Source organism: Vulpes lagopus, chromosome 9 (assembly GCF_018345385.1).
Source record: "Vulpes lagopus strain Blue_001 chromosome 9, ASM1834538v1, whole genome shotgun sequence".
NCBI classification, from domain to species: Eukaryota; Metazoa; Chordata; class Mammalia; order Carnivora; family Canidae; genus Vulpes; species Vulpes lagopus.
Genome location: NC_054832.1, coordinates 28,093,049 through 28,214,944, shown reverse-complemented (window position 1 = coordinate 28,214,944; position 121,896 = coordinate 28,093,049). Strand labels below are relative to the sequence as shown.

Sequence of the window (121,896 nt, the reverse complement as noted above, 5' to 3'; positions counted from 1 at the left end):
CCAAAATGGAAATTGGAAACTGCCCCTAAACTTCTGAAAATGAAAAGTCCTCAAGAGAAAAACATATCAGACCCAACCACTACTTAGGCAGGGCCTATGATAGATGCAAATCACAGACTTCCTTTCTCTCCTGCCACAAATGTCAGAAACGCTTGGCATCTGAGCACAAATGCGTTTCCTGCCCCTTTCTGAACAGCTCAACTTGGAAAGGTCAGCTTTTCCCTTTGGGGTAAAAAAACAAAAACAAAAAAAAAAAACTTTTCTTATAAATTGGAATGTTTGCACACACAACAGTAGGAAATGTTTAACATTTACTTTGATGGGACAGCAATTTGTTCAACAGGGTGGAATCGATCTTCTCATGTTCCTCTTTGTACATCACAGGCACACAAATTACCAAATGCAGCCGTGAGTGTTTCTAGATCAGATCATCCTGTCCGCAAAACCAGCCAACGCCTTGGGCTTCCGAAAGGCAAGCTTTATTCCATCTTTTTTTTTTTTTAATGCCAAGGGACTCATTTATGAGAGACTGTTCTGAATAAAAGCAGTAATTTTCCACAGACTATACATACTGGAACCCTGAAGGAGTTGGAGGAAGGGCAGGGAGGCAGGGGGTGAGGAAAAGGAAAACAGAACAACTGGTCCAGGATCTTGTTTGAATCTCTTTGGTTTACTGAAAGAGGGATCCAGAACGTTATGACAAAGCAAGTCACTGTTTGTGATCAGCTGCCTCCAATTTGATAATCAACATAAATGCTTGTGGTTCATGAAGAATTCTTCTTCACCAGAGCCTATCTTTTGATCCATTTTAAAATGATGGTGAACAGCTCTGAGTTTGTGTGTTATATTTGTTTCTGTAGCAACAGTGGATACGGAAAACCTGCTTATGATTTTTCTAAAGGTAAAAATGCTTTAATTTAGCAACGACCAAAAATAAACACAAAGAGGGACCATAAGGAAGATAACAGTGTCTAGGTATTGATCTAGGCTGGGGCTGGACTACAGGAAGGGACCTGAGTCCGCATGGCTTATTATTTTGGGACACTTCCGATTATTCACCTCCAGAAATAGTTTCCCTTCCAATTTAGACAAATTCCTCTACAGTGTGCAAAGGAGCCATGTGTGTCCCGAGGCATGTGTGTTCTCTAGTAGAAGAAACGCCCTGTCAGAGACAAACTACCCCTCTCCACATCCTCATGCCAGGCATCCTATCCCTTCTCATCTCCTCAGGGGCTTCTTTCCTTCAGTTAATCCTTCCACTCCTGGGTTAACAATTTCTTTTCCACCGCTCAACTACAAAAGCATACAAACACGTTCTAGCTCCTCTCGATATTGAAAAATAAAACAGCTTGTAACTCATATTCCCTTTCATTATCACCCACTTCCCTGCTCCCTTTCACAGTTAAACTTATATTTTAAAAAAATAACAAACAGCAGTACACACTGATTTCTACTCATTCTCCTCCATTCACTCTCCAACCCACTTCAATCTGGCTTCCATCTGGACTTCACAGAAAAGGCTTTTGACAGTTGCTAAGACTTTGTTTGTCAAAGTCAATGGGCATGTATCTGTTCTTGTGTTACTCAGCTTCTTGGCTGGGTTTCCACACAGTTGACCACGCCACTCTGGAATCACTGTCCTCTGTTTTCACAACCCAACCTTCACCTGGTTCTTCTACCTTTGGGCTACCTCTTCTCAGGTTCCTTGGTTGGTTCTCTGTCCTCGATTTCTTTTTTTTTTTTTTAAGATTTTATTTATTTAATCAGAGAAGGACAAACATTATATGGTCTCATTCATTTGGGGAATATAAATAATAGTCAAAGGGAATAGAGGGGAGAAGAAATGGGTAGGAAATATCAGAAAGGGAGGCAGAACATGGAAGACTCCTAACTCTGGGAAACGAACTAGGGATGGTGGAAGGGGAGGAGGACGGGGGTGGGGTGGGGGTGACTGGGTGGTGGGCACTGAGGGGGGCACTTGATGGGATGAGCACTGGGTATTATTCTGTATGTTGGCAAATTGAACACCAATAAAAAAATAAATTTATTATTAAAAAATAAAACATTTCAAAAGCGCTCTAAAAAAATATTTATTTATTCGTGAGAGACAGAGAGAAAGAGAGAGAGGTAGACACAGGCAGAGGGAGAAGCAGGCTCCGTGCAGGAAGCCCGACCTGGGACTTGATCCCGGGACTCCAGAATCATGCTCTGGGCCAAAGGCAGGTACTAGACCGCTGAGCCACCCAGGGATACCCCTCTGTCCTCTATTTCTATGTGAATGTGAGGTGCCCTAGGACTCAGTCTTTCGCTTTCTTTCCTTCTTTCCACTCTTTGGATGGTTTAATCTAATCCATGGTTTTAATAGTATGTAAATGCCAAAGAACCCCAATCTTATGGCTCTAGCCCTGACAATGCCTGTGTTTTTCACATTCGTACATGCAATTACTCACATTTCCACAAAGACATTTAATAGACATCTCAAATTTATTCTCTCAAACTGCCATTTTCAGGAAATGGCAGTAAAAACTGAGAATCACCCCTAATTCCTCTCTTTCTTAAACTATATCATATCCCCTCCCCACATCCAATCTCTCAACAAATCACCTTAGTTCTGTCTTCAACTTATATCTCTATTCAACTTAATCTCTGTCCACTTCAACCTCCAAGTTGTCATAATCACTCACCTAGACTATTACAGTGGTCTTGCTGCTTCCACTCCTGCCTGCTTACAATGCATTCTGCATACAGCAGCCATAATTTAAAAAAGAGAAGAAAAAAAAAAGTAAAAACAAAACAAAACAAAAAACACCCCAGATCATATCATTGTCCTGTTTTAAGTCCATTCATATTTCTCATTGCATGGGGGATGAATTCAGAACCTTAACATGATTGATACTGCCCCACATGAACTAGCTACTTGTCCACTTCTCCAACAGCCTGCCACCCCCATCTCTTACTCCGCTCCAGCACCTCTGGCCTCCTTGTTGCCCTATAACATGTCCTGCCCTTTTTTCCCACAGGGCTTTGGATTTGTTCTTTTTGTAACATTTACCCCCTATCTTCATATACCTGGCTCTTTTTAATCCATCGCACTAATGCTATTTCTTCAGAGATTTGCTCCTTTTCTTTATCCCTGTCACTCTTGGTCAAAACATTTTATTTGCTTGGAAATACCACCATTTTTTAAAGTGATTTTCATTTGTAGGCATGTTCTGTGTCTTTTACAGACAGAACCTAAGCTCCCTGAGGACAGAAACCTTGTCTGTCTCCTTCAGTATTGATTGCTGATCTTGTAAAGTGCCTGGTACCCAGTAAGTATTTGTTGGATGGAGTAATTCATCCAAAGGCTATTTTTAGAACCCCTACTATGTGCCACATATTGTTCTAAGTTCAGACATCTCCCCTCAGAAACTTAGTATCTTAGTGGGAGAGATGGGTAATGATCAAGACAAGTAAATCAAGTAAAAATACAGTATGTTTAAAGGTGGTAAGTGCTATGAAAGGAGAGTTTCTGGTGTAAACTTAGGATATTCTCACCTCTTTTTCCCTTTACAGTGGAAAAAAACACTTGCTTTGCTGACACTTGAAATCCTGGCTTCTTGAGATGAACCATGAAATTGTGAGTGGTTTAACCTCCTTGAGTTTAGCTCTGTTATCTGTAAAATAGAGTAATACTCACCTCACAAGGTAATATAAAGCACATATTATCTCATCCTTCCCAGCCACCCACCCTCACCCTATTATTCCAAGGGGAGGAATTAGCATGCTCTCCCTCTCTGCATCCCTAAAATGCTTAAAAAAAAAAAATCAACCCAACTTTTTTGCAAATAACACATCCTTAGCAAATAAATATATGAACAAACAAGTGTATAGGTAATTTCACAGCAAACAATCAAAGCTACTTTTATTCAGAAACAATGCTTTTTTAAAGACAGCAGGAAATCCTTACCTTTATTAATTTTCTCTTTTTCTCATTTCTTATTCCATTTTTATAGGCCCCTATTCGTAAAGAAGAAAGGATCTATCCATTTAGTCTTTCTTACTATATACAGAAGTAAAACTAAACAGATAATTATTTCATAGGAGGATAAAACATTTATTTAAATGGAAACACTAATCTTTATTTTCATCATGCTGAAGTGTGTAGGTACAAACAATTTCCAATAGAACACTATATAATAAGCAAAAAATAAGTTAATACGTTGTAAACTTACAGTTTCATTGATTAACAGGTTTAGGAACAAACAAGCCATTTTACAACTTTGGAGCTACATTTAGTAAAAAAACTGCAAACACTCAAACCTTATCAACCCCAAGTAAGACACTAAGGAGCTATTCAAGACTTCTTCAAATCAATGACACAAATACGGTTTTATTTTTGGTTACAGTCCCCTGCTGTGCACAAGACCACTGGAATGCTGTAACAGTCACACATTTTAAAACGGCACAAAGCAAAGCAAGGAGATAACATGCCAGCCTTACAGAAGCTGTCTTGAAAGTGCAAACTCTGCATTTTCTCTTCCTGAACCACTAGGATAAGAACGGGTACCTCGCACGACACGGCAGGGTCAGGAGCATGCTTTCTCTACCACTGGTGGGACACTGAACTCGAACCACGTCTCCATGCCTTGGAAGATACCTCCGGTTTTAAACAGTGAACAGGCTTCGACTAAACATAGTGCAAATCAAATACGAGGAGCCAGACGACAGACCAGAGACCGCCGCAGGTCCCCCTGCTGATCCTCCCCCCCGGGGGGGGGGGGGCAGGTCCTCCTGCTCAGGTTTTGATGTGGAAGGCGGCGCGGCGGAGCGAATGCAGGGCGACCGCGCAGCAGCCCCGGAGCAGGGCTCCGATGTTGTAGACGGGGTCCGTGCCCCCCCTCTGAGTGCTGAATGCCCACAGGACGGTGGGGACCACGGGGGCAGCCACGGCCAGGAGATCCACCAGGAAACTGCGGCTCCAGTACTGCCCCCCCGCGGGCCCGCGCGCAGCCAGGGGGAGGGCGCCGCCGGCCCACCCCGCCCCCGCCCCCGCCGGGCCCGCGAAGTCCAGCTCCCGCATGAGGCGGTGCGCAGGGGCTTCCAGACCCTCCGCGGCCTCGTCGTCGAACGGGGTCTCCACGGGAGACAGAAGGATGGCCGAGTTGGGGTTTCTTGGCGTCAGGTCCACCATGAACGCGGAGATGGACTCGGGGAAGCTCGCGGGCGAGTCCGCCCCCGACTCGTCCGGAGATTCGGGGCTCGAGGGCCAGGGGTCCTGCAGCCGCAGCACCTGCTGGATGAGCTCGGACACCGCAGGGCTGTAGGGCACCACGTCGGTCTGCACGGCCTGCTCGGCCACCGCGCTGCGCTCTTCCTGCCGCCCTGCCCTGGGCACCGGCGCCAGGACGTCGGCCCCGGGGGCGGAGCGAAGCAGCTCCAGGTCGTGGGCCCGGGCAGAGGCGGGGGCGGCCACCCCATCGAACAGATCGGTGCCCTGGGCCATCGCCTCGCCCAGCAGCAGCTCGCCGTCGGGCCCTTCCTCCGCGCCCTGCTCTTCCAGGGCCAGCGCCTCCGCCATCTGGCCCAACGGGGTGCTGGGGCGGAGGCTCTTCCCTGGGGAGTCGCAGGGGAAATCCAGACACAGCTCGTCCCTCAGAGAGCCACTGTGCGCCATCTCCATGCTCTGCAGTAGAGACTCCAACTTCTTGTTCTGGATGTTTATGTCCACGAAGTACTTCTGAATGCCTTTATCTTTATCGGCCAAGCTGCTCCGCATGGTTTCGATGACCTGTCTGAGCTGTTTGATCTCCTTCCTGGCTTCCTTCAGGGCCAGCTGGGCCTCCACGCGGTGGCACTCTTCCTCGATCCAGTCCTCCCTCATGCGGGCCAGCTGGGACTTGAGCTCGGTGATCTCGCTTTCCCTGTGGGGAGAGGACAGGCTGGGTGAGTGAGGGAGCTGGGGAGAGGACAGGCTGGCTGAGTGAGGGAGCTGGGGAGAGGACAAGCTGGCTGAGTGAGGGAGCTGGGAGAGGACAAGCTGGCTGAGTGAGGGAGCTGGGGAGAGGACAAGCTGGCTGAGTGAGGGAGCTGGGGAGAGGACAAGCTGGCTGAGTGAGGGAGCTGGGGAGAGGACAAGCTGGCTGAGTGAGGGACCCGGGGAGGGGGCAGGCTGAGTGAGGGAGCTGGGAGGGGGCAGGCTGGCTGAGTGAGGGAGCTGGGGAGAGGACAAGCTGGCTGAGTGAGGGAGCTGGGGAGAGGACAAGCTGGCTGAGTGAGGGAGCTGGGAGAGGACAAGCTGGCTGAGTGAGGGAGCTGGGAGAGGACAAGCTGGCTGAGTGAGGGAGCTGGGAGAGGACAAGCTGGCTGAGTGAGGGAGCTGGGAGAGGACAAGCTGGCTGAGTGAGGGAGCTAGGAGAGGACAAGCTGGCTGAGTGAGGGAGCTGGGAGAGGACAAGCTGGCTGAGTGAGGGAGCTGGGAGGGGGCAGGCTGGCTGAGTGAGGGAGCTGGGAGGGGGCAGGCTGGCTGAGTGAGGGAGCTGGGAGAGGACAAGCTGGCTGAGTGAGGGAGCTGGGGAGAGGACAAGCTGGCTGAGTGAGGGAGCTGGGAGAGGACAAGCTGGCTGAGTGAGGGAGCTGGGAGAGGACAAGCTGGCTGAGTGAGGGAGCTGGGAGAGGACAAGCTGGCTGAGTGAGGGAGCTGGGAGGGGGCAGGCTGAGTGAGGGAGCTGGGAGGGGGCAGGCTGGCTGAGTGAGGGAGCTGGGAGAGGACAAGCTGGCTGAGTGAGGGAGCTGGGAGAGGACAAGCTGGCTGAGTGAGGGAGCTGGGAGAGGACAAGCTGGCTGAGTGAGGGAGCTGGGAGAGGACAAGCTGGCTGAGTGAGGGAGCTGGGGAGAGGACAAGCTGGCTGAGTGAGGGAGCTGGGGAGAGGACAAGCTGGCTGAGTGAGGGAGCTGGGGAGAGGACAAGCTGGCTGAGTGAGGGAGCTGGGAGAGGACAAGCTGGCTGAGTGAGGGAGCTGGGGAGAGGACAAGCTGGCTGAGTGAGGGAGCTGGGGAGAGGACAAGCTGGCTGAGTGAGGGAGCTGGGGAGAGGACAAGCTGGCTGAGTGAGGGAGCTGGGGAGAGGACAAGCTGGCTGAGTGAGGGAGCTGGGGAGAGGACAAGCTGGCTGAGTGAGGGAGCTGGGGAGAGGACAAGCTGGCTGAGTGAGGGAGCTGGGGAGAGGACAAGCTGGCTGAGTGAGGGAGCTGGGGAGAGGACAGGCTGGCTGAGTGAGGGAGCTGGGGAGAGGACAAGCTGGCTGAGTGAGGGAGCTGGGGAGAGGACAAGCTGGCTGAGTGAGGGAGCTGGGAGAGGACAAGCTGGCTGAGTGAGGGAGCTGGGGAGAAGACAAGCTGGCTGAGTGAGGGAGCTGGGGAGAGGACAAGCTGGCTGAGTGAGGGACCCGGGGAGGGGGCAGGCTGGCTGAGTGAGGGAGCTGGAAGAGGACAAGCTGGCTGAGTGAGGGACCCGGGGAGGGGGCAGGCTGGCTGAGTGAGGGAGCTGGGGAGAGGACAAGCTGGCTGAGTGAGGGACCCAGGAAGGGGACAGGCTGAGTGAGGGACCCAGGAAGGGGACAGGCTGGCTGAGTGAGGGAGCTGGGGAGAGGACAGGCTGAGTGAGGGAGCTGGGAGGGGACAGGCTGAGTGAGGGACCCAAGGAGGGGACAGGCTGGCTGAGTGAAGGAGCTGGGGAGAGGAAAGGCTGAGTGAGAGAGCTGGGAGGGGACAGGCTGAGTGAAGGACCCAGGGAGGGGACAAGCTGGCTGACCTGAGGGAGCCAGCAGCTCTTAGCCAGCCCCCCGCTCCAGTTCTGACCCACTGCAGAGAGCTGGTGCTACTCCCCTTCAAATGCAGAGGTTAAGTGGGTTTTCAATTTTTCTCTCACAAGTATTAGCCAGGAACTGCCTCCCCACAATTGTAAAATAGCAAAAATGATAATAACTAGAATCAGAATAAAAAATGAGGTGGCTGTTTGTCTTTTTCTTCCTGGGTGCTGTCAGGTGGTGCAATAAATATAACATTATCCCCCCTTCAGTACTTAATATTTGAAATTTTGTTATGAGAACGCTTCAGAATTTCTTTGCCTGCTTTTGCGTCCGTAGCCTACCCTTTCCTACATCTACAAATTGTGGAAGGAAAGTCCATTTCACTTTTTTTTTTTTTTCCATTTCACTTTTAAAGGTTACTACCTATCAAAAGAGGAAGGCGCAGTGGTTAAGTTTTAGCCCTGCAGCATTGTTCTGATCATATTCTAATAATCATTTGAAAAAATTTTAAGCTATAACATGTTGCATGTTCCATGACATTTTTTTTTTTAATAAAGATTTTATTTATTTATTCATGAGAGACACACAGAGAGAGGCAGAGACATAGGCAGAGGGAGAAGCAGGCTCCCTGAAGGGAGCCCAATGCGGGACTCCAGCTCAGGACCTCAGGATCATGTCCTGAGCCAAAGGCAGCTGCTCAACCACTGAGCCACCCAGGTGCCCTGCAAGGACTTTCTGAAGAGTTGATTACTCTTTGTCTCCTCTTAGGGTAAGATGACCCTGGAACCATCATCCTACACTGAAGGAAATCCATCTAAAAAAATAGATGGATTTTTTTTTTTTTTAGATAATTCATAGGACCTTATTTTAAGAACTTTGTCAAAAAATCCCTCCTGACATATAATTTCTTCATAATCAATATAAATACAAGTTTTCATATTATCAGTAGGTATGAAGGCCAGGTGGTCAGGTTCCTGGTATACTCGAAGGAATGTTAGTTTTGCTTTTCTAAGTTTAGACCTGACCACTCTCCAGTTTCATTGTCATATGCTTCCCTGCCATGACTGCTCAAACCCTTCCATCGGTTCCTTAAATCATAAACAAAGACTTTCAGAAAGTAAGATCTGACTCATGCTACCCTGGTCAGAGCTCTGTTCGTCTATTCCCAAAATGTTCCAGGGGAAAAATCATTAAGCAGAAAATCTGGCCCACCCCAAGATGTCAAAGGTCTTTTCTCTCTGAGATAAGATCTCTTTAAGCATGGGCTGTTTTTTGGTTTTTGTTTTTTACCTTAACACTTAGCCAAGAATAATGAACCTCTTCCTTCAGCACAGAAATAGCTTGCAGGAATCACAATACACAGGGCCATCCACGCTCTGAGAGAGATAAACAGGGCTTAATAGGGGCCCCTGTGTGTGACCCTTTCTGCTGGAAGTATGGGATTGTTCCTGCAAGTGTTCCTGCCATTTAAAAATAGCTATGCACACACCCAATGCTTCTGTACAGGCCCAGAAAAGCCAGGGGGTACCCTCTCAGGTGAATTCCTGAAACAGCCAAATCACACAGGAATATGAAATGGCTCTTCTGAAAGACTGGTTTAAGGAATTTGGCAAAAATGAAATGAAATACTTTTTCTTCTTTTCTATTTTTCAATAGTGTGGGTTTGTATTTCATTTCATGGAAAAAGAAACCGTCCTGAATCAGGGTGAAAGGAATGCAGATTCACCTTTCATGAAGGCGGCGCTCAGATTCCTTCAGCTTGGTCTTGAGGTGCCTCACTGTGACCTCTTTCTGCTGCAGAGGAGTCAAATATTGCTCTGGATTTGGGGGCTTGACACCATGATTTTCACCACAGGACATGTACCTTCCAGACCGCCTGAAACAATCCAAGCAATGAACTGTTACTTTTTCTGTAAAAAGAAAAGTTAAGGCACAGCTAATGGCTTGAGAAGGAGCGACAGCTGTGTATTGGGGTCTTAAGCCTCAATATTGTGCGCTTCACTTGGGAAGGGGGGCTATGACACACCGGCCACTCTTAGGGCCGCTCATTACTTGGGAGACTTCAGGAAGGCTGTTTGTGGAGAGAGTTGGAGATAGTGGAGAGGGAGGATTTTCTACGGCTTACGAATGACCTCATGCAGAATAATGCACAATTGTGCACAGGCTTGCCTGTGGGTGCATAGTAACACACTATTATATTAGGGGACAATAAGCGGGGCAGGCGGGAAGGCAGGATGGGAGTGAGATGTCCTGACTTTCCACACAGTGTGCCACTACCCGAACACCTTGATTGCTAGGAGTTGGATTCAAATTGCTCTGAGATCAATCCCTGGTGTGAGTGTGCCAATTCGGTGGAACGTTTCCTTCTTCCAAAGGGAAAGGGCTACTCCACCGTCACCAGAGTGTGTTTTGTAAACGAAGTGCCCAGAGTTCTATAAAACTTCCTGAGCTGGAATGCCGGCCCCTCTCAGGCCTGGCCAAGTGTGGGGCATCCCTGCTATAAGAGAGCTGACTAACGAGAAGGGCCACCCAGGAGGAAGAAGACTGAGGGTGGAGGGCTGGCAGCTTCCTCCCTGACTCTGGAACCAGTCCAGGCCGCTACAGTCACCCTGCTCCCCCTGAGCCTACATCTGTCCGAGATGGCCTGTGTCCAGCTCCCAACCTTCTAGTCCTCCTGTTGGGTCCTTTTGGGCATGCAGGTACTTTTTCCTACAACCTCCTGGCCCCCAGGGACTACTTAATTCCTTGCCCGACCTTCAGATTTCATTTCAAGGTCATTTCCTCAGGGAGGCCTCCTCTGGTCCCTCCAGACTGGGCTGGATCCCCTCCCAACTGCTTACTACACGTACAACAACAGGGACCTGCAGAATCACCTCAAACGTTGCCATGAGATGAGCCAAGTGCCCGGTACCCTCCTGCGGGAAGCCGGGGCCCCTCTCTGAGGCTCACTGCCCTTCTCAGTGCTTCACACGGTCCCTGGCACCGCGTGGCCCCCAGGACATCGCTGATGTCTGACTCCCTCCGTCCGGGGAGGGGGAGGTCCTGGACCCCCACTGCCCTGTGCCAGCCCCCCTCGGGCTGCTGAGCCTCGGCTGGGGCTGGCCGAGCGTGGGAAGGGGAAGGCCGAGTGGGCAGAACGAGGCCCAAGCTCCAGGGCGGCCTCACCTTCCTCCCCCCAGGTTTCTGCACGCGAAGGCGGGCACCTGGGGCAGGGGCGGGAGACTCACCTCATGACCGGGCTGCCGTCACTCCCCTTGTAGGAGCCCGAGTTGCTGCTACTTGGGGAAGAGGGCGCGTAACCGGGATGGATGTTCACGGGGCTCAGCTGACTCCTGCACAGCATGGACAGGAAGTCCTTGTCCCGCGGGGAGGGCGGGCTGCTGGCGGCCTTGTAGGACGAGGCTCCATTACTCCGCCCGTGGGGCCCTCGGCTGGGAGAAGAGCGGAGAACGGCCGTGCTGGGTGCGGGCCTCGGCCACCACCGCCGCCAGCGCGGAGCCCGCCCAGGCCGGGCCGTGGGGCTGAGCTGGGCTGAGCCGGCGCCGCCACTGGTGCCCGGGCCGCGGGGGCCTTCTCCCCGCCTGCCCCTGCCCGAGGTCTCTCCTCCCGCCCCAAGCACCGGCGGCCTCGCCCTCCGCCCTCCTCGCAAATACTTTCTGGCCCCAAAGCTTGTTTCTGAATTAATCCCCAACGCCTGATAGGAGCACAAACCGCGTGAAATACCGATTTGGTTGAGGCTCACTTTGGAGGCGGCTGGAAGATGAGGTTGGTCCAGTCCACCTGTTTCCACTTAAAAGCGTTCAGGTGTGGTTCACGTTGGGGTAAGAAAATTAGGGAGGTTCGTCTGGAGAATGAGGAGAAGGGGGGCTGCCCAAGAGGGGGAGGAGAGGTGGAGGAGCCCGTAGGAACGTATCAAGCCTGTAGCTTTGACCACCCATTTTCTTCCCGCTGCCAATGATCTAACAAAACCTTCATCATGTAACTGCTGAAATGTCACAGGCCTCCCGCCGCTCGCCGCCTGCTTTCTTGCCCCCTCAGCCAGGAGGCTGCCTCTGGCTCTGCGCGAGTCCTCAAAGCCATTCAAGGGCTCCTACCTCCCGAGGTCTGATCCCACCTCCCCATCCAACCTACCCTCTCGCACTCCTCCCTCCTCCCTCCGTAATCCAGAATTACAAACAACTTACAGTTTCCTGATGACCCACGCTCCCCATCACTTTTATGTTTTTGAATTTATCATTTTCTCTGCCTAGAATGTCCTCCTGCTCCCTACCCTATGCCTTGGGATTTTTCCAACTTCCAGATGGGTGGGAACACTCCAAGCAGCCTTCTCCGGACTCCTCCTTCCCTAGGCTCGTGTACACGTGGCTCCTCGGTGGTCCCTAGTACTCTGTGCAAACATCCATCCTGGGATTTATCACATGGCACCACAACTACACAGTTGTGTGTCCTTCCCACTAGACTACGGCAGTCTGAGGGCAGGAGCACAGTCTGTTCTTTTATATCCCGCTACTTCCTGGCACATGCTAGGTGTTCCCAAAATGACGGCTAAATGAATAAACTGGGTTTGAGCCTTGGCACTGCCACTTATTAGGAGCTTAGGCAACGAATCTACTGAATACATGGGGATCTCTAATAACTTTTCTTGCCTTCCTCAGAGTTGATGGGAAAATCGAATCAAAGAATGCATGTGAGTGCATCTGATAAGATGTTAAAGGCAATGCAGCTGTAGGATATTATTACAGGATAAACTTGTTTGGACTTCCCTATTAACCTAGTTCCAGAAACTTGACACCCACTATGTAAGGAAGCATCTTGAGAATGTTGAAATTACTTAGATAGGATAACAGTTCAGTGTCGGGACTATTTCTTGATGACATTACAAGAAAATGAAAAAAGAACAAGATATCTTTCATACAGAAGTACTGCTTTCTGACAATCCCCTCTTTGCAATTTTGATTACAGTTGTATCCAACGGACACATGTCAATGAGAAACGCATGTAAACGTGAGTGTGCGTGTGGGCAGACTTGGCTCCGAAACCACACTTACTTAAAATCAAATGTAACTTCAACTAGCTGTCAACCCAGTAAATCACATATAAATGAAACATCATCCGGTTCTGAAGTTAAAAAGTTCTTTCCTTTTGAAATCATCCAGATAGACTCTGCCTCCTTTTCATGAGAAGGGGACACTTTATACGGAACAGATGGGCAGATGGCTTTGTGACAAACCAACTTCAGCAACCCAGTGGTGCTGAGCTGAGCAGCAGAATACATGGGCTCTGGCTTGGATCTGCTTCTCCACACTTCACTTCTGAGTCCACTCCAACCGGCCTGACATTTCTGAATGTGACAATGAGAAACGTGCAGGATTAACCTCTCCCAAGTCAGGAGAGAAAGGAAAGAGCAATGCTTCGTTTTGACCGGGGGAGTCCTCTTCCAAGTCGACCTTCACTAATGACCTTCTGAGATCCTGGGCCTCTTCCAGATGTTCTACGAGCACAGTTTTACTTAATTTTGACCCTCATGCTATAAAGCTGGTACAACGATTACCACTCATTTACATTACACGAAGTACACGAAGTATTCAGTTACATGAAGCAACTAAGGGTAATGTGGCCCAAGAACACACAGCTGACTAAGATTTAAAAACAGATTTTTTTTTTTTGACTCTACAGAAATATCTCCTTCTTACTTTACACAGATAGAATATATCTTTTGGAGCTTGTAAACAGGTATATTATATACTGGCTATGCATGTGGTTATGACCTGAAGAATTCACCACCAACCTTTATTGTGCTGCAGTCACTAAGATACAAATTAAACTCGATGGGAATTTTTAAGAACACATCTGCTATACTGATATATTTCAGGAAATGAGTTGTTAGACTGCAAGAGCTGACTAGCTGCCTTTTTTTTTTTTTTTTAATTCATGAGAGACACAGAGAGAGAGGATAAGATACAGGCAGAGGGAGAAGCAGGCTCCTCAAGGGGACAAGGGGAGCCTGATGCAGGACTCGATCATCGTGGGACCATGGGACCACACCCTGAACTGAAGGCAGACGCTCAACCACTGAGCCACCCAGCCGTCCCAAGAGCTGACTTTTAAAAAAGAAATTACATGCTTAAAAATAATCAATGAATTAGTTTAGTTCCGTTCAACTGCTAACACATATGGGTACAAAGTCATTGCAAAACATTTTCAAGGAGAGGCCAGGGTTCCATGTTTGCCATAGCTGTGAGAAGCAAACCCTATGCTACCTTCCTCAGCTTACCCCAAATGCCTTGGTGTGGTGGGCAAGAAGACTGAAGTCCACAAAGGGGCAGAATTCTGCTGACCCTACCCCTTCCTGCACACCTGAATACAGCAGATGGAAATGGAGAGAAAGGGAAGAGAACCTCACAAGGGGCCCACATTAATTTCTATCCCCCAATGTTGTCCTTTACTTCAAGGCAACATTACTACCATCACTGTCATCACGCTGATCACTGTTAGGGCTGCATTGTGTCGTTCCCCCCACCCCCGCCAAAATTCATAATGTTAAAAAGCCCTAACCCCGAGTACCTAAGAGTGTGACTGTATTTGGAAACGTGGCTTTAAAAAAAGGTAATTAAATCTAATTAAATCCTAATCCAACTTGACTGTCCTTATAAGAAGAGGAAATGGATGCAGGCACAGATAAAAATTCTGTTGAAGAAGCAGAGACAAGAGGGCCATCTCTAAGCCAAGGAGAGAGGCTTTTGCAGATGCCAATCCTGCTGACACCTTGATCTTGGACTTCTGGCATTCAGAATTGTGAGAAGGTAAATTCCCATTGTGTGAGACCCCCAGTCTGTGATATATTTTGTGACAGCAACCTGAGCAAACTAATGTGATCATCATCACAATCATCATCTTCATCAACATGTCCATCAGTATTATTTTTATCACTACTGAGGAAAATATCCATTTATGACCCTTTTACTAAATTCTGGGCACTATGGATTAGCTCATTTAATTCAATGAGGTAGATGCCACTATTATCCCATTTTCCAGAACAGTAAAGCTCAGGGCCCTGGCTCATGTACATAATTAATAAGGGAGGCTAAACACAAGCCCATGTTTCTCTGGCTCCAAATTCCAAACATTTTCTCTCTTTTTTTTTTTTCCTTTTCACTTCTATCTGCCCTTGGTCAGATTAGGATTTTAGTTTAAGAAAGAGAATTCCGGGATCCCTGGGTGGCGCAGCGGTTTGGCGCCGGCCTTTGGCCCAGGGCGCGATCCTGGAGACCCGGGATCGAATCCCACATCAGGCTCCCGGTGCATGGAGCCTGCTTCTCCCTCCGCCTGTGTCTTTGCCTCTCTCTCTCTCTCTGTGACTATCATAAATAAATAAAAATAAAAAAATAAATAAATAAATAAATAAAAAATAAAAAAAAAAAAAAAAAAAAAAGAAAGAGAATTCCTCAGGGGTGCCTGGATGGCACACTCAGTTAAGTGTCCAGCTCTTGGTTTTGGCTCACGTCATGATCCCAGGGTTATGGGATGGAGCCCTGCATTGGGCTCTGTGTTCGGCCTGGAGTCTGCTAAAGGCTCTCCCTCTTCCTCAGCCCTTCCTCTGCCCTCCCCCCAAAATAAATAAATAAAGCTTTTAAAAAAAGAGAATTCCTCAGAGATGTTAACAGAGTTGGCCTTCTGTAAGAAGAGATCATTGAAACTTTAGTTTTGTTTTTAAGATCCCATCAAAAATATCCTCACCAACACCACCTGCCACTTATTTCTCCCACCCCTTCACCAAATGTTCCTGCTCGCCTTCTTCCCAGGAGCTGATTCTCCACAGAGAATATTCATTTATTGTAGGAGAAGCAAGCCATTTAAAAGGATGATAAGCTTTATAAACTTTGGCCCGGATACCTGGCACATCTAGAAGAGTCGTCCTCAGTGCATGGTCCCACAAAACACAAAAATTATGTGAAGTGCTCGAGATATCCCATCACATAAATCTACTGACTGTGCTCTATTCCTGGGTCAGATTTAAAAAAAAAAAAAAAAGTGAGGCTAATAGAACATTGCCAATTCCAATTTTCCATCTATTAAGCATGTATCTGATTTGCACATAATTCTATTTAGCTATTTTACGTTTACTATATCAATTTTTAGTCATTTGGAGAAAACACAGATTCCAGACTAGACAATTTTCTCTAAATCACCCTGTATTGTTGACATTACCTTGGAATTTAACCACAAACACAAGTTCTTTTGAAGTGCTTAATACAATCAGCTTCTTCGACAGGCCATTTCTTTTTTCTTTTGCTCTCTGTTCTTTGATACCTTGTACCACAGGTATGTGCTAGTTTTCTTGAATGGGTTAGATAAATGGTTTATTCTCAGAGCAAGCCACATCTGATATATACAGAAAATGTTTATATTCATATTATGTGATCCCAGAGGTATTTTATTTCCAAATAGATTGTGTTTGGGAATAGAACAATTGGGCTTTTTCATTGTGGGCTCCGCTCTTTTGTTACAGGTTTGTCTGGCTTCAGCTTTGTTTTTAACAATAAAATTGTGCACCAGGGGGTCTCAAGTCCCTTTTTAAACATCAGCTAAATGTTCTGCTCACTGAAGAGAAATGTGAGATACCTGCTTCCTGAATCCTGGGAATGCAAGTTTTTTTAAACTAACCTGTTTTTCTCCATGAAGGGACCTCAAGAATTATGTGGTTCAACCCTCCTTTTACAAATGTGGACACTGTGGCCCAGAAAAGTCAAGTGATTTGCTCAAAGTCTAAAGACAAATCATCCCCAGATGTCTTGTTCCTCATTCCACTGAATTGCTCGGGTCCCTGGCTCAGAGGTCTCCTGGAACCAGCCTATCCAAAACATACCATCCATCTCATTACTCTCAATATTCTTTACCTGTATGTTTTTAAAAATAATTATATTATTATGTATTTATTGTCCTTTTTTTATCTTACTAGAATCAATATAATTTCCATAAAGTTTTGTTTACTGCCCTATCACCAGAACCCGCCTCATAGTGGATACTTGAACAAATAAAATCATGCATAGTAGGAGAGAATCCTGGGGCTTAGAATCTTTCCCACCACATGTGAATGGTGGCTCATGAGTTTCCCACACTTCCCCCCACCCAAATAGTATCTATGGTGAACATTTGTTGATGCCTGCTAGGCTCTATGCACTGACCCACACTTCCTGTCTACTAACTAATCCTAACAGTGAACCCTACAAAGTAGGTATGATTACAGCCCTATTTTACAGATGAGGAAACTGAGGCACAGAGAAGTTAAGCAACTTGCTCAGGGCTGCACAGCCTGCAGGTGACGGAGCCGACATTCCCACCAAGGCAACCTGGCTCCAGAGTCCATATAAGTAGCTAGTCTGCTCTAATGCCTCTTGGTGGTGGCCAGTCACGTCTGTGAACTTTATTCTTTTCTCACCCCTTCCCCAAGTGAGTGCTGGGGTTGTCTGAGCTCACTATGTCTCTTTCATGAGGGTAATAGGTAAGCTCAGCTAGAGGACAGAAATGGTGAAGTCAGAGGCTTCCCAGCTAAGAGATGACAGATTCATGGAGGGGAGGCAGGTAGGAAGTGGAAACTACTACGTTAACACCAGGTGAGTTCACAGGTGAGTGAGGGAAGGGGGGGAGAGAGAAGGGTGAGTGGACACACAGCCAGGGGCTGGCTGAGGGATGGCCACGGAGAGACACACGCGGATCCAGCCCTGTGACCACAGCTGGTAAGACAGTGAAAGGTTCTAATTCCAAATCATTATAAAAAACAAAAACTGTCCACTGAGTAATAACTAAATATGAACTGACAGCCATCCGAGTGGCTCCACAGGAACCTAAAGTACAGGTAGGTCACCTGTGTGAAGTGTCTTCACATTAGAGAGCAGGAAACAGTGCCTACTTGCGTGAGAAGGAGGACCGCTTGCTTCCCGCCGCAGACATGTGGACCTCAGGAGCGGAAATGCTGCCCGTGCTGCTCGAGGAGCTAAAATCAGCTTCACTACCTGCAAAACAAGGCGGGAGAGGCGTGAAGGAAAGGGACCTGAGAGCTCGGGCCCTCCCCGCCTGTCCTTGGGGCTCCCGCGGGGCCACACTAGCTCAGCAAGTGGCAGGATTCCAGAGCGCCCGGCTCGCGGCCTTTTCCTCAAAGCAAACAAGAGAAGGTGCGAGAACAAGAACCAAGAACGGGGACATGGTTTCATAAACACCGCCGAGCCGAGCAGCACCCTGAGCTGCTTTCCTACCAGCAGACAATCGGCGGTGACCCGAGGTGGGGGCCTCTTCCTGCGCCCCGGGGCACTCCCTGGACAACAGGGACGCGCTGGCCGAACGTTAGGCCCACTGGAAAGCACACGTGTCGGCCCCAGAGTAGTTTCTCCAGGGGAGTTTATCTTTGGGCTTTTGCAGTCAGCTAGCCAGACTCCTCGAATCTGTCACGTTAGCGGCTGGAGATAATCAGCCAGTTAGCAGCAGCTGGGAAGAAAGCCTGGGCTCCAGATAACGGCCTGAACCGGCGCTATCTGATCAGTGACTCTGACTGCAGCTGCTGTGTTTCTTTTTTTCTCTTTTTTTTCTTTTTAAATATTTTATTCATTTGGGAGAGAGTGTGAAAAGGAGAGTACAAGCAGGGCGAGCGGCAGAGGGAGAGGGAGGAGCAGACTCCCTGCTGAGCAGGGAGCGGAGCTCGATCCCAGGACCCTGGGATCATGACCTGAACTGAAGGCAGACACTTAACCGACTGAGCCACTCAGGGCCCCCAGCTGCTGTTTTTCTATTGAGAACACGACCGTGACAAAAAGCAGGAACTGAACATTTCCAAACAGGATGAGGAAAGTTCACAGCGACAGTGATAGAAACTGTGAATTATGCTGTGAGGTGAACATTTTAGTTGGGGGCGGCGTGGGGGGGTGGTGATGGTGGGGTGGTTTGTGCAGGGAGATTGTTCATTAGTTTACAAAAATCACATCAGACTACAGATCTGTATGTAATTAGAAACATGCTCTGTGGCCAAATAATATAAATTCATTTTTTAAAAGATTTTATTCATGAGAGACACACAGAGAGAGGCAGAGACACAGACAGAGGGAGAAGCAGGCTCCCCGTGGGGAGCCCAATGAGGGACTCAGTCCCAGGACCCCTGGATCATGATCCGAGCCTAAGGCAGATAAATACTCAACCACTGAGCCACCCAGGCGTCCCCATTTCTTTTTTTTTTTTTTTTAAGATTTTATTTATTTATTCATGAGAGAGAGAGAGAGAGAAAGAGAGAGAGAAAGAGAGGCAGAGACACAGGCAGAGGGAAAAGCAGGCTCCATGCAGAGAGCCTGACATGGGACTCGATCCCAGGACCCTGGGATCACAACCTGAGCCAAAGGAAGATGCTCCACCACTGAACCACCCAGATGCTCCAATATAAATTCATTTCTAACAAAAAATTACATAGTTCTGAAATGGTCATGATAGAAAAATTCCACGGGGTGCCTGGGGAAGTGAAGGAGAGTGGAAGAAGCAAAAGAGAACAAGTGGGAAGAAGGAAGAGAGGATTTAAAAAAAGATAAAATTCCATATGGTTTTGGAAAATAAATCTAGGTATATAATTGTATTTGACCTTATCTGTCAACTCCTACCACATGGTTTGTGAGTCTTCTGGTCTAGAACTCAGAGCCAGCTCACATATCTGGGTTGAAGAAAATATGAATAGTCTAAATCCTTTGAGTTTCTAACAAGTAGTGAACAGTAATGATCATCACACTAGTAACTATTTATTGAGGGCCTTGTAGGCACTAGGCCCTCTAGGACATATTTTCTATTCTTTGTTAATCTTGGCAACTCTGTAAGGCAGACTTAATCTCACTATTCTACTACTGAAGAAATCAAAACTGATTTGTCCAAGGCCTGTGGGGGATAAATCCTGGCCAGGACCAAGTCCCCACGCCACTTCTCCATACAATGCTGCGTCCTCTGGAAGGCCATGGGAAGAAGAGGGGCACGGAGGAGGTTCCTGGGTAAGCTATATACTACCATCTCCCTAACTGCCAAGATGATCTATTGGTACAAGGTGTAGCCAGACTGGTCCACCGCTGAACAGATCCTCTCACTGACGGGTTGTAGCAGTTTTGCTAGAAGGGAAGGCAACAGGGAGGCAGAAAAAGAAAAATCCCTTCCCCGGCTGCTCCCAGGTCCTCTCAGGAAGTTCAGCCTCTTCTGGGAAAGACACCAAAAATGACCCCTTAACATAGATGACAGCAGTGAATCCTAATTCCCAGCAGAATTCTGGGAGACTCTCTGTGTCTCTCATGAATAAATAAAAACTTAAAAAAAAAAAAAAAGAATTCTGGGAGAATGAGGGTGGCAATTTATCAGGCCTGGGACTGGCGATTCCTTCCGGATTTCAGAGACTTTGTCTAATGTTGTTATGAGCTCCCCAACTGTAATTAGTTGCCTCTGAGTAATGCTCTGGCTAAACCGTAGTATTTTACTATCTCAAGGACTCACGATTGGTAGTGCTATCCGGCAATATGCTAGTCCTGACAGCCTAATTCCGCCAGCCTCGTCAGCTAGTAAATTATCAGGATGCTTATTAAGTGATAAAAGCAGACAATTTTCAAAATATAGATGCTGTGGTTGTAGCCACCAGGTTTGAGATATTATTTTCTAACATAAGATTATGATTCTGAAACACCCAATTTTCATTCCTGAAAAGAAACACAAAACCCCATCAATTATAACTTAACTGCCTCAACAAAAACAGAAATTCTAAAATAGAAACAGACCAGACAACTGCTGAAAATCCATTTTTTCCTCAGGATGCCTTTGATCTGTGCTAATTACTCTGAACTGAAGGGACAATTTTGTTCTACACTTTATTGCTATTGGAACTCAATATATTGACCCTTGTGTATTGGCAAGGCCCAAGTTTCTTCCTATACTCCTCTAACTTACCTTCTGCACTCTGAAGGAGGTTAGAAGACTCATTCAGGAGACCTGGCGGTTGCACTCACTACTGAGCGACAGCATAGAGAAAAATGTCTATGCTACTTATGCCATTTCACTTTGCTATGTTTTAAAAAATATTTCTAGTTTGGTTAATGCAATGTAAAGTCAATACACCCTTTTTATGGGATACACAGATAGATCAATTTTACTACATCACCTGATATAGATATTCTTCCCATTTACTAACAAGGTAACTAAGAGAATGACTGGAGACCTGAAAGCTCCCCATTTATCAAAAAGACTCAAGGATCAGAGGCTCTCTCTATTCATTTCCTTTAAACAGCATGTGTAACTAGGTTATTGTTGCGAGGGCTGTAGGTCAATGCTCATCTGTATTATTCAGACCATACAAAGAGAATACCTAACACAGGCCCTGAGTCAGAGACCCTCAGTTCAAATCCCACCACTACCACTCACTAGATGGGGGACTTGAGGCAAGTTATTTCACCTTTCTGCGCTTCAGTTTCTAAATCTGCTACATGGAGATGATAATCATGGATTCTGCCTCTTAAGGTTATTGTAAGCAAAGAACGTGTGCGTGTGTATATATACAAATACACGCGCACACACATATATAAAGCGCCTGATTCCCTGTAAAGTCACAATAAATGTTAGCCATTCTTCTTCTTCTGCAGGGGTTAAAAAGACAACTTTTTTACACATTTCCTTTGTAGAAAATTTAGAAAATAGCAACGATCCATAGGACAAAGTGTAGTCTATTGTCCCATCACCAAAAAGTAATCATAGTTAACCTTTTGATATATAATCACTCAGCATACTTAGTTAATACATTACTATGTAACCTAATTGCTTTTCTTTAATATGTGAATATCTTCAAAATATACTCCAATTTTTTTAGATATATATATATATAATTTTTTTTAATTAATTTATTTGAGAGAGAGAGACAGCAGGGAAAGGGGCAGAGGGAGACAGAGAGGGAAAACTCAAGAAGACTCTGTGCTGAGTGTGGAACATGAAGCAGGGCTCGATCTGACAACCCTGAGATCATAACGTGAGTGGAAACCAAGAGTCAGATACTTAACCAACTGAGCCACCCAGGGGCCCCTACATTCAGTTTTATTTATTTATTTACTTTTAAAGATTTTATTTATTTAAGAGAGAGAGAGAGAGAGAGAGAGAGAGAGAGAGAGAATGCAATCATGCAAGCAGGGGAAGCAGAAGGAGAGGAAGAAGCACAGTCACCGCTGAGCAGGGAGCCTAATGTGGGGCTCCATCCTATAACCTGAGCTGAAGGGAGACATTTAACCAACTGAGCCACACAGGGGCACCTACATTTTGTTTTATTAAATAAAAGAATATACACGCTATGTCTAATTTTTCTATCATTACATAGTAACACTCTGCCAAAAATCATCCTAAGCATATTTATATAATCACTCATTTATTTCTCATGATAGTACAGACCCTTTGAGGTAGGGACACTTATCAGTCCCCGCTACAGATGAGATAGAGAAGTTGAGTGACATGAACAAGAGGTAGAGGCAAAAAAAAAAAAAAAAGAAAAAAAAAAGAAAAGAAAAGAAAAAAAAAAAAGTGGAGGTAAGACTTGAACCTAGTCTGTCTGACCCCCGGGTCCAGGCCTTTAAATACAGGCTTAATGTTCAATGGATATCCCTGGGACATGCAAATTGACATATCTGTCTACTATTCTTTTTTTTTTTTAATATTTTAAAATTTTTTTGAAGATTTTATTTATTTGAGAAAGAGCAAGTTAGTAGGGGAGGGGGTAGTGGCAGAGGGAGAGGGCCAAGAAGACTGAGCTAGGAGCCTGAGATCATGACCTGAGCTGAAGTCAGACTGTGAACCATGTGAGTCACCCAGGTACCCTCCTTGTCTGCTATTCTTTAGAATAAATGCCTGAAAGAATTTTTAAGCCAAAGGATATGCTCAATTTCAAGAAATTTAATATATATTGTGTTATATGTATTTTTGAGTGTCATTAGCCTAAAGCAGTTTTTGTGGTCAAGAGTATTTGCCTCCATGTGCCTGTATGTAGAAACTTGAATGTAAATCTCTGATGTCACAGAGAAGACTCTGACAAAGCCCAGGACACAAGAGTTGGCTATTGAAGACTTGCGTTTGAACAGCAGAAGGGAGTTTTATTTTTATTTTATTTTTATTTTTTTTGTATATTTTTTATTGGAGTTCGATTTGCCAACATATAATATAACACCCAGTGCTCAGCCCGTCAAGTGCCCCCTTCAGTGCCCGTCACCCCATCCTCCCACACCTCCCCTTCCACTACCCCTTGTTCCTTTCCCAGAGTTAGGAGTCTCTCATGTTCTGTCACCCTCTCTGATATTTCTGAAGGGAGTTTTAAATGGCGTTGGTGGAGCAGGATTCTAGGACAGAAAGAGGAGAATGAACTTGATGATCTGTAAACTACCTCTCGATGCCACTGTCTTGGTGACTACACGTCCTGCAGCACAGGGCGTTCTCCACCAATAAGAAGCTCTTCTCACTGGTCACCAGAAACTGGTGGTTTTTGTTTGGTAGTTCTGCTGGATTCTCTGGAGAGGCATTACTCTTATTCATAATGTTAGGGTAATGAGCATTCTGTGCATGTGATGGTCAGGCCAGAAATTAGAGAAGGAAAGAAAAATGGAAACATTAAGAGTATGCGCAAAAACTGATAACTAAACTTATTTTTTTGAAACACTGCCCGCAATCTGGTCTCTTAGGACATTATTATTTTTGTTTTCAGGAGACTATGGAGTCCTCAGACATCAGAACATCACAAGCCTCTGAAAACCGAGTCTACTAAGCTGTGTTAAGCCATTCTAAACCACTGATTGAAGCAACCCCAAACTTTCCTTTATCCTTTGTCATTACAGAGCTATCAAATTAATTCAGGTTGGTCACCTACATCCCCACCTCAAATAGAGGCAGTAATTTAAAAAAGGAAAAAAATAAAAACAAAAAAATAGTTCCCCATCCCTTCACCCTTTTCCCCTCCCCCAACACACACACAGATACACAGATCTTTTATTTAAAGGTCTCCAGGGAGGAGAGGAGCCATTTCCACTGAAGCCAAGCAGAGCTATTAAGAAGCAGCTGAGGCAGTGGACACATACAATTATAGAAGACACTATTAAAAAAGAAAAAAAAAAAAGCTTTTCTAAGGTAGATTCAGTAGAATGGACTCGTAGCTATGAAGCTTTGGGGCACCCAACCAATGAATCCAAGAAATGCTTCACAAACTAAACAGGATTTTTGTTTTAGTTTCTGAAAACTATTCTCTAAAACTCCTATAGGTTATTTATTTTAGAAAAGGAGTATTTGATCCAAAGATCAATATATTGAAGATATATACACAGGTTTTCTTGCATTTCAGAACAGAAGTCTTCCTGAAAAACTGTAAGTATTGTTTTCATTAATGTCATAATTTCAGAAAGGGTTTATCTTCATTATGATTGATGTTCAATGAATGGAGCCATCATAAATTTAAAAGCATATATATAAACAAAAACAGAAGGAAGTTCAAATTTAAAGTATTTGGAGAATAATTTTGTATTGAAGAATCTGACTATACAACAGCAATACTGCTTATGGGAAAATAGCAGTCAAAGACAAATAATGAACTGAAGGAAAATGTTTACAACATATGACAAAGGGCCAATCTCCTTACTTTACCAAAAGCTCATACAAAAATCAGAAAAAAAAAAGAACAGAAAAATGGGCAAAGGACATGAACAGGCAGATGGCAGATAAAGAAAAATAAATGATCAATACACATGAACAGCCATTCCACCTCACACATAATATTAAAAAAAATGTAAATGTAAACAAGGATTTTTTCTTTTTTTTAGTTACAAGGTTAGTAAAAAAATTTTAAAAATCAAGGTTTGATAATACTAGTTCTGTTGAAGCTTTGGAAAAAAACGCTAAGAGTCAGCAAGAGTGTGAGTTGGTATAACATGTGTAAGAAAGAAAGCTGTACTGCTAGGAATTGTTCCTGCAAATAAACATTGAACAAACAACCAAAATGCCCATCAACAAGGACCGGTGAAGTCAGGGGGTACAGCAACCTAGGAGAATACTCTGTATCATGATAAGGATGGCATGAACCTGTGCGTGCTGGAGTGAAAACATCCGAAGCCCTGTTGCTAGATTAGAAAAACTAGATGCAGAATAGGGGGTGAGGCATGTCTGCTTCTTCACAAATATATAATTAGCTCCATACATAGAATGTTTTTGTTGAGAGATTAAAAAAGGTCTATTAATATTGGTTTCCCTTGGGAATGGGACAGTAGGGACCTAAAGGGACTCTCATCTTCATTTTATATCTTTCTGAGCCATTTGGCTTTTCTAACCATGTGCATATTACTCTTATTAAAAAAAATAGGATACACTATTATGGACAATTGATTTTTCCTTTGGAAAAAAATCTAAATTTTTTTTAAAAGAAAAAGCATTTTATAATAAAAGCAATCCCACCATTTAATGTAAGTATTAAGAGGGCTTTGGAGTCCAGTCACTTGGGTTTGAATCATGCCTCTTCTACCAAACTCTGTAAAGGCTTGGCAAATTATTTACCCTTTCTCTGCCTTAGTTTCCTATTCTGTGAAATGGAAATGAAGATATTAATAATAAGTATTGTTAAGGGATTGTAGAAAAACAAAACAAAACAAAAAAACAACAACAAAAAAAGGGATTGTAGGAATTAAGCGAAGCATGCAAAGAAGTTAGAATAGTGCCTGGCACATAGCAAGCACTCAATTTATGTTAGCTATTATAATTTCTAGTTAGAACTATGGGTACAATGGCTTGAAGGCTAGAAGAGAGCTTTTAAACATCTTTCCCTTTAAGGGAGATGCTCTGCGAGACAAAATGCCTTATCCTAGTTAAGTCAAACATTTTTACAAACATTCTTTATAAAAGCTGGTTTTCCTTCAGCCATTTGTCAGTGGAGAGTATGTTTCTATTTTTTAGTTTGTGTGTGCATGTAAAATAGAGCACATCTAAAAAATCTGTGGTCCTAAAACAAAGTCTCCTTGGCCTCCTCCAAAAATCTCTAGAGTTGCTCCTGAGTTAGAACCCCATCTTAAGAAAGCCCCAGGGAAAATGCACATAGGTTTACTGATCTCTTCTCACCAAAGGCCAGTCCTCTGAGCCAGGTAGCTTTGAAGGTCTGAGAAAGGGAGGGAAGGAGCACGGGAAAGGAGGCCCAAGAGGACTGAAAGCGTCAAAGACAGCTCCACCTGTTCACTCCCTGATCTTGGGCTGGCTCCACGACCCGTCTTGGCAGAAATACAGAGAATGCACCTGCTGACCAAAAAAGTAGATAAATGATAAAGTGGGTGTAAAGAAACTTCAAGAAAGCAGGGGGAAGTGAACATTTCTGACAGGAACCCAGGAGACATCTAGTCTCCCTTTGCTTCACTCTGGGGAAAATTAAGACTATGCATTGGCCAACCTGAGTAGAGTACAGGAAAGACAATGGGTGCTGTTTGGTTCTGTGGATGACCACCCAACTTCCCTGGGCCTGCTTGATCAGTACTAAATATGTGGCCCTCTTAATTTACCAGAGATGGCCAAGAAGAGAACCCTAGATAAGAGATCCATCAATTCAACCCAAGGCCAACCAGGTGCCTCTGGGATCCTTTATAATACTGCCACAAACTACCCAGTATCACCAGAAGGAGGTGCCAGCCTGCAAAATCACACACCAACAAGCTATACATAAAGAAGGCAGTATAAATTCTGGCCCTATCTCTCAGCAGCTACACGTTCTTGCCTAAGTCCTTTTAACCTCACTAAAACTTACTTTTCTTATTTATGTATGTAAGTATGTACATGTATATATGTGTGCATGTATGTATTTTTAAAGATTAATTTGTTTAATGAAAATTAATTAACATCTGCCATGTCTTATGTATCAGGCCCCACTCTAGGTGGATAGCAGTACTTATCCTGGAGGATTGTTAAATTGAAATAAATGTAAGTGAAATGCATGGGAAGTGCTTGACAGTTTCATAAATATTCATTTTATAATTATTATTAAAAATGCATTGATTCCTAAACCTTACTGTGGGAAAAGATCATCAGGAAAGTTAAGTCATAGTGCAGATTTCTGGGTAACACTGACAAAAGTTCCAGTTCAGAAGGTCTGGGGGGGAATCCAGGAATCTGCATTTTCATTAATTACCACAGATGACTATGTAGCCAGTGGTCCCAGACCACACTGAGGAGGGGACCTTAAAGATAAAGAGCAGATGGAATCTTCCTCCAGGTGTGATCAGATTGCAAAGACTTTCTTCAATGGTAAGCTGAAGGTCAGTGAGCAGAAGTTGATGTGGACCAGCCACCACATTTGTCAAGGACAAAGTGCCCAAAATCGTAGAATCTAACTTCCAGAGTGGCTTGTCCCCTCAGAGCTCTCCAGAAGCACCTTCCTGGGCTAAATCCATCTTCAATCCATCTTCTCCCCTGTCCCTGGGGAGACAGGGACATAGACAAGGCACACGTTGTCTGAGAACCAGCCCAGGTCCAGCCAAACTCATGCACACTTGTTGGTTTGCAAAGCTAGTGGGATACATAGCAGTTGGTCCACGGTTTCAAGTCCTCATAATCCTGTTTTCAGGAGGAGGGGCTGACCAGTTTGGAGCTGGAGGTGTCAACTACCATTTGGCAGAGAGAATCACCTCACAACGCTCCCCGTTTGGATTATCCCACTAGCCCTACCTTGCTGCCTTTGGTGTGGTCGATGTGTCGGTGGCTGGGATGCTGAATGGCACCAAACCACACAGGCACATGCCATCCCCATGCTGAATCAGCACTGGGGGTGAACCCTCTGGCAAGTGGGCAACTGTGTCCCACTGCCTTCCACTGAGCAGGTCTGGGGTGGGTTACATCCATTGTGGCCATGAACTTCATCCTAATTGATTATTTGACTATTTTGGGAGCCTGGATATAAGAAAAACAAATCCTCCCTGAAGAATTTTCCAGCATATGTTCCTTATCTTTAATTTCTTGTCAAGTTCACTGAACTGAACTTTCTTCTGCCCCTTTAAAAAAGCTAGCTGGAGAGCCTGCCGCTTCTATTTAAGGAGAAGTGTTTATTCAGTGTTTACCAAAATGAAGTGCCTGCCTCCGTGTCTGGCAGGAAAATCTACCTCAGGGAAAAGCCATCCTCGAGGTGGTGGGGTGGGATTAGAGCAGGGATGTCCTTGTGGGGGCAGTTAACAGGGGAGGAAGGTGGTGATGACATGGTAGGAAGAGAGAAATGGAGACCGAGAAGCCACCAACACTAAAAAGTCAGAGCAGGGCTAGGACTGAGGTCTGTGACTTTAAGTACAGAGTATAAGGGAAAAGGAAAGGATGAGTCTTTTTTGAAGCCACCTCATCTTCCACTCCCAGTGAAGTGGTGTTGTCTGCAGGCAGTTTGAGACTGTGAATGGAACAAAACACTCACTTGTTAGGAAGAGATGACACGATCTACTACTTGCTACACAGACCCCTAACACCACTCTAAACAGTATGGTTTTTTATTTTGTTTCACTTTTTAAGAAAATTCTATCTTTGTATCTATCTTTGTATCTATGTTTGTATCTACCCATTTATTTTTATTTATGAGACAGAGAGAGAGAGAGAAGGAGAGCTCCAGTGGTGGGAGGGACACAGAATCTCAAGCAGACTCCATGCTGAGTGCAGAGCCCAATGGAGTGTTCAATCTCATGACCCTGAGATCATGACCTGAGAGAAAATCAAGAGTCAAATGCTTAACTGACTGAGCTACCGAGGCTCCCCTTGTTTTATTTTGTTTTTTAACCTCTGTTCTGTCGAAGCACCATTTTCCTATTTGACTCTAAGACCTAAGAGACCTGGCTGCCTCCCCTCATCCTCCCCACCCTGTGGGCCAACCTCCAGGGCACACCACGCAGTGTGGATTCTCCCCTCACAGGCCCCTCCCACCTGAGCTGTGGTGCTGGGGTTGGGGGGCAGTGTGCCACAATCCACATCTACACTGAAGCTGCCTGTCACACTCGGCCGGCTCCCTTGACTTTCTCAGCGACACTGACCCTCCCCTTCCTGTACTGGAACAGTCTGCCAGAGAGTTACATCACTGGACCTTGTCAGCACTCAGCCATGCTCCACTTCTAATATCTTGATGTGCTTTCCTCTCGGCTCATGAATGATGTATCCCCTCTCCATTTCTCTCTTGCATTTTCAATCTCTTCAATCTCTCTTGCACATTCAATGTGAAGTTGTTTCTCTTTGCTTTTTATGAGGTGATAGGATTTAGTAGCCTCAATTACCAGGTGTGTGACCTTGGCAAAGGCACATAACCATTCTGTGCTTCGCTTTCTTCTATAAAAGGGAAAAGATAACAGTATCTATGTCACAGAGTTGTTGCAAAGATTATATGTGCTAATATATGAAAAGGTAGTGCCTGGCACTCAGTAAACACTTTAAAATACTGCCTTTATTTTCTTCTTATGATCATCCTCTCTGAACCACATCTGGGTCCCAAACACATCTGGCCAAAATCAGGGAAAAGGACTTGGAGCAGGAAGGAGGAGTGAGGGCAGGCTGTCCTCTTGGGTGTGAGTAACAAAACTAGCATGAAAATAGAAGACGGTTCTGACAGAGGGTGGTAAGGATTCTTCCTCCCCACTTTAGATCATAAATCAACGAGTAAATCTGAGTAAATCCTCAGCCCTGGGCTGCATCAACCGCTCTCTCCAATTTCACATGAAAGCCTAAAGCACACTAAACCACAGAGAGAGCTAACTACCAAACATTCCCGTAGAGGCTGTGGGTAGCATGCACGGCGGAAGACAACATCTGCACAAGGGCGAGATTTCATTAGTTCATATTTGAATGTACCACAGCTCTTTGCACACCTAGTAGATGTCCAGTTGAGACACTGATCCTGCCATCAGAAAATGGGGCAAATGCCTTAGGAGGACACAACTTGGTTTCTAAAAGAGGTCAACAAAGGAAAATACTACTTTCTTCTGGAAGGATTAAGATTCTGTGGAAGAGGCTCATTGAACTAACTAGCTTTCAAAACTACCCATGACTATTCAAGCCCATTGCATGGGGAGTAGTAGGGATAGTTGTCCAGGGTGAAGGGAACAGCACCGGAGGGAGAAGCAATATCAGGGAATGAGACCATAAAGGCAGTCCAGAGGCCAGTTAGTTGAACGTCTTTCTTCTTTTTTTTTTAAGGCTCATTTATTTATTTATTTGAAGGAGAGAGAACGTGAGCAGTGGGGCGGGGCAGAGGGAGAGAGGGAACCTCAAGCACTCAATACTCAACCTCATGACCCTGAGATCATGAGCCAAAACTAAGAGCTGAACACTTAACTGACTGTGTCCCCCAGGCACCCCTAAATGAGCATCCTTCTAAGCCACAGGCCCCAACATTTGTGTCTGGCAATAAGTTTCTCATACTGGACACAGTCTTTATTTTCTAAAATTTCTAGCTTTGCTTCTCTGAGAAAACATGTCAACATGTTACCTTTCACAGAAAGGTAAAGATCAGAGAAAGGAACAACATGATTTTCCTACCCCAGTGATACCACAGCTATGGTCTCATCTGAAGTGACTCTGCTGGCAATCTTCAATGGCGTACTATTACCCTCCCTTAGTGATCTTCATGCAGAAAGAACCAACTGGACCAATGGAAATGAGGGATGGGACAAAGTGGCAAAGACTTCAAGTCACAGTGCTGTGTGGGAACCAAGCATGGGTCCAGAAAGTGACTTTTCATTATTTTCTTTGTAGAAAATCTATGAGTCACAGATGCACAGACTTTCATTAATCAAATTCCTTGGTTCTTGACACACTTTCATCATTGGCCCATGTAAGATTACCTTTATTTTAGTTCTTTATTGACCAATTCATATAAGCCAGTATTCATATTTATTTATTTAGTATTTATTGTACTTGTGTTTTTATTTCCTTACATTTACTATTATAGTAAATGAAGAAACCACCACCTATCACAAAACCTAGAACATCAACACTAAATTATATCTACCTCCTCATTCTATCTCCTGTTCACCATTTCCTTGCTTTCCTTTTTATAAAGAATGATCATACCTATAAGTATTCCTAAAAAGTAGATTCTTTTTTGTTTTCTGTTTTGTCTTTCACTTTTTAATAAACAGCCTACTATATATCTATAATCTTTCAGGACAATTTGCATTCAAAATCATATTGCTAAGATTCTCCATGTATCTGTAGGGCATTCATTTGACTGCTATATAATATTCCATTGTATGACTTATACCATCATTTATTTCTTCATTTTCCTGATAATGAGAAAATGAATTGGGTTTATTCCAGTGACTCATCTAGCCGGAGTTTCCATTCTGATAAACAACTATTTGTATTTCCAGAGGCACAAGTCTCCCAAAGGAAAAAACCAAAAGAGTAAATCCACTTGTATGTAATATATTCCATAGACAAAAAAGAAATGCTCTATGGATCATTTGTCCTTCCATACCTGTCCCTCTCATTGTCATGGAGAATCAAAAATTAAAAATAAAACTAGAATCTCTGCTTTATCCTATCCCAATTTTAGGATACAACATGCCTAAAAGTGAGCCTTCATTCTTGGGTCATTCTGACCCTGAATAGCCCTCAAAGATCAGGAATTCCATGATGTTACTTTGGGTTTTGCTTAAGTTACTCCACGACCTTGCCCATTAGCCTCAGCAATGAGACCAGCTCATGGTGGTAAGATGACCCAGAGTTACTGGATTATGAATATAACCTCACTGAGAGAGAAAATCCTTGCTCCAGGGTAGGGAGTAATGGATGCAAATGGCTTCCTTAACGCAACCCAGAACTTGGTAAAATACCTAGTTCTAAAGCCAAATACTGGGGTTGCGTCACAGGGAAGGGAAATAAATATCTGAATTTTAAGCCAAGCCCCACTGTTTTGGAGAAGGGGAAGAGACTGTGTAAAAGTTTCTAAATTGAAAGCAACAGCCCTGCTTTGGAAATGTTAAAGCTAAAGTAAAGATTTCTATGTTTTGATTGTCACCTAAGTATCTCCATGTCAGAGCTGATGATTTGTCACTTCCCAGTGAAGTTTATAACTAGGTCTGTGAAGCAGGTCAGGCAATTATAGAGTAGTTTTAAACCATCCTTTTGTCCTAAATTCACCAATCATCTCAACCCTCTAAGATGGTGGTTCTAAAAGTGTGGTCCTAAATCAGCAGCATCAGCATCACTTGGGACCTCGTTAGAAATGCAGATTCTCAGACAACACCCCAGACCTACTGAGTCAGCAACTCAGAGACAGGGGTAGGGCTGCATATTCTGGGTTTTTAACAAGCCCTTGAGGTATCTGTACGCTCAAATTTGAGAAGTACTGCCCTAAGACATCCCGGATGAGATCCTTCATATGGCATATAGCATAGTTCCTGCATAGCTACCTCTGAGAAACAGAGCATCAATCTTGACTGTGACTTAAAATAGAGCTATACACCATAGTATACATTTTGAGAATCATTTTCACACATTTCACATTCAAGATGAGTCAATTTCTTAATTTACTTGGCATAAATCTAAGTGTTACTAACCATGCTTCACATAACTGACAGTATATCTCTAAGAGCAGCAGATAAGAGCAAGGTCTAGCATTGGTAGGGTCTGAATTCAAATATCTGATCTTTAATGACAGTGTGACCGCAGGCAATCCCTTGATCTCTCTGAACCTGAGTTTCCTCATTCCAAGGAGGGATTGAGCATGCCTAGCTAATGGGATCACTGTGGGAAATAAAAGACGAACTGGGGACAACTGTTGAACTTCTCATCATTGTTATTATCGGCCTGCTTATCCATGTGTTTGGTATGTATTGCTAAACACTTATGTTTCTCTAAGAATTCTTGCATAGGGCCACTATAAATGTGTGTGTGTGTATTTTTTTAATTGCATGACTTAAATAAGAAGGTGACACATTTCTTACATGACTAACACAGGTGACATAGTTTTTATAGATTACTGTGCTTCTGTCAGTAATGGTCAGAAATGGCTTATCAAGTTCACACGCTATTCAATGTGGTTTGCTTGTATTCTTAGTTAATTCTCACATCAAGCCCATGAGACAGGTCCGGTTTTCTTCTTATTTTACAGATGAGAAGAGGAAAGCACAGGTAACTCACTTGTGGTCACACAGCTCATAAGTGGGCAGCTGGCATCTGAAACCAGGTGTACCGCCTTGAAAAATATCACAATAATAAATGCATCAAAATATGCCTTAAACACTAAGAATGCACACCTGGATGGAACTTCTAGAGTTGGGGGAAAAATTTTCTCCATAAGTGTTTGCTTGCTTGCTCTTGCAAAGGCCGTGCTGAAACCTTTGAAAATTCATTTACAAACAATCTGTAGCAGAGGTTTTTTTTTTGTTTTTTTTTTGTTTTGTTTTTTTTTTTTTGTAGCAGAGGTTTTAACAAGATTATCACCATTCTGCTCTGCTCACCATCCCTTATGGAGAGCAAACAATTAGTGACCACAGACCACACTAGCTAGAAGACTTTTTTTTTTCCAGCACATTAACCCTTGGGACTGAGCCATTCATGTATTTTCAACAGAGATAACAGGATTAGATTTTCATTTTTTTAAAGATTTTATGTATTTATTCATGAGAGCCACAAAAAGAGAGAGGCAGAGACATAGGCATAGGCAGAGACATAGGCAGGCTCCCGTGGGGACCCTGATGCAGAACTCGATCCCAGGACCTTGGGATCATGACCTGAGCCAAAGGCAGATGCTCAATCACTAAGCCACCCAGGTGCCCCTGGATCTTCATTCTTAAATGAAAAGTGAACATATTGTGAATGTACTTAAAAGAGTATTGCCATTTGAAAACATCCAATAAAAAGGGGCTTTTCATGATGTGATCTGAGAACTACCTATATCCATGTCACTTACATTATTTGCTGAAAATACACATTCACTCATATTCCAGGGTTGACTGAAGTTTCTTCATATCATTCCCATAATCCACACTTTTACAGTCCTGGTGATCTTTTACACACACTAAAGTATGAAAAACACTATAATAAATGGCTCTTGTTTTTAATATTTAACTATAAACCGCAAGCCACCTGCTCAGATCTGTTTCATAACTCCGCACTCCGTCTGCTTCTTCCCATCCGGAGGGCTCCATACCAGGCCACCAGGATTTCTCACCCAGAATTACTGAAACTGCCACACACTGTGCCCCAGCTGCTCAACGGGGCCTGAGCACTCCATCTTCCACACTGCTCCTGAGCATAAATCTCATTAGGTGACTCCCCTGTTGAAACCCTCTAATGGCGCCCCATGTCCTTCAGATCAAGTCTACGTTCCCTGACATGATTTACAAGCCCTTCAGAATCTCTTCAGCGGCCACTGCAGCCCCGGCCAGTGCAACTACCACCATTTCCTAAAGGCAGCACAACACTCTGCGGGCTCCCAGTTTCCACATATGCTGTTCCCTCTACCTGGATTATTCTCCTGTCCCTCTGGGCCTGGCTAACTATCACCTGTTCTTCAGGTCTCCAGCCTCGAATTTTAATTCCTTCCAGGAATGGAATCTGGTGTCCCTCCTTTATGCTCTCACCCTACCCAGAATTTAAGAAGCATTCATCACATTCAGAGCAATGCCTGTTAGTAATTTCCCAGCACGTCATCAGCTCCCTGTGGGCTTGCTCATCACTGTATGCAGTGCCTAATGCAGCCTGTAGCACACAGTAGGTGCTGCTGCTTTGACAGATTTCACACCATTAAACGTTCTCCACTCTTGGCATTCAGCAATGGCTCTTGGAAAGGCTCTGCAAGTGACCTTCCTTCTCTCCCTTCAGTTGGATTGACAGACTAGTATTATTGACAAGTAGGAAAAATATCCCTCTACTCCTATCTCCATCCCATATGCCCAAATCTCTCAAAATTCAAGTTTTTGGCCCCAAACTTGAGAAGCAAAAATCGTGCAACCTCTGTCTTATTCATCCCTGTTTCCCCAAGGCTGAGCACAGTGCCCGACATATAGTTGGCTCAGAACAATATTTATTGAATTAGGAGAAAAAAACGGTACTGAAAGAACTTATAAATTTGACTGTGGAAATAACCCCACTCACTTTTGAGAAATCACAAAGGAAGAGAAGTAGCAGACTGGAGAAGGAGTATACACGCCATACAAAGTACTGGATAAGGGGTACCTGAATGGCTCAGTGGTTGAACAACTGCCTTTGGCTCAGGTCATGATCCTGAGGTCCTGGGATCGAGTCCCACATCAGGCTCCCTGCAGGGGAGTTTCCTGACAGAGTTAGGATTGCAGGCTGCCACCTAAATCATAGATGTGGCATTTGGTGGGCATTTAGTCCAACACTTAGGAGAATGTTACAAACGAGGCTGACATGCACACTGGATGAGGGCCCAGTCCGGTACCTGGAGGATGTTGACTAATGGATTGCCTGTCAACCTCGAGGGAAATCTCCAGTAATGTGTCACCTGACTCCATCCTTGTCCTTAACCTATTTAACATGCTTTATTAATGACATGAATGAAAACATGAAAGGTATGGCGCTGGCGGCAGACCATGGATTCCACAGGCCTTGAATAGATGAGATGAATGATACAACAAAGGGTGGAGTCAGGTACTAACATTACGAGCTGCCATGTGCCAAAAGCACAAGGTGTTAAAAACTCTAATTCCTCTCAAAAACACAGGGTGTCGACAAGGAAACTGTCCTGAGCGTGATGCGATTTGCCCCAGGCCATGAGCTGTACTAACAGGAGAGCTGGCTTGTCTGAGTCCAGAGTCTACTTTCTTCTTCACTCTCTCTGCTTGGCACCTTGTGATCAGAATCTGTAAAGATCTAAGAACTAGAAACCAAGATGATAACATTCAATTTAGTCCATTTCCGATATGCAATAAACTTTGTACCTGCTAAGGCCCTGGGGCTGGCAGTTGGAGAGGAGGGCCTGGAGAAGGAGATGTCTAGTGCTCAAAGATCCTTCTCGGAGCAAATGAGCCACACAAACAGCACACGAGAGGTCACGGTGAGTGCAAAACAGATGAAGGGGTCCTGAGGGATCATGGAGGAAGGAGAAATACTCCCAGCTAGGATATGTCATGGATGAGATGCCACTTGAGACAGGCCTCCAACACTGGACATAATATGAACAAGTGTCGGGGGTGTAGAAGGGAGCCTTGCAGGTGACAAGGATGGCATGAACTGAAACATGGGAGAAAGGAACACAAAGGGAATATTCAGAACACATTCAGTCCCTTGTTTGGCTGGAGTACAGGTATCAGACGAGATAAAGAAGCCATAAAGGTGGTTTGTACCTCGAAGAGTTGAAGCATGTGAACGCTACACTAAGGGCATTTACTCTGAAGGCAAGAGGGAGCCATGAAGAGCCTGGAATTGGGAGGGGGCGGGTAATAGGAACACAGAGATGTTTTTTGCAGCTATCATAGCAGCAATATCTGGAGGAAAGGCTGGACGCTGGAAGTCAGGGCAGGTGACTAATACAGTTAGGAGGTGGGTCATATGGTAAAGTGCGGAGAGCCCTGACAGTGGAGACCCTTTCCAGTTCTGAATTCTTAGGTTCAGGAAACTAACTGCATCGGGTCAAAAATCATTTAAGCCTCCAGGTAAATAAAAGAATTTAAAACAGGAAAAGCAGAAATTAAGTAAAATGCTAACCAATACTTTCCCCTTGTGTTCCATGCTTGACGGCAGTGCTACTTACATAAGAGAACAATTGAGTGAAGACATGTATGTTTTCTGCACAGAGTGGAAAAACAAACCATACGGGAATTATCACAGTAAAACGAAAGGAAAAAAATGTCTCTCATATTGCCTGAGGACTATGTGAAAAATTAAATCACCTAATCAGAATGGATTGAGAGGCTCCAAGATCAATGCTAGATTTAATCTAGCACTGTGAAATCAATCTTTAATAACAAATATCTTTTATTTGCAAGCACGAATGTCAATAAGGTAGAACAAATAAACTGGGTAAATTCTGGTCATTTCTGGCATCTGTAGAGTGTTGGAACAAAAGCAAATGGAGAAATGGAAGGCCTAGAGGGGTTTGTTTTAATTCAGACATGTGTTCAAGGGTTGGGAAGAGGGAATAACAAAGTCACATGGAATTGTTTCCAGGAGAAAGCCTGGCAACACAACAGAGAGAATTCTGGATCAGAGGCCTGGCTTGCAGGAGAGCAGGTGCAAGGCAGGTGGACAGCTCCGGAGCTCCGCCCAGAGAGGGCTGTCCCAGGCCCGGCTGAGCCTGAGCCCCAGAACCTGCCCAGCCAGGGCACTTCACCTCGGAGGCAGTGCTCCCACTGTGACCTTTCAGAGCTGGGTGCACTTTGGTGAGAGAGACAAAGCATTCTGCAAACCAGCTCAGCTTCTGGCAGCAAGCTCCAGCATTTCACCTCACACCATTGTTTATCAATTAAAAACTATCTGAACTCTCAAGCTTCCGAACAAAATGTTTTCGAATGTCCCCCCTGAGAAAGTTCTGTACTGATTTTTGTGTGGTTTTTTAGCACTTAAAAAAGAATGGAGCACACTCACAATGAGATTATGCTCTGCACACAAATTATGCTCTGAATTTCCATGGACTTGTTTAATGGAACCTTCCCCAGGATCTCAACTCAAAGTGACATCTGGCATGGAGCACACATTCCCGGGCCAACACTTTGCTTGCCCTGCTGCTCTGCCCTTCCCCCAGCCCTCCACAAGTTAACTTTTAAATTCAAGTGTACTCAGTGTTCTCTCTTCTCTTCTTTCCTCCTCGCCCCACAATGTTGTTTGAAAAACCAAAATGGAATGGAAAAGCAAAGCAGACCGTTACAAAAATAGAGGCCACTCTCTTCGGGACCACTGGAGAATAACTACTTGGCAGTAAAACAGACAGTATGATAAGTAGGAAATGGTAGTTTGAAAATATCCCCAAACTATTAAATAGTGTATAATTAATTTTTGTAGACTGTATCTAGAAGCACTCCAAGGAGGCAAATATAACAAAGCTCAAAAGGAATAAGCTCGCTAAAGCTGAATTCCAGTATCTCCCTGACATATAGCACTACACAAATATCCTCTGCGCTCTGGGGCATAACCTTCTCTTCACAAACCTCTAGGGAGGACCTACTAAGTTCTAGGCACTGTGCTAATTATGAGGAACATAAAGGCACAGAAAACATGGCTCCAAGACTTTAAAATTTTACCCCTGTGTCTCTAACCTATTTTTAGGGAACACATATTTAAAATGGTAAGATCGTTTTTAAAGTGCAAGGAAATGATAAAACGCACATTTCAATATCGCAGTCACCTCTGGGGGAAGGCAGAGAATGGGATCTGAGAGATCACGCAGACAGCTTGGGGGTGATAATTCTGAAAATGGAAGGTGGATCACAAATACCTGCCTTATTATTGTAGCGAAAGGCTTACGCGTGTGTTATATATATATATATATATATATATATATATATATATATATATATATATATATATATATATTCTTGTGCATTACATTTTATCCATAATACTAAAAAGAAACAGGGAAGCAGCTCAAATGAATTTAAAATAAAAGATAATAAAATGATAAGGAAAGAAAGAGAAAGAAAACCTGGTCCATGACCTAGAAAGGCTCATTCCCCAGCAGAAGGAAGAGCCATCTAAAAAAAAAAAGTATTAAATATAACACAGTGATCATAACAATAGAATTTTTAAAAACAATTCTAAGGGAGTACATAGTATTTAAGTTAACAGAAATGGCATGTGAAATTCGGATTCCCACGTGTCTTTGCATTTAAGAACCTGGTTTAACCCTTTGTAAGTGTCCATACCACATTACTTCCCCTGGGGTGCTTTCCAGACTCCCAAAGTCTGGGTTCTACCGTCCTTCTTTGCGCACTCATGGGGGCCTGCACTTCCCCCAGAAACATGTCACACATGTTACAGGGGGCCCTGTGTTTACTGTTATATCCCAGTACCTGGCTCACTACTTAGCTCATCAATAACTACTTGCTGAGGAAACAAATTGGTAGCATTACTGGTTCAGTTCTGTTAAGTGGTGGCTGAGAGTAAAGAGAAAAGGGAAGGGTGGAAATGTTAAGCCAGAGAATCCCACCCAAAATTCAAGGATGCCTCAGCTTTTTACAGACAAAACCGCTTTACTATCCCTGGTAAGCGAGGCTTGGCAAGATACGACACCAGAGCACCACTTACAGATCCCAACCCATTGCTCTGCATGCCCTAGAGCTTCTCAGCCTGTGGCCTGTATCCTTCCCTTCTTCCATTAACTGAGGGGAAGAGCACTGGATGTCAGGCAGTATCAGGTTCAGGCACAACCTCCATCTCTCAAGAACAGTCAGGTCCGCCCATAGTCTCGGCAGAAATCAGATCTTCCTGGCAGAGGCTTGCAAAGCCTGCCTATCTCAGCCACAGGGGTGAGTACAAGAAGCCAAACACTCAGGAAGATCCAGTTTCCCCGAATAGTGTTGTTGCCCCACAAGACCCAAGGAAGCATCCCTCCCTCTGAAACTGCTACCAACTCCCACGGCTGAGAAAGGACTCAGCAAGCAGAACCGAGAGCTCCAAATGCTCTTCAGATGTCAACAAAGGATGTGACCCACGACGCATGCCTGCAGCACCAAGTGCCTAACCAACCCTTGACAAACTGTGCATCATCAGAGCATGTGACTGTATGACCGAAAACAATGGAAAAGAAAGTGGGGCATTATTTTGGTCACAGACCACCACAGCACAGATAAAAGGTCACCATGTTGGTGGGGATGTTGCTAAGGATTTACTGTCTGCCTTGAACCATTACAACAGAAGGCTTATTCTAGCTACATGATCTGAGTGATATTGCATATGAAATCAAGTTTAGCATAATATATTGAGCTATATATTTGGACACACGTTGATTCTCAAGTTCCTAAACTCCAGAGAGCTCATTTTAAAATCACATCGTAAAAATGTCTTCCTCTTTTTTCCACTCAAGTGAATTGGTACAGTCCTTGTTCCACATGCCACGTTCTTTCCAGGGCAAACAGATGGAAAGATGGGCTATGCCAGAAAGAAGACATGGAAAATGAAAATTACATAAAATTAAAAATAAAGTTGCAAAATGTAATTTGGGTCAGCTCCTCCTGCGTTTTTAAAATCAGCACCAGCAGGTTCTGCACATAGGGCACTGGTTTTAGATATTTTCTTTTGGCTCAGATGTCACACAGGATTAGTGCAAAAGGAAAGATCCCAGCATGGGGCCTATTTTTATACAGATTAATCAATCATTTCCTGTCTCTTCCTCTCCCATCACTCCCCAAACTTTCAACTTAATGAAACTGCTTTCTTTTCAAAGTGTGTCATTTACTGCACTCTGAACGGAAATCCTTTCAGGAAAGGGAGTAAGCTTAAACTTTGAGCCTAGATTTTTCACTGTCACATTTTTAATTTATTATAAATATTAACAACATTAAAAAAACCAACTTATGCCATGGCCTACCTCCTTTTATCTTACATATCCATTGTGGCATGCTACATACCCTTTAGTGGCAGCAAAAGGAACAGGCAGGTTTTATTATATGTATGGATAGCCATTTAACAAAAAGAGAAAGGCACGCATTGGAAAAGAGAAAAACTATTACATATCTCATATTTTGTTAGGTACATTACCATGTATACCGAATGCCATAATTGCCATCAGAATATCAAGCACATAGTTAGATTCTTAGTGGTGAGTATTTGATAGAAAATTTGACAGGCTCAATGGAGCCAAACCAAAGAATTGTGCAAGCTCTAAGCTATAGCCTTCCTTGACTATACAGCATCAGCATGTATAGTATACAGCATTCAGCATACAGAAATGGTGACGATGCTGCTCACAGTGACTGTAATACAACAGCTAATATTTATTGTATGCCATGTGCCACTGATTATGTCACTGAATTTTCAAAGCCTTATGTCATAGGCACTATTTATTATTCACTATACAGATGAGGAAACAGTTTCAGAGAGGAGATTCACACATTTTGAGGTGAAAAAAAATCCCACACTGTGCTGGTTTGCAGAGATGGGCAGGAGAATTTATCCCAGACAGATCAAGATGGGGAAATGGGGCCTTAAGCTACCAATCAGCTGAAAAACATTGGGAAAAGTGTCATTGACATTGTTTGCACGTCTCCAAAACCATGATCACAACAGAGTTCATCATGCCTCCTTATTTGTCTGCTGTTCCTTCGAAGGATGGAAATGATATTTATAAAACATTAAGGCAATGACCTAAAGCCTAATCTCCATAACAAAGTCAGATGTAGACTAGTGATACATAGTACAGTTCACATTCTCAAAGGGTGGTAACTCTTCACCATTTTTGGCAATTAAAATTGAGGCATGACTAAAGTTGTCCTTTGCTGAATGGTCAGTCAATAGTACAGAAAATAAGAGAAATTTACAATCTAGCACAATATTCTGTGCTCACTTTTTTATGTGATTAAAACTGAAGTCCTCTTTTTTTTTTTTTTTCTGAAGTCCTCATACTAATGTTACACACATGTTTTGCTTTTTGTTTAGAGTTGTTTTATCTACTGTGAATGGTCTAAAAATCTAAATTTTACACAATTTAAAAGCTATTGAACTACATTTAGGCTTACCATATGTATAGTCTTTCTTTGTTTCTACTAATTAATTTTAACACCACAAGCATTAATCATTTGCCCACCAGATGAAAATCGCTTTAGGATGACTCATGTGTTTTACAACATTGCAAACCCAACCCGTATGTTCTTGGAATGCAGAGTAAAGAGGAAATGTTGGATCAAATCAGTTAATAAAAAAAAAGAACACTCTTCCACATCCCAATTCCACGAACATGAAGAGTTCCAGAATTTCTACTGGATGCCACGTGAGAAAAGTAAATTAAAACTGGTCAGAGATGTGCTCTGAATAATTTCGACGAACTGGCAGACATGAGCACATGAGCAAGCTCTCTCCTGATAATAAATACATGGCGTCTCAGCCTACACAGAGGCCCACTGCAACTATGCGCAGTGCCAATTAGCATTAATTGTGGTTGTGCTCCTCTATTCCCATAGCACAGGACTGAGTAAGGCCAGGCTTTGCATTGACAAATGCACCAAGCAATGCTCAGAGTTAGAAGAGCATTCTAACACATAAAAGTCCATAGTCAATTTTTCTTGTTTTGGCTTCAAATTGCACAAACAGACTCACCCCTTAAAGGAGTATTTAAAACAATGTGTGTATGTGTGTGTTTAAAAGTTTGGTTATAGACTCTGCATTCAGAATATCTGAGAGGCAGAGTTGAAAATTTCCTTTCAGTCTACATTGTTAGCCTGCCACAACTAACTTTACACACGCATGCATACACGAAGAGCATATCCTCCATGACTATTATTTACTTACTGTGACTAATACTACTTACTTAGCAGGTAAGCTCCGTAGACTTTCATGGCAAACACTGCCTCTGCAAACAGCCTCCCGCCACAGGCTGGGGTACGTCTTGTGCAGAAATACAGTGTGAGCAGCTCATCTCTCCGTGGAGTACAGTCTCAGAGTGGGGTATCCATGGAGACAGAGCCTCCTCCATGTGCAGGGCAAGGAAGTTACTCTGCTGGGCACCATAGCAACAGGAGGCAGAGGGATGGCTGGCCTATCAGGGAAGAGCAGGGGAGCTTCTCCCTGGTGACTGCAGCATTTCAAATGAAACCATCGCCCTCATGAATGGACACAAAGCATTTAAAGAAATACCAAATTGTCAAATAGAAGGAAATGCCTACACAACAGTCAGGGCTAATCCTTTGACAATGTCGGAGCAAAACACTTAGTCTTTCTACAATGATTATGTCTCAATGGGCAAGAAAGAAATTACAGCAAAACCCCACACATTCCTAAATTTAGTGGCATGCATGTGAAGCTTTGAAAAAAAAATGCTTGGTGTACTCCATGAATTCCAGCTATTTAAATATGCAAGGCACTTCATAGTGCTGCCCAAGAGAGAAGAACAGGAGAGATCTGTTGTTCTGAAGGGAGAAAAGGGAATCGAGGGATCTCTGGGACCACCCTCAGCATAGTCCTTCCAAATGCTGAGAGTAAACACATTTATTCAGCTTCCACCAAAGCCCTCCATTATATCAGAATAATTCTTACAAAAGAGGCATCTGTGATAAAACCAGACCGATACAGAGGAGATGGTGAGTGGACATTCAAATGCTTTAACACTGTGCTATTCGTCAACTTTCTCCATTTCTTATCACAGTGATCATTTATTGAACACCTACTGTATACGAGGCAAACACCATCACTTCAAACACAGCTTCTTGCCAAATACTGACATTGGTTTTTGTACATACATGATGTACATGTTTACTGCTAAAGCTGTGCTACTTGTAAACTATCCTCATTTCTTATTTAATAGCAATGATGATAATGATCATTTACTGAACACATACTGCATACCAGACAAACACCATTACTACAAACACAGTACTAACAATGATCTTTGTGATGTGCATGTTGACCTCTTAGTGTGTGCAGTATGCATATGCTCTGCTATATACCCAACACGTTTTAGGATTCTGACAGTAACGTTTAAAAGCTAGCTATTAATCATCCCTCCATATTACAAAGAAAAAGTGAAGACATTTTTTTATGTTACAAAAGAAACTCTTGGGCAGCCCTTGTGGCTCAGCGGTTTAGCGCTGCCTTCAGTCCAGGGTGGGATCCTGGAGACCCGGGATCGAGTCCCACGTCGGGCTCCCTGCATGGAGCCTGCTTCTCCTTCTGCCTGTGTCTCTGCCTCTCTCTCTCTCTCTCTCTCTCTCTCTGTGTCTCTCATGAATAAATAAATAAAGTCTAAAAAAAAAACTCTTTTGCCCACTAACTTCCCTTCGCCCATAGCTCTGCAGGAGGCCTGGTGTACCCTATTCAGTGTCTAAATATAAGGTGAAGTAACCCTTCTTCCACAATTACCTCTCAGAAAAGAAGAAACCCCATATATCAGAGTCTTTCCAAAGCCTCTTATTACAGAGCCCTTGCTCATAAGTACTTTCTTTGAACAAAAAGTGCCATTTGAAAAAGACATCAGTCTAAATTGACCTCAATCTGTGCTAGTTTCGGCTGCCTTTGGAGGTCGACTGATGGGATTGTTTAAAATGAAGGAGGACAAGAAATTAAAAGAAAAAAACAGATTTTGTAATTATTCCTGTGACTCTTCCAGCCTTTAAAAGAACACTTTATTTTCTTTTTTAAATATTTTATTTATTTTATCATGAGGGGCACAGAGAGAGAGAGAGAGAGAGAGAGGCAGAGACACAGGCAGAGGGAGAAGCAGGCTCCATGCAGGGAGCCCGATGTGGGACTTGATCCTGGGTCTCCAGGATCAGGCCCTGGGCCGAAGGCAGTGCTAAACCGCTGAGCCACCCGAGCTGCCCTAAAAGAACACTTTAAATAGCAATATAGTCAATGGTTAAATTGTACAGATCACAAAAACCCCTATCCTTTGCTAACTGAACTCAAGAACCAAACGGCTTTGGATAGTGAAGAATACTCATATAGACTGACAGGAAAACAGAAAAGTCAGCTGTCCCCATGCTGTATAGCCAATGTTGTCCCCCAGTGTCTACCTCCATTCTTCCCTTCTTCCACTAAATAGGTGCCTGTTGACTAAGTGTCCTGGGATATAATTGCAAATGACATCCACATCCTGACCTTAAAATGACTGAGTGCTCCCTTTCACCCTTCCTGCTGCCTGGTGGATGACAGCCACCTTGACATAGCTGCCGACCAGCTTCAATTACCCAAGTACCTAGGTTTTGTTCAGCAAGAGACAAACTTCTGTCTGGTTTTAACCTCTGTATTTTAAAGTCTTTATTTACAGTAACTTAACTGATACCCTCATAATACTTGTAGGCTTAAAAAAAATGTCCAATGAGAGGACCAGACACAGACTCAAAGTTGCTTCATATCCACAAATTAGGTGAAGGTGAAAATGATGTGCTCTAGAAAAGTCAGATGGGTTGAAAAGTAACTCTAGCGATGAGAACTGAATTTAAAAAATTACATCAACTATGAATTTTAAAAAATCAATGTTTCTAGGGGACCCTAAGTTGGCTCAGTCAGTTAGGTGATTGACTCTTAATTTCGACTCGGGTCATGATCTCAGGGTTGGGGGACTGGAGCCTGGAATCGGGCTCCGGTTCAGTGGGGAATATGCTAGAGAATCTCTCCTCTGCCTCTACCCCTCCTTCCAACTGCTGCTCATGCTCTTTCTTTCTCTCAAATAAATAATTTTTAAAAAAATGTTGGTAAATGAATAATATAGTAAAAGTAAGTACATTTAACTAAGATAGCAAATTTAAAAACCCATCAAATACTATTTCATCTGTATCTCCAAAGATTTACTTGAGCTAGCAAATGAAATAAAACTTTTTTATTCTCATTTGGGAAATGGGGGACATTACATTCTTTCATATACACTGTGTCCCTATACTTTTCTGTTTCCACTGCCTTCTTCCTAGGCTAAGCCATCTTAATTTAGCATACCTGCTTCTGGTTTTACCTCTTGATAATCCAAGCTCCACAGAGTAGCCAGAAGTATCTCAAACATTTACCTTAAATTATGTCTCTCTTCTTAATACCCTCCAATGGCTTTGCCGTACTCTAACAATACAGGCTCACCTGCTACTGCTCTTTACCTTCCTAACTCACTGCCCTACCCACCCACTCAGCCCTCCCTAAATATGAAGAAACATGGCTAAGTTCTCAGCTCAAATGTCATCGCCCCAGACACTCCTCTGCTCACCCTCTATAGAGCATTACCTTGCTTTGCTTGTCAGTATCTGAACTCATCTTGTTTGTCTGCTTGTATATCAGCCATCTCCCCATGTTAAAGGCAGACTCCATGAGAACAGGTATCTGTCTGTTTCTTCCCTCTCTCCTTAATGCCTAGAGCAATGGTGTCAGCACAGAATAAATGCTTAATAACTATTAGTTGAATGAATGAATGAATGAATGAATGAACGAAAGTTAATCAATGAATCCTGGCTAGAATTCAAGCAGAGGTTTAGCAGAAACCTCTTATATGTGAAAAAGTGAGGGTTTCCTTCTTTTCCTTTAGTTTCTACCATGAGCATCACCTTTCCACAAAGCCATAAACATTCTAGGCCATGCATTTCCAAGTATAAGCGCACTACAGCCAAGTTCATAGAGCATCACCTTAGTTTACCAAAACCTGCATCCTTCGTTGCTATCAGATACAAGCTTAGGTGGTAAAAATTTTAATGCAGTTAATTACCCAAATTAACATACTATGTGGTTCAACATATAACTTTTTGTCAATAACGCTGCTGTATGCCAAAATGCCACACAACAAATTATACCAACAAGGAAGACAGAGAGATCAGGGTATTTACCCCTCTGGCTCTTTTCCTGTCAGGGGTTTCCTTCCTCTACCAAAGCTGCTTCACACGTGGCCTCAGAGCTCTCTCCCTCTGGGTTCTGGGTAACTCTACCCACGTCTTGGCCCTTCAGGATGTAGGAATGGCTACAAGGTGCTGCCGGGGCCAAGTATTTCACCATGCCTTGTTGGATCCCCTTAATCATGCCCACTGCATGCAGAGTCTCTTCAATAAACTCACCTCAATTAGTACAAAAAAAAGGTCCAATCTGAAGCATATATCTGCATGATTTATAACTCTCGGTTTCCAAGTTTATGTATAAAATAAGTTTCTAGGTTTATTTCTCTTATGTTGGCAGTCGATAAATATGTCTAACGGTGGGTGTGTGGTCTGCTGAAACGTCTGCCCCGTATGGGAGACCAATAATGCTTTGCTCTCAACACATTAGAGCACTTAGTAAGCATTTGGCAGGACCCCAAACCAGTGGCTAGAACGCTGTACATGCAATAAATCCCAGCAGACTCAGGATCTGGACGGCAGTCACCTTTGGGAATAAGAGGATTATAATTCACTAATTCTTAGGGGGAAAACCATTAACAGACCAGTTGGCACCATTATAATGATTGGGTGCATCATCAAAAGCACAGATGGGAGAAAGTCATGAGAGTAAATATGTAACCCCACCATAAAGATAAACACTTCCGTTCACTCATCACATTTAAGCTTTATTTTACTGGTCTGGTCTCTGTAGGGGAGAAGTGATAGATTGTATAACAGTCCACCACAAAACATTCTCTGCTGTCTCCTGGGTGAGCATTCTTTCTCTCAGGGTGAAAGAAAGGTTCAGAGACCCATTTCAGTATAAACGCAGAACCTCTTGTTTAAATTGACAAAAGTCTAATGATCTCTGCTTAGGAAAGTATTCATGATATGCAGGGCAGCACAATAAACATCCTGACAAGTAGGAAAGGATGAGTTTATGATGGGGAACACTGAAGACCTTAACATTCCTCTGATGTTCATAGCCTTCGGGTTTATTTTTTTTATAAGATTTTATTTATTTATTGAGAGACACACAGAGAGAGGCAGAGACACAGGCAGAAGAAGAAGCAGGCTCCCCTTGGGGAGCCCAGTGTGGGACTTGATCCCAGGACCCCAGGATCACGACCTCAGCCAAAAGCAAACACTCAACCGCTGAGCCACCCAGGCGTCCCAGCCTCAGGGTTTATTGATCTGCATCCAAACAATCTTGTATGTTCAACTCTGAACTTTACATTGAGGTTCATTGATTTTCTTATCAGCAACAGCTAGCATAATCTACATATGGACTATATTAGCTAATTTATGAAAATTAAGAATTTTTAGGTTCTGCAGATATTAAAGGAAAATAATTTGTCTTATTCAACACATCTCTCAATTGTCACACTCCCTTATTGTAATTAAAATTATTCCTTTGAAGACAGACCTACAATCAGCACAATGGTTAAGAGTTAATAGCAAGACTGCCCTGTTGAAAATCTACTTACAAGCTGTATAACCTTGGATAAGTTATTTAACTTCTCTGTGCCTCAGTTTCTCCATCTGTAATATAGGGGACAAATAATATCCTTTTCTTTCACAGATGTTAGGATGAAAGACTAACATGCTTGGACTTTTGCTGGGGATGGTCAGCACTCCATAAATGTTAGCTAAAAAATATTGTTTTAAAAATATTTCACTTTTAAAAGTAATCTCTACATCCAACATGGGGCTTGAACTCATAACCCTAAGATTAAGAGTCATATGCCCTACTGAGTGAGCCAGACAGGCACCTCTAGCTAAAAAATTTTTAAATTCAGTTTCAGAGAGCTACTCAAGCCCCACAATTACATCTCACATATCCTTCCTGATATTTTCATAAGGTTTTCTGTATCTAAAATAGATTACAGCCTTTACATGAGGCTAGGTTTTGCTACTGCAAGACCTTTGATTGTACTATAAGCTATTACAAAAATAACACTTTGCCAGGAATGCTGGAAGTTTCCATAGAACCAAAATCTTTTAGTACTAAACTTTTAGTTGCTTCCACTCTATGAAAAAAAAATATTTCTAAAATGCTTAAGACATTTTTCTGCCCTCACACACGTCATTTTCTGCTGACTCCACCATCTGAGACTCCACTCAGTCTGTTTCTAGAACATTAATTACTGCACAAAGTGCTACAGAGCACTTAAACACTTAAGAGTCCCCTGTGTTTTTTTAGCATTCTTTTGTCTGCTCTTTCATATTTTCCCATCTCCTCATTGTCAAGGCATCAGCTGGCACTTCAAACTGCTGTCCTCCTGTAGCAAACACTGCCCTCATTTTATATGATCTAGGATCCCAGGACATGCTAGAATGCTGTTTCAAATAAACAGAGGTTCTATATGAGAGTTTTAAAGGGTTTTCTTGTAAAGAAAGTGCATGGAATTTGTGACATATATTTTAGGAGCTACGAATGACCTCTAACATTTACTGAAGAATTCTTTTTTGGCAGGTCCAATGTTCGGCACTACATTCATTAGTCTACTTAATCTTTGAAGCAACTCATTTTATGGATGCTAAATATACAAGGTTTCAGGAAGAGAACCAGCAGCTGAAGAAAACAGGGTTATAAAGCAGTGGCATGAAGATTTGAACCTAGTAGGGTGGACATGGGACTCTGGTGGTTAGCAAGTGCTCCCAACTCTGACACACTTTTTCTCCCAGGACCAGCCAAGCTGAGTAAACTGGAGAAAAGTTGTCCATGTCTACCCTCTCAACTCCTCTCTAGGTAGCTCAAGTTATTTTAAGAATAGCTTTCCCTCGTAAGTTGTCTAGCTCTCTTTTATCTCACAGAACCAACTTTGAAGTGAAAACATGTTTGTGATAAGCTCTGGAACATCTGTGAGTGAAAAAGCCTCTATCTACTAAGCGAACCAGGGCTGATTAATCGCTAACCTAGTTGGTGCCTTCTGAGTTTTCTAGCATATGCCTCTGAATGTGGGAAACAGTCTTTTTAAAACAACCAGGCCTTGGTTATTGTTGTGAGGTTATTATAGTTCATCTGGCCAGGTCTCCAATTTCCATAGCCTGGGTGGTGTCAGATGACAACTGAATACTACCTTAGTTTGAATGCTGATGGCACACAGTGACACCTTTCAAATGCAGATTTCAACATTTCGGTTTCTAAATGTGGATTTCTTTTAAATTATAGTGATCCTAATCATTTGGTCTTTACCTATCTCCTCCATCAGCAGGTGTTTTTTTTTTTCCCTCCCTTTCGTGTCTTGTGATTATTTGTTTAAATCATGTAAATTGTTTCCCCACCCAGCTCTCCAGCAAGCCTTGTGGAGAAAGGACTTAAGTATTTCTTTTTGTAAAAGAATGACACCAGATCTTTTTCTTCCTGGGACTAAGATACACCAAGTAGTAAACCCTCATATTAAAGGAGGCTCAGGAAAGTCATTTAATGTACTCGAGCGGGAATCCAATTAGGCTGTGCCAATCTGGGTGCAAACATCAGGAAAACCTGAAAGGAGCGCCTGGGAGCAGCGTTGTGACCACCACAGATTCCTCAGGGCTCCCAGATGGAAGGCCTTCATTCCTTTTTTTCTGATCAGCGCTATAGGCCAGATGCATCACAGGGTACTCTGCCTCCAGGGCTGAGCTCCCTAAAAAGCAGTGATGATGACACTGAAGACTTCTCTGCCCTGTCTCTTTGATGCTCCTCTCATGCCACACATAATTCCTTACATAGAGTGCACACTGTATTTCTCATTGACGTATGTATTGGACACTACTTGACCACAGGCACCGTAGTAGGCTCTGGAGATTCAGTTTTGAGTGTTTCCTGAATTGACTTGTAGATAAAAGGAAACCGTGAAAATGCAAAGCCATCATCCATCTGGACCTTTAGGGATTGTTTTCTTTCCCTCTTTGGTGGTAATTTTTAATTAAATCTGCACAGCCATTAAGTGATAGAAGCCAAAGTGACAGAAGGCTCACCGCCTCCAAGAAGTTCCTGAACAAGGCCCGCCTGGAGGAAGGAAGGGCTTTCATGCTGTGTGTGTGTCTCAGTGCCCAGCTGGCAAGGTGCAGGCTCACTTAGCTCACCTTTCTACGCTTTTCCTGGCATCCCGTGACAGATTTCCCTTCTCCTTCTACATCAGATACTCAGTGAGCATTACTAGCTCTCTATCTGAGTGCCTAAAGGGGCATTTCAAGAACTCCTTTTTGAGGTTAAGAGCAGTTTTCCGGAATCTAGAACGGGCCTAAAATAAAATGGGCTTGGATTAATTTAATGTTAAAGAGTCCTGGAACATCTGTAGGAGAGACACTAATTGCTTGCTATTTTAATAAATTGGTATTGGTCCTAATGAGGAGATTTATTAAAAAAAAAAAAAAAAAGTAGAGCACACATCTAGAGCTGAGGATCAGTTTGGGCTGAGGGGGGGACAATCACTTGGGGTTGGGGGGATGCAGAACATTTTAACCTGAGAGCAGTATCTTGTGGTTTAACACATGATGTCTTTGCATTTTATAAATTGTGGAGTCATCCAGGGGCCTTATTTCCAGGATTTCCTCTCTTCATATTTATGAGACTGATAGGTTTATTCTGCTGAAAGTTCAGAGAACTATAGGTCACAGTGCAGATTTTTCTACAAAGAGCTTACGGTACAGAATTGGGTCCCACTCAAAAGCTTGAGCAACTTTTTCATTGATGACGTTAGGAATTTTAGGCAACTAAGAGATCAGCTTTCGGGATCCCTTTGACCTTGGTTCAATGCAAATAAATAAAGAGCACAAGGTAAAGATCGCATAGGTGGTATGTATGCCTATAAGCAAATAAATCAGAATTCTGATGACAAACGTTGGTGTTTGACAAAAGTGGTGTTTCAGGATCTGCCTCTGGGTAAGGGTCATTAAGTTAGGATTCATAATTTCTAATAAAGGAGGTCCAAGAAACCTCAGAAACAGTAAGTGATATTTTGTGCAAATGGGTATTTTTCTGGAGGGTGGGTTCATAGCCTTCTTGATTCTCAAAGGATCCGTGAATTAAAATGACATGAAGAACTGTTCCTGTTTTCTTACATTTTTCTATTCCTCCTCCCTCCCTCCGTCCCCCTCATTTTTTTTTCTTAATTGTCTGCATTTTCTTCAAGATGGCCCTAGGCCTTAAACATGAAAGCAAGACAAGTACCTCCTTAGCAAGTGAGTACCTACTGCAGGACTAAGGACTTGCTCAGCGTGAATTCTGCACCCACACATAGGGTTGTAAGTCTTACGATAACATATGTTTATTCTTTTATCATTATTGAAACAAGGAAGGGCAATGATAATCTTAAATCTCATTTAATCTTCATTCTTGCTGCACCATACCTGTTTCCTGTGCCACTGTTTCCTTGTATTGTCACCACTGGAAAATGCTTTTGGAATGAGACAGGAGGGGAGTGGGAACCAAGATTAAATAATTTCAAGTTGCATTCAAACCTTACAATACCTGCAAAATGAAATCACCTTTTCACTGTAATTCACAAAGCTGGCAATCTTTCCTGCACCATTTTCTCTTTTCAATCCCAGAGCCTACCTTTACTGTTAAGTCCCCACTATACACTGGACTCTGTGTGTTTGGAATACAAAAAAGAGGACGACAAGGCTCCTGCTCTTAAATTTACATCCCATATGAGAAACAGATCCTACTGGTGAGTACTCTCAGGTTAAAAGAAAATTGAAAAGATTTTTCCAAAGAATATGTACAAATGGCCAATAAGCACACTAAATGACGCTCATGTCATCAGCCATTGAGGAAATGTAAATCAAAAGCACTCTGGAGGTGCCAGGGTGCTCAATAGGTTAAGTGGCTGACTTTGGCTCAGGTCATGATCCCAGAGGGAGCCTGCTTCTCCCTCTCCCTCTGCCCCTCCCCCTGCTTGCGTCCACACATGCAGTCTCTCAAGTAAAATCTTGTAAAAAAAAAAAAAAAAAAGCACTATGAAATACTACTTCACACTCACGAGAATGGGTATAATTAAAAAAAAAAAACAATAACAACAGTCAACAAGGATGTGGAGAAAGTGGAACCCTCATACATTGCTGATGGGAATGTAAAATGGTACAGTCATTTTGGAAAAGCCTGGCATTTCCTCAAACAGTTCAAAATGGTTACCATATGACTCAGCCATCTCTTTCCTAGGCATATATCCAAGAGAACTGAAAGCATATTCACAAAAAACTTTTCCATAGATGCTCATAGCATCATAATTCATAATAGTCAAGAGGCAGAAGCAACACAAAAGTCCATCATCTGTGAATGGATAAACAAAATGAAGAGTAAGTGCATTTACCTGGCTTTACAAGGCCTGACTTTGGTTCCTTCTTATATCGAGATGACTGGATGCTTCCTTCACCAACCATTCCAATTGTACATTTCTTCCTGGAAAAGTCTTCATCACTTCCAGGGCAAAAGCCAACAGGGCTGTTGCCAGTATCTGAGGGTGTCTTCACTGGAGACACTGACTGGCTACTGGGACAGCCTGTGTCATCTGGAAAATAGGAATCAATAAGTGTTTAATCAGGAGGAGGAAATCAATGATGGCAAAGAGAAGCCATTCAGTGAGCCATACACACGTGCACTCACACACATGTACTCTGCTTATGAGGACCTGGGTTAACTTCTGTGGATGCCTCTCCTTTTATTTTCCATATTTTGGACAATTATGTTAAGAAAACATCAGCTATCATAAATCATATTTTAAGGCAAAATCTTCTAAGCTTTTTGGACCATAAATATTTCTGTAACATTCACGTTGTCAATGCTTAAAGGTTTGTCCGTTTTAACACAGGTAGTGTATTTTGGATCAAACCTGTCCATTGATTTTTTTTGATGCGGTTAGTAATAAAAAGTTCAACACAGCAACTCAGGGGCATTGCAACTCTTCAGAGTTGTTTGTGTAAGGAAAAAATTTACTTGAGTATTATTGACCACACCTAGTTTTTGAACACTTGGCCTATCAATTGGTTAATCGAATTTAATAGGTAAGAGATCTGGGTTTTGGAGTTCAAGGGGACAGAACAAATGTGATCCCACCATTTTATTAGCATACATACCATACCCACCCCAAAATATATCAATCCAATATCTTGTTATCTGGGATAAACTGGTAAAATGAAAATGATACTCAAATTAGAAACATCCCTTAAGGGAATCTCTGGGTGGCTCAGTGGTTTAGTGCCTGCTTTCTGCCCAGGGCGTGATCCTGGAGTCCCGGGATTGAGTCCCATATTGGGCTCCCTGCATGGAGCCTGCTTCTCCCTTTGCCTGTGTCTCTGCCTCTATCTCTGTGTTTCTCATGAGTAAATAAATAAAATCTTAAAAAAACAAAACAAGACAAAACACCCCTTAACTTTCAAGTTGTAGATTATTACTAGGATCATTGCTATAAGCTAATAATATGTGTAATATATGAAGTGACCTGTGTAGATGCTTATCGGGCAAACAGGTAAGCCATACTGCTGACTCCTATAAATGCTTTCCATAATTATTAAATATTTATGATGGTTGGTTAATTCATTTATACTTTGATGAGGAGAACTGTATGGGAATTTAAAGTAAATCAATATTATTTAAAAGTATGTCCAAATAGCCAATTAGTGGTAAATATTCATTACTAAGTATTTTGATGGCAGAGCTACTTTAGTAACTCATTAGACAAAAAAAACAAAAAAACAAAAAACGATAGAGACTTTTAGTACTAACAACTTTAGGACTATTATGCTTTTATGAATATTAAAGGAACAAAAATAATTTTCCCCCTGTGAAAGGCTCTCTTAAATTTTCACATCTTTAATCAAGACAGAAACAGAACTAGGCATGAATAAAATATATTGGTTGCCTGAATTAAGATGACTAGAATTTACGTAAGATATCATTGCTTTTGCTTCATTTTTGGCTTTTATTTCATTTTATTATGAAATAGCCCAGTTTCTGGAACAAAGTGAACTTGGCACTGGTAAAATGAATCATTTCTCCCAATCTTTTTTTTTTTTTTTAACTTTTGGACATATTAGTATACACAGGACCTCAATGGTCCATTTCTGGAAGTGAGTGGATTTTAGTGCACTGTTCATGCCTTCTGCCTTTGCTGCTCTCTTACAAGTGCCTTGTTTTTTACCAAAGTCCGGAAGAAACTTTGGCCATGAATGACAGTGATGAGAGCCCCTCCTGGCTGCTACTGCTCAGCTCTTTCATCACGTACTGGCCGTGCCTTTCTCTGACATTAGCATGTCCCATGCTTCCATCAAAAGAAATCCCAGCTCCTCCCTAAAGGTGCAAATCTGCTAATTACTCAAATGGATTCCAGCACTTTTACAAGGCTCAACAGGCTTGCACATTGCTTCAGGAGGTCCTCCTTCTTGATTCTGATCCCAAAGCAGATAAACCCAAGCAAATGAAGTCTAATCATTTGAAATTATCCATTGCCTTTAAAATTATTTCCTTATGAGTCACTTCCATAAATTACTTCTTTTTAAAGAGAGATGGCCCAAATAAATAAAAACCCATGCTTCAGATTCACTAAACCAAAAAGCAAAAAAAATTTTTTTTGGAAAATGCTCAGACTCAAGGGGACAAAATCAAACCATTTCCAGTATTGAGAAACACTGTCAAGATTATAATTTATGTAAGTAAAAAGTGTTTTCTTGGTTCTATTATCATTTTGCCCGAGTTAAATAAGGATTATGTATAAGCCATATTTTCAGTGCTAATGATGTCAAGAATTAAGTGCTAGGGTCTGGTTAGAAATTGGGACCTGCGGGGCATCTGGGTGGCTCAGTTGTTGAGTGTCTGTCTGCCTTTGGACCTGGGATTGAGTCCCATCAGGCTGCCTGCAGGGAGCCTCTTTTTCCTTCTGCCTATGTCTCTGGTTGTCTCCCTGCGTCTCTCATGAATAAATAAATTAAATTAAAAAAATATTGGGACCTGAAATTATTTAGAATAGTGGCAGTTTAAGGAAGGCAATGGCAAGTTTTTTACCTGGAATGTGTCATCAATATTTACAGTTAGTATCTCCAGGGGAAGGTATTGAGAAGATGAAAACCTAAATAAATCTTTAACTATAGATACCTCGTACAGCATCAGAATCACTGCAGAAACTAGTGTTCACTCAACATTTCTTAACTGTCTAGTACTGTGCTTCATATTGAGGGAGAAATAATGGGAATATAGACATGATCTTTCATTGGTTAAACAAAGTGTTGGCACCGAACCAGCCTACTGGCATTATACCCAGCCCCCATATCAATGGCCCTCATAAATCAGCAAAAGGAGTTGGGTAAATATCACTTAAACAACATTCCTATAAACCAGCAAGCCTGTTAAGGCAAATCCATATGTAAGAAAATCGGTAACTTACTAGAAAAGTTTGGGATATTCTCGTTATGTCTGATGAGATCAACACTAACAAAGGAAAATAGTTTTGGAAAGGGCGGGGTCATTGATTTTCCTTTTCAAAAATTTTATTTAAATTCAATTTGCCAACATATAGTATGAACACCCCGTGTTCATCTCACCATGTGCCCTCCTTAATGCCCATCACCCATTTACCCCATGCCCCCACCCACAGCCATTATTTTTCCTATTAGAGGGAACAGACTTTCAGGTATGCAAAAGGAAGACCTGAGCAAAGGCAACAAAGGTTCATGTACCAGGGAGTCATCCGCTAGCCTGTGACACCTGAGGTATTTTTCTCTGTGCAGCACTGAAAAGGTGGTTCTTTTTTCAACAAGTCTTAATTTAAGACTCCTTTTCTCCTTTCCTTCCCCTTCCTTTCTCTTCCTCCTCCTCTGTAACTTCACGGTCAGAGTTGGAAGCAGATTGCTAGTCCAGGTGAAAGTAATACTCCTTCCCAAAATTGTATGTAAAATATTCTCCCTTGACATTTACTCCGAGATTCTAAGACTGAAGTCAAGTTGATACTCTTGATTATTCATGTCTAGTCTTACTCTGTGCCAAACTACATGTGGATCAAGCACATTTTACAGAGATTTATTTACTAAACCCACTTTGGTTAAACCCTTCGAGTATGCCCTCTGTTTTCCTGCTGCTACTAGCTAAATTTGTCCTTTGGAACCCATGGGTTTATATCCACAATATTTACAATTATGGCTTTTATTAGTTGTGTTAGTACAACGAAATTATCAATGACAAAAAATTCTAGTACAACACCATGAGGAAACTATTTCAAGGCAGGAAATGACAGAAATCCTGAATGACCTATCCAAAACGTGTGGAGTGTTTCAAATTTCCAGAAAAATGCCTGAGAAAAACAAAAACATTTCAGCCTGGTCTTGGCATAGGAAAGCTTTAGTGCAAGCCTTTAGGAAGAGCATGTAGAAGATTGTCAGTCTCTGGTGAGGGAGGAGTTTTTACATATACACACACACACACACCCCCTACATAACTGAGCTCTTTTTTTTCCATAATTGAGCTCTTATACTTCTTCATTATTTATGGTAAATATAACTTCATTTAAAAAAAACATAAAACAGGACCACGTTTCATGTTTACACATTGTGATCCATCTGAAAATACAGGATGACTTCCTTCTGGGGTCAATAATTTTAAATCTCACTTAAATGGGCCCAGGATGGTTCCTGGTGGAACAGGGGTAAAAGTGACCCTTATCAAGGCTACTTTTGATCACCATCTGTAGGGAAGGAGACTAATTCACATTTCTTCTTTGATCTACGCTAAGGAATAGGTCATTTTGTTCTTGCTGTTTTTTTGCTTGGAATCTGTCAGCATACAGGATTAAGCATATAGAAAGAATCCTCACAGATCCAGAAGTCCCAGAAGTCATGATCCCCCCAGAGTGCTGTAAGAAATGTACCTACTAAATAGTTTCCAAATCATTGCTTAGGGGGAAAAATGTTAAGGTCTGTAAGGACAGATGGGAGAAACAGGCATCTATTATAATTTTGTAGCCTGGAGGTTGTTTAAAAAAATGTTTTTAAATCTATTTTTCCTCTCTCTTTACATTACAAGCTCTTTGAGAATATGGGATATGGTTAATAATTGCACAACTGGTCTACTTATAATTCTGGAAAAAGGTGTAAGTATCTTCTAAAATAATTTGTGTCTTATTTTAAATTTACTAAAGGAATTTGATAAATTAAAGGAAATCTGTTGGGGTTGTTAAAATTTTAACTTAAACTATGACATTATAAAAGCAATAATTCTTAATGCAGAAAATCTAGATGGACTGCAGAAGAGTACACAGAAGGAAAGTAAAAATAAACAGAAAAGTTTCCTGTAACTGTTGTACCCAGAAAAAATACTGAACAATTTGGTCTATTTCTTATTGATCTTTTAATTATGCATATGGTTTACTTGCTCACTTGCTTTTTGCTTTGTTTCAACATATAGTATATTCAATTTCATTATTCTGATTTCTGAACACTTTCCCCTGGAACTTGTTAGGCTATAAAGAAAGAAGCTATTAAAGACAGGTGCTGGGGATCCCTGGGTGGCACAGCGGTTTGGCGCCTGCCTTTGGCCCAGGGCGCGATCCTAGAGACCCGGGATCGAATCCCACGTCGGGCTCCCGGTGCATGGAGCCTGCTTCTCCCTCTGCCTGTGTCTCTGGCTCTGTCTCTCCTTCTATCTCTCAAGAATAAATAAATAAAATCTTTAAAAAAAAAAAAAAAAAAGACAGGTGCTGATACAAAAAAGCCCACACTGGTCAAAGATGGAATAATCTGAGATCAGAAAGAACAAATAATTAATGCAATTGACTGATAGCCATTGGATAACACACACAAAATTTCTGTGAGTGCATAGTCATATAAAAAAATAAAACTAAAGAGAGAAAGTAAGATCCTTTCCACCTAAAAGAATCCCAACCTACTAGAAATCATTGGCAGTGACCCAGGGACCAATTTTTTGTATTGAAATTTCGCAATTAGAAGGAAAGAACAAACTAGCATAAATCCTGATTTAAAAACCATTTCTATACAAACTATATTTCAGTATAACTGAAATCCTTCATTGATACTGGGAAGTCCTTCCTTAGAGAAGCATCTGGTTAATGAAAATAGATGAAATGATTGAAACAGAAAGTTACTATTTTGTAATTATTTCTTTTTATTTTTAAGGTTTTATTTATTTATTCATGAGACACACACACACACACAGAGAGAGAGAGAGAGAGAGAGAGAGAGGCGCAGAGACACTGGCAGAAGGAGAAGCAGGCTCCATGCAGGGAGCCCGACATGGGACTCGGTCCTGGGACTTCAGGATCAGGCCCTGGACTTGAAGGCGGCGCTAAACAACTGAGCCACCCGGGCTGCCCTATTTTGTAATTATTTCTAATGAAATAATTGATTTAAATAACACACATAACGGATGAAACCATCAGACAATAGCCTGATGGAGAATTTACAGCGAAAGGATCAGGCCTTGCCCATCTGCACCCATTTTTAGCATCACCAATGTTGGGCAAACAGACATTATCTACCTTCTGACGGGATGCCAGATAAACACACAGCATTCCCCATGAGGTGTTCTTGCTCTGAAAATTTCCCCTGCATCTAACAAAGCTTTAAAGCTATTGTCCACCATATAAAATATATGGAGAACAGAGAGTAATGAGTCAAATCAGGGGCTGGCAAGCTGCAACCCGCAGGCGAATTCTGCTTGCTGCCTGCTTTTGTAAATAGAATGTTATTGGAACACAGCCATGCTGAATCCTTTAGATATTGTCTACTGTGGCTTTCAAGCTACAATGGCAGAGTTGAATAATTGTGCCACAGATCATCTGGCTAGCAAAGTCATAAATATTTACTATTTTGTTCTTTACAGAAAAAGTTTGTTGACCTCCAGGTTAAATGCTATAAGGAAGCAAACAGACACCTTTAAGACAACTGATGCTATTTCAATGTTCTCTATCATACTGAAGAATTACGTTAATTGTTCAGTCATGAAAATAGCACTATGATTATGTAAGAAAATGTCCATTTTTTAAAGAAATGCATGCTGAGGTGCATATGTAGGCATGATGAAATGACATGAGGTCTGGAGATTTGCCTGTAAAATGCTTCAGCAAAGTAAAAAAAAGAAAAACGGAATAAGTGTAACAAACGTGACAATATTTTGCTATTAATCTGGACAAAGTAGATAAGCAGTATATGGGGACTCATTGTAATATTCTGTTTTTAAATATGTTTTCAAAAGTCCCAAATGTTTTATTTAATTTCTCAAAAAAACATTATTTTAAACAAGTAATTATTTAAAATAGATATAAACATATCACTTAAAAAATCAATTCCATTTACAGCGGTTTTTAGGTTATTTCCAATTTTGTCACTATTATTGAAATTGCTTTAATAACACATTATGAAAATAAATCTTTCAGGCCACCTGGGTGGCTCTGTCAGTTAAGTGCCCAACTCTTGGTTTAAGCTCAGGTTATGATCTCAGGGTTGTGAGATGGAGCCCATGTTGGGTTCACATGCTGGGCATGAAGCCTGCTTAAGATTCTCTCCCTCCCTCTCCTTTTGCCCCTCCTCCTGCTCACAGGCATGCAATTTCTCTCCTCTCCCTCTCTCTCTCTCTTTCTCTAAAAATAAATAAATAAATAAATCTTTGGTCAAATTTTTTTATTACCTCATGGAATGTACATCCAAAGTGGAATTACTAAGCCTTCAAAGAATTTTGAGACAACTTAAATTCTCATTATTGAATCGGAGTATCCCACTTATAAAAATGCTGCCAATATTGAATACTATTGGTTTACATTTTTGCCAAGTAAATAATGAAAAATGTGTTTTTGATGTTTTAGTTTGCACATATTTAATTATTAGTGAGGCACAATGTCTTTCATATGTTTGCTGGCCCTTTTTACAATTCTATGAATTATTAGTTTGACTTTTTCTACTAACTGTTAGGATTTCTTATGGATCTGTAAGGAATCCTTATTTATGAAAAGCATTAGCCCTTTGTTATATTTCATTGAGTTTATTGTTTGTTTTTAATTTATTATGTTTTAACATTCAAACCTCTTTCTCTTTTTAGTTGTCAAATCTCTCCATATTTTCCTTTGCGATTTCTTCCAATCTTTTAATACTTAGAATATCCTTCTTCACTCCAAAATCAATCAAATATTTACTTATACTTTCTTCTAGATATTTAGAGTTTCATTTTTCATTCAAATTTAATCCATTTAGAGTTCATTTTAAAAGGCAGTGTGAGGTTAGATGTTAAATTTATTATTATTACTTAAGAAAAATTTTAGGAAATCTATTCTTTCCACATTACTTTGCAATGTTTTTTTGACAAAATTTTGAAAGCAATGAATAGTTTTTGCAAAGTGAATATATATATGCTTTTGTGTATATATACATTTAAAATCCACATCTTAAAGGATTAAGATTGCCCAAAGTGTGTGTGTGTGTGTGTGCGTGTGTGTGTATTACATAATTTCCTGATATTTAATTGAAGTGCCTACCAACCACTGTTATCAAACTTCTGGTGGCAATTATGATGACCAAGTCTCTACTTCAACATCCTTGCCCCAATTACATACAAGAATAAAACACTAGGTTCTAAAGATTACAAATAAAATATTTCTTCAAAGTCCAAGAAACATTTCTACAACTTCTGGTTCATTTTTGAATTAGATCGCAGAGCTCATTTGTTTTCCAAAATGCTGAACTAAACAATTCCAGAAGATGTACTTAAAAATAACGTCAGGCAGAAGAAAATGTGGTTTTGCCATAATGTCTTAAAACATTCCATTATGGCTCGATGCTGTTCAATGTTCAGTTGCATCATCTGGAGGACAAAATCACTGCTATTCTACGGAAACACTACTTTAAACTATAGGGAAATCTAGCTGATTGTTATGAATGACCGAGACTATTTAATTCATCCATCCAACAAATATTTATTACCTACTATGTGCCAAACACTGCTATGGGTGTTTGTACTCTTACTGTGCCAGCAATACTGTCATTTCTCAAGACAGTCTGATGGAGACATAAAATGTCATAGCCTAAACTCATGGTTAATCTGAACCCTGTGAAATTCTTACCACAAACCATTCAAATGGACTGAAAGGATGGAGATAAAACATAAAAGTGATATTTATTAAATAGCTATCACATAACACTAATTTTTAATAATATTTTATAGGTAGGACAAATGAGGCTCAGAGAGGTTAAAGACTCCACAGTCACACTGCTACCAAGTAAGGGACTCAAGATTCAAACTCAGGTTTGCCTGACTCTAAAGTCCTTGCTTTTTTCCACCACTAAAGGCTAGTTTCTTTCTAAATTTTTCTACCTATGTTTGTTCCAAGAGGAAACAGCAGCTATTCTGGGAAGGCCCAAATTAAAAACAGACAAAAGGAAGCTGTTAGAAAGAAGCCATCCCATAATAAACAGGCCACAAAAATTTGAGGCAAGAAATTTTAGCTGGTTCTAGTTTTCCAATATTCTTGCTTCAACACAGTAACCATATAATGTTTGCCATTCAGATAATTTTGCATTCTAGGTTTGGAACAGGAAAATTTGAACTTCTCATCCTTTACCTAATTTTAGCATCTTTTTGGAGTGGGAATTCACAAGTGATTTTGCTTCAGTATTATTCAATGTGACACTACCCAATACAATAGTCAATGCTAAAGTGCAAGAATCCTATCCATTCGTCCATCCACCCACCCATCCACTCACCCATCCATCTACTCATCCAAGTCTTCCACAAATAGCTACTGATTTCCTATTATGTGCCAGGTAGCCTTCTAGATATTAGTGATGTTATGATGATCAAGACTCTCTAAGAGCCTTGTCCTGAAGAAGTTTATGTTCTAGTGGTGGAAAGAGACAGTAAAAAAAAGAATTACATAGAGAAGATATTTGATTGTGATGTACTGTTAATGAAACAAATTGTGTGATATCATACAGACTAAATAGGTGGGGTGGGTGGGAAGTTATGTCATTTGACATGTTGTCATGGAAGGCCCTGAAGAGGTCATTCTAGCTGAGACAAAAAAAAAAAAAATGATCATGAAAAAGGAAGGGGAAAGAACTCCAGGCGGAGGGAACAACAATGGAGTTTGTGCACCAAGGAAACTGGAAGGAGGTTGGGCAGGTTGAGAGGGAGAGAAGGCTGATGAAAGATTGAAGGGACGCAATAGCCTGAGCATGCACAGGAGCACAGGACCATAAGACCAGGAATCCCAAATTTATGTTAAATGCGATGGAAGCCATAATGTGCATTAAGCAGATGACAACAATTTGGCTTGTGGAGGACACCCTGTAGTAATTATAATATACCTGGCTAATATCTGCAGAGTGCATACTAAGTACCTGGTATGTTCGAAACACTTAATACAAGTCTTAATTAACAGTCTAATATCCCTTGGAAACAGGCTAGTATCATCCTGCTTTGCAGAGGGCATATACAACTAGTACTAGCATTTATGCCACCAGCCTGAGGTTGTAGTCAGTAAGTGGTAGAACCATGATAAGAATCCAAACAGGCTAAGTCCAAAGCCTCCTTCTTAACCACTATGCTGTGGTTTAGGAATGAATGAGCCGAAGCAAATAAATGTGTGGAGGCCCTGGCCCTGGTGGAAATCAGAGATGACAGTGGTTTGACTAGGTGGTAGCAGGGAAAATTTTGAAGAAAGTAGATGGATTTGGAATATATTTGGGAAAAATAATCCAAAGTATTTAACTCATGATAATGAAAAATAGGAAGAGTCAAAGATGTCTTCAAGGTTTTTCTCATAAGCAACAGGTACATGGTGGTCATACCTGAGTGAGAGAAAAATGGGTTTATGAGTGTGTAGGGGCTGAAACCAAGAATTCTGTTTTTGAGGGGCACCTGGGTAGCTCAGTCAGTTAAGTGCCCGATTCTTGATTTTGGCCCAGGTCATGATCTCAGGGTTGTAAGATCAAGCCCTGTATCAGGCTCTGTGCTGAGGGTGGAGTCTCCTTGAGATTTTCTCTCTCTCTCTCTCTCTCTGCCCTTTCCCTACCTCATGCTCTCTCTCTTTAAAAAAAAAAAAAAAAAAAAATATATATATATATATCTGTTTTTGATATGTTAAATTTGAGGCACAAATTAACCATGACCTTGAAGATATCAAGTAGGCAGCTGTATATGAGAGACAGAAGCTTAGCGGACAGGCTGGGAACATCACCAACCTACAGGTGAGAAATTTAAAGATGGATACCCTTGGGGAGGGCAGGAGGAGAAGAGGGCATCGTGACACTATGAGGACAGGGAGACAGGGGAGCCAGCAATGATGCCCAAGGAGTGACTAGAGAGGCAGGAGGAACTTCAGAGGATTGGGACCACAGACGCTAAGGAGGAAAATCCTCCCTAAGGGAGAGGTTTGTTCAATTGTGTTGAGTGCTTCTGAGAAGTCAAGGAAAATGAGGGCAGAAGAGAGAAAGATCTGCCAGCATGGTCACCCACACACTTGACAAGGGCAAATCATGGAGTTCTGCTGTGAAGAGAAGCAGAGAATTATGATGGCAGGCACAAGGAGATGAGGAGTCAAAGCAGCTTATTTGCTTTTAAGAATGTGTATACTCAAGCAAGTGCATGTGTGAGCTGATGAAAATGAGCTGGGGAAGGAATGCAAATGAAGCACTTCCACCAAGACTTGTCACCTACATCTATAAAAATGGAGAGTGGAGTAATTATTTAATGAATGTCTCTCTGGTTTCTTGGAGACAAAATAATTATCTCACATGTAAACATTCCCAGGATTTCTGAGCTATTTTGGAGCTTCGAGTGCTCTCATACGTCATTCTGGTGCAGCCCTAGGCAGGAGAGGAAGACGAAGCAAAAGGAGGTAAGTTTCCATTTCTTCATAGGACTCGAGCTGTATTGGAAACAAAGGCCTGCCTCTACTGGTTTTTTTCCAAGCAGCAAGTTGTTTGATTTGTGTTAGCAGCCAGAGGAGAAGAAATTTGGAGAGGAAAACATCTTGGTCCAACTACATAGTTAATGTAGTGTGAGGAATGAATCTATGGAGTTCTGGTGAGGGAGTAGCTGGTGTGGAAACTGGGGAACCAGGGTGGCTATGTCACTGCCCTAAGACAGGTGCATCTGACGAGATGTGGGGAAGGAATCTGCCCCTCAGGCTTCCATTTCTTTTGCCAGGTCCTTTGTAGGGTTATGATCTTTCCAAAATAGGCATATTACTAATACATCTGACCTTCCCTCTCCTTAGCAATACAAGTTTATTTGCAGTTTCTAAGCTATGCCTTCTTAAAGACTCAGTTATTTATTTTTTTAAGGTTCCTTGGTGGGAGAAGTTGGAGAGAGGGAGATGGAAGGAGAACTGGAAGGATCAGAAGGAAAGAGAAGAGAGAGCCAGACACACAGACCAAGAAGTTATCTTGTAATCTCTTGAAAACTTTATAACAAGGATACTCCAAGCCACTCTATGAACACCTGAATTATAGTTAGCTGTCTTGTAGCAATGTAAAGATTTTTCCCCTTCCGTTCTATTTTTCTCATTGAAAATCTGAACATAGTGATAGTTAGGAAGGAGTAAGGGATACAAATGGAAGAAAGTTATGGAAAAAACAATACTCTTAGAGTTCCTGCAATTGCTACATTTGAGTTTTTTCTATTTGAAAAAAAAATTGTTTTAGATAATATATGTGTATCACGGTATTTACTTTGGAACAGAGAAAGAAGAGAATTATGCTCATATAACAGTCTACTTCCAGTGATATTCATAAAATACATTCCAAATTTTGAAGGTTAGCCCCACGGACAAAATGTCCATCTACAGAAGAATGACTGAATAAATGATGGCCCTCTCTAGAGTGGGATATGTGGTGTCATGACAATGAATGAGAGGACTTCTGTGTGCTGACAAGCAATGACAGGTACAGGTACTGCCTGGATACACATTCCTGGATGGCAAGAGTTCTGTCGGTAACTCTGTCCATCACTCTAGATCAGCTTCTGGGATAGTGCCTCGCCCACAACAGATGTTCAATAAATATTCACTTAACAAATAAATAGAAAGGATCACAGATCAATATAGCATGATCTCACTTTGGCAAAAAGCAAAACAAAATAAAACCTATAAATGTGATTACATCCACTCAAAGTGTTTGCATAGTTTTACTTCTTCTGAGTTTAAAAAAAATACAATAATTAGCATTAAAAATATAATTTTCACAAACAGCTCAGGGTAAATAGAAGGTTGAGTTAGGGTCCATGGGCTCAAGAATTCTGAGGGTTAGGTTAGTGTCTGTGGGGAAGGCTAACTGTAAGGGCACCCACACAAAAGACAGGATAAAGACTGAGCCAGCCAGGAAAAAGGAAGGCCCAGGAAAATTCACACTGAGCAGGAAAAAGCCTATAGGATGAGTTTCTGCAGGGAGGGGGGGGGGGGGGTGAGTGTTGGATGAGGCTACATGCAGAGCACTGGTATGCACTGGGAAGCTTGGTTTGGGCTCCCTAAAAAGAGGGAGAGCAGTCATTCAGACCTACAAATATAGAGAACAAACATTGTGGCCAGAGGGGAGACAAGGGGAAAGAGAAGGGAAAAAAAGGTGAAGGGGAGTGGGAACCAGAGGTTGCCAGTTATGGAATGAATAAGTCACAGGAATAAAAGATACAGCACAGGGAACAGAGTCAATAGGATGTTGCATAGGGACACCAGTGAGCATAGCATAAGGTACAGAGTTGTTGAGGTAACTCAACAGATTTAAAAACCATACCTCATGTGGTATGACAGAGGAAACCCTAATGTGGAATGTATCCTTCGGCTACCTAGTCTGACCTGTAAATATACTTACCTATATTCACATCCAGCCTTTCTTTTCTTCCTAACATGTCTTCTTGGGTCCACCCCCAGTCTTATTACAAAGTTAATACTTTTCTGTTCTCTCTCAATCCATCTCTGTGTCTCTCTCGTGCTCACTCTTCTCTCTCTCTCTCTCTCTCTATATATATATATATATATATATAAAATATATTATATTCTCTCTCTCTCTCTATATATATATATATATATATCTCCCTGTGTGTGTCTCTTTGTCTATTTCCCCTCAGCCTAGAAAACTTATCAAAATGCCTGTCATTTGATAAACACTGTCTTTACTACAAATGCAACACTTCTTTTTATTCTATTTACTCTTTCCTATTCCAGTTAAGCTTGTTTTAAAAAGTTGTCTACACTCTATTTGTCACCTTCCATTCATATCTTGGCCTGATGCAGTTAGGATCCATCTCCATGATCTTCTGGAATTATTTCTGTCTAAGAACACTGATAACCTAGTGCATTTATCTTTGAACACTTTTTAGTGCACCCCTTCCTTAATTTCACTGTGACATCAGAAACTGCTGACTACTTTCTTCTCAAAACTCTTCCATTAGCATTAGAGACACTGTCAGTCCTGGCTCTCCTCCTTCCTCTCTGAACTCTTCCTTGGTTGCCTTGATTTCCTTTTTTTTTTTTTTTTTTGTCTACTCTTGTTTTACCTCAGAGGTCTGGCCTTAGGCCTCTAATCTTTCTCCATGCACTGCCCTCAGGTAATACTATCAACTCCATGGACTTCAGCTACCAACATCTCTGACTTCTCTTTGGAGCTCCAGATCTTTCCCTTTATCTCAAATGCAACAATGGTTCATCTGAATTTGTTAACCTGACTCACTGTCCTCCCCAGTCCTGCTACGCCATTTGTGTTCATCCAGAGGAAAATGAGATAGAACACTTTCCTGCCCCTTCCACTTGCAATTGGCAGCTACGACCCACATGTTTTAGCCCCCAAATCCTCTTATATATCATGTTATCAGTCTTTAACTAGACTGCCACAATGGCCTTCAAACCAGGCAGACCCCTTACCATCATTCCTGCTTCCGTCCATATACTGACCAACACATAATCAGAAAGATTTTTCTAAATCATAAATCTAGTCATAATTCTTTCCTGCTGAAAACCCTTCCATGACTGCAATATCTTTAGGAATTGTAAAATGGCAGCCCATGAGCCACATTCAGCTGTTTATGCATGGGACTTAGCTAGCAGTTAGTCAAATACCTGAATTTTTAGAATTTTGAATATCGTTAGCAGAGGCACATGCTGTCCAGTTCTAGAGTCCCCTTTATTGTCATCTATTCAGGTGGCCCCACTTTCTATATTACTATTCTAGTTTCTGTATAGATCCTTGATCTCATGAATCAGGTTAGCACAGCATATAAAACCTTTCCTGATCTGACCTGGCCCACCTTTCCAATCTCATTTTGTGCTTTTAACTCAGGTCTGTGATGCCAAGGCTCTTGGCATCAGTTTATCCAGTGCACTGCACTAATTAATGTTACTTCTTTGAGTCCTTGGGTTTATGAAATGTGAGGCCAATGTGGATAATAAATGGAGCAAGAAACTCAAATTATAAGGAGGAAGTGTGTGTAGAGTGGGTGTAGGCAAAAGGGACAGGGAAACAAAACAAGTGAGTAAAGGTAGTTGTGTGAGAATTCTAAAGATGTGTTATCCCACTTATTTTCTGGCACCAGGGTTAAGGCAGTAATATAATTGATTTTTCATTCTCTGTGTTTTATTCATTATCGTTGCTTCAGCACAATTCTGATCCTCAGTAGGCATTTAATAAATGCTTACTGGATACTACATTTTTTGTGGAAGCTTGCAAAAAATGGTGAATATCCTGTTACTCCTAGGTTAGTTTCTCTTTTTCTCTTTCAATGAATCCACTGGGTATTCACCAACAGTGTACCCAGTATACCTACTTTCAGTATATCCCGAATCATCCTAATACCAAAGAAAGTAAATGCAAAAGAGTTAGAAGTATGCTAGAGATGGTAAATCTAGAGAAAGGATTATTTGGGAAAATAAAGGAAGAAAATGCTTTCTCCTTCCCCTGTACCTGTCTACTATTTGGACACAAGTTACACCAATAATGTAGATACAAGGAATATTAATGCTAAGACTAATGACACAGGAATTGTAAAAACAGAGTGAGAAGCTATCATTTCCAGGGAATGCAGAGGCATTTTTCTTGCCGCATGCCATGAGTTTAGTGTGTCTGGTCATCAGTTCTGTCATCTTTGATCTTTCTTCATTTTGTGAAGCCACTGGGGTAGGCTCCTCACATCCCTCATCCAAAATTCCCAAACCCACACAGACCACAAAGGACTGAACCTCAGACTTCATGAGGCATAAGAGTCATCTGGAAAGCCAAAAAAAAAAAAAAAACAAAAAAAAAAAAACCACACACAACAGATTCCTGGGTCCTCCCATTCTGTGATAATAGGTTAGGGTGGGGCCAAAGCCCCAAGTATTAAACAAGTTTTCCTGAGGATTCAAAAGTAGACAAAACCATTCTCTGAAATTGAGAAACAATTCATTGTTTCTCATTGTTCTAAAACATTGTTTTAGAACAATGTTAGTATTTCAGTACATAAAAGATTTTCATGTTAAGAACCATAACTTGCTCTTAGGCACGGTGCAATTCCATCACGATTACCATTCATTGTCCCCACTGCTATGTATTTCTTTTATTAGATGGCAAAAAAAATTTTTTTCTCTTGCCCTCCTAACTGCAGTCACTATATCCTCAAAGAAATACTGCCCAGGTACCCTTCATTTGTAACCTATATCTTTAGATACTTATTTCTGCAGCTGAGGCAGCTAAGCACTTGAAATCTCTATTATGCAATAGTGCCTGGGTCCCCTAATCATTAAAATGATACTAAAGTCTTAGGGTCTTTGTTTTTTTTTTTTTTTTTTTTGTCACAGCAGGTTGGCAGTCATTCAATTTTAATGTAATTCAGTATTATAGCTCACTTCAGTTGAAGCAGTTCACCTCCATCCTGATTATTGGGTTCAAAGGTTTACTCTATCCAGATGCCAAGTTTCCTCAACTGGACAAAAGCAAAGCAGAAATATTTCTGTTTGACAAGCCTGGCAAATTTCTGGAGGTACTGTCATGTCATAGCAGGGCACTCAACAGGTTGTAATTTGCCTTAATTGTCCTTCCCACAAACAGCAGCAATGATTACCTCTAGGTCACTGGCGCTCAAAGAAGGATTTCTTTCCAGCCACTGTAAAATCCAAAATACTCTCCACAAACACCTTACTCAGGACTCAACTGCAAAGAATCTTGGATTCTGACCATTTAGTGTACAGACCCGGCACATGTTTTTAACAGGTGAAATCACAAACTTGTCTACGTATCTATGTGTGTATATTCACAACATGGAGGTAACTTCAAGAAATCACTGGTCTCCCATAAAACAACCAGGGTTCTCTACACATAATTTGTTCTACCTGCCATGCTTACAAGGCACCCCCAGGAGAACTAGAATAAAACCCAGAGATCCATCTGCCTTCCAGCTGCAAGGGGTAATTATTACCACAACTAAGCAAGGAGGAATGCACAGCATGCTGCTAACCACATCAGGTGACTGATGGAGGTGACTGGCTGACTTACCCGTGTCAGGGGCTTTTCCAAGAGTGGCTGGAGCCACAGTAGGGTGACAAACAGAATCCACTACCAATGAAGAAAGGGAAGGAAAATTGTCAGAGGCCTAGATTCAATGGGTCACACCCGAGACACAAATCACAAAGGTGAGTTTTATCAATTCATGGGTATGTTACAATGAGAAACAAGTTGCAGTGGGTTGCGGGGACAGAAAATGGGCTGACGTCATGCCAAAACACTGGATTAAAAAAACTATTTAAAAATAAAAGAGGGGGGACGCCTGGGTGGCTCAGTCATTTAAGTGTTCAACTCTTTGATTTCAGCTCAGGTCACGATCTCGGAGATGTGGGGTTGAGCCCACATGTATTGGGCTCCGCAAGCAGCAGGGAGTCTGCTTGAGATCCTCTCTCTCTTTCCCTGTGCCCTTCCTCCTTCTCTCTCTCTCAAATACATGAATAAATCTTAAAAAAAAAAAAAGAGGGGACATGAAAGCAGATGTTTTCTTTCTACTGACTTATTATTAACTGTACTTCCTTCTGAATTCTTTTTTTTCAAACTTCAGTTAATATTACTACGAATATATATTTTGCTTGCCATGCACACAAAATCGGGCCTGGCCTCCAATATCATATAAACTTAACTGTACCCAATTAAGGTCACAGTGACTAAGACTAAAAACAAACTGTAAAGAACAGACTCATCAGGAGAATGTTATGGGAGTGCAAAATGTACGTGCTGATGAACAAAATATACGCATATCTTCCAAGAAATTCTGTTAATAAGAAGCTATTAAAAGAAACGCTCTTTGGGGATACACCCCAAATGAATTGCAAAAGGTCACACACAACTCCTCTCTGAAATGAGATAGATACAACATACAAATTAGCATATAGAATATCAAGTCATTAAATGTTCCTTGTCAAGACTCCCTTGGGAAGATAAGGGGAAGGCAGTGGAGTGGGGGAAGGAATAGAGAGAGTAGGCAAAAATGGACAGGTCACTTTGAAAATACATGCTTTCTGGTCTTTTAATTTCACAGATCAGTAAAATTAAAAGGAAAACATAAGGTAGATGTGGAAAACACACCAACATACAGTTAGTTGTCATTTATTTTGCTCAAGTTTAACCACCATCCACCATCATGACTTTTGTTATAATAAAATATAACATTATGAAAAACATATATATGTAATATATAAAGGATAGGATATATATAAACATGTATAAATAAATGCAACATATTTATATAAATATGTATGTGTGTATACATATGTATTGTATATGTATATATGTATATATATTGTATTGTATATGTGTGTACATATATATACATATATATATATTCCTTATGTAATATATAAAGGATAGGGAAGCCAGACTCTCGAAATAAAGGATAATTCTTTGTATTAGGTAAATTTAGTTTCATGTAAACTCACCACATCCTTTTTTAAAAAACTGAATATCTTAGAACATATGATGCTCTTCACAATTAATGCCTTTGACACAAATTTGGGGAAAGAGTCCAGTTTGCAGTTCTGAAAATGTAGTTTTCAAATTACAGGAATCCCCCTAACTCTGCATGTCCCCTTTCACATTGATGAATTTGATGATTTTTAAAGAACACAAGCTAAAACATAATGATCACCATAAGGTTATGAAGCTGCAGCAGCAACAGACACCTCTAAATTAGTTTAGGTTAATCCTAGCAGAGGATGGCATTTTTCACATTTGCATGTACCTTGGTCTGTAACTTAAATGCCATGATGAAGCAGCCAACACACATTCTGGCCTCAGTGTTAAAGTGGCTGGATTAAAACCAGCTATTTCCCCCTGCTGGTAGACATGTTTTACATTCTCTACCTCAATGCCTGTAGCTTTAATGCTCCCCATAGAACTAAACCCATTTATTTCCCATCCACCAACTGACCTCCTAAAGCATCATTAACACGCCCCCAAAGGGGGCTCCCGTCAATTTTCGTCAGCCCAGCACTCAAAGCTGTTGTGGGGTAGGGGTGTATCAGAGGAAAGGAAGGCAGAGAATGAAAGGGATGGACCCAAACCTTGGGGAAGCACCGACACAGAAAGATGAGGCCTAGGAAGAGAGGGAATCCTACCTGGAGGCAGGATGCAAGGCCAAAGATGGAAAGACCGGTTTATAGATGCCCATAATTAGATGCTTCTTTCACTCAATTCTCAGCTACTTAATGGCGGAAGGATCAATATCTGCTTTCGATTTTCATGTACAGCATTATGGCCTTAGTGGGAGATGGGTCTCCTGGGAAGGAGAGATCATCCAGGAATAGGTCTTGGAGAGAGTGAGTCATAACCAAAATTAGTTATTGTATTGGTTTGCCTAATGTATTTTCTAAAACATATGTAGAATTTTTCTTTTGTTTCAACCATCCCTTTTTTTTTTTTTCCCAACACTACTCACCCTGAAGTCCATATTAGAGAAGATATCAGGGATAAATGTGTAATGGAGTTATGTAAACAAAGAGTGTCAGTTTGAAATGATATCCCCTGGGTTCACCCACACTCTGACAAAACAATGCCTGAGCTCCAAAATGGAGTTAAAGCAAGCAGCACTGCCTTCTGCAAACATGTTTCCAGGTTTTAGGTATCTTCGTGTTTTCTCCTTGGAAGAGTATCAAACAACCATCAGTGGGTCTTCATTTTAAGCTAGATTCATATAAGCCAAATGGCAAGAAACAAACTCTAAAATATATTTTGATAGAATTTTTTTTTCCAGAATCAAGAGAGAGTCTGAGGCTTTACAGAGGAAAAAAAAAATGGTAGCATAGTATTTCCAATGTACAATTTACACATGGGATAGATTTCATGAAATTACGTTAAGAAATCCAAAGCTGCACTTAAAGGAACCCTGAAAAACATACTGGATACAAAAATAATGGAATATCGGAACCTGCTAAAATGGGGCATTAATCATGGCATCTTGATTCACATGTCCCTTCTCATACCTGTGTTAACCTCCTAATTACATTTTCCCTAAATAAGCTCTAAAGAATATCCACTATGAGACATTCTTCATTACTCACAAGACAGTCACTCTTTTAAATTTCATCCAATTTTCTGATACTTCCTAAAGAATGCAAGTTGTTCGAAGTCATGTCCTTTCATGGGTCATAACAGGTTCTGTTAAGTGATCATCAGGAGCTCTGAAGAGATTTGTGCCTTTACCAAACGTGTTCACAACTATAAGGAAACTTCCTAAATCATGTGCTCAAACTGACATCCCTAGTTCATCTTTTTAAGAACCATCATTTACTAAGCATTTCTATCAGCCAGGCACTGGACTAGGGAGTACTTTCAGGTCATTCAACCTTACAGCAGCTCTATAAGGTAGGTGATGATTCCATTTTATGGATATAATAACTGAGGCTTACGGAGGTTAAGCAACCTACCCAAGGTTATTAAGCTTCTAAAATGCTGCAAAGGTCAAGGATTCCATCTCAGGTCTGGCAGATTACAAAGCTCGTGTTTTTTCCCTCTAAACTACAAGGTCAGGCCGGCCCTGGGACATAAACCTCCTTGACCCTGACCTCACCTATTAGGAGTTGTTTCATCTTTGGGGATTCTATAATCAGATGTGCGCAGGCTTAGAAAGGTTGCTTGTATAAAAACGCAAGCTAATACATTTCCCAGATTTATTGAAGGAATAGTTTTTAAAAGAGTCACAGGAACAAAAGTTAGAGCTCATGTAGTAAATTATAAACTAGAAGAACATCTAAAACAGGTGCAAATTTCCATTAGGGTTGAACCAAATGAACCTGCTGTATGTGAAGGTCAAAAGTGGTCAAAAAAGGTGCAACCTAGGACAATTCATCCTGATAACAGAAGTGTAGATGTAGGCTCTAAGGGGCACACTCCAGCCCATTCACAATGCACCAGCAGAGCACACACTTCTTGATTGTGTGTGGCTTCCATGGGTACTATACCTGAGCAGAAGCTATTGCTGCTAATGGTCCTCGCTGAGCGCCCAGAGCTGCTGGCGTTGAACTCTCTGCTCTCTTCCTCAGAGAAGGGAGACTCAGAGGCGGGGGACACTTTGTGCTGTTGCTGGGGCAGATGGGGCCGAAGAATCAAACGGGGAATTCGGCTTCGGGAAATCTCCTTCTCATGATGCTGCACTCTCTGCTCCTTCTCAAAATTGGACATTAAAAAGAAAACAATAGGAAACTTGTTTCCTCCTCTTAACTCTTGTTTGTTTCTTCTGGGCTGTCTATGAAATCACATTTCTGAATATTGAATCTTCACAGAGCAGTCCTTATCTCAGCTGCTTAAATGAGCACCAAAACTCTGCCACTGAGCTGATCTTTCCAATCTACTGAAGAGCATACTTGAGAATAGGTGTGTGTGCATGATGCGCGTGCACACATACACACACACACACACTCTTCCACCCATTAGCAGAAAAGCCATTCCATTCACCCATGCGATTCCTAACTCACCTTCCCACTTTGGGTTTTTTCTATCACATTCAAGCTTCTACTTCTCTCAAAGGTTCTTTATTACTCACAGTACACTCCAGCTTGTTACCTGATTTCCTCTAGACTTCCATTTTGCTTTCCCTGAATTAGCTGTGACAATTTGATTTCTGCTTTCCAGTCTGCTCACAGAGCAGTCCCTATATACCTGGAACAATTCTTTCCCGATAGATCATGCAGACTTATCTTTCAAATCCCTCCTCTTCTGGCCAGGATCTTAATTATTCATTAATATCCTGGTACACAAGGCTTTTTGCCAACAGAAAAGCAAACAAAAATCCAATACCCAGTAAGATGGCTCCACCTTTAACATCATGTTTAGCTTTTGTTTTCCTTACAGGACACCCAGGAGAAGAGCGTTTTCTCTCTCTCTCCCCTTAAAAAAACACAGAATTAAACACAGAGGGCGATGGCTTGGTTTTAAAAATGCATAAAAAGTATTATCTTGGCAAGGTTTTCCAATTTTTGAAGTGCTTTCCCAACCGTTATTGCATTTGATCTTTACAACCCCAACTTAAATCCCTATTTACAGATGAGGAAACTGAGGCTAAAAGCTTATGCAATGAGGCATATCACCTAGATGTAGAATGAGCCTTAAGCCCAGTGTTTTTCGGGGTCACCACCACCCTGCCTAATTAAAATGGATTCCTAGGAGGAGCCCTTCGCAAAAAACTCACCGCTCCCTCCAAGCTCTGCAATCCAAAAAGGCCTTTGGATTGGGTAACAAACAGTGTTTGGAAACATGACCTCCCGCCCATTTCCCCGCGGCTCACCAGGCAGGGTCGCTGCCAAAGTCAACACCTCGGGAGGTCTGCACAGCGCAGGAACCGAGGGGAAAGCTCCTGAGGCCGCTCAGGCATCCAGCCCATCCAGGGCGAAAGCCGCGCCCAGCCGCTGGACCCGCGCTGCGCATCAGTCACCCAGCAGGTATCCCACGTCACCCGCCCTCGGCACACTGCAGACCCTGGACCGATGCTGGGCTGCTGGCACGCTGGGGACCCTATTGCCGTCACCGGATCCTTTTTATTCTCATCACACACCAGGCATCGTTTGGGAGCCGGATCCCCAATCCCCAATTTCAGGAGACGGGATTAACCCTCCGAAGTCATCTTTTAGTCCTCGCGTCCACACGTCAACCCCTCAAATCTTTTCCTGCTGTGCCATCCCGGTCGCAGCACCTGAGCGGATGCCCCTCTGCCCTCCCAGCGTCCCCCCCCGCCCCCCCCGGCTCACCCCGCTCGCCCACTGCCCGCGGCGCCCACCCTCCCTCTGCGTCTCCGGCGCCCGCGGAGGCTGCCGCCCGTCCCCCGACGTGCCCTCCTTACCTTGGGCTCCCGAAGGGGTCCCATCGCTCTGCCGCCCGCCGGGTCCCCGCGCCGCCGCGGCCGCCGTCCGGGAGGAGGCACCTGCGGGCACGGAGCGCGGACGCTGCGCTGAGCGGGCGCGGGCGCGGGCGCGGGCTGCGGGGGCGGGGGGCGGGCTGCGGGCTGCGGGCCCCCCTCGCCGCGGCCGCCGTGCGCCGGGCTCCGAGGGCGCGCCCCGCCGCGCCGCCCCGCCCCGGCCGGACACGTGGTGCCGCCGCCTCCCCGCCTCCCCGCCTCCTCCCTCACCTGCCCGACCCCGGCGACCGCTGGCGCCGCCCGCCCGACCCCCACGGGCAGGCCGCGGCCCGCACCCCCAGCCGGGAGGCGCCCGCCCCCTCTTTGGCACCTGGGGTCCGGCTGCAGGGGGTGTCCGTCTGGCAGGAGAGCGGAGAAAGCTGCGACATCCCCGAGGGCCAAAATGGAGAAAGTTCTTCCCTCGCGGCCCCCCCGCCGTCCCGGCTGCAAGTCGCCGTGCGGCTCCCGGTTACCTCGCCCGAGCGGCGGGGCGGGCCCCTGCACCCGGCCCCCAGCCAAGCCGGTGCTGCAGGACTGACACAGCGTCTGGGTCAGGGATGGGGGGGGGGGGGCAGAAGGGCCGGGAACGAGCCGCAGGCCGCTTCCCAAGGGCGGGGAGGCCTCTTCTCCGTCTCTGCCCCGCAGCGCCTGGAATGAGCCCCAGGCACAGGGCAAGGGGAAGGACCCTACACCTGAACTGGCCGCAGACCGGCTGCTCGGCAGCCCCAGCCCCCTCCCAGCTGAGCGCTTCACCGCGAAGTCGGACCTCTCCGGACTTGAGTCTATCCCCGTTAAATCGACGGATAATAATACCTACCTTGAGGGTAGCTGTGAGGATTAGATGGGGAAAACAAAACAGCTGTCCCCACTTTATTGAACAGAATTTTACAAAGGCCCATTAAGTCACCCCTTCAATATTTCCTGTGGCCTCTTACTTGACAGGCAGAAAAAGCATTTGTGAGGCATTCAATTTTGTTCAAAAAAGCTCAAAACCCTGTCCAACGGAGGACTTAAAATAGAAACCAACAGCTAGTTCATGGGCCTTCTTATGAACACTCGCTATAATCTTATCTAGTGATGGAACTCAACATTAAGGATGACTTAGACGCCCTTCTTTCAGAATTGAAGGATATTTTTAGCAGCAATGTGGACAGGAAGCAGTCTGATCCTTACACCCAGTGTTATACATGGGAGGACTATAATCCTTGAAAATTGTGTTTGAACCACCACCATCCCCATTTGTCTGCCCTCCAAATAGCATTTTTCTGAGGTCCTCAAATCTCAAATCTAGGAATAAGCAGTGTGAGTTGAGAGAGCCTGAAATCAGAGGATTAGCGAAATCAATTTGTCTTTTTCCTAAATCCCTAAAGAAATTTTATCCCATACATCTTCCTGCCTTTTCAATCTACTTAGATTTCTTAAGCAGTGAGTTTGGTAATCTAAGAATCCTTTATCTGGAGGGAGGGGGTGATTTCTAATTCATCATACTTTCTATACCCACACTGTCTTAGATAAGGATTTCAGGAAACTGATGGTCCAGGATGATTCCTACAATGTTATTTCCAAAATTATGAGCTCAAGGACACACATACTATGACACAGGGATGTACTGTTAAGGCCAAAAGGTGCTTCTAAGTTCCCTACGGAGAACTGAGAATTGAGTCTGGGGGCCTAAGGGTAGAAAAGCCCACACTGAGTTGCCCCAGTCAGAACCTCAGAGTCATTCTTGACTTTTTCATCTCCCTCACATGGCCCCCACATGGCAGAAACCACCAAGTCATCTCCATGCTACTCCAGTACTAATATCTTGAGTCTGATTACTTCTGCCCACTGTTCAACTCTACTATTTTCATTTAGAGTCTAAACCACAAACATCCCAGATTATTGTAGCAGTGGTCTAACTGGAGTTGTCTTGCTTCCAATTTTGCCTTTTTTTCCTTTCTTGCCAGTTCTTAAATTTTTCCACGAGGCCTTTTCAGAACCACCAAATCAAGCTATGTTTCTTCATTAACACCCATTAATGACTTCTCAGTTGTCCTCCAAATAATATTCAAACTCCTGAATGTGGCAGAGAGGCCTTTTATGATCTGGTCTTGTGTTGCCACTCCTCATCCACCCACCCTCTCTCCTTTACCTACCCCCACCCCTTGGCTACTCTGCCTTTACATTCACATGGATAACACTAACACTCAGAGTGTAGAACTTTCAATTCTCTGGAAGTATCATGCTTTCTCATTCCTCTAGACTGTTCACATGCTGGTCTCTTTTGTCTAGAGCATTTCTTGCATCTCACTCTCCTTAATCCTCTTCGACTCCTAAAGATACATTAAGTTTCATTTTAGAGACAGCGTCTTCCAGGAAACCTCCCCTGATCCTCCAAGGTCAGTCCTTACATATATGCAGGACACTTGTTTTTTAAGTACCCTGGGAGAGCTGTTAATAATCTTGTTTCCGAATTCCCCACTTATTTGCCTGTCTTCACCAGGGGTCATAGGCAGTGCCTAGTACAGGTCCCGTCATGCAATAATAGGTGCTCAATATACAACAGTCTGATGAACGAATGAACGAATGAGTGAATTTTATAACCCCATTAGGAGCCCATCGATACAGAATAAAGAAAATAGGCACAATTCTGTTTTGCAAATGACTCATAAAGCCACTTCCAATATGTCTTTGTATTTGATGATGGGGTGTGTGCCTTAAAAATCCAACATGTGTTCAATGAAAGCTTTTACTGCAGAAGTGCAGGCAGTGAGAGGCTGTGCAGTAGCCCTGCTGTCACCATAGCAACCTGCAGAAGGAAAGGCTGATGATTTAGTGTTCTAACGTCTCTTTGCTCTGTACTTTTGGAACACAAGCCTGTTTTTCTGCTGTTCTAAAAGGCAAGTTTTAAAAATGATAATATCTATGCTCCCTTTAATTTCATTCAAGTGTTTCTCACGTCATTAAGAATAATGTCTTATAGGGTTTGGATTATATCATCAAAAAGATATAATCTAATCGAGTATATTATATTCATCTTTCATCTGCTTTAAAATATTCTCATGCATCACTTTCCATTGCTACTTACTTATTTTGTTGTTTTGTAATTTTGTGGTTTTTCCTTTAGAAATGAATGTAATGCTGCTTTTTAGAGACTATCAACTGCTTTAGAAAGCTAAAACCCTTCAAGATTATAAATAATATCCCTGTCCGGGCCTCGGAAGGAAAGGGAGGCAGGGTGTTATAGATTGGGGGAAAAGGAGTACATACAGGTAATTACGCCCCCAAATTTGGGATCTATTATTTAATTCTTTGTTAATGCAAAATTTATAATTAAATGAATGATATCTTTCATCTGCACAAAACTTTATATTTTCAGAGCTCTTTCACATATGTAATCTCATTTGAGCCTCACAAAAATCCTGTGAGGCACATGTGGCCAATCCCTGAAATAGATGTGATGAAGGACAGGTTTTTATCGATAGGAAACTGCCACCACCCCCCTCCCCAGACTGCAAACTTAACAGAAAAGACAATACATAGACATGCACTGCAAAGAGAAAACGAATGCACCATACAACCAGACCCATCACAGTCCCCCACATCTGCTCTCCCTCATAGCTCACCTGCGTGTGCTGAGGGCTTCTCCAGACTCAGTCAAGGCTGACAAAGCACCATCTCCTAATCCTATCAGCTGTGCAAGCTAGCGCTGCCTTCTGTCTCAGTGACCCGATGTTGGGTGATCTGCACAGCAACAAGGAGCAGCTGACGTGCTTTACCACACGTCATGAGGAGAAGAAACTGAATTCTGGGGCATCCTGGGATTTTTTTTTTTTTTTTGTGGTGGAGTGGAGACCCATATTTTTCTTACCAGAAAGAGAGCTGTCCATTTTCCCTTAGAAGCATGTATGAGTGATCAGCCCTCCTCTGATTCTATGTGTATTATTATTATTACTATATGGTTAAGGGATTTTGATGTTGTAAAACTGTAATGAGTAGAATTCTGTGAGATGGCTCACCGAGGAGGGGGCTTAGAGAGTACCTGGGACAGAGAGGGAGTGGGTAACCTGAAGCAAGGCCAGCTAGAACATCCAGTGGATTCAGAGGGTGTCAGTTATCTCTGCTCTGCAAATGAGTCTTCAGTCAAAGGCACTTCTCAGATGAAGAACAGGAATTAAGGGAAAGTCCAGGGAAAAAGCCGGAGGCTGAGGGTCAGGAGTTGCTTTGAAGGATGGTATGGATACAGTCTTCCACTTGCCAGATGGGGGAGCAAACGTAAGGTAATCCTCCCTAAATGCCATCTGCTGTTTGTGGCCTTTTGCCCATTTTTGAGAAGAGGAGGAGATACTAGCTGAAGACACAGGGATGGTGATTGTGTTGAACCAACTGGGGACACGTGGTTAAACAAGTACATATATACTTATTAGGACAGCAGATTAGAATGACTGAAACTAAGATGCTCTGGAAAGTGTGAGTGTCAAGGTTGCCATCTGGATAGGAGAAACTGAGTCTTGACATTTACCTAATGAAAAGTTTTTAATGACTAGATGAGACAGCACAATGTGTGGGTCTTATGGACTTGCAGAAAGGGCAAAGGAAGTTATCTGTAAGGTAGGCATGGGAAGGCCTAAATCCAGAGGCTGAATTCTGGGCTGAGAGAAAATCACCTTCCATACTCAGGAGACCAAGAGACCAAGAAACACGAGAAGCACAGGGTGGCCGAACATTATCTGAACCCAGCTGGGATAGCTACCTTAAGAGAAGATGAAGCTGAGACTCTTTTCACACACCCAGAGGCAGAGCAGCTACCCCAGGTTAGAGGCTCTGAAGGATTCATTCAGCATCCAAACCAGTCTAGGTTTAAAAATTTATAATCTGTGTTCCCAGAAAGATCTGTGGCTAGATTTGAGTTACATTAAGATAAAAGAACCTATTCTCCATTATATTGCTTATTTACATGATTTTGTACGTTTCTTTCCTTTTTTTAGATTTTATTTATTCATGAGAGACAGACACAGAGAGAGAGGCAGAGGGAGAAGCAGGCTCCATGCAGGGAGCCCCACGTGGGACTCGATCCCCAGTCTCTAGGATCACACCCTGGGCTGCAGGCGGCACTAAAACGCTGCGCCATGGGGGCTGCCCTGTACTTGTTTTCTATTTAAGTTTCTAATAGATGTTCTTCTTATTATTTTTATTTATTTAGTTTTTGTAATTTGCCTTTATTTCTACTAAAAAAATGGGAAGAGACAGGATTTTGAGATTGTCTATTCAGAAGGCAGGAGCAGTATTGCAAAATGGAGCAGAGCGCTCCTAGTGGCAGCGGCAGGAGTCCAGGGAAAACCTAGAAGCACCAAGCCAGTTGGACTTCGGGAGTGGGGTCGGGGGAGGGGTTGCTTTATTTCCACCTCCTAGGTCATTGCTGTGAACACTTTTCCTTCATCATCTGAAATCCTGTGACCTAATGAGTAAATTTAGCCCCTGCTAAATTTCCAATACACTGCAGAAAATTCTGTAGGAAAATAAATCCAGAATTTGGGAATCTAGCTGATGTTGTTTCACCTGCCCATGTGTCCTCTTTGGCTATTTCTAGAATACTGTTTCATCAAAGAAGGAAAAAAAGTACTTTTGAAAAATAGGTAACTTTAATATTTTCTTTTTAAAGAATACAAAACCATGTCATCAAAATTTTGGAAAAAAAATATTACTCATCATCTCATTGCCCTAACATCAATTATCCATATTCCTTCCATTAGCATCTTTGTGTATTTGCTTTCAGGGAAATACTTTTTTTCAGAGTATTTGCTACTATGCATCAAAAACAGGACTGTTAAAATGAGAATAAAATTCTCACTTGAGACCTCTTGATGCCATCACTTCTGGCTATTTCTGGATGGCTACGGTAAGCTCCCATGCCCACTGTTTTCTCAGAAGTTACCTCTGTTTTCCTCTGATTGGGCATTAATAAAGGATATAAGGCTCTTGGTCCTCCCTACCACTGTTGACAAACAGCTGGGACTGTAGCCAGAAACTCAGGACTCAAGGGTAGCTTCCCAGGTTCTTGGCCCAAGTGGTTACTGGATCAGCCAAATGTTTCAGGAAGAGCTGCCAGTGGTGTATAGTAGAGAATAGCAAATTCAAGGCTTGAGAAATGACCTCAACCCAGAGGCTGGTAGGAAAACATCTGTGTCCCTTTCAAATAGAAGCCCAGCTAGTGACCTCCCATAATGTGATGCTGATTCATGGGACCACGGGAAAGTTAAACAAGTTTCCTGAAGTTGGCAAAGACATCTGTACAAAAAAAAAAAAAAAAAAAAGGAGTTTAGGGATGCCTGGGTGGCTCAGTGGTCGAGTGTTTGTCTGCCTTCAGCTCAGAGCATGATCCTGGGGTCCTGTAATCAAGTTCTGCATCAAGCTCCCTATGGGGAACCTGCTTCTCCCCCTATCTGTCTCTGCCTTCTCTCTGTGTCTCTCATGAATAAATAAATAAAATCTTAAAAAAAATTAGTTTAATAAAAAATATAGATTCTCATATCCCATAGGCCTAGTGAGTCCTTCTGACTGGGTAGCCTTAGATAAGCTGTTAATCCCTCTAGAACTCAGCATGTAAGTGCATTAATTCAAAGAAGAAGAAATGGAAGGAAGGAAGGAAGGAAGGAAGGAGGGAGGGAGGGAGGGAGGGAGGGAGGGAGGGAGAAAGGTCATTTTGTAGCAGTTAAAGTCTTTGGGAAAATTAACTTCTCTGATCTTCATTTTCTCACCTATAAAATGGACTTAATAACAGTAATTACTTCATAATACTGTTGTAAGGATTAGATAAGAATACATGCAAAGCCTATCATTTATGTCAGGCACATGGTAGAGCTTAATAGATACCCTTCTCTTCCTCAGGATCAACCACCATTTCTACCTCCTGTTTGCTTTTTTCATATTCTCCTTATCCTGAACATTTTTTATTTTAACTTTTATTAAAGGGAAACATTAAGTTTTTCCCCAGGTGACTTATGAGATAGAAAGAAACTGATTTTTTCATGGAAAAAGATGTTGACAGGACTTTTCTTCCCAAAGTAAGATTAAAAAGGTGGAATGCATGATAAATATCCTGATACCTATTATCCAACCATCCATCCATTAGTGTTTATTCTGTTCCTGTTCTGAGCAGAGCACCGGCTCAGGCACTGTTTCCAGAGTATTTATAGATGAACAGCGTTTCCTGTCCTCAAGGATCTCACAGTCCAACAGAGACATGAGCATAGCCATCGGCTGTCACACTATTCATTGTGTTAGCATCCTGACAGATGAATGCCCTGAGGGCTTGCCAATGTCCAAATTAGTCTGGGGTCTGAGGCTTCCAGGGGTGAGTTTTGAAATGAATTTCAAAGGATGAATAAGTCCTTTTAAAATTTTGGCTCCTTTAGAGTTCCTTTCTCTTTTTCTCTTCAGTCTTTTTCTGCCTTCTCTCTTCCCCTTCCCTCCCTTTCCTGGACCTTCTCCCTGCCACCCTCCAACCCTTATTTTTACTTTGAGAGACCTACTACCCTACATACTGGCCTATGATGGATTTATACAGAGAGAAGCAGCTTTAGATTTCCCACTTGAATCTTTACTGTCTGATTGTAACCTTCTGGAAGAAAGTGATCTGTCTCAGAGTTTTGATTACCTAATATAGCATCAAGCACATACCTAGTGCTTCAATTAGTATTTTAATTAGCAGTATTACTTAAAATTTCAAGAACGCCATGTTATACTGCCACCTATTGGTTCATTAGTGAATTTTTCTCTTGATAAGTAAAGTGTTTTTTCGGTTTGCAACAAAGTCTTTATTAAAAAAACCTTAACGGTACTCCTACTCAAACTTTCATCACTTCCAGAAAATTTTCAGTGTTTAAGGCTACACATAACTGAATACCAATGGCTAGACTAAATATTCAGTAGGTATATGACAACAAGTATATGCTTTGTGGTGTGACAGACAAGCAAGTTAAGTCATATTTGTAAGTCATATTCAGATAGCCCCTACTGTCTGTATTTCCAGATCTATTTCTTAAATTATTAGACTCTATATTTTGAGCAGTTTTAGGCTCACGGGAAAATTAAGCAGGAAGTATAGAGTTCCTATACACTCTTTCAAAGATAAATAAAAAACAGATCTTATAATTTTGGACACAACCTATTCCCTGTTTGTTTGTTTTTTTTTAATCTTTGGACACAATCCATTCCTAGTTAAACTCCAGTCCTGAAAAAGTGCAAGTAAGTGCTTGTCAAATGGATCTACATCCCTCACTTGTTCCCTGCCCTTCTCCATAATTTCTACCTGCTTGGTTTGCCTCCACAATCTTCTAACTTCATAGTGGACTCAAGGCTAAGACTTCTGGACCTTTCTTGGATACTCTTAACAGCACTACCTCTTCCTCTGACCTGACGCTGAGCTTGAGGTAAGCCCCACATACCTGCAGATGGATGATACAGCTGGCACTTGCTCTCTGGCTGCAGTGAGACCTCAGTGCTGCCTGGCAATCATTTTCTGCCCCTTTGTCAACATGTTTTCCTATCTTCCAAAGGTCTATGTGAAAACCCCACACTTCAAATCTACTAGCTTAATACCTCCACCCTCACACTATGCCCTTATTTCCTGATTGACAGATAAAATGCAAGCTATTAAGAGAATTGCCTCAATCTCTTGACTTCAAACCTACAAATTCTTCTGCTTCCACCCCATCCTCTCTATTTCTGGTCCTTTAGGATGGAAGTTACCCCTCTTCTGTACTGGGAAAATTCCTTTACTCAGGCTTTGGATCCCACCCTTTCCATCTCTCAATGGAAGTTATCCCATCACTTAGTCTTTCTAGGATTCCAGGTTTCTATTTTCTTATCCGTAAAATGGAATAATCACAGTATCTATCTCATAGGGTTACTGTGAACATCACAAGAGTTAATATATGTAAAGAACTTGGAAGACTATCCAGTGTATATTAAGCACTCAATAAGTGTTCACTGTGATGATTAGCTATTTCTTTTGTGTGTGTGTGACTTAAACTTACTTTCCTATCAGAGAGTTCACATCATCAATTTAACAAGCTGAGTCCTTTCCCAACTAAATAAATGACTCTCTTAAGCTCTCATATCTCTCTAGCACTACCCAGTTGCTTCTCCCCATTCATCATCAAACTTCCAAAAAAGAGTCTAGGTTCACATAGCTCACAGTTTCCCTGCCCCTTCACCAACCCCGCTGCACTTTTGTATGTGTACCCATCATTCTATCAAGAACTCAGGCCCAGAGTAAAAAATTACCTGCATGTGGTTTAATCTAATGGTTAGTTTTTATCTTAATCTTGCCCTCTCAACAACCTTTAATAGAAACACTCCCACACTTCTGACAATTGCTTTCCTTCTGTAACTCAGCCCTCCTGTTTTTCCCTACTTCTCTGTATCCTTTCTGGCCATTCCTTAAATGGTGTTCCTCAGTTTCTAGCCCTGACCTTCTCATGTTTTCATCCTACCTTCTCTCCCCAGGTAACATCTTTCTAATTGCTTCAATTACTATGTATAGGTGAATCTTCCATAAATTTTACAAATTCACATCATCTCTATTCCATGACTATGGCATAATCCATCCAGATATATTGGTTTTCTTTTTTTAAATCTTTTTTTTTTTAATTTATGATAGTCACACAGAGAGAGAGAGAGGCAGAGACATAGGCAGAGGGAGAAGCAGGCTCCATGGACCGGGAGCCCGACGTGGGATTCGATCCCGGGTCTCCAGGATCGCACCCTGGGCCAAAGGCAGGCGCTAAACCGCTGCACCACCCAGGGATCCCGATATATTGGTTTTCATATCCCATAGGGTCTACAAACTCAGTATATTCCAAGCTGAATCCATCATACTTCCTCTAAAAGCTAATCTTCTTTCTGTGTTCTTGAAGTTAATAAATGCTATCATCTTACAGATCTAGGCAGCTGGGTGATCCTCTGAGCTCATCTTTCTACTTCACCTTTACGACTAATTGGAACCTAAGTCATATCTGTTCTACCTCTTAATTATCTTTAAAACATGTTCATTTCTCTGCATCTCTTCCTGTCTGGATTTCTAATCTGGCCTACATACTTGTCTCCTTTAGTACATTATAAACAGTAGCCAGAGTGATCTCATTAAAGTGAGAATTTGACCATCTTCCACCCCATCCTACATTTCCTGGCCCCAGTGGAGGCCTACAATGTTCATCATTGCCCTGAAGATAACTTTCATACACTAACATATGGTTTACAAGATCTCTCATGATATAATCCTTATATTCTACCTTTGGCTTTCACAAATGTTGTTTCTTCTACCTAGAACACTTCCCAATCTCTAACCTTCAGCTCCTACCACCAACATCTGCCCTTCCTACTGCCCTTCAGATAGACTCATTGGAAAATATGTCATGAATTTACTCTGATCTTGAGTGTGAAATAGAAAAGAATGATTCCTGGATTTGTAAATGCTTTCTGCTGGAATTGTATGGGTGTATGGTATCAAGGAAACATAAAGCGATATTAAAGATAAGATTAACACAAGCTCTTAGTTTTTGGGCTAATAAAATGAGTTGAAGAGCAATTCAAAAGAATTTTTTAGTGATCAAGTGAAATAATGACTTCCAAATTGGTACAACTTGAAAAGCTTCTGCCAGAGAAAATCTATGTTTCATCCTATTTATTATAAAATCTTAATCTTAGCTTCACTATTCTAATGGGCCCACTTCTTGAGTGAGAATTCAAAGAATGCTCTTTGAAAAAGTATTCTCATGACTCCTTGTTATAGTTCTTCCTCCTGTTTTCCTCTACCACTTATTTGACTTTACTATTAAAATAGAAAACAATTCTAGATGAAGATTTATTTTTTATTTTTTTTATTTTTATTTTTTAAGATTTTACTTATTCACAATAGACAGAGAGAGAGAGAGAGAGAGAGAGAGAGAGGCAGAGACACAGGCAGAGGGAGAAGCAGGCTCCATGCCAGGAGCCCAACGCGGGACTCGATTCCCGGACTCCAGGACCATGCCCTGGGTCAAAGGCAGGTGCTAAACCACTGAGCCACCCAGGGATCCCCTAGGATTTATTTTTTAGAAAGACACTGGCATTTATATTTTTAAATACTCATATGGTTACACTGCTATATTTTTTGTTATAATAAACTCAGGAAAATGCAACTTTTTCTATTGTATATATGACTTCAGTAGATCTATTTTGAAACTTGGAAAATTTATAATAAATAGTTACTGGGGGTAACAATATTAGAACACTCCACACTTCAAACCCTTTTTAAATACACTTGAGAGCAGCCAATTTCCCAGTGCTTGAGATGCTAAGGATAGAAGTGTGAGTTTGTTAAAAAAACAATGTGCTTGTATTTCCATAGTAAACACCTGTAATTTCTGCATATAAATTACTATTCTTTTTCTGCCTATGTGAAGGCATATGCCTATATTCTCTGCATGGAGTTCTAAATTCAGGACTATGAAATGTTGCAAGGACTATGAAAGGACTATGAAATGTTGCAAATGAGAATAAATATAGACTTAAGAATCTTCTGCTTTTCATTTTGGGCTTTTAATTATGCAATAACAGATATATGAAATGATATTTTAAAAATATCACAATAGAGATGAAGCAAATAATTATTAGACAGTTTCTGTGATGCTCACCTAAGAATTGCCTTGCAGAGTTATACTTGCATTGCCACAAATCCTATCCTGTGCAATTCCAGAATTTTTACAAGTAACTGATTTTATTTATTCAACAAATATTAACTGAGACTTACCTTGGTAGGTACAAGAACTCTGGTAAATATTAGGGGATATTTAAATAGTTTGGCTAGGTAGTAGGAATGGGTATGATTTTTAAATTTTACTCTGTGTCCTCGGCAGTGTTTGGACTGTTTTATGACCATAGAGAATAAAGGCAGAATAATGATGAACTCCATCTAACTATTAAGCCATGCTGCATCCTTTTGGGCAATTTTTAAATCAGAACATAAAATATGATCATTTTAATACTTATAATGACATGACCTACTTAATAACATCAAGGGGTGCCTGAGTGGCTCAGTTGGTTAAGCATCTGACTCTTGGTTTCAACTCAGGGCATGATTTCAGGGTCCTAACTGCGATCCTGCCCCATGTTGGGCCTTGAGCACTCAGCACGAAGTCTGCTTGTCCCTCTCCCTCTACTCCTGCCCCACCCCCGCCCCTGGCCCTGCTCTCTTAAATATATAAATAAAAATCTTTTTTTTAACACTTTATTTATTCATGAGAGACACAGAGAGATAGGCAGAGACACAGGTAGAAGGAGATACAGGCTCCCTGCGAAGAGCCTGATGTGGGACTCAATCCCGGAACTCCAGGATCATGCCCTGAGCTCAAGGCAGACGCTCAACCACTGAGCCACCCAGGCATCCCCCAAAAAATCTTTTAAAAAATATTAATAACTTCAATTTCTATCTTTAAACTATATTTGGAGGTAAAGTGAAAAAATTCAAACAAACATAAATATGACAAAAGAATACTATTTATTAATACAGGAAATCTGTGTATTTTTTTCTCCATAATTAAGAAATGTGGTCAAGTGAAAATCAAGCAAGCAAAGCTTTCTTCCCCTTGGCTGAATCCCCTGAAATCCTTTTCCATAGAGCACTGCTGTTTCTATAAACATTAAAAACTAAACAGACACACAACAATTTCTTAATGATAAGAAATGTACTCACTTCTTCATTTTATTTTGCCAGAGTAGTTCTATTATTACACTTTACTACAAACCAGTCACTTCTCCATAATACACAAATAGAGCCAGAGTTAATGATGATTTACAGACAGAGAGAGTTTGAGTAGAAAAGTCTGCTTTTTTTTTTTTTTTTTTTTTTTTTTTTTTTTTTTTTTTTTATTAGAAGACTATGGTTCTCCTTCACAACTGAGGTTTTCTGAGGGCCTTTTGCCAAAAAGGTAATTTGATTGCTCTGGTGAGTTTTAGTAAGGAAAGGTTGACAGCAGGTCTATAGTTACATAGTCCCAGCGTTGGACCTTCTGCCGAAATGTTCATTAGATATTCAAGTCCCTTCTCAAGCATTTTATTCCTGTAACCTGATTTCATCTTTTCCTCTCTGTTTTTGCCACTGAAACTGGAAATGACTGCAGAATACAAATCATATGATAAGTATTTGGGGATCTGTCTCTGTAGTTTTCACTGCCACTGCCAAATTTCTGGCCTAGAGAGCTATGGGAGGTTTTTCAACCTGAAACCTTTGAGCAATCCCATTCTCTAGCCAACTGGGAAGCATCCACATTTATTTCATTGTAGTAGCCCTTCAAAGGGATTAATAAACACTTAGAGTTCTTTGCATATTTAAGGCTTGCCCGTTTGTGGGTCATAGATTTATATCCAATCATCTTAAACACTGAGATGTATCTTCTTTATGGAACCCCCCCCCCCAAATGTGATATTCACAGTTTTGAATTGCATTAGTATCAATGAAGACTCTTTCCCTAAATTTTTAATCACAATGTTTTTCCCCATTTAGTCTAACCCTATTGAATATGTCACTTTTGAGTTTCCTTCTGCATTCATTAGTAAATCACTGAGTGCACCATACAACGTCCCTTTCTTGATCCTCCTGATGGTAAGGTAGGCACTTTCCAAGAAGTGATGTGTCAAAGAGCCAATCACACTGTTCCTCTGGAAGGCAGCACTATTTGGAGAATAGGTCTAATATCTCAATGGTGAGTAGAAAATGTAGGACAAATTTTAAACTAGTCAATATCTTCAGGGAGCCCTGGATTCTCATTTGTAGGACTGGCCTTGTGATCCTCTCAATGACCACACTTTTAAACTGCGGCACTGGGACAAGTGGGTGGCTCAGCTGGCTAGGGGTAGTCCAATCCTTGGTTTCAGCTCAGGTCACAAGCTCATGGGTCATGAGATAAAGCCCCACATCAGGCTCCTTGCTCAGCTGGGAGTCTGCTTGGGAGTCTCTCCCTCTGCCCTTCTCCAACTCATGAGTGCACGATCTCTGTTAAAATCAATCAACAAATCTTAAAAAAACAAAACAAAACAAAAAAACAACCCAAAAAACCTGAGGCACTAACATAGGATATAAGGGCTTTGCCTGCCCCTTTTTTTAATGCTGTAACTAGTGCATTCCATTGGCTATCTTTAGTGGAAAGAAAGGCTTTCTTTAGTGGTAGATGGTCTTCCACAAATTCTACTAAAGTCTTTAACTCACAAAGACAAATGGGCTGTTTGATGAAAGTTATAAAGAGAAGTGTGGCAAAAATGTCAACAAAGCCAATGTTCTCAATATGTTCACAGCTGCTAGCTCTCTCAGTGGTAAAGACAAGGTACTGAAACTAGGAAAGGCATTTCCTGCTTGAGCAGGTCAGAAACTTCTCTCTTCATTTAGAAATTAGAGCTAATAGTGTCACTCACTACACAAATATATTTGTTTTCATATCTACTCCAAGTTCTGAGACTGTTAAGAATTATTTTCCAAACCTTCTGTATTCATCTTCTTGACCTCTGTTAAACTCAATACTTTAACATTTAGCAAAGGAGTCTTACCCACACAGAACATGTACTTCATTTCACAGGCACTATTAATAAGGATGGAAAAGTACTGGGTTTGCTGAACAGAGATCATCAGATCATGTTTGATGGCTTTTCCAATGATGTGGGTGAGCCTTATGTTTACTGTCAGCAGGGCAGTCCTGCCCCAGGTCTGCTCTGTGATGGACTTCTAGTTGGGCAATGAGAGAAAATTAGCCAAGGCAATTTCCAGTTTGGCTACTGTGTAGGCAACAGCCAACAACGTGACAATCTGCTGCCTCTTGTTTGCCCCAGGACCTGTAAGACTTCTATTCATGACTGTCAAGTTGAAGTTTTCCAGAGTAACAGGGTAGGGATTTTTCAAAGCTGATAGCTCTTTGTTGCATTTCACTTCCTACGTCCTTCTTAACTCTGCCCTTTTCCAATGAGGAGCCTGGAATCTTGACAAAAGCAGCACTGAGTTTCACAGTACCCCAATTTGAATTTTTTCTTTTATATACAGAGAACAATAAATTTTACCAACCATAACTCCATTGCCAGTTTCATATGGGCTCTTCACTTCTGCCCACCATGTTTAAACTTTTCCCATACTAAGTGCCATTCTGTTGTTCCCTTCTACTATTTTTCACTTAGTTTTTCTTCTCCCTCCTCTTCAAAATCTTATAGCTCTTTAGCAGCTCCCTGTAAGTAGGTGCAATCTAGTGACTGTCAGTATGAGAAGGGAGAAATACATATTTACTATTGTTAATTTGTTTTAGAAACAGAGGTGGGTGTTTTTGTACAACTGTTTCACAAGTTGATTTTTAAAAAAATTTATATTGCTACAATCCTAAGTACATTTGCCATGTGAAAATACAAATGCTGCATGGAAAAGGACAAAAAATTAATTTTGCTCATATCAATCTGAATGTTTATGAATCAAGCAGCCAATTAGCCAAATAGCTCTGATGAAATGACTGAAATATACCCAATCCCGAGCTATCTTGTGGCAATATCCATTTGGCTTCATTTATTTTAATAAGAATAGATAGAAATATTTTTCACATTGATTTCAAATTTAAACGAAAACCAAAATCATTTTTTTGTTTGCAAATCAAAAAGTAAAAGCTCTTTTTCTTGTTAAGCTAGGAAGAAAGCTGATCTACAGTTATTTACAAATTCTTAACTCTTTTCCACTGACATGTTGTAATAAATGGCTTCCATCAGAACTACTGTAGAAGTTACAAGTTATTTTAATGTCTATATAATTATTTATATATATTGGAAAGATGAGTAGATCAGAAACTTTCTGGACTTCGTACTCAACTATGTTAGGATTGTGATTTATCTCAAATAATCCAATTGGAGTTCCCAGCTATTGTCTGATACCTTAATATTCATGCTTATCATTTTTCAATGCTAAGGCTTATTTTCTATGGCTCAAATTAGAATATATTTCCAAGTGTAGCGTGGAAATATCTGCCCACACATGGGAAAACCTTTAATTCAAGGCTAAAGAAAACAGTAATATGATCAACAAAAAAAAAAAAAAAGAAATTAAAAATAAGATAAAAGCAATATTCTAAATAAAAATAAGACATATGAATTGATATTATTTTCTACTCACCAGACAAGGATTAGTACATATTTTTGGCATTATCATTTGACCCCAATTTCCAAATTTTTTCTCACTGAATCCATGTTTATTGAGAAATTCTGACTCTGCTGCTACTTAAACTTTTGACGAGTAAAAGGGAAGTACTCATTCCACAGTGAGTAGAACTGAAAAAGACATGAATTTCTGGGTATTCTTAAAGGAAATTTTGGAAACGTACAGAGAACATATGGATCCATCCACATACAAATCTATAGCGGCTTACTCTGAAAATAATTACAAAATTCTCGACATCATTTCCCAAGAACCATAAGATAAAATAGGAGAAGGCTGAAGCTAAAGTGTTTAAAAGGAAAAAGGGAAACGAAAATGATATAAAAAATGAAGTGAGGATGTTGCATGAAGTGACTAAATTTCCAAGGCCTCTAATCTTGGAAGGAAAAGATCAAGTGCGTTTTGGACAGAAGCACATACATCATACTGTGTACAGATACAGTGCTCCCATACTCATCTACTAATTAGGTTCTAGAAGAGGACTCTTGAGGAAGTACCTTCTGACCTTGAGAAGTTAAGAAAAAATCAGTGGTCTCCAAGGTGCAGAGAAGTTCCCTGGTCAGGTGGAGGGCAGCTAAAGAAATTACTGGGTGTGGAAATGCTAGAGTGGCAATTTGCAAATTAAAAATTATTATATTTGGAATCCCTGGGTGGCGCAGCGGTTTAGCGCCTGCCTTTGGCCCAGGGCGCCATCCTGGAGACCCGGGATCGAATCCCACGTAGGGCTCCCAGTGCATGGAGCCTGCTTCTCCCTCTGCCTATGTCTCTGCCTCTCTCTCTCTGTGTGTGTGTGACTATCATAAATAAATAAAAATTAAAAAATTATTATATTTAATATGTGTAATGAAACCAATGCCATAATTTAGTTCCTAAATCAGATGTTTGGCACCACCTATGTAAAAATGCAATGAGAGTGAGAGATCTATAATCTAGAGTTGTAACAGTGTAGTTCACATGTGCCTGGATAATACAGACTAGTTTTAACTCAACAAAAGAAATGACTTTAAAAAGTACTCTGCAGAAGAACTGCAGATGGAAATTCCTGTTCATAGTGCAAAGAGAAGCAGACCAGAAAAGAATAGAGCTGCCTCTTCTCCCAGTATGAATTCTCACCATTAGCTATAAGTGAAAACAATTGAGAATAAGTTATATAAATAAGCCTGTATGCTCAAAAACTGTCTTAGAGGTATGTGACCAAAGAAATTTGTAGAGCACTGATTTAGGGTCTTATAAAATGAAATACCAAGATGCATGCTTATCAAATTCATTACCTATGATAAATAATATCTATGTAGAAATCCAGTCTTTGCTATCTCTGATATATTCTCTTCTCTAGAGAATTTTTTAAATCTCTGTGATATGTACTCTCAAATTTAGATCTGACAGCTGAGGGCTTCATCTCTAAATCTCACCTGGACAAGTCTACTTGCAAATACAGTCATCCCAAGTCCAAACTTTATTTCAAATGTTAAGTCATTATTTCTTATTCTCTTCAAATTAGCTCTTTATCCCAAACTCACCTATGTCACTCTCATTTCTTTAGGACAGAGACCAGCATAGATACAGAGAACATGGGATTTGAGTCTAGGCTGCCTGGATTAAAATTTCCACTCAAGTTATATTTCCTCTATGGATTTGTTTCCTCACCTATAAAACAGGGGAAATATTAGTACTTACATCAATAAATGCATCATGAAACTCAGGAAAATCCACGCAAAGCACACAAAACACTGGCTCAGAGCAAATGCTCAAAAGCATTAACTATTATTATTATTTTTTATCTGTGCTCAAAACCTTGGGGTCATTTTTGACATTTTACCTTCATCTTTGATTTTTCTGTTTCTAGTCAGTCACCAAGTCCTATCTATCCTCCTCTCAAAAGCTGCCCCTGGCCGAGTCTCATGGCTACTGCCCTAGACAGACCTGCAGTCTTCCAGCTCAGGCTAAAGCCAACAATCTCTGTCATGGTCTTCCTTATGCTGCCTCTCCCTGCCTCAATCTCTTCTGAGACTGGGCTGTGTGAGTCTCATCTTACCATAGGACTCGTCTTGTGGATTCTCTCATCAAAACTCTTCATGGGCTCTCTGATGTCTACCAGAACATAATGCAAACCATGCTTCTAGCTTTAATAGCCGCCAAAGTTGGTTTTACTTTGCCAACTTCCTTCATTATTCCAGCCTGCTTTCAGTTCCCCTTTTCAGAACTAAAGTATATGTCCCACAGAATTTTGCACTCACTCTCCATTTGTTTCCTAATATCTCTTTGTCTTTTCTTCTCAACCCTCAATGCAAAAACAGGTATTTTACTTTCTTTTTACCTTCCTTCCCAAAGCATCTGGCCCCAAACTCAGTAAATAGATGATAAATATACACTTGCTAATCAGTTGATTAAATAAAGTATTTTGCAATATAGAAAAAGTCATGGAAGACATTTTTCATCGGTTATTAAGAAACCGATGAAACTTGGATCTTCAGATATACTCTTGATTTTTGAGGTTGGAATTCAAGAAAACAGCTACCCTCTTCTTCAACACAATGTTCAATGCCTGTCAGGGATTCTGCAAATATTAAGTGAATTGTACCAGGCACTAGAAATATAGAAAGACATAAAACAGTCTCTTCTCTGTCCCCTTCACTCATATTTTATCTGGGGAGTCAAGTTTATAAAAATATATGTTTTTACTCATATAGGATAGGATAGGCAGAGATAGGATTAACTTCGATAATGATAATAAAGGATAAAATGGGTAGGACTGTCTCTGGATCAAATTTGGCATTTCCTAGGTACCATCTATTATGTTAAACCCTTATAACTGGCTTGAACATTGTCATTTTGCTTTGCATGTACATATAATTACAATAAACCAATTATGCTTTTGAATTTGGTCACTGAGTACAATTTTTGAAAAATGAGTTAGTTATTGACTAATATTTATGATAAAACGGTATTTGATAGAGGTCCTTTTTTTTTCAGTGTCGTTTAATTATTTCTTGTGGCACTTTATTATTCATCTTTGTCTTTCTTTCTCCCTAGTACTCTTTTAAGGTTCTCTTTTTCACTCCTATTTTTAGTCTTCTTCTTGACCTCCAGTTCATATTTTCCAGTAATTTACCCCTTTTGCCCTCAAAGAAATAGCCAAGGTACTCATTGGCTTTGTTTAGGTTGCTGATATTTTCCCTATTGAATATGTTGCAGATTGTCCTATACTTCTACCACTAATTAGAATTTAAATCTGAAAGTGAGAACTATAGGGTTTGGCTTACTTAATGTCCACTTACTATTGCTATTATCACGAACAGGACTAATACAAAGATAGTATGATCACTTAATATACTAAGCTAAGTCAATAGGTAATTGATAATTTTGCATACTGTTGGCCAAAATGATTTCTGGCTTTGAAAAATCATATACAATGTATGTTAGGAAATAAGAAATACAAATTTGAAAAATCAAGTAAAGGTCTATAGTTTATATAATGGCTTAAATCAAGAGAAAAAAAGCCACAGGAGAGTATGTGCTGCAGCAAAGGAAACAGTCAACAAAACCAAAAGGCAACCTACAAAATGGGAGAAGATATTTGCATATGACATATCAGATAAAGGGCTAATATCCAAAATCTATAAAGAACTTAAATAACAAATAATCTAATCCAGAAATAGGCCGAAGACATGAACAGACATTTCTCCAAAGAAGACATACAAATGGCCAACAGACACATAAAAAAATGCTCAACATCACTCCACATTAGGGAAATATAAATCAAAACCACAATGTGATACCACTTCACACCAGTCAGAATGGCTAAAATTAACAAGACAGGAAACATCAAATTTTGGTGAGGATGTGAAGAAAGGGGAACCCTCTTGCACTGTTGGTGGGAGTACACCCAACATGCACCCCAATGTTTATAGCAGCAATTATACAACTAGGCATTCAACCCAAAGAGATAAATGTAGCGATCCAAAGAGGCACCCTGCACCCCAATGTTTAGAGCAGTAATGTCCATAGTAGCCAAACTATAAATAGAGCCCAGATGTTCTTTGACAGATGAATAAAAAAAGAAAATGTGCTATATATACAATGGACTACTACTATTCAGCCACTAAAGAAAAAAAAGAAAAGAAAGAAAAGAAAAGAAAAAGAAAAGAAAGGAAAGGAAAGAAAAGAAAAGAAAAGAAAAGAAAAGAAAAGAAAAGAAAAGAAAAGAAAAGAAAAGAAAAGAAAATCTTGCCATTTGCAATGATGTGGATGGAACTATAGGATATTATGCTAAGTGAAATAACTCAATTAGAGAAAGACAATTATCATATGATCTCACGCACATGTGGAATTTAAGAAACAAAGCAGAGGATCATAGGGGAAGAGAAGAAAAAATAAAACAAGATGAAATCAGAGAGGGAGACAAACCATAAGAGACTCTTAATCATAGGAAACAAACTGAGGGTAGCTGGAGGGGAGGAAGGGTGTGGGGATGGGGTAACTGGGTGATGAACATTAAGGAGGTCACGTGATGTAATGAGCACTGGGAATTACATAAGACTGATGAATCCCTAACCTCTACGCTGAAACCAATAATACATGATATGTGAATTAATTGAATTTAAATAAAAATTTTAAAAAGAGTATGTGCTATTGTGCTGATTGTATATGCATTGTTTCTCACGATGTGTTTCTAGTAACTCAGTCCTGTGAAATGCATGCAAAAGAAAATGCCCTCTATTGTCAAAAACAGCTGGAATTAGTTAAAGTCAGTTAAAGCATCCAACTCTTGGCCATGATCTCAGGGTGGTGAGATCGAGCTGAGCTGTGTGGGGCTCCACACTCAGCAGGGAGTCTGCTTGAGATTCTTTTCCCGCTGCCCTTCCCCCCCACTCCCTCTCTCTCTCTCTCTCTCTCTCTCTCTCTCTCTCATAAATAAATAAATCTTTAAAAAGAAAGAAAAAAGGACTGGGAAATGCTATATATCAAGTTCTCAATCCAGATTAAACTCTTAGGGGTCCTAAGAAATTCTGTAGTAAAGAAACTAATCTGACTGTTTAATTCAGTATTTCTCTGACTCATTTGACCATTTCCTCAGAAAACGCTACTCTGGCAGTCCTGGTGTTAGAAGTAACACACTTCAGGAAAGGTCGGTACAGAGTAAGAGCTGAGGAATTGAGGAATGGGAGACACCACTCACAGTTGGGAAAAACCATTATGAAAAGCCAATACTTTGAGTTAGATCTTGAGGACTGAGGTGGGAAGACATCTCAGACAACGGGCACATGGTGAGAGGAAAAACAGAGGAGAGAGCACTAGGTGTTCAGGGAGGTGTAGGGGATGCAGAAGGTTCCTGTGGGGTAGAAATGAGGACATGGGAAGTTAACACTAATAAATGATGCTACTTAGCAGAATGATTAGCTAACTACATATGCATTTTCTCTCATATAACCATAATTTATAAAATGATTATTTGATCCTGAAAGTGACTACTTAATTAAAACTTGAAGGGTCTGGGCCAGTGCTGTCCAATAAAAATAATGAGCTATAGGAGTATGTACTTTTAAATTTTCTAGCAGCAACATTAAAGAAGTAAAAGTAAAAAGAAACAGATTAATTTATTTTATTCAACCCAATATATCCAAAATGCTGTTACATCAACATGTAATCAATATAAAAATTATTGGGATTTTTTGGCCACACATTTTACACTACAATGTTGGACAGGACAGATCTACCTATTAGGATAAATTAGTTGGCCGGAAGACTCAATTTATACTTTTCTAATAACATACCATGACTGAAAGTTTTAAACTCTTTAAATTAGTAAGACACATTTGCTTTATTGGTTTTTGAAATGTGTCTTTTTTTAAAAAAAGATTTTATTTATTTAGTCATGAGAGACACAGAAAGAGAGGCAGAGACATAGGTAAAGGGAGAAGCAGGCTCCCTGTGGGGACCCTGATGGAGGACTCGATCCTAGAACCCCGGGATCATGCCCTGAGCAGAAAGCAAATCCTCAACCACTGAGCCACCCAGGTGTCCCTCATGTTTTATTTTTTAGCTGGATTTGATATAGGGAATTTAGATGTGATTATAGATTAAAAGTGAAAAGCTCAATGTTCCTTACAAATCAGACAATTAATGTAAATAAATTACCTTCCCACTCTCTTAGCTTTTAACTATTAATAAGTTAAGAAAAGTTAGTGGATTTATTACAGTTAAATGCAAAGGCTCTACTACATATGCCAGCTGATTTGAAACTATATACATGTTCTACAAAACTATTTTTCAGCGTTTTAGAATTTTAAATGATTCCTCCTGCTGGTACAATTTCTTCACACTTCATCACATTTCTAAATAAGTGATCATGTAACTGGAGATTTCATGTCCTGAAGGCATTATACCAATACTTCCAAATGCTTCAACTTAAAATACAAAGCACTGTTATTCACACTTCCCATTTTTGAATCCACTAAAGGCCATTTGGGGGAAAGAAAAACTAGAAACCTGCTCTGCTGTTTTTGTTTTCTACAAATTCTCTTTACTGAGAGAGCTTGTACATTTCTTGCTAAGTTTCCAAAAGCACATTTAATCCCCGTCAGACACTGAGTGAATATGGCACATCCTTTAAATGGAAGCTCTGGAAAATCTGCTGCTTTAAAAAAGGAAGATGAGCGCCAAGCCAACTGCTGTGCTTCTGAGCAGAGAGCTCTTCTCTAAACGACCAATGTGGACACGGAATAGAAATGGAAAATAGCCAACCACACAACATAGTCTTTGAAAGTTCATGGCTTTATTCCAGGGTTTCTGAGCATCAGCTTTATTAACATATTGGGCCAGATAATTCCTTGTTGTGGGGGGCTGTCCTATGCGTTGTGCCATGCACCTCTAGCCTCCACTCACCAGATGCCAGATGTGCAACCCCCCCACACCTGCCCTCACTCTGGTCTTGACAAATCAAAAATTTCTCCATACATTGCCAAATGTCCCCTGGGGCACAAACTATCCCTGATTGAGAACCACCATGCTCTTCAAAATCTAAAAAATTATAGATTTAAAATTATACTAGAGCTCTAGCTTCAGAGTACAAACCCATTAACATCATTATCTACATCTGCTTTTCCTAAGAGCTTGCAACTTTGGAAAATAGATTAGTTTCATGTACTATTCTCTTGTGTTCCACCTTCTCAATCTCAATGGTCTTGTTTCAGCTTGCCCTCCAGTGTAAATTTGAATTCCCAACCTCATTTTTACCTGGAATCGGAATATCATCATCATATCAAAACAGTAAAAAAAAATGTAGCAGTTTAAAACCCCTTAGATATATTTCAACAGTATACATTGAAATCATTTTTTTATAATGACTTGTACTCCTTAAATAAACAAGAAGGGCACTAAAACTTCACTACCATCAATTTGGTATTCTTCAGTAGTACCACAAAGAAGACATAGTAATTTATGTTTTAATTAGTACCTGAAACCTTTCCAACTATATAAAATATCATGTATGAATAAAACACTGCAGAGCAAGATGTGTATTTCGATATTTCTCTATCTCCTTTAAAATACTTCAGAAATGAAGCATCTTATACTTAGTACAGTCTATTCCTTGTCATATGTAAAATTTGGATATTTAAGAATAGTAAAGGCATATTCCATCTTTTGAAGCTTATACATTTACTTTGAAATGACAGAACAGGAAGGCAGATATATTATAAGGACAAGACCATGGTAATTTCATAGAGGTAGCACCTAAAACAATGTATACAAACTATTTGTTCTCTACTACCCTCTGGTGGTTTGTTTAAAAAAAAAAAAAAAGTAATAGTTAAAAAAAAACAACAACCACCCAACCTTAAAGAACCATTCTAATCACTAATATCAATAGCTATCATTTATTGGTAGACACTATAGAAGGCTTAATGGAAATTCTCTCATTTAACCCTTAATAGTTGCTTGAGGTGGGTATTATGATCTACATCTGATCATTAAGAAAACTGAAGCTCAAAGTGTTGAAGTAGCTTGTTTAAACTGAGGTACCTGGTAGAAATGGCATTCAAATTCATCTCTTTTTAATGCCAAGGCTCATGTTCATTGTGTGTGTGTTGCTGCTTCCTGGGCAACTCTTAATGAAAGCTGGCCTGACACCATGAGCCCTGTAATTCCAGAAGCCTAATGGAGTTTTTGGCAAAACAGTCAAGTCTTGTCATAGACTCATTTAATCAAATTCAACTATTCAATTTGAGAGAATGGAAGAGAGAGAAATTTTTAATAGTGAAGCCATTTTCCAGCTTAGGCCTGGGAGTCAATTTAGGCCTAAAAATATATGCAATATGTTGCTTAATATTGCTTGTTTTTTAGCTTTGTAAAAATGGTGCCAAACTGTAAAAAAAAAATTTTTTTTAAATAGGAGTTGTGAATCTGTTATTTTTCTCATTCTCACATCTCACCAAGCCACATATGTTTCTACTGTTTAGAGATACAAATACTTTTATACAGGGTTATAATCATAAGCCAACAATCCACCTGGTATTTAGTTATAGAGTGACCTATTCTGATGTTAGAAGGAAACTTATGAACTTATGAATGATTTAAATAATTTTCAAAGATAATCTGAATTTTATCATAAATGTTGTTGCTGTTATTTACCTTGCATGCTTTCTTTCAAACCTCAGCCCAGCATACATTGTGATCCTGCCCCTTTTGTATGTATGTACATATGTGAAGAGAATAGGAAGTAAGAGGTAATTTTGAGGGGGGTATCACTGCATAATTTTTGACAAGAAAAGTGAAGCCAAAAAATATATTCTTTGAGGCATCATTTTAAACAGCAAAATAGTATCCTGCCCTTTCAGACCATTGCTGGCAAAGATGAATATAGTTCAGAGGTTCTCAAGATGACTGAGCCAGGGGAACACTGAATAATAAATGTTGTTTTATTTTCAAATAGGAGAGTCCTTCAAGAGTCACAGTGAAAAAGATTATGCTGATAGTTCAAGCCCAATAATTTATAACTTGAAATTCCCCTTCATTTTGATTATGGTATTTTGCGAGAAATAATAATATGTGTATTCAACTCAATTACATTAGATTTCAGGTACAAATGGACTGAGAGTCACCTGCATGTCAAAAATTTGAGTGCCTATGAAAGGGGAGACATTGAAAATACAGAGCAACACTTTTACCAGGCAGTAGAAATGCAGACTTATTTCCCTGACTTATTTAATTACTTTATGAAGCAACAAACAGATATCTGAGATTGAAGATAATTATTGGCCTTGGTATAAATACCTATACAATCTGATTGAACTAATTACATTTATAGAATATTATTATATAAAATATATCAATAGGTTGAATTTCAAGTGGAAAACATCTTATTGTCATTTCTGATTTAATACCACATTAGGTTTTATTCAAACACTGTATCTTTTAATTTCTGGAGTGCAAGTTAGAGATTCTACCAATGAAAAGCTTTTTGGGGTTATTCTTTCCTCATCCCACTCCTCTTCCCCAGCCTGTCCAAGAAAATGCAAGGCAGTCAGAGGCTATATTATTTATAACAGAGGAAGAGTACATCCATTGATTTAAAGTTTCTATATGAAGGGCATGCATTTGTTAGCTTAAATCAGTGCTTATGCCCTGACTACAACTTTTTTTCTAAGTATTACTGACTGAGCCTGGATCCTAGTTACATATACAAAACATGGGAAATTCATGCGTGCTTGTGCTGTCCAAATCCTTAATAACAATGGACTGTTCATCACAGGTACTTTTATTTTCAGTATAAATGTAGAGGATTATGGGCTTAGGCCAAATGAAGGAAAGATTAATGATAATAGAACTTTGAACAGAACTCTAATAAACACATTAATTTCTATGATGTAGAAATTAGATTCTGTTATTGTCTATAACATATGTATGTATGCACCAATACACCCATAAAAACATCCAAACTGAACATGAAAGAGGTAGCATTTTACTTTAAGGAAATTTCAAAATTCAGACTTTTCATATTTACAAAGAGAAAATTCCAGAAAAATATAACTTTAAACATATTATCTTATATATCTTAGTTAATCTTATATATATGTAATTAATCCTCTTCACGTATACTGGCTCATTTAATTTCTAAATGCCTCTGGACCTTTATGATAATGTTTTTCCTATAATATTGTTTTATTTTTAAAATTTTTAAAGATTTCTATTTATTTATTCATGAGAGAAAAGAGAAAGAGACATAGGCAGAGGGAGACATAGGCTCCCCTGTGGGGAGCTGATATGGGACTCAATCCGTGGACCTGGGATCACGCCCTGAGCCAAAGGCAGATCCTCAACTGCTGAGCCACCCAGGGGTCCCTTATAATATTGTTTTAAATGAGCCTATTCTGTAATTATCTTTTGGTTTTGTGCGTACAACTGAATGAGGATACAAATGGTGGTTCACTTCTATCTTCAGTGTTTAAATGTATCTTTTTAAAAAAAAAAAAAAGATTTGTGTGTGAGAGAGAGCGAGAGCACACATGCAAGGAAAGGGCAGGAGGGGCAAAAGGAGAGGGAGATGAGCAGGCTCTCTGCTGAGCGGGGACCCTAATTTAGGAGCTGGATTCCAGGACCCTGAGATCATGACCTGAGCCAAAATCAAGAGTCTGACACTTACTGGCTGAGCACTTCAGGAGCCTCTAATTATATCTTTAAATAATATTTTTAATTTAAAAATATTTGCCTTATCTCTGTCAGGATATATTTTTACCAAACAATACTGATTCCTTCTTTCCTTTTCTTCTCCTTTCCTCCCTCTCTCTCTTCCTTTCTTATATATAATATCATTCTGGGTATGACGTAATTCCTTTGTTTCTATTTTTCTCTAAGAAAAGGAAAGAGAGAGAGATTGGTTTAGTTTATGTAGTCTGGTTCTGCAAAGGAAATCTCAATACGGAATTGCTCCTCTGTGTTCTAAGGGATAAGAGAATCTACAGGTTCTTTTAAAAAGATTGACTGAAATAATATCTCTCAAGTTATAAATCTTCTAGGTAAAGCTACTTGCTCTTTGCAATTCATAGCATAGTCATGAGGAACAAAATTCTTGATCTCAAATATTAATGTTGGTTCCCCCCAGCCATTATAATTCTTTTTGATAGAGTGGATTCAAACTTATATGCAGAAAATCATTCTTTATGATCAAGTCCCATAAGTTCAAGACAAATTTTATTTCATGTTTCTTAGGTTTCTCCTCATTATGGGTATGGCACAGTATTTTTTTGTAAAAAAGAGAGGAAGGCTACGTGAGTGCATATTTCATAAGCTTCTTATTCATTATTCATACCATTAAAGATAGAAGGATATATACACATGGAGAATTCTCTCAGATGTGTCCTCTGAGAAGTATGCTCAGTCTAACCCTCAAGGGTCTCTTTCAGTGGGGGCTGGAGAGAAGCTCCAGAAGAGAGCAAATGGCCTTCCTAGATATATTCTTACAGTAATGCTCTGGTGCATTCCAGTTCCACTGTAATTTAATTTTTTGCCACCTGAGTTAGGCCAACAGCACTTTACCCTAAAATACTCTGAGTACAGACACCTCGGTGGTTCAGTGGTTGAGCCTGTCCTCCGCTTAGGTTATGATCCTGTGGCCCTGGAATCCAGTCCCCCATCTGGCTCTCTGCAGGGAGTCTGCTTCTTCTCTGCCTCTCTGTGTCTCTCACGAACAAGTAAAATCTTTTTAAAAATAAAATAAAATACTCTGAGTAATTACAGCATTTGAAAAGTTTCAAACTAGTTTTGTTCTATGGGTTTCTGAAATATTTTCTGAAATATGAAATAAAACAATCTCTATTTTGGAAGGAATCATATCACTTGTTTATTTTGCTTATATAATCTAGACTCATTATTCTTGCTTCAGCCTATGAGTTAATTAATATGCATCGAAGGGGCTGTGGGTACTTTATAAATATTTCATTATAAAAAAGAACATAGCACATTCCTCCTCCATTTGAATTGAAAAAGGAATACTTCACATAAACCTTTTGAAAAACTCATTTATGAAGTCAAAAGGAACTAACAAAGTGGGTGCTAAAATATACTATGTAATTTAAGAATAGGAACAATAAAAAAAAAGAATAGGAACAATAATCTTTTTCCTTAATATCAGCTTACATTTTTTCCCTGAATCATATTTAATTGCAGTAATAAATGAAATATTGAAAAGAAAGCAAAGAAATAAGAATGAACTTTAGAAGCAAACTTTTCCCACCCCTCACGTCTGCATATATCTAATAGAGATTCTCAGTTATTTTCTCAGGAGAACATTTGCTGACATTAATAGATTAAGTTATCATGTAGTTCATTATCATTATTAGAAAGAAACAAACAAATGCAAGTAATTTTAAGATTACTGTGCATTTAATAAATTGAGCAACTCAGAACCTGAGGTCTCAGTATCAGTGGGAGTTGTCTAACTCCAAGTTCATGGGACAGCATCAGATTTTTTACATGCAAAATACAAATTAGCAAGAATTCAACTGAAATAGAAAGAGCATAAGTAATTTCTTTATTTAGATTTATAGAGTGATGTCCAGAGGTTGTCTGACCAAAAGTGACATAAATATTTCCTTATTAAGTTGAGCTGTGGACATGGCACCCAACAGGGCATGGGATTTTTTTGTATAATTAAGAATGTGTCAGTTTGGCATTCAGTGGATTGCTTTGGCAGTAGTCAGTTATCAACATTTAAACTGGCTAAGAAAAAAAAAAACTGGCTAAGATCCTAGAGTATACATTGTGGAAAATTCTCTCTCTCTCTCTCTCTCTCTCTCTCTCTCTCTCTCTCTCTCCCTCTCTCTCTCTCTTAAAGGAGATAAAGAAAAAAAGGGCAAGAAGTATGTATTTGGTTGGAAACAGGTATGTGGTATACATATACACAAATTACATATATAGGAGTAAAGATTTGAGTTGGAAGCTTTTTAAAGAACTTATGTCGATAAATGACAACGTTCACAAAACTAAAGGGATTTAAGATACTTTAAAAATAATACATACAAATTAATCCTTAACAACTTTTTAAAAAACAATATGAGACAACTCAATTTTAGATAATTTCTGCAGCATTTAAAAATAAGGATGCTGGGAAGCCTGGGTGGCTCAGTGGTTGAGCATCTGCCTTCAGCTTAGGGCGTGGTCCCTGGATCCCTGAATGGAGTTCTTCATCAGGCTCCCTGAGGAGAGCCTGCTTCTTCTTCCTCCGCCTCTCTGTGTCTCTCATGAATAAATAAATAAAATATTAAAAAAATAAAAATAAGTCATTTTAGTCATTTCTCTTAACAGTAAGGCAAATTAATAAATCTTGCATTTTCTGCATGATTTCTTAGTTACTTTGAATTCCTTAAATTATTTTGAAATGAATTACAGAGAAATATATATCATATTCCAGGCAAAGCTCTGCATTAATCCACTTTAAAAAACAAAAGAGGAATAAACACAATATATGGGACATAATAGCTTTTTTATACCCATTGCCTGAAGGTTAACCTGGATTGTTTTAATTCACAATTAATTGAAGAAGGAACGAGAAAACTATCTAAGATAGTTTACATCAACTGTGTGTCAGGCATCATGCTAGACATTTTAACATGCATTGTCCCATTAACCCCTTCAGTAACCCTCTAAGGAAAGTAATAATCTAGCCATTTATTCTTTTTTTTTTTTTCTAGTCATTTATTCTAGTTGAGGAAACTGGTTTGGGTGTTGCCCAAGCCTCTAGATGAGACACGTCTTAGAGGCAGAAGAAGTGCGTTAAGCATTGCTGAATAACTCACAATATTTTTTATATTTAGTTTTAGATATGTTGAGACATGGAAAAGTAAAATTAAATAACTTTTTACATTCTACTTTTCCACACCTGACTCCATATACATCAGCATTTAGAAAAGCATCTTGCTTTACATCTTAAAGCTAAATATGTTTGCACCCCTATGAATTTCATTCATCATTCCGTGCAACTCAAGTTGCTGGATCAACCTTGATACCTCCCAAGTAGATAAACTCACAAGTAGATAAACTACTCTACATCTCATATTGTTTTCTAGGGTAGAGAGGAGAGCAGTTGACTTTTAAAAATAATGCAGGGAAATAATTCTTTCTAAGGCAGTGGTTCTCAACTTTGACTAAGTCTTAGAATTACCTGGGAAACTAAAAAAAATATGGATGGCTGGGACTCATCATGTGATTATAATGTGAAGCTAAAGTTAGAAATCACTGCTCTTAGTTTCCATCCACAAGGGCACCTTTGTTTTATAAGTGACTTTCACTCTTGTGACTTCAAAAAAGATAAGCTTGGGGGTACCAGGTGAGTGTGGGGAATTAAGGAAGGCTCTCTGTTATTAGTTAGCAATGAGATACCTCAGAAAGTAACACTAATCACCATCACTTTGGGATAGCTTTCTAAACTTCTGCAAAAACAGTATATACCTTAATGGAGACAAAGCTGTCATAGGGCAGTAGACAACAACTCTTTCCCCCCCTTGCTGAGGTGGAAGTTTAACTGGCGTCTGCTTAATGCCAACATAGATTGGAACCCCTAAGGAAACAGCTTATATTTATTTATTTTTAAAAAGATTTTATGTATTTATTTGACAGAGAGAGAGAGAGAGAGAGAGAGAGAGAGCGCATAAGCAGGGGGAGCAGGAGAGAGAAACAGATTCCCCGTTGAGCAGGAAGACCTACCTGGAGCTAAATCTCAGGACCTGGGATCAAGACCTGAGCTGAAGGCAGACACTTAACAGACTGAGCTACCCAGGCACCCCAAAGCAGATATATTTAAACCCAGTGTCATCTGCAAGAGTCTCCATCAAGTTGTAAACTAGACTAAACTAAAGTTCATGGCAGCTACTTTTCAAAGTGTACATACTAGATAGTTTAGCAATAAATAATATAGTGCTTCTACTTAAAGCAGACAGGACATTTTTTGCCTAATCTGTGACGGTTCCCAACTAGGAGAGCATGTATAAACTCTCACAGGCTACAGAAGCATTCAATTTGTACAACCTCAAAACAATGAACATATCATATTCTAATTAATTTAATTAAAGTGCTTCTAGACCAAGAGCATTATTTTTCAGTTACATCATAAAGCAAAGCCTGCACTATAAAATTATCGAGTCTGGAATAAACTCTGGATAGAAACTCACTGAAACTCAATTACTCACTCAACAGCTATCTAGCTGGCAATTGTGGGAATGGCCACATGCCACTGTAGTTAGCAGTTCTCTCCCTGTCAACTAGATCAGAGATTCTCACAGTAAAGAACACAGGTAGTTTTATATGGCTTGATAAAAGGAATGCTATCTTCTACCAAATGACAAATTAAATTTTTATAATACATGATTTGTATTTTTTTGCAGTAGTCATAAATTAGGCAATATAAATTCTTTGCTATTTAAATGCTCACTTGGAAGCTTAAATTTCCTCTAGATGTTTCCCACCTCCAAAACGAGGCTTTTCTGGAAAAATCAGTGATATTTTATAAAATGTGGTTTAGTTAACTATGTCTTCCTTAATTTTTATGACAAGAACTCTGACAAAAATATAACCCCTGAGCAAAACAAATATTCCTCCCTCATTACCAAAAGCAAACTCACTGAGAAGGGAAAGTAATAATAAAAAAAAATCATTGGCTCAGGCAAATATAAAGAGCTTATATTAGGCTTCAATTTTGAAGCCAATGGTTGGAGACTTGTTTAAATGAACCCAAGAGTTAAAATGGCAGTGACTACCCCCTAAAGGGAAACCAGAGACTGGTAGGTGGTGCTTCTGGTCACCTCCCTTTGTTCTAAATAAAATGCTAATGCTAAGCTGCACTTTATATTCCTGCTTGTTCAGGAGAATACCAATGCAGTTTGACAAAGATTTCAGTTTAAATATCCTTATGGGGGGAAAACAAGACCCAGAGATGGAACCTCCATTGTGTACTAGTAAATCTGAATGGTTGGAAATCTGTGGTAACATTAACATTACCTCATCTTCTTTAAAAAATATACTAGGGACACTGAGAAAAGAAATTTTCCACTTTTTGCAAATGTCCACTAAGGAAGGGAAGGATGTGTCTTTGAATTTTTTTTTACCTCTTTCTTCTCCTTGGTGTGCAAAATTTTCATTGGCAGATAAAAGCAGGTAGTGTAAAAAGAAAAAAAAATTCCTTAGGGCAGTGAAATATAGATCAAGGCATAGCATAATGGGATAAAAAATGCTATGAGAAAGTTAAGACCATGAAAAGGAAACAAAACCTAACAATGTAATTTATTCATGTGTTAACATGATATATCAAAAGCAAGAGGTTTAATTTCAAATATTTTTAATGCTTTTTTAAAATATATATACTGGAGGAATATAAATCAAATCAAAGAGAGAAAGCCTTATGATGGACCTAAGAAAACCCAAAATGAAGAGTTTTGGGGAAAAAAAAGAGAAATTGACAGCTGCTAAATATTACTGATGTTGGTATCTCTTAATGAAAAGAGAAGTGTAGGAACAAAATGATGAAAATTCCCAAGGTGTACTTCAAATGGGTTAAAAACAAACATTTGCTAATTCAGCCTCCATGCTGCACATTATTCAAATACACAGACTTGCCAAATGTGCAAATTTTATTGCTATGCTGATTATAAGGCTTAGCAATACATTCATTTTTAATCCTTATCTATATTCTTATAAGTCATTAATTGGGAGAAACATCAATCCTTTCTCCCTGCTCTATCTGACCCTATAGTGGGGCCAATTTCAGCACCATGGACAAAGGCCAAGGCACAACAGCCTCACTCTTGGGACCTATAGGAAATGTTCCCCTTAGGTTAAAATGTAAGAAATAACTTTATAGTAGGCATTTTAATATGTTTTGAGGACCAAATGAATACAGAAGAATGTTCATCTAGATAACATAAAGTTTATACTTTCAATCCCCTTCTATCTTATGAAAAAACATAATGGCCCTCCTAAAGACATGCATCATTGTGATACATGCATTTAAGTGTCATTAGGTTTAATGGCTCCTAGTCACTCAGACTATTATACTTTACATTTTAGAGTTAACTTAATGTGTATTAATGGTGTGAAATTGAAGAAATTATGAATTGAGCTTCCCTGAGCACAGGTTAAACCAAGGAAGAAGGGAGAGGATAAGTTAATATTACCTTCTATCCCATTCTTCACTTGTACTACAAAAGATGTTAGCTATGCCCTCGGGAAAGAAATGCTCACCATTAGTAAGTTGAACTTAAATTGATTTTTTATGGTTTTAAACTCAGGTAACTATCTTTGGTTGGTTCACCAAAGGTTTACAGTTTTCTTTAGGGAATAAGAAAATATGTGCACTTCTGAGATTAAGTTCATATTTTATTCCATAGTTTCAGACAGATAGATAACTTGTCATTTTTTTCCCACTCCATATTCATCTTACAAGTTCAACTTAGAAGGTTTTTTCAGGATATTTTTGCATGTATTTAATGTATACATTATTTTGTAATCTCTCCTTCACATTATCACCATGAATCACACAAAATAGTGATGTTTAATCAATTTAAAATCTGAGTTAAATAGTATGATAATAAATCCTATTATTAACAATGTGAAAAATTGAAAATACAAAGTTCTGGTTCCAAGAACATTTGATACAGCAAGTATCTGTGGTTCACAGTATCAGGAAGACCAGTTCTGAGTTTGAACTCTGACTTCCAAAAATATTAAGAATGAAAACAATATTCATCTTAATTATGTTTGAAGAAAGAAAAGTAGAAAATCACTTTTTGTTGCAGTTCACTAAGAGGTGACTAAAGGAAGACAGAACTCTGTAGCTAGTCATTTATTTCTCTATCAAGTAAAATGATCTCCAAACTAAAAAGGATAAAATAAAATTTGGCAAAGGAGACTAAAGCTCAGGCCAAGTGATGCTACTAGTTTCTCTGAAGGTATTTAGTTAATTTGACAGACAAATTCTGTCCTAGATTTTATAATCTCACCTTTTACAGATAGGATTATGATAACACTCTTAATATCTTTCAAGAGTCTTGGAGATTAGGAGAGATACCAAAAGGGTACAAATCTAGAAAGGAAGCACGTAGTTCTGAGTTTCAAAAATTAAAGAGTCTCTAAAACATTGGTGAGACTAAATGAAACATTAGGCAATATTCTGGCAAAAATTAATAAAAAGATGGTCTGTGAGCTCTTAGGACAGCAAATGTAACACTTAGAAATCAGCTTGGGCTCCAAACTGAGGCAAGCCTAGCTTCATATTTTTTTTTTTTCTTTTTAAGATGGGGTTAAGACTAGTAAACCTAAGAAATAGGACAAGCCACAAACCTAGAAGTTTACTTAGTCAAGGTAAGGAACACAAATGAGCTAAATGGCTCAGTGTATGATTAAGTAGAATGGTAATGGGCTCTGTGAAGAAAAGAGATTGTACTTAGCTATCACTACTCAGCTCTAACTTTATTATTTATTCTCCAGGGAAACCAGAAATCTGGGATTTCTTTGTAAATCTTCTTGATTAAAAAAAGTCCTAACTGCAACTTTTTATTAGTGAATACTCTTCTGGTTTTTAAAACAAAACAAAATGTAACTGCAGACTGAATCTGGCCCATAGGCTGCCAACTTGGGACGCATGGCAAAACATATGGATCACAGTGAGGAATCTGGCAAGGTTTCGCATGATATCATTATTAAGAATTTCTGGCAGGGTGACAGTAGAGACATTCCAATTAGGTGAGATCAAATTTAATCTTAATATAAGGATAATTAGATCTTCCCAATGATGAAATGGACTGCCCATGTACTAGAAGTATTCACTTTACTTACGCTCAATTTGGCAATTCACAAGATCACGTGGAAAAATAACCTGGGGCTGAATTTTGAATTTAATGTTAATTTCTCATAAATGTAAATATTCTTATGGGTACATATACATGTATTCTTTCATTTACTCATTCATTTGAGATTTTTATTAAAAACTTAGCATTGCCAAGCATTGTCCTAAGTGCTGGGAATAAAACAGGAATAAAAAAAAATCTTGTCTGTGGAGTTTGCATTCTATATTTTCCCCAGTTCGGACATTAAATTATATAGACACTCTATAAATGTGTCTCTTTGTGGGCTAACTTTATACTGGAGTTTTCCTATGCATTCAGCATAGGGCATGAATTACTTTGAGTGAACAGGACATTACACTGTGACAAATAAGTGTTGTTACCTAATGCATTTATTCATTCATTCACATTTTCTTTCTAAAATATTCATTATTGGGATCCCTGGGTGGCGCAGCGGTTTGGCGCCTGCCTTTGGCCCAGGGCGCGATCCTGGAGACCCAGGATCGAATCCCACGTCGGGCTCCCGGTGCTTAGAGCTTGCTTCTCCCTCTGCCTATGTCTCTGCCTCTCTCTCTCTCTGTGACTATCATAAAATTAAAATAAACAAATAAATAAAAAATAAAATAAAATAAAATAAAATATTCATTATTCAATTGCCACTCTACTGGAACAAAATGCTAAACCAGATGGAATATAGAGTCAACAGGTATGTGTATATACATAGTTGTATTTCACATGCACCAAACTGTTAAATACTTTGCTGACTCCGCAGCCCAAAGTCCTACATTATCTTTGATTAGCTTTTCATAAACTTAAATAAATTAGAAAAAGGGTGAAATCATCTTCACCTGGCAGTGACTGTTCCAACAATAGTATTATCTTCCTTAAGGAAAAACGTCTTGTCTTTGCTTTTAAATCTCTTCCTGTTGTCGTAGACTGTAATTCCAAAATGAGGTGGTCTAGTCATAGACCTATAAATGAATCTGTCCTATTTCAACTTCTTGATTTTCTCTTTGTATTGGTAATAGGGTAAAGAAAAGATTTTTTTAAGATTTTTTTATTTTATTTATTTTTATTTATTATTTATTTATTTTTAAGTGTTGTTTCTAAGTAATCTTCAATCCAAAATGGGGCTTAAACCTACATCCCTGAGATCAAAAGCCACGTGCTCCACATATTGAGCCAGCCAGGCACTCCCAGAAAAATTCTTTTTTTTTTTTTTTAATTACCATGTGTTAAAAATAACCCAATCTGATTTTGTAAATAACTTAGTTTTTTTTTTAAACAAAGGGCCAGAAATAACTGGGATATTTAGGTTGTGACTTAGTTAACTTCTCCTTATATAAATTCAATCATAATCAAAGAACGAATATTCTTTTTTCTCAAATATGGATTTTGTGCTACATAGGTCTTCGAAGATATTTTTCAATTACCCACAAGGCATACTGATATTTCTTGAGAAACAAAGTTAACAGAGTCTTTTAACTCTTGCAAATAAATTGTTTAGATAAAAAAGAATCACAGTCTTGAAGAATGCATTTGCAAGCCATATGTTGTTACAGTAAATGTCTTTCCTTTTTTTTTAATTAAAATCTTAGTTTTAAGTAATCTCTACACTCAAATTGGGGCTCAAACCCACAACCTGGAGATCAAGAACCTCATGCTCCACCGACTGAGCCAGTCAGGCAATTCTGTCTTTTCTTTCTTGATGAGTAAATATTCCCACTTAAGTCTGATGGCTATAAAAGTTCATTTTGGAACCAGCAGAACAGAAGGAGTTAAAGCTCCTTGAAAGCGTTTCTAGGAATACTGTTATGGTCCTTCCATACTCACCTACCCCTCTTTTCTCATAAAGTTTTTAAAAATTCACTTAAAGAATGCAAAGGTTTTCTTATCTATGGATGTTTATCAAAGGCATTTCTATGCCAAACCAAATGCCTTATAGTTCAGGCAAACTGGGTTAACATACTGCAAGAAGAGAGACCAAAAAAGTCCACATATATATGACTTGGTGATTAAGCCTGAGAGACAACTTGTATAGCCATTACCATAAATTATAGAAAGAAAATGTTGCTTCTAGTTTCTACAGAGCTAAATGTATTTTCTGAGATGTTCCACTCCAATAAAGAATGAAAGTATTTTTTAGGAATAGTATATAACTTAAAAAGCTTAATAAAAGTTGCTTTTTTCTAGAAGGGATAATAGGTCATTTTTGAAATGGCTCCTAGGAAATATTTCCTATTCTGGAGATAGTTCCTCTTATCATGGAGAATAGTATTTCTTTTCTTTAAATATTTATTTATTTATTTATTTATTTATTTATTTATTTGAGAGAGAGAGAGAGAGAGAGCAAGAGAGTGAGCGTGCACATGCACAGGGGGAGGAGCAGAGGGAAGAGAGAATCTCAAACAGACTCCCCTCTGAGCCTTAGGCAGGGCTTGATCTCATGACCCTGAGATAATGACCTGAGCTGAAATTAACAGTCAGTTGCTCAACCAACTGAGCCACCCAAGGGCACCAGAGAATGATATTTCTTTGATCAGAAGTGTGTATACAAGAACTTTCCTTTCCTTTGCCAGGATCTGCAAGGAAGGAGCATAGTCTACAAGACTACACCAAAGCTTTAGTTTTTCATCTCCTTTGGAACTGTGTTCTAGGTCTTCTGTCATTCATGTTGGCCACCCCATAAAAGAAATCTCATTTTGGAATTGATGAAGTAGCTCTAAAAATCCACAAAAAAATTTTCAGATGTTTTAATTAATTAGTAATCCTGAATTCTCATAAAGAAAAAGTCATTATGACTATTAGTTTCTTTCTAAAGGAACTGTATGTCCTCTCATTACTTCTGCTTGGTGATAGCTACCCATTTAATCTACTGAAGCACAGAAAGCATCCTGCCAAGAAAAGACCATTTGAGATCTAAGACCCCAGTATTTTCATGCAGAAAATAAAAAGAAATAAAAACACCTGTTATTTTAGCACATAACTATTTAAAGGTGACACTTTCTCCCTATTTTCCAAAATTTTAAATAAATTACCTTAAATTACTATCTCTTGTAAGATGCTATTTAGTATCTCCAGGATATCCTGATGTTCTAGCATGAGCAGATAAACCTTAGAAGTACACATGGTTTTTTAAAATATGAAATGAGCAAATATGCAGGTATTAGTTTGTATTACATATTTAAAATAGCATATACAGCAAAGCAAGGAATTTTGTGTACAATTCAGATTTAGCAAAATAGTGTTGGATTTTGAAGCACTTACAAAAGTACTTTTAAAAAAAAGCCTTTTTATTTTGAGATAATTATAGATTCATAGGAAGTTTCTAAGATAGTAGAGAAGTCCCTATATCCTTCACCCAGTTTCCCTCAATGACTGTATTTTACATAACTATAGTATAATATCAAATCTAGGAGGCTGACATTAGTGCAATGTGTATGTAAACCTATGATATTTCATCACATATATAGACTCATATAGCCATCATCGCAATCAAGATACACAACTATTTCATCATCACAAAGGTCTCTTTCATGACACCTCTTTATAATCACACACATCTCTAAGACCTGCCAATCAGTAGTCTGTAAAATTACTTATTTATGCATATCTCTTACACATTTTTACTAAAATATGAGAAAACCACAGAACTGGGTGTCAGGAGGTGGCTGGTTCTAAATTTGTCACTGGCTAATTCATATGCTTGGACAATTCACTTCCCTTCTACAGCCTCAGTAGCTCATCTATAAAAATGAAGGTTTGGACTCTTTCTTTTTTTTTTTTAAGGGCACCAGCATTTGAAAACTCACGATTACTGTTCTCAATTATGATATCACTTGAAAGATTATTAAATGCAAACCAAGTTAAGAAAGTATGATTTAAGTATGTGGAGATCAACAAGGATTGAATGTATTTAAATGTATTCTGCATTAAAATAGTGTCATTGTCGGGATCCCTGAGTGGCGCAGCGGTTTAGCGCCTGCCTTTGGCCCAGGGTGCAATCCTGGAGACCCGGGATCGAATCCCACGTCGGGCTCCCGGTGCATGGAGCCTGCTTCTCCCTCTGCCTGTGTCTCTGCCTCTGTCTCTCTCTGTGTGTGTGACTATCATAAATAAATAAAAATTTTAAAAAAAATAGTGTCATTGTCAAACAACTTAAGTGACAAAAAGCTGCATTATGATAATATACTGCCGCTCTAAAATTTGAAGCAAATAAAAACATGATCTGACTTGGATCCATCTTTCATGGGGACAGGGGCTACTGTTCTCCCAAATGCACAGGTGGAGAAAACCTGGCACTGGGATTACCTGACTCCCTTTGCTCCCAAGGGCATCCTTTGGGGAAGAGGAAGCCAACATTCCTAAAATGCGCCTGGCTATGTATCTGAGCTCGCAATGCTGCAGCAGAAACTTTAAGTTGAAGATTCTGGATCTTGGGGTTCACATTTGGCCCTTTCTGGGAAGGGAGATGACACAGGAGCTGCTCTTTGCTTCTGCAGCCCAGGGTCTGGGGTCAGAGGACCTGCAAGGAGCCTAGCAGTGGAGTTTCCTGCTGTCTTAGAGAGCAGTCCTTGCTCCACACTGTAGAACAGCATAAAGACAACAGGGAAGCAGTTTTTCCCAAGTGCCTCCTTCCCCTTAAAGCTTTAATAATCTCTTCCTATGCGCCATATTAAGCTTGCCCATCTCTTTCTCTACAATATACTCATCTTAAATTCAAACCTGTTGATGTCACCCTGTAATGAGGAGTTTTGAGCTCATCACCTGAGCTCTTCAACATCATATTGGTGGAAATTCGGTCCACCCTCTTCACCTCGAAGAATTTGTATGCAAAGTCCCCGAGAGAGCAGAAACTTGAAAAGTGGCGTCTGGGACACAGTGGCGTCCATCCACGTCTTTGGAAAGATCTACGAAGGCTTTCTTTTTTTTTGGATAGCACCAACTCTTTACCAAAGGATTCTCTGGATAGCACCAATTCTTTACCAAACCTTCCTCATCAAAACGCACCATTTCTAAGTTCCGCTCCCGAGGACAGTTAGTAAAGGGAGATCCCAAACCTACGGCCTGGTCCGCCCTGCCTGCCCAGCAGGGGCCTAGCCCAACCACCTCCATGGCTAATCAAACTGGGACACTGTCACCCCTGCCTCCGTGCTGAGAGTGCCCACGGCCCGCCATCTCCTCGCGTGCGCCCGCGAGCGCCTGGTACCCCTCCTCACCCGCGCAGGTCCGGGGATGCACCCGGGGGGCCTGGCCGCCGACGTGGGCATCCGCACCAGCGCCCGGTCTTACCCTGTCTCTCCCAGGAGGGGCCCATCGCGCGGTCCAGGAGGAGGCATCCACGCGTGCCCGGGAGGCCGGGGCCCGGCTGGGCCGGGGTCGGCTGCGCACGCGAGCGGGCGGCGCGGCCGGTGCGCGCTCAGGCTCGGGGCGCCGGGCCCGGCCCGCTCCGCCCGCGCCAGCCCGGGCGGGACACGTGGTGCTCGGCCGCCCGCGCTCTCGGTGCCCGCGGCCCCGGGGCCTCGGCAGCCCGTTGGGCCGCGGCAGAGGTGGCGCACGCGGCGGGGCGCAGGGCGCGGGGCGAGAGGCGGGGCGCGGGAGGGTGGGGCGCCGCGCCGGGGGCGCCGGGACGGCGGCGCGCAGGGGGGCGCCGGGGGCCTGCTCCGGGGGTCCTCGACCTGCGGGCTCGGTCCCGGTCCTCGGAGACGCGCGGATGGCGCGGCGGCTGCGTCCCGGGGCCGCTGGCGGCGGGGGCGGCGGGGGCGGCGGGGGCGGCGGGGGCGGCGCACCGCGGGGGCTCCGGGGGCGGGCGGGGTGCGGGCAGCCGCGGAGCGCGGGGGCCGCGGGCGCCGCCTGCATGACCCTGCCCCGCGCCCGCCGGCCCGAGCAGCTGCGACCCGGCCGGCGTCCGCTCGGGGCCTCACCGCCGTGAACACTCCCTGCCCCGCGTGCAGGTGCGAACCGCCGCCAACCGCAGCGCGGGCCGGAGCTGCCCCTTGGGACAGCGTCTCCCGGGAAGGGCCCCCCCGCGACCACAGCCTGTCGTCGGGACGGCCGAGGAGGACGCCGCCCAGACCTGGGGAGGAAGACTCAACCCGAGGCCACGGGCTCTTTCACCGTGACCTTGGACGCCTCTTCCAAACAGGGTGTCTCTGTTGGATTTCCTGGTTCTGAGGATAAACGTGGCGATTCGCTTTCTGACTCTAAGGCCCTAATAGCCACTGGGTTAAAAATGATAATAACAGGCGGGCCTGGGTGGCTCAGCGGTTACGCGCCTGCCTTTGGCCCAGGGCGTGGTCCGTGATCCTGGAGACCCGAGATCGAGTCCCACGTCGGGATCCCTGCATGGAGCCTGCTCCTCCCTCTGCTTGTGTCTGCCTCTCTCTCTATGTCTCTCATGAATAAGTAAATGAGTAATCTTTTTTTTTTAATTTTTATTTATTTATGATAGGCACACGGTGACAGAGAGAGAGACGCAGAGACACAGGCAGAGGGAGAAGCAGGCTCCGTGCAGGGAGCCCGACGTGGGACTCGATCCTGGGACTCCAGGATCATGCCCTGGGCCAAAGGCAGATGCTCAACTGCTGAGCCACTCAGGAGTCCCCATAGATCTAGTTTGTATTGACTTTAGGTAAGGCTGAAGGAACCTTAGGACTAGGAAGAAAACCATTCTGATGTGTAGGTCCAAATGCAAAAATTCATCAGCCCCTCTACCTGCTTTTCTAGGAAGGTAGGTTTGAAGAAATTGGTGGGAAAATACTTTCCTCAGAATTGCCAGAGCCCCAGGTAGCCCCATCCAGGGCACTGAGCTTTCCTAAAGAGCCTCAGGATGAACTGATTTCATCAATTCTGCTCTCCCATAGCTGAGAGTCAAAGGGCAGTCACCACAGTTTGGCTAAGGGCTCTTCTTGGTGACTTCCTTGTTCCACTATTTGCTGACTCCTAGATCAGTCTTCATTTTTACCCCTGAAGGGAGCTTTCTGTACAGCAGAGTGGTTCTGGAGGGCAGCATCCCAGTCCTCACCCTGACTGCTTTCTCCTTTCCCTGGCTCCCCTTCTCACCGTAGTCACTAGTTTTTAGCACACCCAGTCAGCTTAACATATAACAGACTTCTATTTGTGTGAGAACTCTACACAGTTGAAACCATCAGTCTCACATTACTTGGCAAGTGCTAAATGCACGAAACATTTTATTCTGTTGTGTCAGCTCATTTTTCTTTGGTCTGTTTTCTACTTATGTCTGATCATAAGGCTCAGACTTTAAGATTTTGTCTCCTATTTTCTAAGTCTTGGAAAGCCCCTCCTTCATGAAAAATGAAGATTCCTAACGTAATCAAACCCCATCACAACAGAAATTCTTCTTTTGCCAAATCTTGACTTCACCAGGTGGCAGCATGTACTCTGTGACCCCACCCTCTTTGCCTCTAGAACCTCTTCAAGGTTCTACCAGTGGTTTAAGTCTCCTTTAACCTACGGAGAGATGCATCTGCCCCTATGGCTTCTTGTCAAAACTTCTCCCTATACCAGCATATCTATCCTTTGCCTGCTTGGCTTATGGTCTTTTGGGAAATTTGTTTTTTTCTCTTCCTTTTCCTCATAATCCAGGCTTCCCGACTCTCTGAGTCAAACATTGCTGCATTATTCCTACTGAATCCCTCTTAGTTCTTTATAAGATTGCCGTGAGGCTAAAAAGGGAAGTGCTTGGAGATATAGGACTATTGGGTTAAAGATAACCAGTCTCATGCCCTCCCAGGTTTACAGCTTCCTTTAAAACAGGGATTCCCACCTATTTGGAATGAAAGGTTATTTGATTTTTATTCAGAGGCCTTCAAAGCACAATGTGAGATAAATTGGAATGATGTTGGAGGGTGAGGGCAAGGCGTGGTAAGTAAAGTGGAGAAGAGGGAAGGGTGGATATGGTACTAATGTGGAGTTTCTGAGTGGGAAATGTCAAGTGGACCAGAAGATGGGAAGAGGAGAGAGGAAAATCCTGTAGGGAATAGTTTTCCTTGGAATGGGCTCAGTGGCCTCCGTGGAAGAAAATGAGGTGCTTTTCTGTAGGAGCTTAGTTTCTTACTTATTGTCAATATACATCCTCCATAATGCATCTTCTATAAGATGACCTTCTGAAACTAAAAACACAAGAAATATCTCTAGACAGTTATGAAAGCACAAACCACTGAACTCAAGCTTTCCCAGACATATTGCAGGAAGACAGGGTAATTGTAGAAACTGTGTAGAATTTATTTTAGAAGGAGGGTTTATTTTTTATTTTTATTGATGCATGAGAGCCACAGAGAGAGGTAGAGGGAGAAGCAGGTGCCATGCAGGGAGCCCGATGTGGGACTTGATCCTGGATCCCAGGATCACACCCTGAGCCAAAGGCAGACACTCAACTGCTGAGCCACCTAGGCATCCCTAGAAGGAAGGTTTAAACGGGGAGGTTTATAGAATCTTGGAGATCAAAGAGACTTTAAAAGATATTCTGATCTAGCCTTTGAGATGTTGCAGTACTCATGCTTTTCAGTTCTTTAGTTTTCTGTTTCTTTTGTCTGGCACAAAAGTCCTTCTCAAAACTCATGTTTGCAAGAGAGAGCATTCTTCATGGCTACTAAAAAAACCCTCTCCCTTACCCAGTTGTTTCTTTCTAGATTCTAGATTTGAATTAGACTGGAGAAAATTCTCCTTTAATTTCTCTAGACCTGAGGATATTAAATAACCAGCTGACAGGTGGGAGGATTCAATGGGTACCCAGGAGCCAAATGGTCCTACAAGAAAGTTATAGGAAAATAAATTCAGTATTGACAAAGAAATGCCAGCTTTTCTTCTGGGGCTAAAGTGTAATTTTCTTGCACTAAGAATATTTGAAGTCTAGTTTTTCACTGCTTTTATCAAACTATGTAGAGCTAGTACCTGTCTATAATTAATTTAGTCATTTGCAATGTTTACTCAATACTGTATTCTAGACTCATCTTGGTTTTCCTTTTCCTCTTTCCATTTTCTTAAGGCTTGTTTGTTAAGGTGTGATTAGATTGATATGTTACTCCTCCAAGTTGCCAGGAGGAGGAGGAGTTCTCATTTGCTGAGTGTGTACTATATATACCTGCCACCAATTTACAACATCTAATTTAATTTTATACTTTTCTTAAGAAGTAGTTAATCTTAGTACATTTTACTGGTGAAGAAAAGGAGGCTTATGACATTTTTACAGTCACAAAGGTAGTAAATGATGGAGTGGGGATTTGAACCCAAGTATTTCTGATTATTCTGTATTCCTGTTTAACTCTGGGGACTTTCTGGAGGTAATACCTTTATTCAAAGGAATAAGTCAAATGGGAGAAATATTAGGTGCTACTGCAGGATGGACAGGGAGTAGATTTTGTCATCTCTTGTGCACTCAACTAAAACATGCTAGTAGCTTTCTCTTTTCTTCTAGAAAGGGCTGGGCTGGAGTCTAATCAAAATCCTTGGGAGACTCGAAAACTATGTTACACTCTCTTGAACCACACATAGATGATTAATGTTTATTGAAAAAAATTCAGAGGAAGTTTATTTATTATAATTCCTTGATATATACCATAAACTATAAAAATATTTAAAGTATTATCCAAGCCAAGAACTTTTATTCATAACAGATTGGTTAAGTGAAATAAGATGCATGGTGTGTTTGGTCAACTCATCTACCCTCTCTGAGCTTGTAGTCATTTATCTATAAAATAGAAATTAAAAAAAGAAAGCAAATAATAAATGTAAGGCTCCAAGAGTTTGAAGTGTCAGAGGAAATAATGGAAACCAAAGTGCTTTGAGAATTATGATTACATATACATTGATGTATATGTCAATAAGAAAAAAGCTAAATGGAAGCCACATGATGAATTGAATGGGAAAGGAATATTTTATGTCAAGTAACCTTTGGTCACAGAGTTATGGAGTTTTAGCATAAGTAGGAAAATTATATGTTATTTAATTCCTCCTATCTATAAATGAAGAAACAAATGCTCCCCCAAAAGTAAATTGTCCACAGTCACAGAACATCCCTAAAAATATCATTGGAAATTCTAAAATAAGAAAGCAATATCATAGGAATAGACAGTCATGCAGTAAATATTTATTGAATACCTACTGTATGTCAGGCACTATTTTAAATGCTGGGAATGTAGTGTTGTACAAAACAGATTGCATTCCTGCCCTGAGAGGACTGATACTCTAATGGAGAGAGATAAAAGGTATGTGAACAAACAGGATCATTATAGACACTGACAAATGTTTATAAGAAGTTAAAATAGGCAATATGGAAATGATGCCAAGGTTTTGATCTGAATAACTGAATGGATGGGGGTGGATGGCGCAACATGTGGTTGTGGTGGGGGTTGTGATGGAGATGGGAGAAGTAATTAGTTCTGTTTTGGGCATATGAAATGCCAAATAATGATCAGACATCCACATGGAGCTGTGGAATGGAAGTCTGAGCTCAAAGGAGAGGTCCAGGCTGGAGATAAACATTTGAGAGTCCTCATCACATAGACTGCCTCCAAGCCATGGGGTTAAAAAAGGGGGGGGGGGTTGTTTTTATGTAGAGGGTTTTCTTGGTCAGGCTGCTGTGTGGGTAAGGTGATTCAAACATGTCTTAGCTTGTCCACTCAAACTAAAGCCACCCAAAGCTGCTCAGCCATAGGCTAGCTGACTGTCACTATATCAACAGTGTCCTGACAAAAGGGATAGAGAATCTTTTCTCATTTTGAGGCTAGAGTCATGTCTACCATTTTAAAAGGAAAAGTGTTCATGACCACACTGTTATTCCTTTTATTCAGGCCCAAATGTGTGCCTCAGATCCATTTCAGGAACTGTTGTGATGAAGACACTAGCAACTCCTCTGCAGAAATGGATTCTCATTTTGTGCATTAGGGTTCAAATTCTGAGCTGAACTTAAATGATAATGGCTTCATATTTCTACTTTAAGATATATACCTAAAACCATCACTCAATTTGGATTTTCTTACTGAGATTCTCTTGAGAGCCTATTTTTGATTATTTTTAATTTTTTACGGGGTGTTAGAAAATTGGTCTTTCATTGCTTTCACAATACTTTATTTATTAGTCTGGTAACAGTTGCTGTAGTGTGCCAAAGGAAGCTGTTCTTGGGTAAAAATTCTTTTAGAGGATGAAATAATGAGGCTAGAGATTATTGATTTCAGTGATAGTGTTTCTTAAGGTGAAGTATGTGATAAGAAAAGGCCCTTAGTGCCCCCAAATGGCCAGGTTTCACAATGATTAATGTTCTACCTCTAGAGAATAATTTCTGTTAATCCAGC

General features: G+C 41.0%; 1 protein-coding gene across 10 annotated transcripts; it reads right to left on the bottom strand.

Moving 5' to 3' along the window:
- Positions 1–3,870: 3,870 nt before the first annotated feature.
- Positions 3,871–79,274, bottom strand: SYBU (syntabulin). 10 transcript variants are annotated; one of them, XM_041769056.1, is made up of 8 exons: positions 79,165–79,274; positions 75,503–75,583; positions 73,629–73,833; positions 52,545–52,742; positions 17,700–17,802; positions 11,017–11,220; positions 9,516–9,665; positions 3,871–5,903 (listed from the first exon to the last, which is right to left on the bottom strand). In XM_041769056.1, exons 2-8 carry the CDS (start codon positions 75,524–75,526, stop codon positions 4,778–4,780), a joined length of 2,010 nt encoding a protein of 669 aa, XP_041624990.1. In that variant the 5' UTR covers positions 75,527–75,583; positions 79,165–79,274; the 3' UTR covers positions 3,871–4,777. The 10 variants fall into 10 exon arrangements, with proteins under 10 accessions (XP_041624990.1, XP_041624989.1, XP_041624992.1 ...); XM_041769055.1 differs by lacking the exon at positions 79,165–79,274 and adding an exon at positions 75,888–76,040; XM_041769058.1 differs by lacking the exon at positions 79,165–79,274 and adding an exon at positions 75,888–76,040 and having other exon boundaries at positions 73,629–73,830.
- Positions 79,275–121,896: the final 42,622 nt, after the last annotated feature.

What these genes read in the sequence shown, in the direction of transcription:
- SYBU (XM_041769056.1), bottom strand. Translation starts at nt 75,526, where the DNA reads ATGGGACCCCTTCGGGAGCCCAAG. An exon ending in CGGTCCTCCTTCTCACGCAA is followed by an intron (nt 11,221 to 17,699) that starts GTAGGCACTGTT and finishes CTCTTCTCCCAG; the next exon opens with CCGAGGGCCCCACGGGCGGA. An exon ending in GACGGCAGCCCGGTCATGAG is followed by an intron (nt 9,666 to 11,016) that starts GTGAGTCTCCCG and finishes GGATTGTTTCAG; the next exon opens with GCGGTCTGGAAGGTACATGT.